General features: G+C 40.1%; 2 protein-coding genes across 4 annotated transcripts; one reads left to right on the forward strand and one right to left on the reverse strand.

Moving 5' to 3' along the window:
• The first annotated feature begins 64,432 nt into the window (after nt 1-64,432).
• SLC26A3 (solute carrier family 26 member 3) lies at nt 64,433-93,357 on the forward strand. Its single transcript, XM_073810153.1, has 20 exons — nt 64,433-64,563; nt 65,165-65,304; nt 66,694-66,804; nt 67,058-67,230; nt 68,591-68,755; nt 70,164-70,316; nt 70,771-70,853; nt 74,987-75,134; nt 75,245-75,358; nt 75,465-75,542; nt 79,476-79,571; nt 80,563-80,669; nt 81,974-82,043; nt 82,135-82,227; nt 83,774-83,869; nt 87,334-87,567; nt 89,017-89,071; nt 91,719-91,861; nt 91,985-92,050; nt 93,220-93,357. The coding sequence occupies exons 1-20, from the start codon at nt 64,433-64,435 to the stop codon at nt 93,355-93,357; spliced, it is 2,394 nt and encodes a 797-aa protein (XP_073666254.1).
• A 6,695-nt stretch (nt 93,358-100,052) lies between these two features.
• CBLL1 (Cbl proto-oncogene like 1) lies at nt 100,053-117,265 on the reverse strand. Of its 3 annotated transcripts, none has more exons than XM_033862886.2 (6): nt 117,202-117,265; nt 111,211-111,378; nt 108,062-108,159; nt 107,570-107,653; nt 106,205-106,278; nt 100,053-103,574 (listed from the first exon to the last, which is right to left on the reverse strand). In XM_033862886.2, exons 1-6 carry the CDS (start codon nt 117,248-117,250, stop codon nt 102,539-102,541), a joined length of 1,509 nt encoding a protein of 502 aa, XP_033718777.1. In that variant the 5' UTR covers nt 117,251-117,265; the 3' UTR covers nt 100,053-102,538. The 3 variants fall into 3 exon arrangements, with proteins under 3 accessions (XP_033718777.1, XP_033718779.1, XP_033718778.1); XM_033862888.2 differs by lacking the exon at nt 117,202-117,265 and adding an exon at nt 116,155-116,400; XM_033862887.2 differs by lacking the exon at nt 117,202-117,265 and adding an exon at nt 116,155-116,400 and having other exon boundaries at nt 108,062-108,162.
• Between the last annotated feature and the right edge of the window lie 4,631 nt (nt 117,266-121,896).

Here is a 121,896-nt window from a genome sequence, read left to right on the forward strand (position 1 = left end):
ATCCTTCTAGGTATTAAGCAACATCTAGTTGAGGACAAGAGTGAAATGTAAGAGATATGTCCAGAGGAAGAAAGCAGAGAGAGAAGAAGGGGTATTATTGATGAAATGGGATGGTACCAGGGTTTCCACTGGGTTGCCTGAGTCACATTATTCAAAAACATCTTGTGAGCAACTCTTAATATACATTCATTTGCTCATTAAATAAACATCTTTTTGGCACCTGACAAGATAATGTAGCCTTTTGGCACATAGTACGTGCTCGATGAATGTTAGTTATAAATGTTATTATTACTATCACTACTAGTATTAGTATTTCTGCTACTATTCCTGTTTATCATGTTAGACAATATACTGGGTTCTAGGGACAGAGGGGAGCAAAGCCTAGTCTCTGTCCTCAGGGAACTTAGTCTAGAAGAAGAGACAAGTGAGTGAGTGCAGGTTGTGACACAGTGTCACTAGTGCTGAGCTGGGGAGGACCACACATCTATGGGAGTCCAGAAGAGAAGCACTGGTGAGGGATGGGACAGGCATGGGTACTGCTTCTGCTGAAAGTTGTAACTGAGAGGGGTCTGGAAGGACAAATAGAAGCTAGCCAGGTATAACAGTCAGAGTCTTAATTACAAGAAAGGGGCTTTGGCCAGAATCTATGGAAATGACATCAATTAGCCACACAATTTCTGGGAAGGTGATGGAACAAGTTGGAAAAGTGGTGCCAATGTGATGTGGATGCTATTGGTGGTGTGGCATTGCAGATGGCCCCAGGAAACTTCATGCTACTGTCCCCACCCCTGTCATGGCCAAGAGGGCGTCTTCCCTGGTCTGCTTCTTGGTGGTTTTACTTCCAGGGTCCACATTCCAGATCAGTGCAGCTGATGGGCCAAGGCTGGCTACCTGCCCACTCCTTAGGTACTAGGGTAGCTGGCAAATTGAGTATTGGGTCTTTTCCACTTCTGTAAAGGAAGAAAGGTACTGTTTACCAACAAGACTCATAAGGTGAGGATTGTCCTCACATGGGAAGAGGGTTTACAGGATGTGAGTCAAAACGTGTCAAATGATTTTTGTACCAGGTGAAGCAGGAAGGAAAGGTCATTGTGGCAGAAGGGCCAACATGTGAAAAGGCCTGACCTGGGGGTGAGAGACAGCACAATGAGTTTGCAGGACAATGATACTCCAGTTTGACTGGAGCATGGGCTAGGGGGAGGGAGGTATCTAAATATAGAACTAGAAAGGTAGACAGAGCCTAGATCAAGGGAAGGTCTGTTGTGTTTTGTGTCCTCTAAGGAGTTTGGTCTTCATTTTGTGAATGAAGGTATATTAAGGTTTTAAGTTTGAGGGTGAGGGATAGGGTAGTAGAGGTGGGACGGACACTGGCAGGGAAGATCAGATTTTTGAAGTTTGAGCTGTGTACTCAGGAGGCTTATTAGAGAACATCTTCTTTACAGTGTTAGATCAAAGGTGTTCATTTCCCTTTTGGGTCATCTGGTCAACCACAGCTCTCCATTCTGCCTTTCTGTATCATAACTTACATCCACCTATCCCAGATTACAACTGTCACAGAGGTCACTTCTGGGTTATAAATTCTTACATTTAAGCACAGTGTAGACACAAGCAGGTAGAAATTGGCCAGGATTGCAGGAATTGTGTTTAGATCCAGTACAAACTCTCAACTATAGCTAATTTTCCCAATGGTGTAAACAATGTGCTAGACAATGGAGGCAAATCGCCAAGATCAGACATCCTTTTGGTCTCCTAACCCATCTGTGATGTCTGCAGACGATATCACAGAGTAAATTGGAAGTGTGGTGACAATCTAATTAATTCAGGGCTGAAGTCCTGATGGAATTTGTAGGCTGGTGTGGAAATTTAGGAGAAGGAAAGAAATTTCCAGGCATCTAGACTGTCTCAGCTCACTGGCTCTCCAACCAGGAGAAACCATGAGAATGTATAATGTCCAGGGGAGGTGATGCTCTGCGTGAGATGCTGGGAGTTGCTGCAGCCAACAAATATCGCTGTCTTTGGCAGCAAAGGACAGAAAACCCATTTCTGTCCTTATCGCTATGGGGGTGGGGAGGAAGAAACAGAAATTCAGACTTGGTTCAACTTGCTTTTCCAGTTCACCACCTCTCCCCTGCATTCCCCACCACACCTGTCCATGGAACAAACCATGGCAGCAATCTCTGCAAAATCATCGCCAGCCCCTAGCTCAGGAGAAATTAGAGCTCTGGGCTATGTGATTGATGAACACAGGGCTAAGAACCCAATCCAATGACACCTTTTCACCGAGCCCCCACCCTCGACTAGCAGGTCCTTCACCAATGAGAATGGCCACATTAGTTAGTATCTGGAATATCATTGTAAGTGTAGATGATAGGATTGCAGTAAGTGAGGATGATTCTTACATAGTCCTTGACAGCAAAGAATGCCAGAGCTATAGTGAATTTGAACTTAGAAAACCCTGTGATTTGTTTGTGAAGTCTCACAAAAGCTTACAGTGCTACATAGCTACACCTTTTCTGCATGATTTAGAGTTTATGAGTTTTAAAGGAATTTTGAAAACCTAAACCAGGATTTTAAAATAGTGAGGACAGTCTTCCCTGGATGAATGTCTTCAGCTCTGACTGAATTATCTGGTTAACTCATGAATCTAGCTAAGATTTCAAACGTATTTGGGGACATGTAGGGAGTGAATCACTAGGTTTCTTATTAAACCACATTCACTAGATAAATGTTAGGTGTGCACTTGAATGTATCTGTTGAGAAGCACCTTGGAAAAACACACACGTAGGGTGAAAAAGGACGTCATAATCACTGTTACTTATTGGCATGGGAAAAGCGGGGCTTATTGAAATTTCAGACCCATTGTCAAAACACATTGCAGTGACCTTGAGGGAACATGGTTATGGCATATTCACTCAGGCACAGTTTTGTAGACACAGGCACAGCTACGTGAACAAAGCTGTTTCTTTGTTTGTTCCATCAAAGTAAGAGGCATCCTCTCCTCTGGAACATTCTGGCTGAGCTTTGGGGCAATTTAGAAACCAAGTCATCTCTGGGTGCTTTTTCTCATTATGCAATTTTTTAAAAATATGTTTATTTTTTATTTTATACTTTACACTAAGCACTCTAAGAAAGAAGATAATTATAATGGTTTCAACATGCAATCCTTAGACTCAACAGATATTCTTTATAATTATACCCAATCAATACCTAGAAATGTACAAGACAATGTCCAGGAATAACACTAAGCCAATTAATGAATAAAAATAAGCAAAATAACTATGTCAACTATAAACCTTGGGGATGGAAACATACACTATCAGTTAAGTCAATTTGCCATTTCCCACCATGTTTTGTTTGTTTGTTTTTTTTTTCTGGAAACACAATTCATGTTGTGGGTATGTGTTTCAATCACATATACATCCACTGCAAGAGTTAAATTAGACCACTGATGCCAACAACTAAAAACTGAGTCTCAACACCAATGTTCATAGCAGCATTATTCATGATAGCCAACCAAAAGGTGGAAACAACCCAGTGTCCATCCACAGACGAGTAGACAAAACATGGTCTATTTATACACTGGAATATTATCCAGCCTTAAAAAGGAAATTCTGACACATGGTACAACAGGATGAGCCTTGAAATAATAATAATAAAATAAATAATTACATGGGGCTTTTGCAGACTGGTACCTGAGAACTTTATGGTGAATTCTGGTTCATATTAAATAAGAACACTGAGCCTGTAGGCTCCAGGAACAAAGAGAGTGTGATGAAGTAAACCCCTTGGGTCATGAGAAAAAAAAAAAAAAGCTTTTCCTTCTCCAGTCTGCATCACTTTATCCCGTCATTTGCCCACTTATTATCTGTCTGTCTCTCCTCCCTAGAATGTAAGCTTCCAAGACAACTCCATCTGTTTTGTTCCTTAGTACTTAGAGTCTGACCCTAAGTTGGTGCTCCATAAATATTTGTTGAATGACTGAATCAGTGACAAAGCATCAGTGTATGTTCTCTGTAAACAGACCTTATTTCAAGTCAAGGGCAAAGACTCAGGGCTGTGCCTCTGTTTTCTAGAGTCTGCATCTTTCCTTCCCATCCTCTCCTCCCAATTTTCCAAACCCTAACTGCAGTTTAATATAGTTTAAGTAATACCAAGCCTCTGGGCACTGACCTCACCCATGTTAAAGTCCATTTGTTCCACACCCACCATACTGCCCTGCCCATGCTGGAGAGGCGGGGTCTTTGGAGGGGCGTAAGTGATTTGAAAGATGACAAAGTTAAACATTCCAGTACGTGGGGCCTTGGGGGGTGATTCTGGAGTGAAATGAAGAAACAGCAAATCTTCCTCCCCTGGTCACATTTTATTACAGTCATTAGCTGGTGCAAGGCTCATTTCTAGCTGTGATGGACCAAGGAAGCTGTCACGTAGGAAAAACTAAGAGGCATCTGAATTGGTCTCCATTCTAGCCTTTGTTCTCACATGATGATGCCTTTGACAGTGACACGCTTGCATCTCCAGAGCAGTGCATTACCAGCCACTGGGCTTCACTGCCAGAGATGCACCGGAGAGCTGGGGGCTGGCTCTGGAAGACCTGGGGGACTCAAAGAGCTCTGAGTTACTGGGAAATATTTTTGTCAAGTGAGCTTAACCCTTCAAGTTTTACTGGCAGAAAGTTCTAATTATCTACAGCAGCTATTAATCTAAATAATCACAATCCCCAGGTACCCTATGTACGATCAAAGTCATAGGTCTCATCTGCCATCAGTGAGTGATAAGTGGTAGGTAGAGTGAGTGAGAAATAACATTTCTTATAATATACCCTTCTCTGACCTAGGGGTTTTACTTGACCTCATTTAATTTACCTGTGATCTTCAGTTAGTTCTTTAACCCAGACTACAAATCATCTCTAGCCAGCCATGCTGCAAATACAGGTTCTTTGTCACATGAAGTATTGGGAGAAATATGAAATCAAATGCAATACTCTTTTTTTGAAGCAGGGTTGGGGGCCCACGCCACACGGCTTGTGGGATCTTCGTTCCCTGACCAGGGATGGACTCAGGCCCTCGGCAGTGACAGCTTGGAGTCCTAACCACTGGACTGCCAGGGAATTCCCTTAAATGCACTACTCTTGAAAAAACTATCCAGGGAACAGGTTGGAGGAAGGAATAGACAATAACATCCATATATTTTTTTTTATTAGAGTAGTCAAAGAATGGTATGTGATGAAAATATGTGTTTTTGGATGATTTTGTCCTAAGGTGTGGGATCACTTAATGTAGTTGCTCACATACACCCCTTCCCATAACTGCCACCTCACCTTTCCGCCTCTTCTTTGTTTTCTCCATGAAGCAGGTTGCTGTGACTATTGAAAGAAGTAGGAACTGCCTTGAAGTTTTGCTAAGGCAGTTGAAGAGAGAAAAATGATCTAGTCCACGGAAAATAAAAGCAAGCATTGCCTATACCTCCTCAGCTTCTCCAACTGAGCCTTCTCTACTTGTCAGCTGCTCTCAGTTTGGGATCTATTTATAATTCCTTCCACTGTTATTCACAAAACATACAACATTCTCTACCCATATCCAAACAACATAGAATCCTATCTAGAGATGAATGCTGCAAATTTAATGAGAGACAGAAAATAAAGGGAATCTTAATTACCTTTAGAACAAAACAAAAAAAGATTTGTGCTCACTGGATTTGTTGCTGTGCTGACTGGAACTTTTGTAAGTTCAAGGTGGGAATGCAGTATGATACAGCCACTGTTTGGAAAACAGTGTGGTACTTTCTTATAAAGTTAAACAACTACTACCATATGACCCAGCAATCTCACTCCTAAGTAGTTAGCCTAAAGAAAGAACATATGTCCACATACAAAAAATAAAAGAAATATTGATAGTTGCTTTATTCATTATTGCCAAAACCCAGAAACCACCCAATGATCTGTGTCAACTTTTAAAACAGAAAGGTAAATAGTTTAGCCAACAAAACCCAATTTATTTGGGAGTAGCAGAAGAACTGCAATTCGGGACATGCAAACTAAGGTGAATCATAGGCAAGTGCAGAGAACAAAGGAGAGGAGCATTTCTTTTATGAGGAAAGGAAGAAGTTGGGAGGAGCTGTTTGAACAAAAGGTCACTGGAGGAAAGCAAGGGTTTGGGGTTGTGGTGGCTTCTCATTGGCTGAGTTGTCACTGGGCAAGAAGAAAATCTTCCTTCTTCCGGCTGGGGTATGTAAAGTAGGCTGCCACAATGGTACATGTGTGACAGCTTCCCTTTCAGGGCTTCCTGACTCCATTTTGAATGATATTTTTCTTTATTCGTCTTTACACCTTCAATTGGGGAATGGTACAAAGTACATCCACACTAAGGAATATTATTCATCAGTTAAAAAAAAAAAGGAGCAATTTACTTATACACACAAACGTGAATAAATCTCAACTGTATTATGCTAAGTGAAGAAGCCAGACTCAAAAAAGCATTATGTGATGTATAATTCTACTGAAGCAAGAGCTATAGGGACAGAGAACAGACCAGTGGTTGCCAGGATCTGAGGGTAGAGGAGGGAGTAACTACAAAGGGAATTCTTCTGTATGATGAAACCATTCTTAAACTTGACTGTGGTGGTAGCTACACGACTTATGTGTTTATCAAAACTTATAAGAATGTACACTAAAAAATTTATTGTATGTAAATGACATCCCAATTAACCTGACTTAAAAAATAAGTGATACCCCCCCCACCCTGCATCTATGTAAGATAAAGGCAAACCCCATTCTTAGCTCCTGCAGGTAATTTTGGATCTGTGTGATCCACATGACCAAAAGAACACTACGGCTTTCGGTGTTTTTATGAAACGGTGGCTTGGTGGCCAGTCATGTCATTGTGTACAGGCTCACTGCACTCTGCTCACGCTGGCCTCAAGCGACCCTGGACACCACTGCAGCCTCCCCACCACTGCCCCTCTGCACAGGCACTTCACTCAGTTAGAGCTGCTCGCCCCCAACTGCTCCCCCAGCTAGCTCCATCTGACGCTGTAGGTCTCTGCTTAAGCACCATCTCCTTAGAGAACCTCTCCTTGATTCCTCAAGCTAGATGGAGTACCCATTGAAAGTCATGATCTTTCACTTTTTTGTTTGTTTGTTTGCTGATAAATTTGTTTATCGCCTGTACAGATCTCACTCAACTTATGATGGGGTTATGTCCCAATAAACCCATCATAAGTTGAAACTATCCTAAGCCGAAAATGCACTTAATACACCTCACCTATGACACATCGTAACTTAGCCTAGCCTACCTTAAATGTGCTCGGAACACTTACATGAGCCCACAGTTGGCAAAATCGTCTAACACAAAGCCTATTTTATAATAAAGTGTTGAATATTTCATGTCATTTATTGAATATTGTACTGAAAGTGAAAACCAGAATGGTTGTCTGAGTACAGAGTGGTTGTATGTATATTGGTTGTTCACCCTCGTGATCACATGACTGGCTGGGAGCTGCTGTTGCCCGGAATCACAAGAGTATCACGCGGCATACCGCTAGCCCAGGAAAAGATCAAAATTCAAAATTCGAAGTATGGTTTCTACTGAATGCACATGACTTTTGCACCATCGTAGAGCCAAAAATTGTCAGTCTAACCATCATAATTCAGGGACCATCTGTTTTCCCCGGAGGTGGAAGCCCTGTGAAAGCAGGCACCAGTTTTTGCCTTGTTCACTGTTGTGTTTCCAACACCTCACACAGTTTCTAGTGTAAAGCAGGTGCTATAGACTGAATGTTTACGTCCCCCTAAAATTCCTATGTGGAGCCTGATCCCCAATGTGATGGTATTACGAAGTGGGGCCTTTGGGAGGTGATTAGGTCATGAGAGTGGAGCCCTCATGAATGGGAGTAGCGCCCTTATGAAAGAGACCTCAGAGAGCTCTCTCACCTTTCCAGCCATGTGAAGACACAGAGAGAACACAACCATCTATGAACCAGGAAGAGGGTCTCAGACGCCAAATCTGCAGACACACTGATCTTGGGGCTTTCCTGGTGGTGCAGTGCTTAAGAATCCACCTGTCAATGCAGGGGACACAGGTTCGAGCCCTGGTCTGGGAAGATCCCACATGCTGCAGAGCAACTAAGCCCATGCACCACAACTACTGAGCCTGTGCTCTAGAGCCAACATGCCACAACTACTGGAGCCCACGCACCTAGAGCCTGTGCTCTGCAACAAGAGAAGCCACCGCAATAAGAAGCCTGCACACCGCAATGAAGAGTAGCCCCCGCTCACTGCAAGTAGATAAAGCCCATGCACAGCAACAAAGACCCAACGCAGCCAAAAAATAAATAAATAAAATAAATAAATTTATTTAAAGAAAAGTCATTTGGGTTGCAAAAAAAAAAATTTGTTGTTTATTAGCCACCTGGTCTGTGGTAGTTTGTTATAGCAGCCACAATGGATTAAGTAAGACAATACTTGTTCAATAAATGTTTTTTGAACCAAGGAGACTAGAGGTCCTTCCCAGAGCAAGCAAAACAATCAACAGCAGCAGCAGTTGAGCCAGTACTATGATTACCTTTAAAGCCAACAGCTGTTATTATCTCCTAGTCTCAGAGACATAAGATGTCTGTACCATATTGAATTGCACTGAAACCCAAGCTGTGTAAAACAGTACATTTGTTCCTCACCACTACAGTTCTTCTCCATGTTGAAAGACTTCTGGGGTGAGTTCTCCGAAGTCTGGGTGGAACCAAATCGTATCTATTATGCATTGGAACATTACGATGATGTGCATGTGCTCACAATACCTTTGCCCTGTGCAACACCGCAACGAGAACTCAAACACCTCTACAATAAGAAAGAATCAGGCTTAATCGATATATGAGGCAAAAACCTTCCCATAGTCAGTAAGTTATTAATTAATAAGTTAAAGCTTTTCCTAATGAAAAAGTGATTTCAAAGGATAATTTTCTGCTTAAACCACAGTCCAAGATTCAGATATTGATTTCTTCTCTCTGGTAATTATAGGCCAAATGTTTAAATTGTAAGCTTATGTATTAACTAAGTATTTTTCTCCCTTGATCAAAACCTATGTCTGCAGAAACCACCAAACAACATATCTTACTCGGGATTTTCTTCACCACGTGTCATTAACGTTTTGTAGTGGGATCTTTGAACCTGACATTCCCTCTGCCTGGAACACTCCTCCCTCATATCCTCATGGTTTACTCCTTTACTCCCTGGAGACTTGGCTTCAATTCACCATATCAATAGGTTCATCCTGACCACTCAATATCACATCCGTCACTTTCCCCACCCAACCTCTGCATTCCCCTTTTCTCCATGGTACTTATCCCCATCTGCCATACTGTAAATGCTACATATTTTGTTTATTGCATGTCTCCTCACTAGAATATAAGCTCAATGAGAGCTCACTAGAATATAAGCTCTTTTATTAAATATTGTATCCCCCCGGGGCCTAGAACAGTGCCTGGCACATAGTAGGTGATCACTAAATATGTGTTGAATGAACACTAGATAGACTGATGTCATTTATAATATTCACTAAATATGCGTTGAATGAACACTAGATAGACTGATGTCATTTATAATATCAACCATTTCCCTCTAGATGATATATATTTATTTTCTCAGTTGCCAGATGGGAGTTCATAGCTCAGGAGCTGCAGAGTCCAAGGGAAAACTAATATTTCTTAGGCTTTGTGGTTCCCAAGCTATTGGCACCCATGAGGGCATTTCTCTGAAATTCTCAGCACAAACCAAGCAGGATTCAGGGGGAGGCAACATGATGGAAAGACCAGTGTCCTGGGTTCCAGGACTCAATAAGGCTGTGGTGTCAGGAAAGTGACATGACTCTCTGACCCTCAATTGTCTCCACTGTGAAGTGAAGATAGTGCTTGCCGGGACCCTTATCAGGCCGAAGTGTGGGTGAAATGAGAATCCTTCTTCTCCATGCCTCCCCGCCTACCTTACCCTCTGGGCCCTGTTCCATTGCAGAAATCTGATAAACTAACCAGAGTCAATGAGTGTTTAGGTTAATGTGCCTGGATATATTTTTTTAAATTTTTTAATGAAGACTTTAGGAAGTCTTTGGCCTTAATCTGGAAGAACAATTTTAGATTAAACCAAGAAGAATTTCAAGGAAGAATTTCCGCTGGAGTGTGGACGTCATGGTTAATCTTAAGGACCAATGTTCCTTTTGGCACGCCCCAAATTAGACTTCAAAATGATCCAGGAAGCAACAGCTGCAGGCCTTGAATTATTTATTCGGACTCTGCAATACAGCAAAATGTCCTGAGCACCTGCTCTGTACCTGGGACTCCGTGAACAAGAGGCTTCTCCCTGTTACCCCACCTTAGCTACACACGTGTTTTCTAATGAAACATGTTCCAAGGGTTTCCAATCCAGTGTCCTTTTGCTGCAAAGCAGCAAATCACAGGCCACCTAGGGAGAGGAGCCCTTCCCTATCCTCAAAAACCCCTCAACGTTGTCTCTAGGTTGATAGGTGTTCTGTCTCCAGTCCTGAGGAATAACACTGCTGTCCACATACATCCAAAGATCGGTGATTAAAATTTACTTACCAGCTTCTACATTCCTGTCCTTTCTGTCATGTCAACATTCCCCTTTCCTTCTGGGGGTTTTCTTCCCTCTCTGTTTGAATCTAGGTGGTGGTTGATTTATGCTCGGAGGAGTGAGGTGGTGATGGTAGAGGGGGTGTTTAAAATCACTGTACACTGCTTCACTGTGTGTCTGCTAAAATCTCCTAGAGTCTTCGTGCGGTGCTGGGTTCAGGGCTGGGCTTCTTGCATTCCTGGCCAGTTCAGTCTGTGCTTCATAAGGAATGTACCTGATGTGGGTCTGTGATATGTGTCTTTGCCCTTGATTAATCCTCCACAGAATAGTTAGAGCCAAATCTTCCAAGACTTTCCCTGAGAGAAAAGTTTAGGGGAAAAAAATGCAATATCTCCTCCCTGGGAATCTAAGATCTTGTTTATGGGAGAAAAAAAATTTTTTTTAAGCTGTAAACCTCACTCTCTATCCTGACTTTCTGGCTGGCACACACACACAAATGTAATCTTTATATACAGAGCCTCCAAATCCAAGTTCTTTTGTTCACTCAACAAAAATTAATCGAGGTCTTCCTGTGCATGTGCAAATGAGTGAATAAGACAGAATGAAGGCCAGGGATGGCGGGGGAGGGAGGGGACCGAGTGGGGAGAGTGGTGGCTAGAGAAGGCACAGCAGCGTCCCGTGAGGTGAAGCAGGCAAGCTCTCCAGAGCTCTGCACCACACCCCACCCCCAAGCTACCTTCACAATCGACCTTTACGTGGGAACTTTAATGATGGCAAGTGTGATGAGACACAGAGGTGTCCCCCGCCTCCGTTTCTTTTTTTCAAGGCAACGTTGATCTTATCCCTGCAAATAAAGTTTCCATGCTGACTCATTCATTTGGTGAGAACAAGGAAGGAATACAGGGCATAGAAACATGGGGGATGTGCAAGAGACATTTTTTAAATTAATTAATTGATTTATTATTTAGTTATTTTGCCTGCACCGGGTCTCAGTTGCAGCACGCGGACTTCTTAGTTGCGGCATGCAGGATCTAGTTCCCCAACCAGGGATTGAACCCGGGTCCCCTGCATAGGGAGCGTGGAGTCTTACCCACTGGACCACCAGGGAAGTCCTGCAAGAGGCATTTTGATGCAGAAAGCTGAATCATCAGTTCAATTACAATTTCACCTCATTCAAACCCAAAATGCACTGCTGGCCTGCTGCTACAACCTATCACCTGAATTTCCGCCATTCTGCTCCCCCAGGCTCCTTCCACACCTCCAACCTCCAAAAAATATCTTTTTATTTCCCCTCTTACTATATCTTTTTTGTTTTTTTTGTCACACCAAGCAGCATGTGGGATCTTAGCTCCCCGAACCAGGGATCGAACCCATGCCCCTGCAGTGGAAGCGCAGTCTTAACCACTGGACAGCCGAGGAAGTCCCTATCTTATCTCTAAATGTGGTGTCGGGAGTACGTGTAGAATTTGGTGTGCCTAGCTGAGGTCAAAGCCCTAAACACAAGACAATCCTTGACCACACCCCTCACCTCACCCCCAGATGACCTTGGGATATCAACAGAAAGAAAGAGAAGCCAATTTTAAGAAAGAGGAGATGCTCCCCTGGCTAAAGGCTTCACTAGGCTGGCTAGGTGGCAGAAATGTACAAGTGACTGCGTAACACCCTACTATTTCCCACACCCTAGTTTGGACTTGGCAAGTGTTAATCCTCCTCTTGGGAGTTTATCTCCAGAAACTGTCAGGATTCCTCACCCACCTTTGGGCAGCTCAGGCTTCCACGTGAAAGGTGGAAGACACAGATATTTACTAGAACAGTTAATCAGTAATTCCAAGCTAATTGACATGTGACCTTGACAGCAATTCATGAAGGATAACCTGGCACACAGTAAACTCTTAAAAGAGATAGCCATATCCTGATAAAGTCCATGTGATTAACACATTGCTGCAGTGATGACGAATTCGATTTCTCCTGCACCTTGGGAAACGTGGCCATCCAACCCAGGGTGGGCAAAAGAGTTTCTGCATAATTGGCCTCATATGTAGCCTTCACCTTGAGATACTGATAACAACAGCAACTAGGTATTAACTGCTAACCCTGAGTCAGAGCCTGGGCTAACAACTTTGTCTCATTTAGTCATCTTGTTTAATCTCCACAGTAACCCTATGCGGTAGGTTCTATCACCATCTCTATTTTAGAGATGAGAAAGATGGGGCAAGAAGGTTTAAAACTTGTGCATCAAACTCAGATAGTTGGATGCCAGATCTATGTGCTCATCTCCCTTTAAACTACCTAGTGTCATCTGCACTTGCTGGCACCAGAGGGGATCTGTCACAGTTTCTTCCAGTCCCCTGAACAGGGAAGTAGAAAGTAAATGGGGGCTCCCCTGGTGGTGCACTAGTTAAGAATCCGCCTGCCAGTGCAGGGGACACGGGTTCGCGCCCTGGTCCTGGAAGATCCCACATGCCACGGAGCAACTAAGCCCGTGCACCACAACTACTGAGCCTGAGCTCTAGAGCCCACGAGCCACAACTACTGAGCCCACGAGCCACAACTACTGAAGCCTGCGCGCCTAGAGCCTGTGCTCTGCAACAAGAGAAGCCACCACAATGAGAAGCCCGCGCACTGCAATGAAGAGTAGCCCCCGCTCACCGCAACTAGAGAAAGCCCGCGCTCAGCAACAAAGACCCAACACAGCCAAAAATAAATAAATAAAATAATTAAAAAAACAACAAAGTAAATGGGATGCAGACACTGGGAAAACAATGTAGAGGGTCCTCAAAAAACTAAAAATAGAAGTACCACGTGATCCTGCAATCTACTCCTGGGCATATATCCAGAGAAAACTATAATTTGAAAAGATACATACACCCCAACGTTCACGGCAGCACTATTTACAATAGCCAAGACATGGAAACAACCTAAATGTCTATCAACAGATGAATGGATAAAGAAGATGTGGTATATATTATACACAATGGAACACTACTGAGCCATAAAAAAGAATGAAATAATGTCATCTGCAGCAACATGGGTGGACCTAGAGGTTATTGTATTAAGTGAAATAAGTCAGAAAGAGAAAGACAAATACCATATGATATCATTTATATGTAGAATCTAAAATATGATACAAATGAACTTATCTACGAAACAGATTCACAGACACAGAGAACAGACTTATGGTTGCCAAGGGGGTGGGGAGGTGGGGAAAGGTTAGAGTGGGAGTCTGGCACTAGCAGATGTAAACTATTACATAGACAATGGATAAACAACAAGGTCCTACTGTATAGCACAGGGAACTATATTCAATATCCTGTAATAAACTATAATGGAAAAGAATATGAAAAAGAATGTATATATATATGTATTGCTATAACTGAATCACTTTGCTGTACAGTAGAAATTAAACAATATTGTAAATCAACTATACTTCAATAAAATAATATTTTTAATTAAATGGGAAATCACAGGAGATTGGAGATGATCTAGAGGCTAGGAAAAGTGGAAAGAGGGTTCTTTCATGCTCCCCTCATTGCAGGAGTGAAATTGCCATGCAGAGCTCTCCACCTTCATTCACGGATGTTTCTTCATCCAGGATTTATGCCTGTCCAATTTTTGACTTTTGGGTTGTAAGAATTGTGCTAAATATGGGAAGAATGGCTTTTTTTTTAAATCATAAAGTTTGGTTTCATACTGCTAACGAATTGTGTGAAAATAAAAGGTGTGTGTATAAGTGTGTGTGTGACATGCCTCCATTATTTAGGAAAGGGGCAAAAATACTTGGCCTCACTCTCTTACTCCACGCTCTGCACTCAGTTCATACACAAAAGGATGAACACGGCAGTTGACTTTCCAGTTGCTGAGATTTACCAATATTGAGTGCAATTTCTGTCCCCTTAGATCTCTCTTCTGGGTTACTGTTACATACCATGCATATGCCATGTAGACATTCCAAAAGTCTTGAGCTTTGGAAGCTGTTGCAAAGTTAACTCTGAAATTATTAGACCGTTTGTCACTACTCTTAAGACTGCTTTGGGGAAAAAAAGCAACCTATTAAAACCCTCCTCCCACGCAGTGCTCCATCTGTTTGACCCAGAGCCTGGTGAGACCAGGCTATGGATGAGGGGTTGGAAATCCTAGTCTCAGTGGGTTTGGATGTATCCTCACGAAGAGGAGCTAGGAACAGTCATTCTTCTAATCTGGGGCATCCGAGGAGTTGAGACAAGGGAAGATGATCCACAGTTTGAGTCCCTCCATAAGGCAGGCACTAGGCTAGGAACTTTTACAAATATTTTACAACCTAATTGTTACTATTTTATAGCTAAAAGCTAACACTATGGAGCACACTTTTCTAAGTACTTTACAAGTATTAACTCATTTAAGAGTCACAACGAGATAAAGCAGATTCTGTTATTATCCCCACTTTAAAACATGAGGAAACTGAGTCATTAAGAGGTTAAGTAACTTGCCCAAAGTCCTGCAGCTGGTGTGTGTCAGAATCACATTATGGTATGGTATGTGTTAAACCCAGCTCCAGAAACAAGGCTCTTCCCCTCTGGACCACACTGCCTCTCAGGATGCTCGGAGAGGTTACCTGGCTCAAGGTTACACAACTAGAATGGCAGAGCCAAGGCTCAGAGGCCAGGTTCATATGGCATCAAAATGCATGCTTCCTACTACACCTCACTGGTGCCTTGATCATGTGAATGCAGGAAAGATTTCATCCTACCCTCAGGGAACAAATACGGGTATACCCCTTCCTTTTCTGTTTCTCTTTTCTCTCTCCTTCAAACTTCTCTCCACTTTCCTCTTCCCCTTTCTCTTTCTCTCCTGTCGTTTTTTCTTTCCTTGTTTTCCCTCCTTATTTTCCCATTTCTTGCTCATGCCTCGAGTCTACCAGGTAACACTCAGAAAGGGCAATGAGGGCACAAGAATACTGAGCCTTGACCTCATTAGTTTAAGCCCAACTTACCTAGCTTAAGAGTCATTGACAATATGACCATAAGACTCTTAATAACTGAAAAATTAAATGCTTATCTCAAGAAACGTCTACATGATGAATTGGTCCAACTGTTGGGACAAAGGGGCATTTTGATTTTCACTATGGTCACCCTATTGACCAATTAGATCGGATCATTAAGTGCTCACTGGATTAACTGTTTAATGATTTGATCAAGGGTTTGGTTACTGACGTGGGTGTTCAGGTTAACCAAATTACACAGCCTTATCCTTAGGCCAGGTGCTAGAAAGCCAGCAAACACAGACGTATAGGGTGCCAACCAAGTTCCCAGTTTGTTGACTTGGGGACAACTCCAGTTTCTAAGACACCCAAAAGTCCTTCAGATAAAGCCTTTATAGAACTCGTCAATACCTCAAAGACTCCAGAATACTCTTTCATGTCTACAACCTTTTGGTGCCCTACACAATTTGTATTTCTTCTCCTATTCAAGCACTAGTGTTGTCCAGGGCTCTGACCTTGGTCTTTTCTTCTCTGCCTGCTCATGCCCTTTCATGCCTTCAAGTCCCATCTCTTGCTGATGACCTCCAGATCAGTGTCTCTAGACTCCCAATCGATATCTCTAACCATCTCCCTGAAGTCTCTACTTGGCTATCCCTCAGGCATCTGAAACAGATCCAGAACTAGATTCCTAGACCTTTCCCCCACACAATTCCACTAATAGTATTTCTCCACCACACAAGCTAAAATCCTTGGTTCATCCTGAGTCCTCCCTCTCCTACACTCCATATTCAGTAGGTCTCCAGGTTGTCTTAGTTTATACCCCTTATACCCCTTTATACCCTTATACCCTTTATACCCCTTTATACCCTTTATACCCCTTATACCAAGGGGACGTCTTCCAAATATCTCCATTTCTCTATCCCTATTGCTACGGTCTTCGTCTATCATCTCTTACAGGATTACTGCCACAGTCTTTTTTTTTTTGGCTGCACTAGGTCTTAGTTGCTGCATGTGGGCTCTTTAGTTGCAGCATGTGAATTCTTAGTTGTGGCATGCATACAGGATCTATTTCCCTGACCACGGATCAAACCCTGGTCCCCTTCATTGGGAGCATGGAGTCTTATCCACTGAACCACCAGGACAGTCCCTTGCCACAGTCTTATTATGAGTAACTGGAATAGAGTCCCTTGTGTTTCCTCTCATCATCTCCAAGCTATGTAAGGGCAAGAACTGTGTCTTATTCATCTTTAGATACAGTTACTGGCAGAACTGAGCTGGCCCCACCTCACTCTGGTCCACTATTCAGTTGCTGCAGAACTTCATTTTCCACACATCAGTCATTTCTATATTTCCATTAGTTTCCTATCACTTACAGAAAACGTGAAGCACATTGACATGGCATGCAAAGCCCCTCACAGTCTGCTCCCAATTTATTTCTCTCCCTCCTTATTTCCCATCATTCTTCTCCATCTACCTGACACTCCAGCTGAACCCAGATGTTCCCTGAACATGCTGTTAGGGTCCGTAGGTGGCCCCCATATATGACTCAATGGCATATTCATTATTTTGAATGAAAGTTATTTAAGAAATGGCCGATGCAAGAGGGACACTCTGACCCTCCTTTCTGTCTCCCCGAAAGCAGGAGATCAATCTCTCTTGTGAAAGGTGCCCTCCCTGCCTCTGGAGGTAGACAGACACCCTTATCACCAAAAGTAGGGGGTTCAGGCTAAGGAGACTTATAAAAATGAACCTTGTTACTTCTTTAATTTATTACACCACCTGGATTCTTATCTCCATATAAGATGTTGTTCTGCAAGGATTTATTTACTGGCATCACCATCTCTATTACTTTCCTATGGCTGGTGTAACGAATTATCACAGACTGGATGGCTTAAAATTACAGAAATTTACCCTGTCCTGGTTCTTGGGGCCAGAAGTCCAAAGTGAGCATCACTAGGTTAAGATAAGGTGTCAGCAGGGCCACACTCTCTCCAGAGGTCCTAGGGGAGAAGTTGTTCCTTGAGTCTTTCACCTTCTGGGGGCTGCTGGCACTCCTTGGCTTGTGGCCCCATCACTTCAATCTCTGCCTCAACCTTCACATCACCCTCTCCTCTGCCCCCACCTTCACATCACCCTCTCCTCTGCCCCCCTCTTATAAGGATACATGTGATGGCATTTAGTGAACATTTACAGGTTTAGGAATTTGGGTCTAATATTTTGGGGGCCAACATTCAGGCCACTACACTGTCCCAATAGTCTGGGACTTCAGAATGGGTATGGGATGTTTTATTCCTTTTTTATTCCCAGCAATTAGCACTAATAGATATTTAACACACGTTTAATGGATGACTGGGAAATAAATGGAATTAAACATTCTCATCTTGGCTGTTTATTCATTCGACAAGGCATTTATTTATTATTATGTGCCAGATACTACCATAGGCACAGGAAGTACAGTAACAACACAAAACAAACATGTCTCTGCCCTCATAGAGCTTACATTCTAGTGGGGGAATCAGGTATTTTAAAAAGGGCAGATATTAAAAAACTATATGTAATTACAGAGTGTGATTAGGGTCAGGAAAGAAAAGAGCAAGGATCAACAAGAAAGAATAAAGCGGTGTAGATCAGCAAGGGCTTCTTCATGGAAGTAACATTGTAAGCTGAGATCGAAGGATGCATAATTGCAAAGTGAAGGGTAGGGGGGACAATTATTCCAGGCAGAGGAAACAATATATGCACAGGTTTTTATATGGTAAAGAGCTTGGTAAGGACTTCCCTGGTGGCGCAGTGGTTAAGAATCCGCCTGCCAATGCAGGGGACACGGGTTCAATCCCTGGTCCAGGAATATCCCACATGCTGCGGAGCAACTAAGCCCGTGCACAACTACTGAAGCCACGTGTCACAACTGCTGAAGCCTGTACGCCTAGAGCCCGTGCTTTGCAACAAGAGAAGCCACCGCAATGAGAAGCCTACTCACCACAATGAAGAGTAGCCCCCACTCACCACAACTAGAGAAAGCCCGCATGCAGCAAGAAAGACCCAACACAGTCAAAATTTAATTAATTAATTAATTAAAAAAAAAAAGAATCTGCATAAAAAAAAAAAGAGGGCTTCCCTGGTGGCACAGTGGTTGAGAGCCCGCCTGACGATGCAGGGGACACGGGTTCGTGCCCTGGTCTGGGAAGATCCCACATGCCGTGGAGCGGCTGGGCCCATGAGCCATGGCCATTGAGCCTGCGCATCCGGAGACTGTGCTCCGCAACGGGAGAGGCCACAACAGGGAGAGGCCCACATACCGCCCCCCCCAAAAAAAAGAGCTTGGTGAATTCAAGAAACACAAAGAAGTCCAGAGAGGCTGGAATGCAATGATCTAGAGGCAAGTGGGGGAAGGTACTGGCAGGGAAAATCATGCAGGCTTTGGGACTGTGTTAACATTTTTCAATTTTACCCTTGAAACAGTAAGAATTGAAGGCCAGTGATGACATGCCCATATTTTACCTTTAGAAGATGTCTCTGCCTGCTGATTTGAAGACTGATTGGAATAGTTGAGAAAGGAAAGGGAAGACCTGTGGAGAGGCCACTTCAGGGGTCCAGTGAGTGCTACTGCAGGCTTGGACTAAAGCGATAGCAGCTGATATGCAGAGAAGTGCACAGACTAGAGATATATTGGGGAAATAGAATAGATAAGCTTCACATGTTAAATCAGAAATGCTTTTTCATTTTTAAGGTTAAGTTCACATGTCCCACTGGTCTTGTCTGGGCAGAGAAAGTATGAGAGTGAATGGATAATACACCTAAGGTCTGTTGGTTTGGGGCAAAGGTTTCAAGATCTTCCAATGGGGAAAGAAGAGTCTTTTCAACAAATGGTGCTGGGACAACTGGATATCTATAGGCAAGAAAACGAAGTTGGACCCCTACCTTACGTCATATAAAAAGTTTACACAAAATAATCAAAGATCTAAATGTAACAGCTAAAACTATAAATTCTTTTTTTTTTTTTGGCTGCACCATGAGGCATGCAGGATCTTAGTTCCCCAACCAGGGATCGAACCAACAACCCCTGCAGTGGAAGGGTGGAATCTTAACCACTGGCCCACCAGGGAAGTCCCCAAACTATAAACTCTTAGAAGAAAACGTAGAGGTAGATCTTTATAACCCTGGATTTGGCCATAGATTTTTAGATATGACATTAAAGGCACAAACAACAAAAGAAGAAATAGATAAATTGGACCTTAAAGTTAGAAACTTTAGTGCATTAAAGGATACTATCAGGGGCTTCTCTGGTGGCACAGTGGTTAAGAATCCACCTGCCAATGCAGGGGACACAGGTTTGAGCCCTGGTCCGGGAGGATTCCACATGCCGTGGAGCAACAAACCCCGTGCGCCACAACTGCTGAGCCTGTGCTCTAGAGCCCGCGAGCCACAATTACTGAAGCCTGTGCGCCTACAGACCATGTTCCGCAACAAAAGAAGGCACCACAATGAGAAGCCCATGCACCGCAACAAAGAGTAGCACCCGCTTGCAGCTAGAGAAAGCCCGTGCACAGCAATGAAGACCCAACACAAAGAAGATGTGGCACATATATACAAGGAATATTACTCAGCCATAAAAAGAAATGAAATTGAGTTATTTGTAGTGAGGTGGATAGACCTAGAGTCTGTCATACAGAGTGAAGGAAGTTAGAAAGAGAAAAACAAATACCGTATGCTAACACATATATACGGAATCTAAAAAAAAAAAAAAAAAAAAGGTTCTGAAAAACCTAGGGGCAGGACAGGAATAAAGGCGCAAACGTAGAGAATGGACTTGAGGACACTGGGAGGGGGAAGGGTAAGCTGGGACGAAGTGAGAGAGTGGCATGGACACATATACACTACCAAATGTAAAATAGCTTAGTGGGAAGCAGCAGGGAGATCAGCTCGGTGCTTTGTGACCACCTAGAGAGGTGGGATAGAGAGGGTGGGAGGGAGATGCAAGAGGGTGGAGATATGGGAATAAACGTATACGTATAGCTGATTCACTTTGTTATACAGTAGAAACTAACACACCATTATGAAGCAATTATACTCCAATAAAGATGTTAAAAATAAATAAATAAATATTAAGTGACTGACAAAAAAAAGGATATTGTCAGGAGAGTTAAAAGGCAACCTGCAGAATGGGGAAAGACATATTTGATAACCATCTAGTATCCAAGATATATAACGAATTCTTACTACTCAACAACAAAATGACAAACAACCCAGTTAAAAATGGACAAAGGACTTGAATAGGTATTTCTTCAAAGAAAATATACAAATGGCTGACAGGAACATGAAAACAGAAGATATTGAACATCATCAGTCATTAGGGAAATGCAAGCCAAAATGACAGTGAGCATTTCATACACACTAGGCTAGCTGTAACAACAACAGAAGAAAACAACAAGCATTGACAAGAATGTGGAGAAATTGCAACACTTGACATTGCTGGTGGGAATTTAAAATGGTGCATCTGCTATAAAAAAATTGTTTGGCGGGTCCTCAAAAATTTAAACATAGAATTACCACATAACCCAGCAATTCCACTCCCAAAAAATACTCAAAAGAATTGAAAACAGGTGTTCAAACAAATACTTGCCAATGAAAATTCACAGCAGCACAATTCACAATTGCCAAAAGGTAGAAACCCAAATGTCCATCAACAGATGAAGGGATAAACAAACTATGGTATATCCAAACAATGGAATATTATTCAGCCATTAAAAGGGATGAAATATTGATACATGCTACAGCATGGATGAACCTTAAAAACATAATTCTAACTGAAAGAAGCCATACATAAAAGGTCATATATGATTCCAATTATATGAAATACTTAGAATTGGTAAATCCATAGAGACAAAAAAGCAGATTTAGTGGCTGTCAGTGGGGAATGGGAAGAGACTGCTTAATGGGTAGGGGGCCTCCTTTGGGGGTGATGAAAATGTTTTGGAACCAGACAGAAGTGATGGTTGCACAACACTGTGAATGTACTAAGTGCCATCGAATTACTATGCTTTAAAATGATTAGTTTTATGTTATGTGAATTTTACCTCAAGTTTTTAAAAGTCCACTGAATAGACTTTTGGGTAGAGTCAGAACAAAGAGATAGTCCTGCCAGTTCCTTACTTCTACACTTTATGAAGAATATATAAGCTGTATTCTCTGGGCATTTAAGACGAGGGTAGAGCCCAGGGAAACACTATTTTATGTGAGCAAAAGGACCTTTATGAAATGTTTTGCTTTGGAACCCCCAAATTTCTAGTTATACTGAGAAACAATGATGTCATAAAATGACACATGAATAATCTTAGGAAAGAATAAAGGGATTGAATACAGAGGCTGGTACATATAAGAATTTGTGGACCGTACAAAGGAATGAGCGCATAATATTCCAAACTGGCAAGAGGTGGGGTGGCAGGAGAGGGGTAGTAAGTCTGCTTCTGTTACCAAATATACAGAAATTTCATTGCTTAAGGGATTGAGGGGGCCACAGGGAAGAGGGATCGCTATAGAGGAGGGTTGGGCACTGAAGATAAATGCTTGCTTGGTTTGTTCGGTTTGTTGGTTTGTTTGTTTTCGCCATGCTGTGTGGTTTGTGGGATCTTAGCTCCCCAATAAGGGTTTGAACCCCAGGTCCTCGGCAGTGAAAGTGCAGAGTCCTAACCACTGGACTGCCAGGGGGTTCCCTGCTTGTTTTTAATTCTATAATTTTCTCAACTGCTCCAAGTCAGGTCTAGTTCATCAGAATTTTAAGAATAATACTTAGGTTAAATGCTCAGTCTGGTATTTACTGAGTACATAAAGAAAGGACCAATCTAAGACATGATTTCTAATAATCCCTTAATTCATTATTTCTGGTTCAGTCATGACAAAGGGTTAATCGTGCCTTCAGCTATTTATTCCTACTAGTGAAAACTAACATTTACCAAGCACTTACTATACACTCAGGTGCTACACTAAACATTCTCCATATGATATCTTGTTTCACCCTCTGAAGTATCCTTTTATCCTTTCATCCTTCATCCTCTCAAATATTGCTTACAAGCTCATTTTGTTTTGTTTGCCTGTTTTTTAAATTTTTATTGAAATATAGTTGACTTACAATGTGTTAGTTTCAGGTGTACAGCAAAGTGATTCAGTTATATATATATTCTTTTTAGATTCTTTTCCATTATAGGTTATTACAAGATATTGAATATAGTTCCCTGTGCTATACAGTAGGTCCTTGTTGGTTATCTATTTTATATATAGAAGTGTGCATATTTTAATCCCAAACTCCTACTTTATCCCTCCCCCGCCTTTTGCCTTTGGTAACCATAAGTTTGTTTTCTCTATAAGCTCATTTTACAGGTGAGGAAAGCGAAGCAGAGGGGATAAGTAGCTTGCTCAAGGTCACAGAGCACCGTCTGGATTGGAACCTGGGCAGTGTGATTCCACTTAGTTGACTTCACTAGACAATCTGCTCCTTACTTTTCAGCAATTTACACTTACTTGCCTCCTTTAAAGAACATTAAGATAGGTAATAACAATGAGAAAATCAAAGTATCTCCTCAAAGATTCATAAAATTCTCCATTTCAAAATTACAATAGAAAATTATTTAAAATAATCAGTTTATTACCCAAAGCATAAGAGCATGTGAGTCTACACTGACATAAATAAACACTTGGATAAACAAATAAATGGAGGAGAAGGACGAGCTCTTCCTTACAGAAGATTTCAATTAATAATCGTAGGAGAAATGAGGGAAATAGAAAATCATTATTAGAACACCAGAGTAATAAATGCAGTAGGCCAGATCCACAAACCAATACTAAAATCGGTGGATGCAAGTTTAAGAAGAAACAAGAAATTTACGTAGCCTCAAATTATCTCTTTCCCAACCTGCTCGCAAAAAATTATAAATTACAAAGGCAAAAATAGTTACTAAATAGTAACTATACAGTGGAGAAACCTGGCAGATACCTTAACCTCATGATCAAGCTTAACACCATCAGTAATAAGATGTAGCTATTTCTTGTACCCCAATATGATACACTAAAAGACATTACTTCTATGGTATTCTCCCCAGTAATGCACAACCTCAATCTAAGAATAATATCAAACAATACTAGAAAATATCAGACAAACCAAACCGAGGGACATTCTGAATAACTGACCAGAACACTTCAAAAGTCTCAAGGTCATGAAAGACAAGGGCTATCACAGATTGAAACAAAGGAGACATGACAACTAAATGAATGCCATCCTGACTGGATCCTGGAACGGTAAAGGACAAGGGTAGAAAAGCCGGTGACATCCGAATAAAGTTTATTGTTCAGTTAATAGTATTGTACTAATGTCAATTTCTTCGTTTGGGTGATGGTACCGTGGTCATGGAAGATGTTAACTTTAGAGGAAGCTGGGGGAAGGTTCTACAGGAACTCCTACACTATTTTTTGCAATTCTTTCTAATGCCAATATCATCTTTTTTAAAGTTTAAATCATCATCATCACCACCATCATTATCATCATCATGAGCTCAAATTGAACATTCCAGCAGAATACAAACGGTAAGCCATAGCAAGACTACACTGGATATTCCAGGCCTGGGCCAAGATAATATTTCTAAGGAACATATTTCCGAACAACCCTCCCTGCCACAGTCACCTCTTGGTCCATTGGCCAATAAACTACAGTCCACCCCAAAATACAACCCCCCACTACAATCATGACAAAACATCAGCCAAATTCCAGTTGAGGACCATTCTACAAAGTACCTGACCAATACTCCTCAAAACTGTTACGCATTGCCATGCTTAGTTTTTTGAGTCAATTTGGCTAGGCCAAATTAACCCAATTAATGTTAATAATATATTTTATGTAACCTGATTACATTCTCTTTTGGTATTAAGTTTTTAAAATCTAGTGCGTATTTTATACCCAACAGCACTCGTCAATTCAGATGAGCCACATTTCCAGTGCCCAGTAACCTTATGGGACTAGTAGCTCCCATACTGGACAGGACAAGCTAGTTAAATAACGCATGAAGTTTGGGGGTGGGTATTCTTAAATGGAGTTTTCTTTTTTTTTTTTTTTTTAAGCCAGGGATTGAACTTGTGCCCCCTGCAGTGGAAGCACGGGGTCCTAACCACTGAACCTCCAGGGAATTCCCTGGAGTTTTCTTCTTGTATCAAAATACAGTGTCTATGTGGTGAAGGTCAACTGGGAGTTAACGTTGGAAGTTATTGATCAACATGTCTTTAGACTGGATTCCTCAGTGCCCTGGTGTAAGTTGATACTTAGAGCCTAGATTTTCTCTTCAAATGGTTATTACTGACACTGCCTTTGGAGCTTCCATACTTGACCAATTCCTTTTCTAAAGTCTATCCAAGCAGCTATGATGCCAGGCCAAATTTTGAACAAGAGGAGCTTGTCTTTCATGCCATCACAAGTTTCCCACGAATCCAGCTTCCAACTCTTAACCACATTCTACATCACCTCTTCCCTCCTGAGGAAACTTAGGGTCCTCCTATGTTCTGTCAAAATCTACTAAGAATCAGAAATTTATCAAAATGCAACTGTATGGCTTCCCTGGTGGCACAGTGGTTGAGAGTCCGCCTGTCGATGCAGGGGACACGGGCTCGTGCCCTGGTCCGGGAGGATCCTGCGTGCTGCGGAGAGGCTGGGCCCGTGAGCCATGGCCCCTGAGCCTGCACGTCCGGAGCCTGTGCTCCGCAACAGGAGAGGCCACAACAGTGAGAGGCCCGCGTACAGCAAAAAAAAAAAAAAAAAAAAAGGCAACTGTAAAGGCTGACAACAACTAGAAGCATTGCCTCCGCAGAGAAAATTTGTATCTACTTTAAAAAGAAAAAATTTAAAACCCTAAGCTAAAAGATTCAAATATCCACTGTGAAATTACAGGTTTTTGGCAGAAGCAAGTAGAAAGATCCCTCAGTGTTTCTCTACTTCCACGGTACAGATCAGGTTTCAGTGAACTACAGTCCCAGGGGCTAAATCTGCATGCTGCCCTTTTTGTTCAGCCCACATTTTTAAATAGTTGGGGGGAAAAAAATCAGAGAAGAATATTTCGTGACAAATGAAAAAAACATGAAATTCAAATGTTAGTACTCATCAATAGTTTTATTGGCACACAGCCATGCTCGTTCATTTGCATACTGTCTATGGCTGCTTTCAGCTTCCACAGCCGAACTGAGCATTTGTAATAGAAACTCTACGGTCCACAAAGCCTAAAATATTTACTATCTGTTCCTTTAGAAAAAAAAGAAAAAGTGTGCCGAGCCCTGGTATAGGTGATTGCCCACATCGCCTCCTTATAGGTATATAGTTGTGCATCTAAAACACTTTTCTTAGAGCTACAAAACAGGTCTGTGTTAGTCACAGAATCATAATATCATGCCTGTTTTACAGAAGCTTAGGAAATCTGTTATGTGAATAAATTATGTAAAAATCTAAACTGCCCGTTAAAGACACCCACAATAACCAGACTGGCTTCACATTTTATGCAGAAGGATGTTTCTACATAAGGATTATAGCAGCCTTCATACATGTCAGTCAAGCTACAATCAAAGATTATAATAAACGCTGCTGCCTGGGTCTCCCTCCCTTTCTCCTTCCCTCTCTCCCTCTCTTCCTCCTACCCTCCTTTCCTTCCTCCTTTTCTTTCCAATCTAGCTTCTCCACCCCCCAAAGATACAGAGATCTTATGTTGCACAGTCTGTAAGAATTGGAAGGAACTGTTAGAAAGTAAAATGCTTGACAAAATGCTTTAACAATCACTGAGTAATATTTTCTCACACTATTGACTTAGTTCAGCCTAAGCCTGAGCGGAGACTAAATGACTAATTCAAGAACAGTATGTGTAGAATCATCAACACATATGTTCACAGGGTAAGTGTTATACCGGGTGAGTATGTAAGTGGGATTGGCAGGCATGTGATAAACCTATGCACTAATAATAGAATAATTAACATTTATGGAACACCTACAAAGTTCCATAAATGTGATAAACATATGCACTAATAAAATTATTATTATTACCCTCACAACAAATCTATCAGGTAGATACTATTGTTTTCTCTGCACAACCAAGAAGTCAAAACTTAGAGATTTTTACCTGCCCAAGGGCACACAACTCATAAGTAACGGAGCCACGATTCTAAGCTAGCTTTGTCCATGTCCCGGGGTAACCTTATTAAGTGTATGAATGTGCCCTCTCTCTTCCTCCCACATATGTATTTTCATGTTGTATACTTTTCTCTCAGATGTATACAACCTTCCTCCTAGAGCGCCTAAGGAATATCAAGGACATGAATGAGGCAGGGAGCGGGTGAGAATGTGAGTTGGGATTGTTGTAACAGGAAGGCCAAAAAAGAGAGAGAGAGAGTTAATATTCAGCTGCCAACATCCAAAATCAGATTTTCAATTCCTTAGCAAGACAACAGGCTTGAAAGTCAGGCTTTGTCAATAGAGAACAGAATTTTTCTAAATTCTCTCACCTCTTCCTTTGCCATAACAAGAAATGCTATTTGGAAGACTTGATGCTGGACTTTCAGAGAGATGTAGGTAAAACAGAAAAGCCTCCTCTCCTTCTCTCAATGGCCTGTGGTGAGAAGAGCAGAGCTGTAGTGGCAGGGAGAGATGTGTGTCCCAATCTTCCCTCTCTGTGCCAACGGCCTTGAGAGAAGAGTACTAGTAGACAGGGTGAAGGGAAAGACCAAATCTGAGGGGTTTCTGCCCTGCTCTCTGCAGAGGGCTCTGGGGAAGAACCGCCTAGGAACCGCCCTGCAGCTGCCTGGAGGCTGCCATGTTGAAGCGAATCCAGGAGGCAGCGAGGTTCGGCAGGGGGAGGGCCCCACTCCAGTTCCCCTAAGGGTATCAGTTCCCACGCGAAATATTGGGGTTGGGGGAACAGGGGTGTGTGTTACAGACATGAGTTTAGAGACTGGTTGAAGAATTTGCCAAAGGTGTTGGTGTGCAAAGACCCCTCAGGCCCAGTGAAGACCGAGCCAGGGCCCAGGTGTTGGCGGTGGAAAGGGCTGCCTAACCAAGCCGAGAGAGACCACCACAGACCCCCTTCAGCCGCGGACACTGGTAGAGTACCCGGGGTCTGGTCTGTCACCCTTAACAGTTGCCAATCCAGGATGTAGCTCTGAGGACCTCACCCTTCTCCACCACAGACACTCCGTCACACTTCTCCACGCCCAGTCCCCCAAAACACTTAGCACCAACTGGAAGAGGGGGGCCAGAAATCTGACAGACTGGGCACTGTCCCCAAAGCAACAGGATATGTTAAGTCTAAAGAGACTAGTTAGTTAGGCTAAAATAGTTTTGCTGAATGCAAAATAGAATTTTCCCACTAACAAATACCATGGGGGGTTATAAAGGGTCTCAAATAGGCTATCATTGTCCTTAGTCAAAAATCTGAGCATATAGTGGGAAGCAGCCGCATAGCACAGGGAGAGGAGCTCGGTGCTTTGTGACCACCTAGAGGGGTGAGATAGGGAGGGTGGGAGGGAGGGAGATGCAAGAGGGAAGAGATATGGGAACATATGTATATGTAAAACTGATTCACTTTGTTATAAAGCAGAAACTAACATACCATTGTAAAGCAATTATACTCCAATAAAGATGTAAAAAAAATACAAAATTAAAAAAAAAACCCTGAGCATAAGGTGAGTAAATTTGTCCAACCTCACAGCCTGTGCTCTAAACCATCACATTTTGCTGCTAGCATATACTAATGGTAAAACTTTGGTCAAAATCTTAGGAAAGTGAAATCTTTTAACATTCTCCAAGCATATTTCTGGGCTGAAATGGGGGCAGAGGGTAAATAACGTGTTATAATAAATAATAACAATACCGTTCTCATTGAGCAGCTGTGAGAATTGAGGGCTTAGAACAGAGCCTGTCGGGAAGCGCTACATGTTTGCTATCATCATCGTTATTATTTTCTATGGTAACCATGATGGATATTGCTGGCTGACTCCCTAGCCTCTGTGTGTCCCTTTCTCCCACTGGGTAACAACCACAGTTTAATTGGGATTAAACCCAACCCCAGGTGTGGGTCCTGATTACTGCATGAATCAGGGTAATCCAGCCCCTTGTCAGAGTGATTGGTGTAAGAGGGAGCAGAGAGCCTAAGTTGGTTCAATCAAAATAAAAGCTGGGGCTTCTATCTGATGTTTTGGGAGGAAAACTCTCTCTTTCCTTTGTATAGTACAGTGAGCGACCAACCTTGTGATTTAAAATTGCAGCAACCAATTTTGTTACTATATTATTTAGGATATATTAGTGTTTCTCAAATTTTTATGGTTTAAGGATAGTTTTGCTCCCTTAAAAATTATTGAGGACCGGGCTTCCCTGGTGGCGCAGTGGTTGAGAGTCCGCCTGCCGATGCAGTGGGACACGGGTTCGTGCCGCGGTGTGGAAAGGTCCCAAATGCCGCGGAGCGGCTGGGCCCGTGAGCCATGGCCGCTGAGCCTGCGCGCATCCGGAGCCTGTGCTCCGCAACGGGAGAGGCCACAACAGTGAGAGGCCCGCGTACCGCAAAAAAAAAAAAAAAAAAAAAAAAAAAAAAAAAAAAAAAAAATTATTGAGGACCACAAACAGCTTTTATTGATGTGGGTTATATTTATCAATATATACTGTATTAGAAATTAAAACTGAGAACTTGAAACTATTAACTCATTTGAAATCACAGTAAAAAGACTTCTTTAATGAAGGTCTTCTTTAATATAAAGAACATAGTTTTAAATGAAAAAAACACTAAAATTTCCAAAACAAAACACTAAAATTTCCCCCCAAAAAATTAGTGAGAAGAGTGGCATTGTTTTTATATTTTTGTTAACCTCCTTAGTATTCAGTTTAATGAAAGACAGCTGGATTCTCATAGCTGATACATTCAGTCCGTGCTGATAACACATCATCTATCCTCTGGAAAACGCCACTGTATGCTTGGGATAAAGGCAAATAATGTCTAAGCATTTGTATTAGTTTCCGGTTGTTACTGTAAAAAATAAACTTAGCTGCTTAAAACAACACAACTTTTACCTTATATTCCTCAGTCAGAAGTCCAAAAATCAGCTTCACGGGGCTAAAAACATGTCATCAGGGACGGTTCCTTCTTGAGGCTCTAGTGGACACCCCAGTTCCTTGCCTTTGCCAGCTTCTAGAGGCTGCCCAGCATTCCTTGACTCGTGACTCTCTCCTCCCACCTCCAACGCCGGCAATGTTGTGTCATCACAGCTTCTCCTCTGACTCCGCTCTCTTATATCCTTCACTGATTATATTGGTCCCACCTGGATAATCCAAAGTCATCTCCTCTCAATATCCTTAATCACGTTTGCAAATTCCCTTTGCCATATAAAGTAACATGTTCACTGGTTCTGAGAATTAGAATGTCAACATCTTTGGAAGATCATTATTCAGCCTACAACAGCATTATTACAAAAATAGACTTGACCTCAGGGATCCCCTAAAAGGGTCTCAGGGACCCCAGGGGTTCAGGATGGATGCTCTAAATAATAGTTATATAAACAAAATAGGAGTGTTTCTTTCCTGTATTATACTTAAAGCATAAGCAGTTCCAGACTGTCATGGCAGTTCTGGAATTCCCTGGCAGTCCAGTGGTTAGGACTCGGCACTTTCACTGCTGTGGCTGGGGTCCGATCCCTGGTTGGGAAACTAAGATCCCACGTGCTGGTGATGCAGCAAAAAAAATAAAACAAAAGAAAACTGTCATGGAATTTCCAGTGTCAGGGATCCAGAATCCTTCCCTCTTGTTCTGCCTTAATATGTAGGATTCAAGATGGCTTTGTCCTCAAAAGGGTTGCCTTCATCTGTATAATTCAGTGACTCATTACCATGCCCAAAAATCTATCTAATAGGAAGGAGGATAAGGGTGGAAGGAGCCCACCCCCCTGGCCCCTGATTTCTAAAAGCAAGACTCAGAAATCACATACATCCCTCTGCTCATATCCTGTTGGCCAGATCTGGTCATGTGGTCACACCCAGCTGCAAAGGGGCTTGGAAAGTTAGCCGTGGCTGGGCCATCATGGATCCAGCTAAAAATTTTACTGGAATTGAGTAGTCTCTACCTCAGTTCTCGTGAGGAAAAGCTAACCTGATGATGGAAGACAGCAGAGCCAAGAAACTGTCAAAGAAATGAAGCCAGAAAAACCTTACGTGAAACCTACATTTGAACTTTTCAATTGCATGGGCTATTACTTTTTTTCTTTATGTTAAAACCTCTTTGACTTGGGGTTTCTGTTATTTGCAGCCAAGAGCTATCTGCTTCAGTAACTACATAGTATTTCCCCAACCAAAGAGTGGGAATACAGGATTTTACAAGTTCCCGTGCACTGCAGGGATAAAGACAGGTGATTTAAAATTAGAGCCATGGCAAAAAAATTGGGGGGTGGGGGATGGGATGGTCACTAGTTTTAATACTAATTCTACTTGTAACACAGGCTCCTTATTAGCTAAAACTCCAACCATAAAATTTTTTAAAGAAGCCTTGAACACTGTGGATTAATGAATCAAACTCTTTTACCTGGATAAGCCGTAGAACTATAATATAAGGTGGCATCATTCAACACAAAACTAAGGATCTTATTGGGGCTGGCACAGGGTCTTCATGGTATCAGGAACCTGGCTTCTTCCATCTTGTTCTGCTTCTCTAGAGTGGTTGCCTGTATTCACGTGATCCAAATTAACTCACTATCACATCTGAAGTCTCATCAGGAAAAAGGAAAGGAAGAGCATTCACTGGCCCTCTAAGGGGCATGGATTTTTGTCCAGGAAAATCATCTATCACTAGTCCTTTAGATTTTACTGAAAAATACATAAGAACATAGGTAAGGGTAATGGCTCACAAAATGTCTTTTGAATTTTAAAATACTGTTTTATTCTCAAAGCTATAAATAAAACAAAACATTGAATTACCATAGATATGGGAAAATGTTGAGGCGAAGGCACACTTTAGGCAGTCAAACCACATTGGATGATAAGAGACAAACCATAGCAAACTCATCAGAAAATTGCATCGAAATAGTGAGATGCTGATTTCTGGTAAATGAACCAGGGATCTTGCAACTGGTACCCATGAAACTCACTACAGATACGGGGGTGTCCAATTCACTTGTAAAATAGAAATTCTCTCCTCCCAGCAGCTACATAAACTTTTCCCTTTATAGACACAGAGAAGAAAATGTCTAAAAACTTGAATATGAGAATATGAGTTTTCTCAAATTAACAGGAAAGAAAGAATAAGAACAAAAATGAACATTTGCAGGCAGGAAGGGGTTAACAAATGGTTCTTAGCCTTCATCCCTGAACCTGGTCTCATTTAATATCTTAATAGCATGCTCTGGAAGAGGAGCCGCATAATCAAAACTTCATTTATGACAACATTGTGTTGGAGAGGGAAAAGACAATCCAGTGAGACCAAACACAATTTGGAGACTTTTTTCAAGGCTCTATAAATGTACAAAGAAGTAGAAGATGACATTTGGGCTTGATAACTCATTTAAATTAAATGTAAGATAATGGAGTGGAAACTTGAAGAATCCCAACATAGAATTGGACCCCCGAAAGGAGAATCCCACAGCAAGAGGAAAGAGAAGTAAAGGAACAGAGGTTGGCCTAGGCAGCTGCTGAGAGGAGAGAATTTTTATTTTACAACGTGACCAACCGTCCCAGACACCCACCTAGAAGTTAAGCCTTGCACCTGGTCACCTGGACACTTGGCATTAGAAGCCCAATTTGTCCAATGAAGAAAATGAGATTCAGGGAGATTAAATGTACTTGCTTGCTTGCTTCACCTATGATGCTTTTTTGTTGTTTTTGTTGTTGTTGCAAACAGGTGGATTAAATTAATCAACACTAAATAAAAGCCACCTGCCCATGGCAACCCTGTAGACTCCTTGACCCCTGCGGTTCTGACCTGAAGCTGCCGCACGTGTGAAGAATCACGTGCAAAAACGGGCTGTAAATAATTGAAGAGGAATTGCACCTTGTAATCAAATCTCTTGAAGGGCATTGAGGAGGATCCAATTTATAATTCCCAGCTGTACCTCTAGTGACTCCTTTCTCTCCTCCCTAATTCCATCCCTGATTTTCCTGGGCTCTGCGTTTATCACCCCCACCGGGGCCTCTACTCTCACCCAGCCCAGCTGGCTTTTGCTCCCCTCTTCTTGTCTCTGTTTTGTGTTCTTCTTGTCACTTAGACTTTTAATTTTTATACTCGCTGGAAGAGGTCTTTCAGGCTTAGATTTATGGCATGTATAACTGTGCATACATCAAAAGGAAAATGTAAGTGAAAAAAAATCATTAAGGTATGTTCCAGGCAGGGGGACTTCTCTGGCAGTCCAGTGGTTAAGACTCTGCACTTCCACCGCAGGGGCCACAGGTTCTATCCCTGGTCAGGGAACTAAGATCCTGCAAGCCGTGTGGCACAGCCAAAAAATAAATTAAAATGTGAAAAAAAAAAAAAAAAAGATACGTTCCAGGCAACAACAACTATGTCATCATTGCCACCTGCTGACAGCAACTGTAAGACACTCTGATGTCAGAGTAAAACCCCTGTGACCCACCACCTTGCTGAAGCATTCCCAACACTATTGCAGGCCTCTGTGTCAGCCTCCATGGCCACCTCTCCATCCTTTCCACCCACAGAGGCAGCCATTCTCCTGGATTTTGTGTTTATCATCCCCTTGTTCTCCCTACAGTTTTACCAAATATGTAAACTACACAATACATTGTTTAGTCTTGTTTTTGATCTGCTTCATTAATGGAATTATATCATTAAAAAAATGTAAGGTAATGAATTTTTGAGCCAACAGTTTTGTCTCTATGGTTCACAATAGCCTGTCCTCTGATTGGGGTTGCATTACGTGCTGGGTTAGCTTGGATCAGAAAAGTGCAACAGTAAAATAGATTTTAATGTTACTGGAACAAAAGAGAAAAACCTACAGGAATCCTGTTTCCTATTTTTAGAAATAGAGCAATGCAGCAAAGTCAATTATTAATTAGTACTAGTGAATTTTGTCAAGAAAACGCCTCCATTTTCAATAAAGGAAGTCATTTTTCCTTCCCTTTCATACCCAGTTGCCCATGATTTATGTGTTCTTTCCCTCTCTGGTTCTAACACGTTGATTACATGGTAAAGAACACAGTAAAGTTGGCAGTACTTGCCTATTCAATTGCTTCATAATGAACTCAAAAAACATCCAATCATTATAAATACTAATAATACTAGAAGCAGAAGTTCTTAAACTTACAATGGGTTGCATTATTCAAAACAGTATAATAAATCAGCAGATTGTGAATCAAATCTGATTTTCTCATAGGAACAATGCTGCAAGAGCAGGGTTATGTTTGTAACCAAATGCCTCATGTTATACACTATTTTTTTTTTTAGAAATGACCACAGTATCGCATGTAGTCAATTCTGAATTATATGCCTATATGTTACACAATATACACTTTTCAATGTGTACATAAATCAATTGCCGATGAAGTCCAATAACCAAAGTATAAGAATTGTGTTTATTCACAAAGCCCTATGGAGAATTTTGGCAAGATGAGCAGGGAGGCTCTGATGGAACAGTTGAGCACGCCTAGAAATGATTGTGCTTGGGATTCAGGAGGAAAAGAGGCTCCTGGGAAATGAGCTGTGTCCAGTGAGGTAAGCCTCACACAGTAGAATGGGGAGTGCCCAGTGAGGGGGGCATGAGGAAGGGAGAGAGAACCTGAGGTCATAAATACCTGGTCCCACCAGATGGTATCTCCTTTCACACAAGCATTGGTTGGTTCTGGGAACCTCCTCCTAGGCTTCTCTGGTTCACTCGTTTTCGCTGGGTCCTCTGTTGGGCGATAGGAATAGCAACGTCTGCCTGTCCCACGAGCACATGCGGAGGAAAAATGGAATGTTTGCATCACGTCCACGAAACCCTTTAAAAATCTTCAAAGGTCAGTGCTATTTAAACAGATACAAAAGGTAAAAGGTTATTATAGTTTCTCTTCTTATCTAAATCTATTGACAAAACCAAAAATTCCATCTTTACTATCTCTTGATTGGCTTTGCTCGTTGACAAGTAAAATTGGTGTGGTGAAAGGCAACTTGCATTTTTATTGTGCATATTTCCATAAAATGTAATATCTTTTTTTTACAATGAGCATGTGTAACTTTTGTGCCAAAAGAAATAAAAATAGAAAATGAACATGGGAAGGAGAGTATAGAAACTTGGGCCAAATTAAGGGAAAATTAAAAGAACATGAGGTAGTTATGATAGAGCAAGATCTTTTTTCTTTTTTTTCTTCTAGTTTTATTGAGATGTAATTGACATACATCACTGTGTAAGTTTAAGGTGTGCAGCAAAATGATGTGACTTACATACATTATGAAATGATTACCACAGTAAGTTTAGTGAACATTCATCATCTCATGTAGATACAACATGAAAGAAATAGAAAAAATTTTTTTCCTTGTGATGAGAACTATTATGATTTACTCTTTAAAAAACTTTCATATATAATGGACAGAAGTGTTAATTATATTTATCTTGTCATACATTATGAAAGTTTTTCATACAAATTAAAGTTTGTACATTTTAAATGCTTTCATCCAATTCACTCTCCTCCCACTCCCACCTCTGGTAATCACAAATCTGATCTCTTTTCCTATGAGTTTGCTTGTTTGTTTTTGAAGCATAATTGACCTACAACACAATGTTAGTTTCTGGTATATAATATAGTAATTTGATATTTATGTACATTTCAAAATGATCACCATGATAAGTCTAGTTGTCATCTGTCACCATACAAAAATATTACATAATTATTGACTAAATTCCCCACATTTCAAACCTGTGATTCATTTATTGTGTAACTGAAAATTTGTACCTCTTTATCTCCCTCACCTGTTTCTCTCCCCTTACCAATTCTCTCCCTTCCAGCAAACACCTGTTTGTTCTCTGTATCTCTGACTGTTTCTGTTTAGTTGTGTTTATTCATTTGTTTTGTTTTTTTAGATTCCATATATAAGTCAAATCATACAGTATTTGTCTTTCTCTGTCTGACTTATTTCATGTTGTTACAATGTCAAGATTTCATTTTTTTAATGGCTGAAGAATATTCCATTGTATATATGTACCACATCTTCTTTATCCATTCAGCTACTGATGGCCACTTAGGTTGCTTCTATATCTTGGCTATTGTAAATAATGCTGCAATGAACATAGTGGTGCATATATCTTTTCAAATTAGTGTTTTCATTTTGTTCAGATAAATACCCAGGAATGGAATCCTGGATCGTGTGGTAGTTCTATTTTTAGTTTTTTGAGCAATCTCCATAATGTTTTCCCATGGTGGCTGTACCAATTTACATTCTCAGGAAGAGGGCCTGAGGGTTCCCTTTTCTCCATATCCTTGCCAACACTTTTTATTTGTTGTCATTTTGATGATAACCATTCTGACAGGTGTGAGGTGATATCTCTTTGTGGTTTTGATTTGCATTTCCTGATGATCAGTGATGTTGAGCAACACTAATGGTGATGGGAGAGGCTGGGTCAGATCGCTGGCTATGGGGGACCCAGGGGCCCCAGGGCTAGTGCTGGTCTACTAGTGGGTGGGGCTGAGACCTGGGCCCTCAGGTGGGCAAAGTCAGATTCCCATGTGGCCAGGGTGGCTCAAGGAATCCAAGGTGGCTGGCCTGCTGCTGGGTGGGCCTGTGCCCTCACCCAGCTAGATACTTGGCCTAGAACTAAAATATTCCCTCCCCTCCAGTATATGGGTTATTATTTCCATTTTACATATGAGGAAATTAAAGAGTGATTAAGTGGTTTGCCCAGGTCCTCATGGGAAATAAGTGGTGAAGAATCAGGACCAGGGCAGAGGTTGCCTTACGGATGGGAAAAGATGAAGCTGAGACACTGAAGAGAAAGAAGAGGATTTGGAGACACTACAACACAGTTAAAAATGAAAGAGAAATCAAGGCTGATTCCAAACCCTCAAGCTAGGTTGATAAGGAGAGTGATGTGGACAAAGTTGGGGAAACCAGGAGATGAATTTGTAAGAAAGAATGAAGTCATTTTATTTTTGTTATCAATAAAACTGTAAGTATTTTCAAAAAACCGGCAAAACAATATGGTGTATATTAAAAAGTACAATCCTCAGGACTTCCCTGGTGGTGCAGTGGTTAAGAATCCGCCTTCCAATGCAGGGGACATGGGTTCGAGCCCTGGCCCAGGAAGATCCCACATGCTGCAGAGCAACTAAGCCTGTGTGCCACAACTACTGAGCCTGCACTCTAGGGCCTGCGAGCCACAACTACTGAGCCTGCGTGCCACAACTACTGAAGCCTCTGCACCTAGAGCCTGTGCTCTGCAACAAGAGAAGCCACCACAATGAGAAGCCCACGCACCACAATGAAGAGTAAGCCCGCGCCCAGCAACAAAAACCCAACGCAGCCAAAAAATAAAGAAATTTATAAAAAAGAGAAAAAAGGAAAAGTACAATCCTCTTCCTCCTCTTCCCCATCTCATAGCCTCAGAACATAGTGACTATTAGCTGCTTCTTGTGTGTTCTTTCTTGAAAGTTTTTTTCCCACAAATATGACCATACTCTATCAATTCTTATTTACATTACATTGAATAGTATATTTTTAAGACAGGGCTTTCCAGAGATGCCTTATTCTTTGTAAAAGCTACATAGTATTACACTGTATGGACATACTGTTGTTTTTTTTTTTTTTTTTGCTGTACGCGGGCCTCCCACTGCTGTGGCCTCTCCCGTTGCGGAGCACAGGCTCCAGACGCGCAGGCTCAGCGGCCATGGCTCACGGGCCCAGCCGCTCCGTGGCATGTGGGATCCTTCCGGACGGGGGCACGAACCCGAGTCCCCTGCATCGGCAGGAGGACTCTCAACCACTGCACCACCAGGAAAGCCCTGGACATACTATGTTTAACAAGTCTTTCCTGATAAGTATTTTGGCTGTATTTATTGGGATTGTTTTGGTAGGATGTTGTTGCTGCTATTTTTTAAAAATTTATTTTATTGAAGTATAGTTGATTTACAATGTTGTGTTAATTTCTGCTGTACAGCAAAGTAATTCAGTTATACATATATATATTCTTTTTCATATTCCTTTCCACTGTGGTTTATCACAAGATATTGAAAATAGTTCCCTGTGTTATACAGCAGGACCTTGTTGTTTATCCATTCTCTATATGACAGTTTGCATCTGCTAATCCCAAACTCCCAATCCATCCCTCCCCCACCCTCCCCATTGCTGCTATTATTGTTTACAACTACAAAACATTCCTGCAATGCAAATTCTTATATGCAATTATTTTTACATATTTATGGACACGTATCTCTAAGCTAAATTTTTAGACTAGAAAAGTTAGGTCCAATAATATGTTTTTAAAATTTTAATAAATATCTTTTAAATGTTGATAAATATTGCCAAATAAATCACATGCACTAATAAACATCTTGTACTCACGGAGCACAGACGGCCTTGATTCTCCACACTCTCATTAGAATGACTATTTTCAAACTTTTTGTCTTGGCAGACTGACACATGAATAATATGACTATATTATAGTTTTAAGTTGCTGCATGCAATTTTAGACATTCTGAGTTTGGGGAACTGCAGGCTCACTTAAAGGGAGCATTCATGTAGGCAGCTACAAGTATAGGATCTGCATTTGAGTGGGGAGCATAAATGCTGATTTTGGAATCACAAGCATGGAAAGGATAAAGTTCTCTCCAGACTTGTGGTTGCCAAGGGGGAGAGAGAGTGGGGGAGAGATGGATTGGGATTTTGGGATTAGCAGAGGCAAACTGTCATATAGAGAATGGATAAACAACAAGGTCCTACTGTATAGCGCAAGGAATTATTTTCAATATTCTGTGATAAACCATAAAGGAAAAGAAGAAAAAGAATGTACATATTTGTATAATGGAATCACTTTGCTGTACATCAGAAATTAGTACAACATTGTAAGTCAAGTATACTTCAATTTTAAAAAACAGCAAACAACAACAAAAACAACAAAAAAAGAATAAACGTCTCTCAAAGAGTGACTGTATTGAAGTATAGCTGATGTACAAGATTATATGTTTCAGATGCAGAGCATACTGATCCACAATTTTTAAAGTTTTACTATATTTATAGTTATTATAAAATATCAGCTATATTCCCTGTGCTGTACAGTGTATCCTGGTAGCTTATTTATTTATACATAGTACCTCTTAATACTTTAGCCTTATCTTTTCCCTCTCCCCTTCCCTCTTCCTCACCGGTAACCACTAGTTTTTTCTCTCTGTCTGCGAGTCTGTTTCTTTATTATTATAACAAAATTAAATTTAACAAATAATAAAGTATACAGGAAGATGTGCATAGGTTATATGCAAATTCTACATCATTTTATATAAGAGACTTGAGCATCCACAGATTTTAGTATCTGTGGGGGAGGTAGGGGTACTAATCCTCCGTGGATACTGAGGGACAGCTGTATATGTGGTTTAACAAAATATAATGGATATTTAGGGTTTATTTAAATAAATAAACAAATAAATAAATGACTATTTGGAAGACCCCCCCACACACACACACAAAAAAACAAAGAGTGAAGGCAGAGTTAGAAAAGAAGAGGAACAAAACTAAACCCTGGGGAACCAGAAAGAAGGTGGCAGAAAGAAGAACTGGCAATAAGGAGACTAATAAGAGACAAGAGAATCAAGAGAATTTAAGATGATAGACAGCAAAGGAGGAGAGTTCCAGGAAGGAAGTGAAAAGTATAACATGTTACATGAAGAACAAGGGAGATGGCCAAGTAGGAGCCCTCTGATTTGGCAGAGAAATGAAAATGGATTAATTCAGTCTTATTATTATTCAGATGTTAGGACTCTTGTGGACAACATCCATGTTAGAAACGTTGACTGTTTACTAGAAAACCATCACCATGATGAAGCTGGTACAAAACCCAGCCAGCTCTTTAAACTCCCCCAAAGATGAAGTTGGCTCACTTCCAAAATGTTATATAATCTTGATAATAAAGTAGAATGTAGTTTCCAAATGAATGCAATCCTCCATTCCAATATTGCTATAAGAAATCTTATACTACTACACATAATAAAACGAGTTGAAATAACAAACAATAAAGGAAATGCGACTTATGCTTGGAATGAGAGTCATGAACCCTAGGTGACTGTTATCAAGTTTGTACAAAGTGTACTTCCTGCAAATGTCTCAGAATCACCTCCCACTCCCTTTCTCAACCACCCCCCACCCCCCATTTATATCTGAGGATGACCTTGCCTCCTCTAGGTCACTCTAATCCAAACTCTTCCAAAGGAGTATATTCTATAGGATGGCTTCTTCTTTCCCTTTGTACGCTTTTCTAAATCTGATTGGTAATTACTAGTTTGCTTTACTCTTTTCTCTCTGTTCTAAAATTTGAATTTCCCTCTGGGGTCTGGTCTCATCTTGACTCTAAGAGGGATTAATATATTGATTCATATTAAATTAGAAATTATTTTCTTTGATGGATTGGAATCCTTTGGGGGTCAGTCTCTATGAAATACAAAAGAATAACTGTCTCATTTCCTAACTCCTCAAGGAAACAGAAAAAGATGATCTAGATGGGCCAGTTGGACCTTTGGAAAGGCAGCCTGGGTTCTATTAGAAAAATCAGTATGATTTGACATCTACACATAATGGTAAATCTCAGGGAGGTGAACTTTTGTTGTTCTCTCCATGACCAAGAGACTTGCCTCCTGGTGTAATTTCTTCCCACTTTGTCAGTGATAACTGGGGATGCACCTGCATTATGCCAAGGAATTTGTTTGATTTATTCAGGCAAACACTTGATTGGTCAACTTAGAAGAAGAAAAATCAAGTTAATTATTTAATTTAATGAATCAACTTACTGTTATGCACAAATTGATATAACTGACAAATCAATGTAGCCACATTATTAAATCTGTGAACTCTGCTCTATACTTTTTCATATTTCTTGGCTTTTGAAAATCTGATGAAAACTGGACCATCTTCCCTGAAAAATTCACACTTGTACACTCACACACACATACACATTTTTGCAGAACTTTAACAGAGTCCCTGAATCCCAACCACAGATCTAGAGGTACCAGACAGGCACTGCTGGTTTCATTTAGGTTGAGTTTGACTCATGAAAATTTTATCCAGAGGCTTTTACCTCTAGTAGAATTCAGTACAGCTGGAAGGCCATGCCTTCTGGTGTTGTAGAATAGGGTGATACAGGGCTACTAAATATAAAAATAGCCATCTCAAAAGCGTTATGAGTCATGAGGTATCACACCTGAAACAACCTTGTGGCTAGAAAATTGGTGGTTTCAGAGAACAGAAACAACAAATCACTGATTTTTTTTTTACAAATGCTAATTTTCTTCTTAAGCAAATTTCTTTCACTTTAACTTAGAACTAGAATAAAAAAAGATTTTATCTCAACCGAAATATGTAACTGAGGCCAAATTATGACTTAAGCACAAATCTGAAATTGGTTTTCTATTAAAAGAGAGATAAGTAGCTCTAGTCTTTCATATTTATGCTTTATATCAGTATGCTTATTTGTTTATGCACTCAGCAGCCTTAACTGAGCACTGGCTATGTTCCCAGCACTGTGCTAGGTACTAGGGATAGAAAGGCAAATAAATAAAACACAGCCCGTCTTCAGAAAGTGGGAGAATGTTGAAAAACCAAGAGAAGTATTTAATTCAAGGCATCAGGTCAGTTATGAGGATAAAACCTGATGGGAGGGAAAAAGATTGTTTTCCTAAGGTATATGTAAAAATCAATACATTTGTTATATTCAGGCTCAACTGTTATTAATTTTTTAAGAGTGCCTCTAAGTTATAATCATATGATGGTCATAAAAATAATTTGCTAATGTATACCACCAGAGCTTCACTCTAAACTTGGGCAAACCTTTTGAGGAATATTCCTTATTTTGTTGTTTGAGGGGAAAAAAAATTTTGCTTCTTTTTTCTTTTTTAAGAAATAAAACAAATACCCACCTAAAACTGAAAAGATCAATAATACCAAATGTTGGCAAAGGTGAGGAGTAACTGGAATTCTCATACATTTATGATGGGAATTTAAATTGGTCAAACCACTTGTGGAAAACAATTTGGCAGTTTAATATAAAGTTAAATATATTTCTATCCCCTGAGTCACCAATTTGCCTAGATTTTTACCTGATAGAAATTAAAAACATGTGTCCAAAAAAGACTTGTGTGAGAAAGTTTATAATTGTCCCAGACGGGAAAAACCCAAATGTTTATCAGAAAGAGAATGCACAACCAAATGCTGGTATAGTCATACAATGGGATACTACTGAACAAGAAGAAAGAATGGGTGACTGATACATGTACAACATAGATGAACCTTAAAAATATTATGCGATGAGACACAAGCTACACACAAAAGAGAAGATACTGTATGTACCACTTATATGAGGTTCTAGAACAGGCCAAACTAATTGAAGATGATAGAAATCAGAACAGAGGTTTCCTCTGGTTGTTGGCTGGGATTGACAACAGAAGAAAGTGCAGAGAGATGTAACATTGCTGGCTTTGAAGAAGAAGGGAAGAGTTATGAGCTAAGGAATGTGGGTGGTCTCTAGAAGCTGGAATAGGTAAGGAAATAGATTCTCCTCTAGAGCCCCAGAAAGGACCACAGACCAATCAACACCTTGATTTTAGTTCAGTGAGATCTATCTCACACTTCTGACCTATAGAAGTATAAGATAATAAGTTTGTGCTGTTTAAGCTACTAAGTTTGTGGTAACTTGTTACAGGATCAGTCGAAAACTAATACTAATGGGTATACGCATTTGTCAAAACGCATCAAAATATACATTTTAGATCTGTATGTTTCACTGCATGGAAATGATGTCTTGTGATGGATTGAATCACGCCTCCTGAAAAGATTTGTTCAAGTCCTAGCTCCCAGTACTTTAGAATGGTCAGTATTTGAAAATAGGATTATTGCAGATGTAATTAGTTATGATGAGGTCATAGAAAATAGGATGAGCCCTTAATCCAAAATGACAAGCATCCTTAAAAAAGAGGAGAAGACCGAGACACACAGTGAGAACACCATGTGAAGACAGAGGCAGAGACTGGAGTGAAGCAGCTGCAAGACAAGGAATGCCAAGGATTGCCATCCACCAGAAGCTGGAAGAGGCAAGGGGGGATTCTACCCAGCGTTTCACATAGAACACAGCCCTGTAACACCTTAATTTTGGACTTTTTGCCTCCAAAACTGTGGGAGAATAAATTTCTGTTGTTTTAGTTCACCTAGTTTGTGGTACTTCGTTAAGGTGGTGCTGGAAAACTAATACACATTTTAAAAGAAAAAGAAAGAAATCTGCAGTAAGAAAGATAAAATATTACAGATATAGTTGAAGCCCTCTTCACAGTCCCCACCCCCCAGCTAATTTTCTCCCTCTCACCATAGAGGTAACCACTATCCTTAATTTCTTGTTTATCATTCTATTGCTTGTTTTTTTTTTTTTTTTTTTTTTTTTGTGGTACGCGGGCCTAGGCTCCAGACGCGCAGGCTCAGCCGCCATGGCTCAGGGGCCTAGCCGCTCCATGGCATGTGGGATCTTCCCAGACCGGGGCACGAACCCATGTCCCCTGCATTGGCAGGCGGATTCCCAACCACTGCGCCACCAGGGAAGCCCCTATTGCTAGTTTTTATACATTTGCTGTGTATGTATGAATCATAAGCATTTCACATGTTTTTAAACGTTATATAAACAGAATCATGTGTAAGTTTTCTTTCATAATATTTTTCACTTGATTTGTGCTTGTCAGATGAGTTCGTGTTGTTACGTGCAGCTCTGATACATTAATTTTCATCATTGTACGGAATTCCATTGTATGAACAAAGCATAATTTCTTTATTCACTGTTTTGTAAATGGGCTTTTAGGATATTCCCCACACACACACACCCTTTTTTTTTTTTTTAACCACTATTACAAACATTGCTGTTATGAACATCTTGGAACACAAGTCAACGTTTCTTAAGGATGTATACCTAAGAGTAGAATTGCCAAGTCTTAGAAAACGTGTATCTTCAACTTGACAAGACAGTGCCAGGCATCTCTCTGAAGTGATGCCCCAATTCACACTCACACCAATAGTATGAGCTCCAATTGCTGCATATGCTCCTCTGTGACCTTTGGCATTTTCAGGCAAAAGAGATTTACCATGAAGCAAATGAAGCTTAAGGACCTTTCGTGAGCTTGGGCCCCTTCAAAAGGCCCATAGCTAACTTTGTGTTTGTAATTTTGTATTCTTTTTCTTAAAATGAGCCCTACCAATTGCATAAGCTCAGGGTCCACCAAATCTAGTTATAGTTTCATACCTGCTGACAGGTGTGAAATGGATCTCATTGTGGTTTTAATTTACTTTTCCCTGATTACTAGTGAAATCACTAGTGAAATTACTTGGGTAAAAGTGCGGACATGCTTACTTGTATAGAAAACAGTACATTCTACTGGACTCACATAAGTAAATGCTTTTTCTGTATTCAAAAGCAAAATTTTCCTAAAGGCCTGTGGTTTTTTTTTTTTAAAGTAACTCTTTGTCTTGTTTCTCAGCAATTACTTTGTATTTTAGAATCTAGCCATACAGCCAAATGCGGCAAGATAAGCCCCGTATGAAGAGCATATACACCAGGTTAAGCCCTGCTCTCGTACCGACTTTTGGGGAGCCCATGCTGTGGGTCACCTCAAGTAAGGCTCACATTATGAAGTCTTCCTGACAGGCCACCTGGTAAACCTCCTTGGATAGGATAAATATGGATGCACTCCATTACATACTCTGGTTTACCATAAGGAATTTTCCAGCAGGCTATGCTTTATACCAGTAAGATATGGATATTGGTTGTGGGAATTAAAAAAATGAGTGAGTTTGCCATAACTTTAATTTTCTGGGTTAGAAACATAAAAACATGAAATGCTATTATTTTAAGAGATATACCTATCCCTACAATAAGGAATATAACATGTCTGCCAGATCCGGTTTATAAAAATTGAAAAATATTAAATATACTAGAAACTCAAACCCTTGGAAAGCACAAAATAACCAACTAATTCTGGATTTACTTGATATACCTAGTTCAGTAGTATTTTGTTGAAAAAAGTTAACATTGAATGTTCATTAAAATGTACTCAAATATACATTACAGGGTTTTCATAGTTTTTTCTTTCTTTTTTTTTTTTTTTTTTTGCGGTATCCGGGCCTCTCACTGTTGTGGTCTCTCCCGTTGCGGAGCACAGGCTTCGGACGTGCAGGCTCAGTGGCCATGGCTCACGGGCCCAGCCGCTCCGCGGCATGTGGGATCTTCCCGGACCGGGGCACGAACCCATGTCCCCTGCATGGGTAGGCGGACTCTCAACCACTGTGCCACCAGGGAAGCCCCTATAGTTTTTTCTTAAAGCAGTGACATTTTCCCAAATAATTTAAAAGTGATCCTCTTCCTAATGTAATATAGTTTTCACAAGTAGTGTGTTTATTTGCTATCCTTACTATATTTCCAAATAGAATTAAAATGTTTGAGCACATCCTTTTCAGAAAGTTATGAAACTATTGTAAATAGAGCTGCAATGAACATTTTGGTACATGACTCTTCACAGACCTACTAGAGAATGGACTTGATGATATGAGGAGGGGGAAGGGTGAGCTGTGACAAAGCGAGAGAAAGGCATGGACATATACACACTACCAAACATAAGGTAGATAGCTAGTGGGAAGCAGCCGCATAGCACAGGGAGATCAGCTCGGTGCTTTGTGACCACCTAGAGGGGTGGGATGGGGAGGGTGGGAGGGAGGGAGACGCAAGAGGGAAGAGATATGGGAACATATATATATGTATAACTGATTCACTTTGTTATAAAGCAGAAACTAACACACCATTGTAAAGCAATTATACCCCAATAAAGATATTATTGAAAAAAAAGAAAGTTATGAAACTAAACAAAAATAATTTTAAATGCTCATTAGAATGAATACTTGTTATGCTCCTTTTTTTAGGAATCAAAACTTGAGTCATTATTCAGAAATGCTTTTTAATTTTAATTATCTTTAAATCTAGAATCAAGTGAAACATATTAAATGCTGGGTCCAGTTTTCTTCCATCTTTCAGAGCTTCATGGAATAAGAAACTAATCTAGTACCAACGGAAGATTAAATATTTCCGGGCAATGCAGAGATAGTGAATAGATTATGTATTCGTGGACTTCACATCAGTCCAGCAGAGTTGGAGTTCTGCACATTAGAAATGGAATGGGATCAGCCTAACATTGTTTGGGGTCGGTTTCCTTTTGCTGTATTTTTTTGAATGGGGTTGGGGGCCCAGGTGTCCTTATGAAGCTGTGGTCGACAAGAGTTTGTGGGAGAAGCACCAGTGTTCTGCTGTGTTCCTGCCTCTGGCAACACAACAGCAAGCACCAGTTTTTAATAGAGTAGCCCTCACATTAAATAAAACCATCATAGACTATATTGTGCAGTTATGTTGCTAATTTTCCTTTGAAATATAAAATATTTTAAGCTTTTTTTTTTGTTTTTGGTCAAAAGTGGTAACATCTTAATACAAATATAAACCTTTTTGTGGTTGTAAGATTTAGCTTATAAATCATTCAGATTGAAGTGAAGGTTTACCAGGTCATTGTTAATGACTTAGTCTATTAAGAAGGTTTACCAGGTCATTGTTAATGAATTAGTCTATATGTATTTTTGTAAAGTAAAAGCACTTGTAGATATTTAATCAGTACTATATGTCTGTTTTGCAGAAATAAAATGCTGCTTAGAGATTCTCTTTAAATATTTATTTTTGTGCTCAAATGTGTTTTCTGTTGATTTATGGAATGTTCTGTACAAAGCTGTATGGTTGTACTGTTGGGCTAGATACTTTTGTTTTTTAAGATCTGGACTTAGCCAAGTATATGTGACCATATTAAAAACAATACCTTTGTTATTAAAAATGTGATTGCATAAAAAAATAGTCTGATTACTAGTGAAATTACTAGTGAAGATCTTTTCAGATGTTAGTTGGCACTTCAAGTTTTCTGTAGGTTGACAGTTTGTATTGAGTTTTTGCCTTTTGTCTTATAGACTTGTAGGAGTTCTTTATATACTCTGGACATTAATCCTTTAAGACTTAATTGGGGCAAATATCCAGTTTGGAGCTTGTCTTCACTATTGTTATAGGTGTATTTCATGTTTCAATTTTAATGGAGTAGGATTTATCAATCTTTTTCTTTATGATGAGCACATTTTTTGTGACTTGTTTAAGAAATACTGTTAGCCTAAGGTTATAATGGTATTACTTTGTCTTCTAAAAATTTTGCTTTTTACATTGAGATCTTTAGGAAACTTGAAAATTTTTGTGTGTGTATGGTGTAAAATTGTATCTGTTTGATTTGTTCCATGTGGATCACCAGTTCTCTCAGTACCAGTTACTGAATAGTCCATCCTTTCACAGCTGTAATGCAACATCAATCATATCTCAAATTTCAATATGTTTCTGGGCCTTCTGTTCTGTTCCATTGGTATATTTGTCTCCCATAGCACAAAGAGAGTACTGTCATAAGTACTAAAACTTTGTAATAAAGCTGTACATCTGGCAGAGTAAGTCTCCCCACTTTTCCTTCTTCAAAATTGTCTTGACTTTCTTGGTTCTTTGTGGTTCCATACAAGTATTTCCATACATGTTTTATTTATGATAAGTATTTCCATACATGTTTTATTTATGATAAGTATTTCCAGTCCTATAAAAAAACTTCCAGATTTTTATTGCAATAGCATTTAATGTAATAAATTAATTTGGGGAAAACATCTGCATGACACTGAGTCCTCACATCCATGAAGATGTATGGCTTCATATTTTTCTCAGATTTCCTTTTCATCCCCTAATGATGTTTTGCCATTTTCTCCATAAAGTTCTTACATGTCTTTAGATTAAAATTTATTCCTAGTGACCTTGTCCCTATGGTGAACCACAGCCACCCCCTGCCTCTGCAGGACACCCTCCAACACTAGCAGAGGGCAGAAAGCAGAAGCAAGAAGAACTACAATTCTGCAGCCTGTGGAAGGAAAACGACATTCACAGAAAGACAGACAAAATGAAAAGGCAGAGGACTTTATACCAGATGAAGGAACAAGATAAAACCCCAGAAAAACAAATAAATGAAGTGGAGATAGGCAACCTTCCAGAAAAAGAATTCATAATAATCATAGTGAAGATGATCCAGGACCTCGGAAAAACAATGGAGGCAAAGATCGAGAAGACGCAAGAAATGTTTAACAAAGACCTAGAAGAACTAAAGAACAAACAAACAGAGATGAACAATACAATAACTGAAATGAAAGATACACTAGAAGGAATCAATAGCAGAATAACTGAGGCAGAAGAACGGATAAGTGAAGTGGAAGACAGAATGGATGAATTCACTGCCACAGAACAGAATAAAGAAAAAAATATTAAAAGAAATGAAGACAGGCTAAGAGACCTCTGGGACAACATTAAACGCAACAACATTCACATTATAGGGGTCCAAGAAGGAGAAGAGAGACAAAAAAGACCCGAGAAAATATTTGAAGAGATTATAGTCAAAAACTTCCCTAACATGGGAAAGGAAATAGCCACCCAGGTGCAGGAAGCACAGAGAGTACCAGCAGGATAAACCCAAGGATAAACATGCCAAGACACATAGTAATCAAATTGACAAAAATTAAAGACAAAGAAAATTATTGAAAGCAACAAGGGAAAAACAACAAATAATATACAAGGGAACTCCCATAAGGCTAACAGCTGATTTCTCAGCAGAAACTCTACAAGCCAGAAGGGAGTGGCACAATATATTTAAAGTGATGAAAGGGAAGAACCCACAACCAAGCTTACTCTACCCGGCAAGGATCTCATTCAGATTCGACAGAGAAATCAAGAGCTTTACAGACAAGCAAAAGGTAAGAGAATTCAGCACCACTAAACCAGCTCTACAACAAATGCTAAAGGAACTTCTCTAAGTGGGAAACAAGAGAAGAAAAGGACCTACAAAAACAAACCCAGGCCTTCCCTGGTGGCTCAGTGGTTGAGAGTCTGCCTGCCGATGCAGGGGACACAGGTTCGTGCCCTGGTCCGGGAAGATTCCACATGCCACGTAGCAGCTAGGCCTGTGAGCCATGGCTGCTGAGCCTGCGCATCCGGAGCCTGTGCTCCGCAACGGGAGAGGCCACAACAGGGAAAGGCCCGCATACCGCAAAAAAAAAAAAAAAAAAAAAAAAAATTAAGAAAATGGCAAGAGGAACATACATATCAATAATTACCTTAAACGTGAATGGATTAAATGCTCCAACCAAAAGCCACAAGCTTGCTGAATGGATACAAAAACAAGACCCATATATATGCTGTCTACAAGAGACCCACTTGAGATCTAGGGACACATACAGACTGAAAGTGAGGAAATAGATATTCCATGCAAATGGAAATCAAAGGAAAGTTGGAGTAGCAATACTCATATCAGATAAAATAGACTTTAAAATAGAGAATGTTACAAGAGACAAGGAAAGACAATACATAATGATTAAGGGATCAATCCAAGAAGATATAACAATTATAAATATATATGCACCCAACATCTGAGCACCTCAATACATAAGGCAACTGCTAACAGCTATAAAAGAGGAAATTGACAGTAACACAATAATAGTGGGGGACTTTAACACCTCACTTACACCAATGGACAGATCATCCAGACAGAAAATTCATAAGGAAATGCAAGCTTTCAATGACACAATAGACAAGATAAATTCAATTGATATTTATAGGACATTCCATCCAAAAACAGCAGATTACACTTTCTTCTCAAGTGCACATGGAACATTCTCCAGGATAGATCACATCTTGGGTCACAAATCAAGCCTCAGTAAATGTAAGAAAACTGAAATCATACAAGAATCTTTTCTGACCACAGAGCTATGAGATTAGAAATCAATTACAGGGGAAGAAAATGTAAAAAACACAAACATATGAAGGCTAAACAATATACTACTAAATAACCAAGAGATCACTGAAGAAATCAAAGAGGAAATCAAAAAATACCAAGAGACAGATTACAACGAAAACATGATGATCCAAACCTATGGGATGCAGCAAAAGCAGTTCTAAGAGGGAAGTTTATAGCAACACAAGCCTACGTCAAGAAACAAGAAAAATCTCAAATAAACCATCTACCTTACACCTAAAGGAACTAAAGCCAGAAGAACAAAGAAAACCCAAAGTTAGGAGAAGGAAAGAAATCATAAACATCAGAGCAGAAATAAATGAAATAGAAACAAAGAAAACAATAGCAAAGATCAATAAAAATAAAAGCTGGTTCTTTGAGAAGATAAACAAAACTGACAAACCTTTAGCCAGACTCATCAAGAAAAAGAGGGAGAGGACTCAAATCAATAAAATTAGAAATGATAAAGGAAAAGTTACAACAGACACCACAAAAATACAAAGCATCCTAAGAGACTACTACAAGCAACTCTATGCCAATAAAATGGACAACCTGGAAGAAACGGACAAATTCTTAGAAAGGTATAACTTTCCAAGACTGAACCAGGAAGAAATAGAAAATATGAACAGACCAATCACAAGTAATGAAATTGAAACTGTGATTAAAAATCTTCCAACAAACAAAAGTCCAGGACCAGATGGCTTCACAGGTGAATTCTATCAAACATTTAGAGAAGAGCTAACACCCATCCTTCTCAAGCTCTTCCAAAAAACTGCAGAGAAGGAACACTCCCAAACTCATTCTATGAGGCCACCATCACCCTGATACTAAAACGAGACAAAGATACTACAAAGAAAGGAAATTACAGACGAATATCACTGATGAATATAGATGCAAAAATCCTCAACAAAATACTAGCAAACAAAATCCAACAACACATTAAAAGGATCATACACTGGGCTACCCTGGTGGTGCAGTGGTTGAGAGTCTGCCTGCTGATGCAGGGGACACGGGTTCGTGCCCTGGTCTGGGAGTATCCCACATGCCATGGAGTGGCTGGGTCCGTGAGCCATGGCCACTGAGCCTGCACATCCAGAGCCTGTGCTCCACAGTGGGAGAGACCACAACAGTGAGAGGCCTGCGTACTGCAAAAAAAAAAAAAAAAAAAAAAAAGGATCATACACCATGATCAAGTGGGATTTATACCAGGGATACAAGGGTTCTTCAATATATGCAAATCAATCAATGTGATACACCATATTAAGAAACTGAAGAATAAAAACCATATGATCGTCTCAATAGATGCAGAAAAAGCTTTTGACAAAATTCAACACCCTTTTATGATGAAAATTCTCCAGAAAGTGGACATACAGGGAGCCTACCTCAACATAATAAAGGCCATATAGGACAAACCCACAGCCAACATCATTCTCAATGGTGAAAAACTGAAAGCATTTCTTCTAAGATCAGGAAAAAGACAAGGTTGCCCACCCTCACCACTGTTATTCAACATAGTTTTGGAAGTCCTAGCCACGGGAATCAGAGAAGAAAAAGAAATGAAAGGAATCCAAATCCGAAAAGAAGAAGTAAAATTGTCACTGTTTGCAGACGACATGATATTATACATAGAGAATCCTAAACATGCCACCAGAAAATTACTAGAGCTAGTCAATGAATTTGATAAGTTGCAGGATACAAAATTAATACACAGAAATCTCTTGCATTCCTATACACTAAAAACGAAAGATCAGAAAGAAAAATTAAGGAAACAATCCTGTTCACCATTGCACCAAACAGAATAAAATACCTAGGAATAAACCTACCTAAGGAGGTAAAAGACCTGTATGCAGAAAACTATAAGACACTGATGAAGAAATCAAAGATGACACAAGCAGATGGAGAGATATACCATGTTCTTGGATTGGAAGAATCAATATTGTGAAAATGACTATACTACCCAAAGCAATCTACAGATTCAATGCAATCCCTATCAAATTACCAGTGGCAGTTTTTACAGAACGAGAACAAAATTTTTTTAATTTGTATGGAGACACAAAAGACCCCGAATAGCCAAAGCAGTCTTGAGGGAAAAAGCGGAGCTGGAGGAATCAGACTCCCTGACTTCAGACTATACTACAAAGCTACAGTAATCAAGACAATATGGTACTGGCACATAAACAGAAACATAGATCAGTGGAACAAGATAGAAAGCCCAGAGGTAAACCCACACACCTATGGTCAACTAATCTATGACAAAGGAGGCAGGGATACACAATGGAGAGAAGACAGTCTCTTCAGTAAGTGGTGCTGGGAAAACTGGATAGCTACACATAAAAGAATGAAATTAGAACACTTCCTAACACCATACACAAAAATAAACTCAAAATGGATTAAAGACCTAAATGTAAGACCAGACACCATAAAACTCGTAGAGGGAAACATAGGAAGGACACTCTTTGACATAGATCACAGCAAGATCTTTTTTGATCTACCTCCTAGAGTAATGGAAATAAAAACAAAAATAAACAAATGGGACCTAATGAAACTTAAAAGCTTTTACAAAGTAAAGGAAACTACAAACAAGATGAAAAGACAACCCTCAGAATGGGAGAAAATATTTGCAAACTAATCAACAGACAAAGGACTAATCTCCAAAATATTTAAACAGCTCATGCAGCTCAATATTAAAAAAACAAACAGCCCAATCAAAAACTGGCCAGAAGACCTAAATAGACATTTCTCCAAAGAAGACATACAGATGGTCAAGAAGCACATGAAAAGCTGCTCAACATCACTAATTATTAGAGAAATGCAAATCAAAACTACAATGAGGTATCACCTCACACCAGTTAGGATGGGCGTCATCAGAAAATCTACAAACAACAAATGGTGGAGAGGGTGTGGAGAAAAGGGAATGCTCTTGCACTGCTGGTGGGAATGTAAATTGATACAGCCACTATGGAGGACAGTATGGAGGTTCCTTAAAAAACTAAAAATAGACCTACCATATGACCCAGCAATCCCACTACTGGGCATATACCCAGAGAAAACCATAATTCAGAAAGACACATGCACCCCAATGGTCATTGCAGCACTATTTACAATAGCCAGGTCATGGAAGCAACCTAAATGCCCATCGACAGACGAATGGATAAAGAAGATGTGGTACATATATACAATGGAATATTACTCAGCCATAAAAAGGAACGAAATTGGGTCATTTGTAGAGACGTGGATGGATCTAAAGACTGTCATACAGAGTGAAGTAAGTCAGAAAGGGAAAAACAAATATCGTATATTAACGCATGTATGTGGAACCTAGAAAAATGGTACCGATGAACTGGTTTGCAGGGCAGAAATTGAGACACAGACGTAGAGAACAAACGTATGGACACCAAGGGGGGAAAGTGGCAGGGGTAGTGGTGGTGGGATGAATTGGGAGATTGGGATTGACATATATACACTAATATGTATAAAATGGATAACTAATAAGAACCTGCTGTATAAAAAATAAATAAAATAAAATTCAAAAAAAAAGTTTATTTCTACTTATCTCTGTATCTTTTGTTGCTATTACCAATGGTATCTTTCTATTACATTTTTAAATTTGGTTATTGTTGGTATATAGGAATGCTTTTGATTTGCCTTTTTTCAGCTTGTATCCATAAACCTTTCAAAACTCTCTTATTTGTTCTAAAATAAATAATTTTTCATCTGATCAATGGTTCTGAAATTGTATCTTTATATGCAACGTTTTCCAGTTCTCTCAGCAAGAAACCTAAAAACACAATTTGATCAATGCACAGTAGGTCTGAATAAATGCTGTACTTTTCTTCATTGAGGTATAATTGATGTACAATATTATATGTTTCAGGTGTACAACTTAGTAATTCACAATTTTTAAAGGCTGTATTCCATGTATAGCTATAAAATATTGGCTATATTTCATATACATACAATATATGTATTGTAAAATATATTGTAGCTTATTTATTTCATATATAGTAGTTTGTACACTGTACATTTTTCTTTAAAAATAGCAGTATTATGTACTTTAAAAGATGACACAACTAATTCAGTTACACAGTTAGTATATGTTTGAGCCAAATTTAAAAATACAGGTTAGATTAATTTAGAATAAACTCTAGTGACTGGTCCAAATTGTTTTGGAATTTTGTTGTACCAAATATAATTCTCTTATTTAACCGTCATTCAACCAGTTCTGTGGTAGATTCATTCTAGGTACTGGGGACAGAGTAGTGAATAAGGCAGTCAAGGTCACTGCCTGTATGGAGCTTTTATTCGAATGAGGGAGCCAAACATTAAACAAGTACTTGCAAAAATAACAGTTTATTTTTTAATTATGATGATACTTTAGGAAAGTACAGGACGCTATGAGAGAAATACCACAAGAGGAATTCACTTAGATTTGGGAGTCAAAGTGCTTCTCTCTGAGGAAGTGATATTGAACAGCCAGACAGGGAGGGAAGAGAGCATTAAAGCAGAGGAAAATATGCCTGGAAGGGGCGGGCAAATTCAGGGCACTGAAGATGCCACTATGGTTGGAAGGAAGAAAACAATAGGCAAAGCAGAGCCAGATGAGGTTGGAGAGTTGGGCAAGAGGTTATCATGCAAGACTTCGGAGTCCTTTTTTCCTAAGTACCATCATTAGTTCCCTGAAGAGTCCCAGCACGAAAAGATCATTCTAACTATTGGGTGGTAAAGAGACTGGGAGGGCTAAGAGAGGAAGCGAGAAGTGCGGCAAGAAGCTCTTGCAGGGGATGGTGGTGACTTAGGCTAGGGAGGCAAAAGTACGATGAAAATTTGTGATATATTTTGGAGGTAGATTCAGCAGGACTTGGTGATGATGCATTGGCTGGGGGTGGGGCGATTGTTTGTAAGAGAAAGTGGCAAAATGACTCTCAGATTTCTGACATGAGTTGGGGGGTGGGGTTCTTTACTAGAATGGGGAAAACTAGAGATGAAGCAGATTTGGGAGGAAAGCTCAAGAGTTCAGATCCGGACGTGTCAAGGTTGAGAGGCCTGTGGGGCCTCTAAGCAGAGATACTGGGTACACAGTTAAATATGTGGATCTGGAGGGCTGGACTTAGAAATTTGAAAGTCCCTGGGAGCCACGGGACTCTTAGAGCAAGAAGATAAAGAGAGAGAATAAGATAGGCTGGGACCTGGGACCCGTATCTACCAGAGTGCTTGCATTTGCACCCAGATGAACGTCTCCTCCAGCAATAGAATGCAAATATAAGGGACTAAAAATAACTGCGTGCATGCGCCGTTGGGGCAAATTATGAACAATAAGTTACAAAAAGGCCACAAACCAACTGCCACTTCTGAGGTGCCGGGAATAAAAGCAGGGTACTGCACACGATCCCTGCACACAGCACCCCCATGGGGATGGGCTGACCACCCAAGCCGCTGCTCCCGTCTGACCCAGACTCACCAACTCAGCCCTGTCCTCGCCCCGCTTAAGGACCCAGCCCACCCTCCTCAGGGAGCGAGCAAAGGAACCTGTTGCTTGTTTTTGCTCCCTCACACTGCTGCAGCAGGGGCCCCAGTAAAGCCTTGCCTGAATTTCTCGTCTGGCCTCATCAGTTTCTATTGAATAAAGAGTCCGAGGACTCAAGCTGGTAGCAAGAAAAGACGGGAGTCCAGGACAGAGGGGAATGCCTAAAAAAAAAAGAGCTGGATAGAGGAGGAGTTGGCAAAGAAGCATGAGGTGAAAATGGGGAGAGGTATGATTTAAAAAATTAACATTTTTAAAAGAGAGGTTTTCCAGGATGAGTAGTCAGCACAGTCAAATGCTAAGAGGTTAAGTAAGATGAAAAAAAAAAAAAATGTCATGAAGAACCTAGGGGTAAGACAGGAATAAAGACACAGACCTACTAGAGAATGGACTTGAGGATATGGGGAGGGGGAAGGGTAAGCTGTGACAAAGTGAGAGAGTGGCATGGACATATATACACTACCAAACGTAAAATAGCTAGTGGGAAGCAGCCGCATAACACAGGGAGATCAGCTGGGTGCTTTGTGACCACCTAGAGGGGTGGGATAGGGAGAGTGGGAGGGAGGGAGACGCAAGAAGGAAGAGATATGGGAACATATGTATAACTGATTCACTTTGTTATAAAGCAGAAACTAACACACCATTGTAAAGCAATTATACTCCAATAAAGATGTTAAAAAAAGAAAAAAAAAACACTCATTGGAGTTAGCAACGTAGGGTTTGCTGCCCTTAGCAGGAGCTGTGGTCGGGGCAGAAATTAGAGGGAAAACAGAGGCCTGTGGCCTGGAGTTAGGAGAGCTTCCTAAGAAGGGCCTTTATCACACCATGAGTTAGGCTGTGCACCGCTCTTTTGCATCTCATGAGCGTTCTTTGGAGTGATCCAGCCAAGAAATAACACCTCTCAACTCCCATCTAAACTAGTAGGTAAAATGTCAGGAAGATAACACTTGCTGAGATTTTTTTTTTTTTTTTGCGGTACGCGGGCCTCTCACTGCTATGGCCTCTCCCGTTGTGGAGCACAGGCTCCGGACGCGCAGGCTCAGCGGCCACAGCTCACGGGCCATAGCCGCTCCGCGGCATGTGGGATCTTCCCGTGTCCCCTGCATCGGCAGGCGGACTCTCAACCACTGCGCCACCAGGGAAGCCCGAGATTTTTTTTTTACTTCTATGTACACATAGTCTGTGCAAATCTCTGCAGACCAGTGAAATACACACACACACATACAAGTGCAATGAGAGGTATAATCTCACAAGGAACTTGAGGAAGCTGTTGTCATCATCCCATCTGCTGATCAGAGTCTCAAAGGTCAAGACCACACTGGAGTCTTTCCATTGTTGTAAAAGTTAATGAAAGTTAATTATTAAAGCTGACAGAAAGGTGATTTCCCCACTGCTTTACATAACCTATATATAGATGTCTCTATACATATGGATGCGTGCAGAACCTATAGACCTAAGTGGATGGACACTGCCTCTTAGAACTGGGCTATTTTCCACCATCGCTGAAGGACCTCAATGAGTGTGTATCAGGTAGGAAACAAATGTATGATCATTTTACTCAAACTGGTTTTCTCTTGCAAATGTTATATTTTTTGATCAAAGCCGATTCAAAAGTTAGGGTTGCATTCTTGAGTTTATTCCATGAGCAGGAAATTTTGAATGATACCACTAACAGTAGGCTAAAAATGTTAGTCTGGAGCCCTAGCAATGTGATGTAAATACCTGAGTAGATTTTGACATGACCAAGTAAATGTTTGTATGCACTGTTAGGGCTTAAATAGCCTTTTCAATGATAGCAGGGTTTTTTGCATTCATTATTCACATATTCCTTTAATTCTGCACTCAAACCTGACTTTATTAGTAGGCCATCTGTTCTGAAGTTTGGCAAATAAAGCAACATTTTAGGAAAGGTTTTTTTCCAGGAGATAGAATGATCTGTTAGAAGGTATTGAGAAAAGACTTTTGGTCCAAAAGTGAGGGATTTAGCTGCCAGACACTCCAGAAAGTCCAAGAAGGGAAAGCGGGGGCGGGGTGGCAGCAGGGAGAAAAGGGAATAGAAACAAGTAGGACAGACAGTAAAAAAGAAAGAGAAAAAAGTTGCCACTGGAAAGTAGCAGAATGTCACATGCCATGAGTAATATCATACCAGCAGGAGTACTTTTCCTATGGATTACCAGTCCTAACAGGAAAATTTATTTCGTTTTTTAAAATGTCAGAAGATTATAGGGAATTCCCTGGCAGTCTAGTGGTTAGGACTCTGTGCTTCCACTGCAAGGGACATGGGTTTGATCCCTGGTAGGGGAACTAAGATCCCAGATGCCATGCAGTGGGGCCAAAAAAACAAGATTACACAATATTCTTTAAACGTGAGTGTGAAAAACAACTTATTAAATCTTTGGATTAGATAGTTCTCTTTTCCAAAGAAAATGTGTCATTCAGAGAAACAGTGTAGTGAAAATTGGCCACATAAAGATCATTCCTACTAAGAGATAAGGAAGCAACTATTTGATTTCAGACAAAAGTATTAAATAGTTTACAGTGGGTTAACACACACCTTGCCTCCTCCACCTGGAAAAATGAATGAGTAGGTATATAAATAAATGAACAAATGTCTCAATAGCTACTAAATAGCTTATACTTCACTAAGGAACAAAACAGTTCACAAAATGAGAATGGATGTTTTTTAACTACTAGAATAAATGAGTAATAACTTGGTCCAGCTTCTCTCCATGATGGAGGTCCTTGGTTCTCCAAACAAGGAGAAAAGAGCCTTCCTCTAGCCTCTGTTTCACTTTGTTGAGTAGTAAAGGGAGAATAAACCAGTTCACTTCAGTGAGACTGAACTCCAGGCTACCCAGGCTCACATTTTGTGTACGTGATATTGAGAGCAGAAGCCTGGCAGGAGGGGCTCTTCTGCACAAGGGCACACTGTAGGTACGTCGTCTGGAGCTCTGTTCTCTTGTCTCTCTTGGGGATCACGGCTTATGGGCATCCCCACATCAAAAGGCAGAGAAGAGTGTGGATTGGAGAGAATCATTTACAAGACCTGGCTTCTTGTCCTGGCCCTGTCGCTTGCTAGCTGTGAGACTTGGGAAGTCTTATATCTTTTCTGACCTCAATTTCCTGCTCTGTAAATTGGTGATAATAACGCCTACCTTCTCTGCCTACTTCACAGGATAACAGTCAAGAAAGAAAAGTGAAAGTGCTTAGGAAGATGCAAGGCCTTAGAGAAAGTCAAGGGATTCTCTTTATTATTTTGAGAGCCTTGTGCATCTGAGATTCCTTCCTATAGCACACCTTAACATTTCTCTAGCAGTTCAGCCTTTTGGCCAACAAAGTCTTCTGTTCCAGTATTTGGCCGCTAGCCTTTGAACATGATGTGTTCATCCCCCACTGCTTTCTCATCATCTCTTTCAAACTTACCTGTTCTTTAAGGTCTAACTCAAGACCCACAGTCCCTTGATGAAATCTTCCTCAACACCAACCCACACTCACATTCCTTCTGCTTACAATTTGTTATCCATACCAATCGTTTGGGGCCCTCCTTCTATGCAAGTAAACTTTGGAATTTAGGACTACATCATTTCTATATCTTTTGCTTATAGTTCAGTTTATTTCAACAGGCCTTTCTGAGTAATTACTATGGTACAGGTACTATGCAAAAGGGAAAAAATGATTAAGATTTAGACCTTGTCCTTGAGGAACTGAGTCTTATTGGAAAGAGAAACTTATCAACAAATAATGACAATACAGTACACTATGGGAGAGAAATACACACCAGGTGTGTACAATAAGGAAATGATTAACTCTTTTTAGGAGATTCCATGAAGGCTTTACAGCATTGTCTTAGGAGCAGGGTTCCTAACAAACAATAGGATGATAAACGCTTGTTGAAGGAACAAAGGAACAAATCAATGGTCAGGGACAGCTGAGTATTTTTAAGGATGAATTGGAATTTACCAGGTGTTGGAGGAGAACACAGATAAAGAAAACAATGCATGCAAAGGAATGAGGGGAGGGGGTGTTAAATATCATGGTTTGTTAAGAAACTGCTGTAATTATGAAGGAGGAGTGAAGAGTCTTGAGGTAGGCCAGAGCCAAGATATGCGGGGCCTTGTATACCATGCTAAGAAGCTTAGATAGGAGATGCTTTAACATGATGTTAAAATAAATGGGTGGGAATGGAAAAGCTCGAATTCTGGAGAAGTCCAGAATAAACACAAAATTATAGAAAAGATGGCGGCACTAACATTTTCAGACAGCTTCCAGCTGACTGTCATGTAAGGTCTACCCAGTTATTAAACTCCATCCTGAAACTATTATCTGTGCAATTAAAGCTAAGAAGTCTCTCCTTACATACCTCACTTTCAGTCTGGACAACAGTCCTACCAGGGAGGTAATGACATCCCCTTTCACCATGAGAAAAACTAAGGCTTGGAGCACTTGCCCATAGCAACACAACGAAGCAATGGCAAAGCAAGGATGTGAAGGCAGGTCTACTTAGCTGCCCAGTTCCCACTCTTTTCTGTTGCATCTCCCAACTCAGTTAGGTTTGACTGAGTTTTTCAGCAGATGGTCAAGAATAATAATTGCCAATAAAAAGAATTGTCAATAATAACTATAGTGCCTGAACTAAGATTAAGATAAAACTGAGTTAAGTTCCTAGAAGACCACTATAAATCTGTGTCACATACACAAATTTCTTGAATAAGCAATACAAAATACCTGTTATGTTCTCGCCCACTATGGACACTGAGCTAGAGCTGTGTGAATCATCCATATTACTGTGGCAAAAAAAAACCTTTGGGACTCTTTGGAGATACTGCCCCACACCCTCAGGATTCTCATTCCAGTCCCACCACCTTTAATTGCCTTCTACGTCACCATATTCCCTCTTCAGGGGAAGACTCTGGCTTCAAAAGCAATCTGGAAGGGTTTGTGAGACGCTCATAGCTTTCCAAGGATCATGACTAAAGGGTGGAAGGAAAACAGGAGTGCTTTTTATGTTCTAAATGATAACGGACACATTTATTTCTCCCAAAGAGCTACCAGATTCAACTTCACCTCTATACCATAGCTTAATTAATTACCTTACTGTGTTTCCAAAGTGGCTGAAGCACACAAGAACCACAGCATTTAGCTAGAAAGTACAGCCTGCCCCACCTCTGACCCTTCTGACCTTTCTTCGTCAGGATCAGCCTCCGCCCCGAGCTCTCTTCACCCGCATCCTTCCCACTCATCCCCAGCCCAGTGACTCCTAACCACCACTCTGTCCCTCTACGATTTTGATGCCATTATCTCCCCGCTTCCATTCAGCTTGACATCATCCAGAATGTGGATCTACGTGCCCTTGATTTCTGGTTTCTTTTTGGCTGCGGAGTGGGGTCCCTCTGAAGGTGCTCACCAGAGCCGTTAGTCTGCTTGTTCTCCCATCTTTCCCCCAGATGTAGCTATCAAGACACGGCTGTTTATCCCATTGTCCAAGGACCAATTCGTGAAATAGGCCTGGCTTACCTCTGGTTTTCCACCGACTGGCACAGGGGTATTTTGAGGTCTGATGGAGGGGTGGAGTCACTGAGAGCCAACCTTGTGCCAGGGTGGTAGAGGTTACCTACCATGACTGCGGAGGGGCTGGGAAATATTCTGCACACCTGCTTCCCTCCTGGTTTCAAGTTACCACCAATTAAAGAAAAATACTAGCATTGCTTATGAGCATCTTGGTTCAAATTAGTTTCCCACAGAAGGGACAGACCCCTGAAAGACTAGAACACTGAATGGATAAATGCTGAGACATGCAAAGGTCATGGCCATCGACACTTCTCAGGGGAGTGGGGCAGGCAGAATGGAGGTGCCCAGGTAGCTGGAAGCCAGGTGGTGACACTCAGTACTGTGCTGCAGGGTGCAGATGGGTGGAGCTCAGAGGGGTTAGGGGGATGGGTAATGTTCATGACTATCCCTAATTCCTAGAAGTATCAAAATGTTATTAATAAATCAGAATAGTTAAAATAGAAAAAACTGAACTTCAGGAATTAATCCCAGGACTAAATTTCTGCTCAGAAAAAAAAAAAAGCAGAGACAAACGTGTATGACTAAGTCACAGGACCAAGATATGTAGGTATATGTATGTATGTGCATGTGTCTATGTATGTAATTTATATGTAATAAAGGCCAAAACATTTAAAAGAACGCATCATAGGAAAGGAAGCAAGACTGGAAATGTACACAAACAAGGCTTAAAGTTCAAAAATTATTAGGAGGAAATGTGCCTGAGAATGAATTTCAATCCCCCCAAAGCCACTGATGCCCTAAGAAACCCAGAGAAAAATTTGAGGCATGAAGATAAAACAGAACATGAAAAGGTGTACATTAATGAGGGTGTAATATTTGAAAGTGGAATTCATTCTAGGAACCAAGAAAACGTTTTCCAAGAATTTCTGGGGAAAAGGTAACATGTTCAGGTTTTTTTTTTTTTTAAGTTAAGAAAAATCACGTTTGAATTCCTAACTAAAGTAGGTCATTCTCAAGAATCCCAGAAATGATGAACTGGAGAATGACATTAATTTATGAGTATCTGGAGCTTTTCTCAGCAGAGGCACCATTGGGGTGGTTGATGTAGTGGCTCAGATGGTTGGTTACATGTGGAATATTTTTTCTTAAAAGTTTTTTTTTTTTGCTGTGCCACATGGCACGTGGGATCTTAAGTTCCCTCTGCTTTGGAAGCATGGAGTCTTAACTACTGGGCCGCCAAGGAAGTCCCTGGTTACATGTGGAATATGAGGCAGTAGCTTTTGGGAGAAGTGATGGCAGCTAGGGGAAAACCACAAGATTGGAATGGTGGCCCTCAAGCTCTCTCGTTCTAAATTCTGAAAAGATTTCTTAAGCCACCCTGACTCCGGCCCTCGAGCACTCCCCTTGTAGTCAGCGCTTGGGCATGAGGTGGTGGCATTTCCCAGGCTGTGGCAGGACGGCCAGGGCTCAGGCCTTTGATCCACTGAAGAGCCAGGGCATGGTCATCCTCAGGGAAGGAAGCTTCATAGAGATATAGTTATATCTGCCATCACTGTCACTGGCCAAAAAAATTAGACTGTGACTTAGCAGAGAGAAAATGTGCAGCAGAAAAGGAAGAAAAAAAAGCACTTTCAGGATTTTTCTTAAGGAAGAGAACTAATGAGTTTCCGTGAACAACTTGATGAAAATATGAGTAAAGTAACAAAATAGCATCTTTTTTTTTTTTTCTGTCCACGGCAGCATCTGCCAGAAATAGAATGCACAGTACCCGAGTCATCTTCATCCTAAATTGGCTAGGTTGGGGAATTCCCTGTCGGTCCAGTGGTTAGGACTCCATGCTTCCACTGATATGGGGGCCAGGGTTCAATCCCTGGCTGGGAAAATAAGATCCCGCAAGCTGCTCAGCACGGCCTAATAATAATAATAACGTTGGCTAGGTTGCATACCTCAAGGATTAAAACTCTTCTTGAAGACAGCCTTTGCAAGAGACCTAAGGTGTCAAGAGTCACTAACGTGGGATAGGTCTCGTGTAAACGTCCCGACCATATGGTTGGTAGTTGGCAAACAAGGACAAAAATCCTTGCTATGCACAGCAATGAGTAAGCCAACCCCCACCTTCACGTACAAGTTCTTTTGATAATGGAAAGTACTATATAGTTAGTGGGATATAACACCTGGAATTGAGTGTGGAGAGGTGGGAGCGGGAATAGAAATGAGAAGCAAGGAGGACAAGCAGCTTGGGGTTGGAGGAGGCTCAGAAAGAATAGCAAAGGCGGCCTCACAGTCATAACAAGGTTCACGGGGTCTCAAATGCTGGAGGTCAAGCCAGAGGCTGGGGCAGAAACACCACACTGTGGTCAGAGAAGGTCAGTAGAAAGGACGTTGGAGGAAGCTAGGGAATGGGGTGGGGAAAGAAATGGGTGCCAAAGAGAGATCAGGTGGGGTCAGAAATTGAGGCCAGCATCTGATTCCTGGTTATAACTTGAGCTCTGCAAACATGCTAAAAATCCCTTGAGCTTTGGAAAAGCACCATGTAACAAGGTACAATCTAGTTTGAGATAATTCAATTAATAACTATGATACAGAACCAAGATTAGTGGGCAAAATGCTAACAGTTAGTTGGAAGGTTCTTCAATTCTGTTCACACTGGACAAAAGAGAAGCTGTGCGTTGTAGAAGAAACAGCAAAGTCTGAAAACAGAAGTTGTATTTTTGACAGTGTACTAGCTGTATGACCTGAGGAAAAGATTCTTAGATTTTTATGGAGACTTTTATGTGCTATTTATTGTCTTCTCATTTGTAAGAAGATGACAAGAATAATAATAGTAATTGCCTCAAAGAATTGTGAGGGCTAAATAGATAATGTGCATAAAAAAACTTTTGCAAAACTGATCTTTTAACTGTAGTAAAAAGGATTGTGATAAGAACCAAGAAATTAACAATCTTGTGCAGAAAATGCAAATAGTTAGAATAAGAACTACCATTTAGTGAATGCTTGTAGTGTGCTAGATGCTTTGAAGCAATGCTAGATGCTGTGAAAACATTCTCATTTAATTTTCATCATCCCCTTGTAACGAGTATTATTATTCCAAGTATACAAATGAAGCTCAAAAAGGTTAAGTAAATTGAGTAGTTTCCTCAACTACAAATGATAAAACTCTATTTAATTCCCAGAAATAATAAGAAAATACCTTAAATGGGCAATATCCTTGAATTTCACAAATTAAAAACATTTTATAATGTATTACAAAAATTCTGATGGGTCAAATGCAACAGGCTTGACTAGAGTTAGGGGCAATGAACAGACTTTAAATCTAACCTGTCCCAGTACCTCCAGTGCCATAACTTTGGAAACATTGCCGAAAAAAATTTTTTTTAATAAATTCCTTTCTTGAGATCTCACTTTACAAGTCAAAAATGCACTCACTGGTTAGTAAACTGAGTCAATTTCTATTGCTTTTTGGCAATCTTTTAAAAATAAATCAATCAAAGCCCTTGTTTACTTACCCAGAGGAGCTGTGTCCAGCTTCTTGCAGTAAAAAGCGATTATCACAGTCGCAAAATACAATCTAGGTCCCTTAATCCAGCCTCTTTTGATCTCAAAAGGTGGTAACATTCAGTTCAGAGCTCACTCATCTGTAAATTGCATCACATTATCTCCGAGTTATTTAAGAAGCAAGCTCTGTTTGGTTTCAGGCATTTTTAACCTGCTAAAGGCAAGAAGGGTTTGCCACATAGTTCCAAAGGTCTTCCACTTACCACAACGGTCAGAGAAAGCACAATGATTGAACCCATTGGGAATCAGTACGTCGTGGCCAGGCCAGTGTATTCCACAAAGGCTTTTGACGAAGAACATAAGAAGAAACACAGACATCATAAGACACTTCTGGATCATCTCAAAACGTGGTTCCGGTAAGGTATTTTTTTAAGGTACTGGCATTAGGAGTAAATGAAGCACTTTCTCTGAAATTTTTCAGCTTCCAAGCTCTTCTTTCGGCTATAGCCCACAGTCTCCAAAGTTTTTTTTTTTTTTTTCAAACAGATATTTATAATTGGCTACTTATTAAAGATTTAAAATGTTTCTCTTTTCAAATATTTTTCCCCCCTCTCCAAAGTCTTTTTATCTTTGGTTTCCAAACCTCCTACTTCCTGCCAGGGCTAGAAAAGTAGTCTCTGAAATTGAACACCAATCTTGGCTCTCCACACAATCTCTCCATACCAGAGAACTGATAGATGAGGACAGAGGAAAATTCTCCATCAAAGTGTTGTAAAGTCAAGCTGAGGATGACAGATAATTTCTATTGTGGCTAAAGAAAAGCAACATTTTTCTTAAAACAAAAAATCCTTTGGTGGTGGTCAATCCTTTGGGGGCAGTTGATATGGGTAAGGAGGTGAATGTTAGTGAGAAAGTTAGTGAAATGATAATATTATCTTTACCAATTTTCCATGTACAATAGGTACTAAACTTAAAATTGGATATTAATAACTGAACGGTGGCTTTCAATGTTTTCAGCTGTTCTGCACAAAAGGCCAAGAGAATTGCCCTCTCTTTGTTCCCCATAGCATCTTGGTTGCCAGCGTACCGCATAAAGGAATGGCTCCTCAGTGACATTGTTTCTGGAATCAGCACAGGGCTGGTGGCTGTACTGCAAGGTAACTTTTTTTTTTTTTTGAGATATAATTCATGTATCATAAAATTCACCCTTTTTTTTTTTTTGGGGGGGGGTACGCGGGCCTCTCACTGTTGCGGACGCGCAGGCTCAGCGGCCATGGCTCACAGGCCCCGCCGCTGCCCGGCATGTGGGATCTGGCCAGACCGGGGCACGAACCCGCGTCCCCTGCATCGGCAGGCGGACTCTCAACCACTGCGCCACCAGGGAAGCCCAAATTCACTCTTTTAATGTGCACAATTCAGTGTTTTTTGTGTATTCACGAGGTTGTGCAACTATCACCACTAACTGCAAGACATTTTCACTACAACCATCCCCCAAAATCTCTTGCAATCACTTCCCATCCCCTCTCCATCCATCCCTCGGCAACAACTTTCTGTCTCAATGGATTTACCTATTCTGAGCATTTCATGCAAACAGAGTCACAGAATATGTCGTCTTTTGTGTCTGGTTTCTTTCACTTAGCATAACGTTTGCAAGTTTCATCCATGATGTACAGGTACTTCATTCCGTTTTATGGATGAATAATATTCTACTGTATAGATATACCACATTTTGTCCATTCATGAGCTGATGGACATTTGGGTTGTTTCCATGCTGTGGCTTTTATGAATAATACTATTATGAACACTTGTACACAAGTTTTTGTGTGAACATGTTTCATTTCTCTTGGGTATATACCTAGGAGTGTAATTGCTGTGTCATATAATAACCCACTAGCAATGGTGAGGGTTCAAATTTCTCCACATCCTTGTGAACCCTTGTTATTGTCTGCCTTTGTTATTTTAGCTATCCTAGTGAGCATGAAATGGACTCTCTTTGTGGTTTTGATTTGCATTCTCCCAATGATTAATGACGTTGAGCATCTTTTCATGTCCTTACTGACCATTTGTACCTCTTTGGAGAAATGTCTGTGTAAATCTTTTGCACATTTTAAAATTAGGTTATGTGTCTTTTTATTGTTGAATTGCAAAAGTTAATTATATAATTCTGGATAATAGACCCTTATCCAAGATACGATTTGCAAATCATTTCTCCCTTTCTGTAGGTTGTCATTTCACTTTTTTGACAGTATCCTTTGAAGCACACATTTTTACATTTTGATGGGGCCCTGTTGATCTGTTTTTAATTTGGTTGCTTATGCTATAGGTGTCACTTCTAAGAAACCCATGCCTGATCCAAGGTCACGAAGGTTTACACCTAAGTTTTCTTCTGAGAGTTTTATAGCTTTAGCTCTTACATTTACATCGTTGATACATTTGAGTTAATAAAATAATTTTTAAGGTACAATCTTAAATACTTGAAGAGCCTAATGAAAACTTCTATGATCCCTTTGCATGAAATAAGGACACTGATGCTTGTGTATTTACAGGTTTAGCATTTGCTCTGCTGGTCACCATCCCCCCAAGCTATGGGTTGTATGCAGCCTTTTTCCCAGTCATAATCTACTTTTTCTTGGGCACTTCTAGACACATATCAGTGGGTAAGTGAACTCCTGGGCTAATTGATCCTTACATTGCTTTTCTTTATGAATGCCATTAGCCACGCATTGTATCAATTCCAAATTGTGCAGAATCCAGGAGAGGAGTCATAGTTTCTTGTAAGAATTAGGACTGGGGCTTGGGGAAGTAGACCAGAACTCCAGACAGCAGTGTCTTCATATGCTACATTATGGCTGAAAGACAACTGTGCTATAGGGAGACATAATGACTACAACTCGCCCTCTCTTTTATTAGGTCCATTTCCAGTTCTCAGTATGATGGTGGGAGCAGTAGTTGTGAGATTAACCCCAATAGCCGATACAGCTGATCCGACAGTCACTAATAGCTCAGTGGCTAATGATTCATCACTAGATGATCATAAGGTGATGGTGGCTGCAACGGTCACAATTCTTTCTGGAATCATCCAGGTGAGTACTCTGTCACAGAATCTACGCTCCCCAATTTATGTGTCCTGACTGGTACACATCTTTGTGGTTTCTCTCCTTCCTGCCACCCCTCCCGACTCTTCCTGTTAGTTTACATGCCTCCTTCAATAGCCCATTGGAAATAATTTAAGAGTCACCTACCACAGCCAGAAGTGAAAGGGCAGGTCTACTTTGCAAAGATGATTGAACATGGGTCTAGAGAGAAGGAAAAAATAAGAGTGGGGAGGCACATGTGGTGACAGGTGAAATGCTGAATTCAATAATATACCTGGGAATTTATATATTCACTAAACAGAACTCTATGCAATAGAGAAACTGGCAGCTTGGGAACTTTTTTCTTTCTAATTCCTCATTGACTACAGTCTATTTCGAAGGGATGGGCGCTTAGTGCTTTGAATTGTCCATGTCAAAGATTTGGAGAAAGCTGAAAAGGATTATGGAGGGGTTTAAAGCCTCACTCCCAAGCCACACCCCTGTCACCATGCCTGGATTATGAAAATGTCCCTATCCTCAAGATGTTAGATAGTGAAAATGTCAGACTCCTCAAGATGTTGCCTAAGTTTATGGCTAATGATATTATTAGTTAAGACCATTCCTTAAAGAAAAAAAGAGTCAATTCAAACCAAGACGTAAGTGGTGGGTCTTCTTGACCAACAATGGGGTCAGTTCAACAATGGAGTCCGAGTGCATCTCTGATCCTAGTGCATTTGCAAACTCACAGCTCAGTTTGCATTCCGGGGTCAGGAGTGGAGAGGTAGGCCAAGCATCTATCCATTTACTTTCTTGCAAAATCCTGAAGCTTTGGGGGAATGAACCACTTTTGCCCTCATTTAAAATCAAGCACTTTTGATGTCATGAGCAGTTACGTATTTCCTGACAAAAATCAAGCAACTTGTTTGAGGGAATCTGAATGGATGTTCGCCCATGCATGCGACAGCAGCTGTAAAGGGTAACTGAAAATTCCCTGGGAAAATTTATGAGGGCTAATGCTAGATAAGATTCTGCTATGAAAGGTTTATGGGTGAGTCTCCTAAAGATACCGCACCTTCAAAAGAGGGAAGAGAAGAAACCTGTTAGTTCTTGGGAGTATACTGGACTGATGTGCTATTTGAACACCATGTAACATTCCACCTTGGGGTGGGGGGTGTTGGGATGGGGGAGGGAAGCAGAGGGTGGTACCTTGCATGGGAGGTTTTCCAGGAGGCAACAACACTTGCTTCTTCAAGACACAGGGGTGGAGGCTGACCTCCACATTTTGCATCATTACAGTAGCTGATCCTTCAGTCTGCCGAGGTGTTCTCTGAATCTACACTAACAAAGGCTCTGCTCTCTCTCTTTGCAGTTGCTCATGGGGGTTCTGCAGCTGGGCTTCGTGGTGATTTATCTGTCCGAATCCTTAATCAGTGGCTTCACCACAGCTGCCGCTGTTCACGTTTTGGTTTCCCAGCTCAAATTTATTCTTCAGCTGACAGTCCCAGCACATGCTGATCCATTTTCAATTTTCAAAGTAAGTATTCCTTTTGCTTAAAAAATATGGAAATACACAAAATTCACTATCATGTTTCCAGGAGAACTTTCCTTTCGTGCCTTTGCTGCAGGACTTACCTATAACTTCCAAGAAATCAACGGGCTGTGAAATGTATTCACAGTAAAAAAAAAGTGGCAAGGAGAACAACCCTGAAAATCTACCAGAGCTACCATATACCACATCAGCTGATGTGAATAACAGAAATTAACTACCACTTCTCTTAGATTTGAGTCTTCAGTATTTTTAAAAAGAAAAAACATCGATGCCCATTATTAAAAGTTTGTCCCAAGTTTTAAAATCTTTCTCAAAATCTTATTTTGGAAGAAATGTGCTGATTGAGTGGAAGTGCTTCCCTATTTCTAAAAAGCAGGTCTTGTTCTTTTAGAATTGAAGTTCTGCCTCTTATGCATCCCTGTTTATAAAACAAAAGGAAATTGGCCAATATGTAAATAGAACAGTGGTTCTTTCTTCTCTCCTCTAAAGGATGTTCTGTAGAACAGAGAGCATTCTTAGTGCCTCTGAATTTATGTATTTTTGTCCTCATGCTTTGTTCCTTTCTGAGGCTAGCTACAGGTTTGTCTCTTTTATCTTTTCAAAAATCCAGCTTTTAGTTCCATCGATCTTTTCTATTGTCTTTTTAGTCTGTGTTTCATTTCTTTCCACTCTGATCTTTGTTATTTCCTTCCTTTTACTGACTTTGGGCTTGTTAGTGCTTCTGTCAAGACAGTCTTTGGGAATCAGAGACAAACTCCCTCCAAATTGGAACCAGCCCTCTCTCACTCCCATCCAGAGCTATTCCAGAAGTGGAGTCTTTTGGGAACCATTTGGGATCCAGTTTGGACCTGCTTGAGCTGTCTGGATCCCACAGATACGGCACCCAACTGGCTTAGAGAACTGCACAGCTAGCCAGGAAACTAGTTTCCAAAAGTGACAGACAGAGTCAACGAAGAAATATGAGGGGTCTGAACATTAAAACAAAAAAGGCAGGAATTAAGGGGATACATGCTAAGAAAAACTATCAGAGGTCAAAGGTTATTCCCTGGACAGAGCAGTAGTGTTGATTGTGAAATAAAAAAGACGGCAACGACACCTAAGAGCAGAAGAGACCAGTTATAAAAATGTGAAAAACGTGCAAGAAAATTCAACACTAGACGAAGAGCATCCCTAAACCAGTGTGGTGACGATGCTGTGCTGACTTACCCTTCTCATATCTCCATGCTAGTCTCTACAATTACTCGTGGCTAACACAAGCAGAACAGGGAATTGCTATCAATCTGTCAGTCGTTTCACGTCTATGTTTATTTTTATCTATTTGGAATTAATTAAGTGTTATATCCAAATTACACATTAATGTAGCACTTGGATGTTTTTTACTTTTATACTCTAGGTACTAACTTCCATATTCTCACAAATAGAGAAGACTAATATTGCAGACCTTGTGACATCCTTGGTTATCCTGTTGGTGGTATTTGTGGTTAAAGAAATAAATCAGCGCTACAAAGCCAAACTTCCAGTGCCCATTCCAATTGAACTCATCATGGTAACTGATCGTCCCAAGACTTTCTTTCATAATTCGTTAGTCTTGTGTTTTTATGTCTAAAGCCCTTCACCGTCTGTAGATCAAGAGGCTTTAGTGGGACCGGTGACCTCTCTGCAGTTTCTGGGTATCATATTTAGTATGGTTTTCTCTTTATTCAGAATTTAATAACTTGCTTTGATGACTTGGGGTTTATTCTTTCCATGTAAGACAAGGATGGGGCAGAGAGCAGACCTCTGAGAATCCTAGTGAGAGACCCATTGGAATGGAGCTGTGGTTCTCAGCTTTGGTGGCACATTAGAATTGCCTCGGGACTTTTCAAAAAGTAGCCAAACCTGAGCTGAGATTCTTATTCAATAAGTCAAGGGGTGGCTTTTGGCAATGGTATTTTTTTTTTCAAAGCAAGACTCTTAGTTACATCTCCCATTTCTAACTTGGGCAATTTGCAACTTTGCAGACTGTGATCGCAACAGCTGTGTCATATGGCTTTGACTTCAAAAACAGGTTTAACGTGGCCGTGGTTGGGGAGATGGAAAGTGGGTAAGTGTCTCTCTTATTATGGCATCTCCAAGCTCTAATTAGAGAGTAAGCAGTAGTGACGAACGACTTCAAGCTGAAATGCATGAATCCAGCTCAGAAACCTCCCTGTATCTGGCATCCATCATGCACCCAGGAGGAGGGCTCACTACTCTCCTTCTAGGAGGGAGTCACAAAGGACATAGGGTGTGCAGTTCTTAACATCAGAAAGTTTCTCTGTGCGGAAGAACTCACAAACCAGAAGGGGCTCACACGCAAGAAAAGTGAGATAGTGAAAATAGAAAAATAGGCAAAGTAAACTTGCTCCTCTCCTTAAAAGGAACCGAGGGAAACCAGATTTCCTTGGCCATAAATTACTATAAACAATACGTAATGTTTTGTTTGAGGTTACTGGAGCCAAGTTCCAACAGTTCAAAGGAGACCTGCCACACGCTGCTTGAGCAAAGGAATACCTGCCACACGCTGCTTGAGCAATCCAGATGGGCACACTCTGTCCTCTCTGAAGATCAAATTCAAGACAAGCCCAGAGCAACTCTTAGCGCTGCAGAAGGATGGGAGGCGCAGCTTGTACAAGGAATTTGAAAACGGATTCCATTGCATTTATTGGATTGAGGAGGGAGATCCAGTTTTGTGCTCTTTCCTCTCTCTGCCCTCTGGCCATAGCATCAATTTCTTTCAACTTGCTTACCCCTAGGAAAGGTGGTATTCCTGTAAAAAAACAAAAACAAAAAAACCCTCCCTCCCTCCCCATGCTTAGGAGTATTTGAGAATTATTCCAGGAATCAGCATGTATATGCATTGCATTGTTGACTTAAAACTAACTAAATTCTATTAAAAGCAAATATATAGGGCTTCCCTGGTGGTGCAGTGGTTGAGGGTCTGCCTGCTGATGCAGGGGACATGGGTTCGTGCCCCGGTCCGGGAAGATCCCACATGCCGCGGAGTGGCTGGGCCCGTGAGCCATGGCCGCTGAGCCTGCGTGTCCGGAGCCTGTGCTCTGCAACGGGAGAGGCCACAACAGTGAGAGGCCCGCGTACCGCAAAAAAAAAAAAAAAGCAAATATATATTTTTATCATCAGATAAAATTGTGTTACCACTTGTAATATTTGGATCACAAATATCACTTTTAACTTAAATGGGAGAAATTAGGCTGAAGCTGAAAGACTATTTCTAGTGTTTCTCTCCACTCTGCAACTTTCAAGTGATTATGCTTTTTTTTTTTTTTTTTTTTGCGGTACGTGGGCCTCTCACTGCTGTGGCCTTTCCCGTTGCGGAGCACAGGCTCCGGACGCGCAGGCTCAGCGGCCATGGCTCACGGACCCAGCCGCTCCGCGGCATGTGGGACCTTCCCGGACCAGGGCACGAACTCTTGTCCCCTGCATCAGCAAGTGGACTCTCAACCACTGCGCCACCAGAGAAGCCCGATTATGCTTTATTTAAACATCTTGGGAGACACAAACTAGATAGATAAGTAGATACAAAATTAAAGAGGATCTTGCCAGAAAGGTTTTGAAATAAAAGGTAAGGACACTGAGTTACAATCTTAGAGACATTACTTAGTAAATATATTTTAAATGTCAATGGACCTCCTTCCATAGTGTGTGTGGGTGGGGAAAGGGGTAACTCACATTTATAGGTCATTACACTCTACAGAGAGGCAGTGTAGCCCAGTAAGCAAACTCATGCTTTCTAGAGGCAGAGTGCCTAGGATTTACTTCAGACTCACTTCCTCATCTTGGGCAAATAAACTCTGTGCCTTAATGTCTTTGGCTGTAAAAATGGGGCTAAAAATAGCATAGGTTATTACATAGGGTTCTTGTAAGGATTAAGTGAGTTAATATGTGTGATGTCCTGAAGTGCCTGGCCTACTGTAAGTGTTCGAACTGCATTACTGCTGTTCCTAATTTAGCACCTAAATTAGGTACTAGGCACTTTACACGCTTTTTTTTTAATTAATTGATTTATTTATTTTATTTTTGGCTGTGTTGGGTTTTGGTGCTGCGCCTGGGCTTTCTCTAGTTGCAGCAAACAGGTGCTACTCTTCTTTGCCGTGTGCGGGCTTCTCATTGCGGTGGCTTCTCTTGTTGCGGAGCATGGGCTTTTAGGCACGCAGGCTCAGTAGTTGTGGCTCGCGGGCTCTAGAGTGTGGGCTTCAGTAGTTGTGGCGCACGGGCTTAGTTGCTCCGCAGCATGTGGGATCTTCTCGGACCAGGGCGCGAACCAGTGTCCCCTGCATTGGCAGGCAGATTCTTAACCACTGTGCCACCAGGGAAGACCCTACATGCTTTTTACAGTCCCATTTTTTCTGAGTGATAATCGAGTGAGCATTTTAGATTTCTGATGATTGCAAATAGAAGATAACTGGAAGGTAACGATTGCTAATTATTGCAAATCTGTTATTAATGAATATGACACCTTAGAAGTGACTTTGTGAAGCTACATACACTGAATGCAAATAACTTGGCTGAAGGAAAGAGATCATTGAAATAGTAAAGGAAACACAAAGGATATATTCAGATTCCAGAGGGACCCTGTAATAGTAGTTTACAGGTACTTTGTACTTTACAGTGTGTCAACAGTAGTTACATTCATTATTTATTTGACCCTCCCACAAAAATTATGAAGAAAAGAGAACAAGTGTTATTATCATCACTTTACAAATGAGGAACCTGGGTAAGTAGCAGAGCCAGGAAATGAATCAAGTTTTCAGACTGTAAATCTCCATCACACCACTCTGCCTATGGTGATTAGAGGCTAGAAAAAAAGAATGATAGCAGGCTTCTGGTTATTTTGGTATAAAATGCAGATTACAATTGTACCACTGGTTTTAGATTATATATAATATTCCAAGCTAACTTTCTGATTTATGAAAGCTGCAGAATATGAAATAATAGTACTTCTTCAAAATTAGAGCTAAAAATCTATTAACATTCACAAAACATGAATAGCAATTTAAAAAGAGTTGAATGGACCCAATTAACTTACCTCCAATAAGTTTTAGGTCAGAAACAGATGTTTATAGGAGCTGAGCATTTTAGTAAATTGATGTTGACTTTGGGATATTTGGACTTTATAATGCAATTAGTAAATATTATTTAACTGCTCTAAGTTCATGAGACACAGGCACAGGAGTATCCTCTGTGACTTGAATGTTTCCCTGACACTATCTCACTTTAAATGGAAACCCGCCCTCTGTCAGGGCCACAGTTGGCTCTAGAAGTTCTGTGGAGTGCGGGGCAGAGTCTAACGCCCACCTGTTTGCTAAGGGTTTTCCATGAAAGGTTATCATTATCAATGAAGGGAAGAATTTCTTGCTTTCCTTCTCTCAGAATTGTGTTTGCTCAAAGAGCCTTCATCCATGGATAGCTATTGGAGGCATAATGGGTGATACCTTGCAACCCAATGTAACAATACAAGTGGGATCTGAGACATTTTGCACAAAGCTTATATTGATCTAAGTGTACACTATAGTGTGGCTATGCTAAAATCACATCAGATTTATCACTATCACTGGACTAGATTTACACTCATATCAAATACAGGCGGCATTGCTTTTCAACAGTAAGATAACAGATTCCAAGGTTTTCAGTGGTGCTAAATTCTTGCTAGTCATACTCCAAAGGCACAACTCAGCCTAGATTGCATTCATTCATTCGCTGACTTGCCCAACAATTACTGACCACCTGATATATGCTGTGAAGGACCATTGTTGGTCCTGGTCATAGAATAATGAACAAGTTACAGTCCCTGCTCTGGGTCTGGATGGAGAGAGGGGCAGGGATGGAAACAGGAGTCATCAAGAACTGGGGAAGCATAGAGAATCTTGCCTAACCCTGACCTTGGGGGTGAGAGAAGACTTTCTGGAGGGAAGGATAGGGATGAGGGGAATGGTTCAGGGAAAGGCAACAGCAAATTAGAAGCTGTCAAGGTGAGAGATGATGGGTGATGAGAAACAAAGAAAGCTTGGTATAGCTGGAGTATAAATTCTGGGAAAATGGTAGTAATTAAGTAAGATGTGGAGGAGGGGTAATTGGGACCTTGCTAAGGAATTTGCACTTTTCCTGAGAACAAATGGATACCGTGGAAGGTTTATAAGCAGGTTGGTGGCATTCTGACTTGTTTAATTTCAATTTCAGGTTTCAGGCCCCTATCGCACCTAATGTGCAGACTTTCCGAGATACCATCGGAGACTGCTTTGGCATTGCCATTGTTGGCTTTGCAGTGGCCTTCTCTGTGGCCAGCGTCTATTCCCTCAAATATGATTATCCCATTGACGGCAATCAGGTAAGTATAAACCGACGCTGGGTCTAATTAGGCAACATTATATACTATTCTGCATGCATAATATCAATGGTGCCGCATCTAAAGAAGATTCTTCCTTGTTCTCCCATCAGGAGTTAATCGCCTTGGGAGTGAGTAACATATTCGGTGGATCGTTCAGAGGATTTGCAGCAAGTACAGCCCTCTCCAGATCAGGGGTCCAGGAGAGTACAGGAGGCAAAACCCAGGTACTGGAGGATCTTTGCTGTGAGGGTCGTCCTAGCTTGAGTCACTGGGGATGCGGATCCGGGGAGGAAAGTTGAGTCTGTGATGAGAATGTTCTCATCTTCACAGGTTGCTGGCCTTCTCTCTGCTGTCATCGTGCTGATTGTCATCCTAGCCATTGGATTTCTGCTGGAGCCTCTGCAAAAGGTAGCACTCCTCTCTCGGACTGACATCTCTCTCCTTTGGGTGATGAATCAAGGACCCTGGTTCTTAAACTGAGGAAGCACAAACTAAACTAGGGAAAATGAGTATCTACAAACTCTCAGGTCCTCTTCTTAGCCAATACTCTATGGGCCAAAACTATTTCTTTTTCTCCTGGCACTATCTTATGAATGTTAGGAATGCAAATATCCAACAGCTCTACCCTTGCAACTCATACTCTGCCTTATCAACTCTCCTCTTCAACCGCTACGTTTGTAGCCCCAGATATAATTAATGTTTACATAGGAAGGCATCCTGGCACTGCAGCTTCGATATGGATTGACTAAAGTGAAGATTTTCTTAAAGGTTGAGGTCATCAGGGCCTCTATCGAATTCAGAGAATGGTGCTATCATCCACACAACCTGTTCTTAGGAATACGCCCTGCAGCTCCCAGAGTTTGATTTGACTCCAAGACCAAAGCTGTCAGATTGCTGGATGGGAGCCAACAGCTAGACTTTGACCTTGTACCTTCACCTCATGCTCCTCTCTCCATCTCTCCTGAACTGTAATTTTTGAGGGCGTAGTTTAATGCTTTGTCCACCGTGGCAGCATCCAGGTTACAAAAATAACAGCAGGCCCTAGAAAATACAGGATCTGTAGGAAACCAGATGATGGTCAATACCTTGTTCTTTGTGGTCTTAATTTGACTTTGAGGGAGTACGGGGGCACTGGCTCTAGTCATGTAGATGTACTTCTAAGTGGCTCTGCCGCTTATTACCTGTGTGTTTTGGGCAGATTACTTAACCTCTCTGAACCTCAAGTTGCCCATTTGTAAAACAGGGAGGGAAATAGTCCCCACCTCACAGAGTTGTTGCAAAAATTGAATGAAATAATGCACGTGAAATATTTAGCCCAGGGTGCGGCACATGATAAACACTTAATAAATAATAGCCTTTTTTTACATTTTAGTTATTTTTGGCTGCGTTGGGTCTTTGTTGCAGTGCAGGGGCTTTCTCTAGTTGTGGTGAGCAGGGGCTATTCTTTGTTGTGGTGCGTGGGCTTCTCCTTGCATGGGCTTCTTCTTGTGGTGGCTTCTCTTGTTGTGGAGCACGGGATCTAGGCACGTGGGCTTCAGTAGTTGTGGCATACGGGCTCAGTAGTTGTGGCTCGCAGGCTCTAGAGCGCAGGCTCAGTAGTTGTGGCGCACAGGCCTAGTTGCTCCGCGGCATGTGGGATCTTCCCGGTCCAAAGATCGTACCCGTGTTCCCCTCATTGGCAGGCAGATTCCTATCCACTGCGCCACCAGGGAAGTCCCAATGCTAGCCTTTATTGTAAAGATTATTATTGTTGTTATTCTTATTCTACAAACATTCTATTCTACCTCTGACTACAAAGGACATAGAGATGGGACACAGCCCACCAAAGTCTGTTGGTTGTTATCTAGGCCTTTTCCCTTGTTGATTAGTAGCTGGAACATGAGTTTTGTCCAAGGTTTCTGGAGTCCCAGTGCAGTTATCCCGAATGTGGCCAAGCAGTGCACAGTACTCTTTGCTAAAATTATGCGTTCTTCCTATGCTAACCTACTGATTTCCAGAGGAATGGCATAAAATGGGTCAAAAAGTCACCACCAAAGAAATAGTGTGTATAATAATGTATATCTCAATAAAAATAAATGCACACACAGCTCTCCGAAATAGAGAATTCTGCCCTGTGTGCTTCCTCCCATGTGTATCCCTGGGCTCTACCTCACCCACTTCAATTGGGAGAAACTAAAAAAACAATTGCCGTTTAAAATCCTATCTCTTTCGTGAATAAACCACACCAGTGACGCTGTCCAGGATGCTAATCAAAGGCCCTACTTTGTAAAGGAACCATGTGACAATTCCTTCTTAGACCATTGTGTCTGTAATGTTTTTGTTTCATCTGAATAACTGGTCTACTTCTTTTTATCATATAAGGACAAAATAACCCTTCATGATAGCTAAGAATGAACGTCCCTTGAGCGCTTACTAAGCATCAGCTGAGTTCTAAGCATTTTGTTTACAATTAATCCTTTATATCAATTACAGTATGGATACCTGGTTCCTGGTAAAATGATTCCCCTTTTCCTGTCTATGGCTTCTCAGGGCTCTGTAATCTTTTTTTTTTTTTAAAGGCTCTATTGTGTATGTATTTCACTGTAAATGTTTCAATTTTTTTTTAATTTTTAAAAAAATTTAAATTGAAGTATAGTTAATTTATAACATTGTATTAGTTTCAAGTGTACAGCAAAGTGATTCGGTTATACATATATATGTTGTTTACCCATTTTCAAGTTGTTTTTCCATGGAATACTGACCAGGTGGTAAATAATGCCTAATGAAAAGAAAAAATATGTCTCTTCTGCAGGTGGTACTTGACGTGTTTTATAGTAAAGTCCCCCAAAGCAGCAGGCTTATTGTACAGAGTACTGTGAACCTTTCACGCAGCTACCATGGCAGGGGGGCAGGGCAACTACATAGCTACACTACAATATCAAAACGAGTACATTGACATCGGTACAGTACTGTTAACCAGATTACAGACTTTATCCAGTTTCCCCCATTTTTTAACTGGTGTGCATTTGTGTGTAATTTCCTTTTTAAAGTCACTTAAGACAATATTTAGTCTTCTAAACAACAACCTGTATTCTCACAGTGAGTAAATGAGCTAGTCAGGCATTAAATTATAAACATAACTTGTGAAAATAAAAAATGTCTAGATCAGTTAAACTATATTTGAGATAGGAAAACACCAACTGTGTTTGGTTTTTCTTTGTACATTTCTTTTATGGTGTGAAAGTAGTCAGTATACAAATTCCATAGTCCATTCAGAATCGAACAGCTGAATTGGGGGCAGGGGTTGGGGGCCTGTTCCTACCATTGTGTTAAAACCCAAATAAGGAAGAGAGGGTGCCATTCAGCATTTTTCACCTTAATTATCATCATTCCTGCAAGACAAATTATCTCATTTTGGCATGCCACGAAACAAAAACTTGAGCTTAGCTGACCACCCAGACCCCTCTTCGTGACTCTACTGTTCAGCAGTATCACCATCAGGCCTCTTAAAGGAGGCTGTGTTACTGCCTCTTCCACTCACTAGTTCACCCACTCATTCGCTGAATAATTATGAAGCCCCTCCCACGTGCATTTACCACAGTAGGTTCTGGGGATCTAGTAGGGAACAAGACAGATAGGGTTCACACTGTCCCAGAGAGTCGGCGTCAAATCTTTGCGAACCTCTCTGTGATCTTCGGCTTCCTCTTACTAAATGACATGATCACTGATCATCATCCAAGGTTTGAATTCTGATTCCAAGGCCCCAAGCTCCCCAAGTTTCTTTTTTTTTTTAAAGATATTTTTGATGGGGACCATTTTTAAAGTCTTTATTGAATTCGTTACAATATTGCTTATGTTTTACGTTTCGGATTTTTGGCCGCGAGACATGATCTTATCTCCCCGACCAGGGATGGAACCCGCACCCCCTGCATTGGAAGGCAAAGTCTTAACCACTGGACCACCAGGGAAGTCCCCCCAAGTTTTATTTTTAAACAAAGAGCAACCTCCTCTCCCTACCTACAGTAAATAGACATACACTAGACCACCTCTGCTTGGGAAGAATTTCTTTTGGTCATAGGTCTTCAGATCTGCCTTTCTCTGACCCAAGGTACAGGCGAGTAAATGCTATCAGATCATCTATGGCATGTCCCTGTCACTGTGGTGGGGACAAAATCATGGCTGGGGACAGCTCACAGTCCCGGGTCTGGTGTATCGTGCATGGCATTGCACACCAGAAAAGGGTGTATCCTTTGATAGGCCTTGAGGCCCTGGAAAGGACTCACTTATTTACAACCTTCACCTTTGCTTCTCTATGGTTATTGGATTATCTCAAAGTACATCTGCTCTTTATGTTTTTCACAGTCTGTCCTGGCAGCTTTAGCCCTTGGAAACTTGAAAGGAATGCTGATGCAGTTCACAGAAATACGAAGATTGTGGCGAAAGGATAAGTATGATTGTGTAAGATGAGGCGATGGTATTTGAAAGAGAGGAATCAGAATGACATTTTAATGCTGATGTAAAATGCATATTTATATTGCAAACAAAGTGAAATTTTGTTTCTATCTGTCTGTTTAAATAACCTGAGTTTGTTTTATTTGCTATCCTGAAACTACATACTCTAATGATTATTCTCTGGGATTTTAATGTAAAAGGATGAGCTACTTACAAGTAGGCAATGGTCCATGAAACACAAGGAGAGAACTTCTTAGATCTGTTCTAAAACTTCTTGAAGTCACCTCTAACACCACAGAAACTCTCTGAATCTTAGGGTATGCATTGCTTCTGTTCTTCATTACATCATATGTTCGTTTCCAGAGAATCTGTGAAGAAAAATTCTGAACGTTCCTTTTGGAAACACTCTAAAGGCTCCCCTCGCTCTCAGCATGCCTTACAATGAGAAGCCCATGTCTCTAATTATATCAGGGTCAAAGTCTGTGGTGTAAAAAGGCTTGTTAACATAGCTTATGGTACTTAACAAGCATAAAGTAATAAACCACACTTGGTTTAGTTTTGCTGCTGATAGATCAGTGTTAGGGATTTTAACACTTTTTTGGCATGCTAGGAGTCTGGTAGAGACAGTAGCCTTTAATTAAATCAGAGGACCAAAAGTAAGAGATTAGTCCAGGCTCTACCAATTAATTTGCTGATTTTGACAAAGAGCAGCTGGTTCTGGAATTTTCGCTGTGACAGATTCGATCATTTCCTTAACTGGCCCAGGGATGGGATTAGAAATGGATACACTCTCTTGGGATTTTTGAAAAGATTTGCTTGTGTTTCTGCAGCTCAGAACCCGAGCCAGCAGAAATGACCTCAAGGCAGGTCTCTTCTGCTGTGCACTCCCAACTTCTGCTTTGGGCCCTAGAAGTTCATGCTTTCTTATAGCTCTGGACCTAGGACACTGTACTTAAATGAGAGTAAACGGTGGTGTATGTGTGCCTTCTTTTGACAGCTAATTTGGGTCATGACCTTCATCTTTGCCGTTGTCCTGGGCCTCGGTTTAGGCCTGGCTGCTAGTGTGGCGCTTCAGCTCCTGACTATCGTCTTCAGGACCCAGTTGTAAGTGCTCATTGTGGTCTGCATCCTTGCAGGCTTTGACCTGCCCAGGTCGGAGGAGAAAAAAACCTGTCACTTGTTAAGGGAAAAGCAGTTTAGTTGATAGGTATGCAAATCTATCAAGATTGGCTAAGCCTGGGATTTCCCTGGTGGTCCAGTGGTTAAGACTCCGCGTTTCCACTGCAGGGGGCGAGGGTTTATCCCTGGTGGGTAACTAAGATCCCACATGCTGTGCCGTGTAGCGAGAGAAAAAAAAAAAAAAAAAGGAAGAGAAGATTGGCCAATCTGTTCTGCCTCACCCCAAAGCCTGAGGGTGAAAGAATGGCCCAACCTTAGAGCATCAGCCAGATCCCACCAGTTATTGGTCTGCTCCCTGCTTTGACACCAATTCAAAGAAATCATAAATCTCTGAGTCTGTTTGCCCAGCTGTAAACTGGTGGTAATTCTATGCTGAGCAGGTTTACTGTCTTTGTCTCAGACTTGTTAAACATGGGAAAGCGTTTCTGAGAAGATTCTGAGATTCTCCGTGTCTGGGGGAGTGTTGTTGTTCCCCTGGATGGGTTGTTAGATTGGACTCCCACCTGAAAATCAAGGAGCTGGATTAGAAAACTTCTCAAAGGCCCCTCTCATCCCGAAATGCCACAAAAGCTACTTAGAATTCTTGATTTTTAACAGAATTCCAAACAGAATTCCAGTCCAAACATCTTTGGATTCTTAAATCTCTGCCGTGTAATGTCACCACCGTGTGGTCACTCAGCCTATGTTGGATTACATGGCGTGACAGAGAGAGAAGGCTTGTTGGGATCTACGGTGTTCTAGAACAGAAGGTGTTATCATAGTTAAGGTTGATCCTGGACTGACGGAACACATTTACATTGAAATGTTCCTGCACTTGTTTATTCACTTATATTTTCATTCATTTCTTGGGGACCCATCAAACACAGAGACAAACTGAGCGGTCATAGGCAAATCATGATACTTCTCCATGTCCTTATCTATACAACAAGGTGACTGTATCTGCCTTATTTCACCCACTAACTGATATTCAGAATGAAAATGGCAAAGCATATGGAAGTGCTTTGTAAACTGGATGTGGTAAATGGGAGGAGAGGCACGCTTCCAGGAGCTGTGGGAGGGTCAGTCAAAGAAGGTGTATGCCCTCCAGGGCATGATGGCGTGAGGATTCCCCAACCTTTAAAATTTGGAAAAGTGAGCCTGCTTTGGGATGCTGGGAAAACATCGACGTTAGCCTCATAGGCCTAACGTATATGCATGAATGATTCACTTGGTGTTGATTTTTCCTACAGTCCCAAGTGCAGCACGCTGGCTAATGTTGGCAGGAGCAACATCTATAAGAATAGAAAAGATTACTCTGAAGTAAGGAAAATTCATTTTTCTCTTTGATTGGCTAAATGATATTAATATAAATCTAATGGGCACCATCTACTATGACTTCTCTGCCTTACAGATGTATGAACCAGACGGTGTGAAGATTTTCAGATGTCCATCTCCTATTTACTTTGCAAACATTAGTTTCTTTAAGCAGAAACTTATCGATGCTGTAAGGTTTGGGGTTATTAATTTTTTTTAATTCCACTGAATATCTAGGGAAGAAATGCTTGTTCTGTAACAGGAGTGTCATTCATTTCACATATGTTGAGGCTGGGTTGTGTTTGTGATTTTGTATCCTGTGTCCCAGGGCAGGTGGAACTACATTATAAGGGGTCCATTAACATGTTGGGAAATGAGACCCTTTTTTTTCTTTTTTTGCCGTAGGCAGGCCTCTCACTGTTGTGGCCTCTCCCGTTGCGGAGCACAGGCTCCGGACGCGCAGGCTCAGCGGCCATGGCTCATGGGCCAAGCCGCTCCGCGGCATGTGGGATCTTCCCAGACCGGGGCATGAACCCGTGTCCCCTGCATCGGCAGGTGGACTCTCAACCACTGCGCCACCAAGGAAGCCTGAGACTTTTTGTATAAGGTCCAATATAGAGACCCTTTTTATTAAATTCTGCTGTAAAGTAAAAAGATTTACCACAAGATTTTGGGCTGCTGGTTTTCAATAGATGATCTCCTACAGATTTTCTTTGGGAATCAACTTCAGAAACAACACGAGTCCTTAATATTTGACTGCATCCTTGAAGAGATTCAGGATAGCAAATGAATACTTATAAGTGAAATGAATAAATATAATATAAATGAATATTTAACACTAAATAACAACTAGTGTCCCTGGTGGACTGGAGAGAAGCTGACAAAGAAGCAGACTTTAAGGTTAAGAAACAAAAGCTCAGCACTCACTCTTTCACATGCCTTCTGGTCCACTCTGTACCTTGCACAGAGCTTCTGCCTTAAACCCTAACTATTTTTACTCATTTGTTATGCATCAAATATCTTTCTACCCAACAAGTTTTTTTTTTTTACAAAAATGGGATCATACTGTCTATCTGCCTTTAGATACTGTCCTTTTCACTTATCTTTCCATCTCACTACATTTTTTTGTCAATGATTTTTTTATTACATAATTTGATCCTCCTTACTTATTACTCTGGAGCTAAATATTACCACAATAAGAACACATTTGTTTTGAAAAGGGGAAAAATGAACGTTACCCTCAGATCTAATACTAAAAGTATAAAATAAGACATATAACAGTAGATATTATAAAATATAATCATACAAATTTTAATAGAATAAAAAGTATCTAGAAGCAGGATACTAATTAGATGCCACTCATATTCAAAAAATAGAAAAAATAAAATAAAATAAAATTCCCTAAGGGTTGTGTGGGCCAAAAACAAAAACAAAAACTTCAAATAGAATTTAGACCCATTAATGGATACTTTAGGGATAAAACCTGGATGGTACAGAGGTTTTTGAATGTTAACTGCATACAGGCTGAGCAGACCATAGGTCTGATACAATGCTCTCAATGATGATGTTTGGACCACTTGTAAATTTTATTTCAAATATCTGCTTTATGTGCCCCAATCCCTCAACCCACCCCGCTTAATTATGCTATATAAGTAGAATTATGCCATTAACTAGAATTATGCTATATAAGTAGCAGAATATTCAGCATTCTTGTAACACAGCAATGGGCTTTTCAGGTTGGCTTTAGTCCACTTCGAATTCTTCGCAAGCGCAACAAAGCTTTGAAGAAAATCCGAAAACTGCAGAAGAAAGGTCTGTTGCAAGTGACACTGGTAAGCTTCTTGCCCACATTTCTGCATATTATACCTAAAAGCTTAGTAAAATGTAGTTCAAGAGGTTGGTTCCATTCCTTTAAATGAAATGTCGGATAAACAAGGTACTTTGTGTGTCAATTAGTGTCATGTTTTTAAGGGTCTCCTTAAAATTGTATTCTCCTAAGAAATTTTTTTTTTACCGTATGTGGGCCTCTCACTGTTGTGGCCTCTCCCGTTGCGGAGCACAGGCTCCGGACGCGCAGGCTCAACAGCCATGGCTCACAGGCCCAGCCGCTCCGCAGCATGTGGGATCTTCCCAGACCGGGGTACAAACGAACCCGTGTCCCCTGCATCAGCAGGCGGACTCTCAACCACTGCGCCACCAGGGAAGCCCCTAAGAAATTTTTTATTCTCCAAATAAAACAGTTTACAATCCCATCAATTGACCCAACTCTGAATCTATGCTTCAGAAATTCACTACTTATCCTTGACATACAGTGTTTTGTTTAACATCTTTAGTGGAGTATATTTGCTTTACAATGGTGTGTAAGTTGTTGCTTTATAACAAAGTGAATCAGCTATACGTATACATATATCCCCATATCCCCTTCCCTCTTGCGTCTCCATCCCACCCTCCCTATCCTCCCACCCTCCCTATCCACCCCCCCCCCCCCAAGGTGGACACAAAGCACCGAGCTGATCTCCCTGTGCTATGCGGCTGCTTCCCACTAGCTATCTATTTTACGTTTGGTAGTGTATGTATGTCCATGCCATTCTCTCACTTCTTCCCAGCTTACCCTTCCTCCTCCCCGTGTCCTCAAGTCCATTCTCTATGTCTGCATCTTTATTCCTGTCCTGCCCCTACGTTCTTCAGAACTTTTTTTTTTTTTAGATTCCATATATATGTGTTAGCATACAGTATTTGTTTTTCTTTTTCTGACTTACTTCACTCTGTATGACAGTCTCTAGGTCCATCCACCTCACTACAAATAACTCAATTTCCTTTCTTTTTATGGCTGAGTAATATTTCATTGTATATATGTGTCACATCTTCTTTAGCCATTCGTCTGTCGATGGACACTTAGGTTGCTTCCATGTCCTGGCTATTGTAAATAGAGCTGCAATGAACATTGTGGTACATGACTCTTTTTGAATTATGGTTTACTTGGGGTATATGCCCAGTAGTGCGATTGCTGGGTCATATGGTAGGTCTATTTTTAGTTTTTTAAGGAACCTCCATACTGTTCTTCATAGTGAATAGTATTAATTTACATTCTCACCAAAGTGCAAGAGGGTTCCCTTTTCTCCACACCCTCTCCAGTATTTATTGTTTGTAGATTTTCTGATGAACCCCATTCTGACTGGTGTGAGGTGATAACCTCATTGTAGTTTTCATTTGCATTTCTCTAATGATTAGTGATGTTGAGCATCCTTTCATGTGTTTGTTGGCAATCTGTATATCTTCTTTGGAGAAATGTCTATTTAGGTCTTCTGCCCATATTTGGATTGGGTTGTTGGTTTTTTTGATATTGAGCTGAATGAGCTGCTTGTATATTTTAGAGATTAATAATCCTTTGTCAGTTGCTTCATTTGCAAATATTTTCTCCCATTCTGAGGGTTGTCTTTTCGTCTTGTTTATAGTTTCCTTTGCTGTGTAAAAGCTTTTAAGTTTCATTAAGTCCCATTTGTTTATTTTTGTTTTTATTTCCATTTCTCTAGGAGGTGGGTCAAAAAGGATCTTGCTGTGATTTATGTCACAGAGTGTTCTGCCTATGTTTTCCTCTAACAGTTTTATAGTGTCTGGCCTTACATTTAAGTCTTTAATCCATTTTGAGTTTATTTTTGTGTATGGTGTTAGGGAGTGTTCTAATTTCATTCCTTTACATGTAGCTGTCCTGTTTTCCCAGCACCATTTATTGAAGAGGCTGTGTTTTCTCCATTGTATATTCTTGCCTCCTGTATCAAAGATAAAGTGACCATATGTGAATGGGTTTATCTCTGGGCTTTCTATCCTGTTCCATTAATCTATATTTCTGTTTTTGTGCCAGTACCATACTGTCTTTTTTCTTTTCTTTTATTTATTTTTGGCTGCGTTGGGTCTTCGTTACTGCATGCGGGCTTTTCTCCGGCTGCAGCGAGCAGGGGCTACTCTTCATTGCAGTGTGCGGGCTTCTCATTGTGGTGGCTTCTGTTGTTGTGGAGCACAGGCTCTAGGCACGCAGGCTTCAGTAGTTGCAGCATGTGGGCTTAGGTGGTCTGTGGCATGTGGGATCTTCCCGGACCAGGGCTCGAACCATGTCCCCTGCATTGGTAGGCAGATTCTTAACCACTGCGCTACCAGGGAAGCCCAGTACTATACTGCCTTGATTACTGTAGCTTTGTAGTATAGTCTGAAGTCAGGGAGCCTGATTCCTCCAGCTCCGTTTTTCTTTCTCAAGATTGCTTTGGCTATTTGGGGTCTTTTGTGTTTCCATACAAATTGTGAAATTTTTTGTTCTAGTTCTGTGAAAAATGCCATTGGTAGTTTGATAGGGATTGCATTGAATCTGTAGATTGCTTTCGGTAGTATAGTTATTTTCACAATGTTAATTCTTCCAATCCAAGAACATGGTATATCTCTCCATCTGTTTGTGTCATCTTTAATTTCTTTCATCAGTATCTTATAGTTTTCTGCATACAGGTCTTTTGTCTCCGTAGGTAGGTTTATTCCTAGGTATTTTATTCTTTTTGTTGCAATGGTAAATGGGAGTGTTTCCTTAATTTCTCTTTCAGATTTTTCATCATTAGTGTATAGGAATGCAAGAGATTTCTGGGCATTAATTTTGTATCCTGCTACTTCATCAAATTCATTGATTAGCTCTAGTAGTTTTCTGGTAGAGTCTTTAGGATTCTCTATGTATAGTATCATGTCATCTGCAAACAATGACAGTTTTACTTCTTCTTTTCCAATTTGGATTCCTTTTATCTCTTTTTCTTCTCTGATTGCTGGGGCTAAAACTTCCAAAACTATGCTGAATAAGCATGGTGAGCGTGGGTAACCTTGTCTTGTTCCTGATCTTAGTGGAAATGGTTTCAGTTTTTCACCATTGAGAACGATGTTGGCTGTGGGTTTGTCATATATGGCCTTTATTATGTTGAGGTAAGTTCCCTCTATGCCTACTTTCTGGAGGGTTTTTTATTATAAATCGGTGTTGAATTTTGTCAAAAGCTTTTTCTGCATCTATTGATATGATCATATGGTTTTTCTCCTTCAATTTGTAATATTTGTTAATATCCTTGCATTCCTGGGATAAACCCCACTTGATCACGGTGTATGATCTTTTTAATGTGCTGTGGGATTCTGTTTGCTAGTATTTTGTTGAGGATTTTTGCATCTATGGTCATCAGCGATATTGGCCTGTAGTTTCTTTTTTTGTGACATCTTTGCCTACAGTGTTTTTCTCGGTCACAGTTCTTATGCATATTAGTATCCTCTCTTGCAGAAAGGTTATATATGTACTGTTGATGGCTTTAAAGATTCTGACGAAGAGCTGGACAATGATAATATAGAAGAACTGGATCAGCCCATCAATACAACAGACCTGCCCTTCCAGATAGACTGGAACGCTGATCTTCCTTTCAACATCATGGTCCCTAAAATCAACCTCCACAGCCTCATTCTTGACTTTTCAGCAGTGTCATTTCTTGACATTTCATCAATGAGGGGTCTCAAAATGGTAATTTCTCTTTTCTGAATGGAAACAGCTAATTAGTCACTAAAGGTAAAAAAGGTGTATTTGTGGAAGGATGCTCCTTTAGATAACACATGCTTAAGTAGAAGTAAATTTTAATCTTAGAATATTTCATGGAGGGAGTACAGGTGGGGCATGTTCAGAGAACTCTTTAAAAGTGCATTTCCCATGAGCCTGCATATAATTTCTAATGTATGCTTATAGACAACAATGCTCATAATCCTGTTAAATTCCAATTCTGCAGTGCCTTCAAATCCTTGCGGGTGTTGTATCTAAATTGTCCTGAAATAGAGGAGGTTTTGGGAAAAAGTGGAACAAAAAAGTGGCCTTTTGTTTTTATCCTCATCTTTCATAAGCCAGTGAGATTTCACTTGACTATATAATAATGTGTGGTTTTTTTAAAGTAGATATGCAAAAGAATAAATGTCACATGTGATTTTAAAACGGAACTTGTAACAGTCAGGTTGCAGGCTGTTTTCTTTGCACAGTTTCGTCAGCATTTCTAAAATAATGAGTTTCTAACAGAAATGCAGAAACAGATATCAAGAGAATTTAAGAATTCCAAGTTCCCCTCTTTTGCTTATTTTTTTATAGAAATCTGCCTACATAAAAACTGACCTAAGATCTATTAAGTATAGGTGAACTGGATATAAAATTCAAAAATAGGATCAATTTTATTTCCTTCAAACTATCTTTAAAAAAAATCTAAACATCACATAACTTTTGAGACTGCTTGCCTTTTCTTTTTCTTTGCTTCTATTTTAGCTTTGGAGGAGAAAATACACAAAAAGTTTATGTTTTGATCTTGGCAGTATAGCACAAAGGATGGGGACTCTGCCTTAGGTTTCCTTGGTTTCCTTAAGGTCCTAATTCTTACTTCAGCCCAGTAGAGGCTCTAAAAGTGTTTACTGATGATAATAGTGATATTTATGATCGCTAAACTGATCAAAAGTACAAGATACTTTTCTTAACCTTATATGACCTTTCTCATATCACTACTGGCCTTTGTTCTTAGCCTAAAGATCAGGAAAACGGATAAAGATTCATTGGTGCTAGATACCTCCAGGCACTGTGGACAGGAATAAAAAGAACAATGTGTACGGGTCATGGGGTTTTTCAACTTTTATATAGATAAAAGCTCTAAGTCAAGATCATCCCATAGAAGAAACTTTTAAAATTAAATCAGAGTTCATCTTGTGAGTCAAGGCAGAACATTTTCCCATCATCCTTCCTTAGAGTTCTTTCCTTTGGATTTCTTTCTTTCTGTGATAGAGCCTTGTTATTAACTTTAGTATCTCTATACTATTGTCTCGTTTCAAAATGTAAGAGGCTCTGAAAGCAACATATCACCCTAAGACATAATTATGATAGTTTTCTTTATGATTCTGACAAGTGAAACTGTTCCCTAAGGAAGATCTACTTTCTTTTTAACAGATCTTGCAAGAATTTATCAGGATTCAGGTAGATGTGTATATTGTTGGAACTGATGGTAAGTTGTTTTGTTTTTATATTCTGACAATTTCTTCACTGCTCTCAATCTAGACAGCTTCTCCAAAGAACAGGCACTTTTTATGATCACCAAGAAGGAAATCTACTTTGTAGATTTCCAATAGAAATCTCTAGGGAACAGCATATTTATATTTGAGTTGTGTCAATATGTAATTAACTTTACAATTTGAATCCTAGTTTAACAGGCAGCAAAGGAGTGAATATGTAACCACTGTTTACCCTAAACTTCCTAGAAAAGTAGGCTTGTTTTCTCTTTTCCTCACCTCCCTCGATTCATCGGCCCATAATTACCTGGTTTCTGCTTCACCTCACTGATGAGGTTGCCCTTGCCAAGGTCATCAATGATGTCCAGGTTGTCAAGATCAACCACCCCCAGCCCAGCCTCATTCTCTTGGAGCTTACTTTAGCATTGAGGTACCTTTCTTTAGCCTCTGTCTCCCTGACTTCTGCAAGACCATTCTTCTGAGTCCTTTCCCACCACTCTCAGAGCTCCACAGTGTCTGACATTGTTTCCTCTCCACACCGCAGTCGGTCTTCCCCAAGGTTCAAACCTAAACCCTATGGTTCTAATTCTATCAACTCTTTCTAAGCCAATCTCTTAGCATGCTTATGACTGCAAGTATGTCTACAGGTTAATGAATCTGCTAACTACATCTTCAGCCCAGACCTTTCTTCTGAGCTGCAGACCCTGTATTCAACCATCTGGATGTCCTCCAAGTACCTAAGATACATGTATTCAAAACTAAATATATTACCTTCCCTCCCAAAACTACTCCTTCTCCTTTTCTATCTTGATCACTGCATCACCACATACCCACCCAGTTGCCCAAAGTAGAAACCTTGGAGCCGTCTTTAATTTCTCCTCCCCATCCCTCTATATTCAGTGAGTCACCATAAATATGAAGTGAATCACTCTTCCTCTCCATTTCTACAGCCTTAATCCAGATCCTTATCAGTTCTCATCTAAGTCCTCTGCAAGAACTAATCAGTGTCCTTGTCCATGACTAGAATATTCTCCCATCCCATTTTCTGACTCATCCCATTAATCTTTCTCATGAAACTTATAGTCTAGTGGGAAAGCCCGATAATAAACAAATAAAAAGATATTTCAGGTAATGATAAGCACTGTGAAGAAAAGAGCAGGGTTAAGAGACATAGAGCCACAGGGGTAGTGCTATATTAGACAGGTGATCAAGGATGTCCAGTAATGCGACATTTGAGCAGCAACTGGAATGAAGTGAGGGAGTCAACCTTGACAGTATCTTGGGGGAAAACATTTTACGGAGGGGGAGGACAAGTGAAATTGAGGGAGGCGTGAAATTGGCATCTTTAATTTTTTGCTCTCTACTGGCTCCTACCCATAAAATCTACAGATATACTCTAGTTTCAAGGCTTCCTTATAATTAAAAATATTCTCTTAATCTCAGTAACCCTTTAATCTCTTAAACAATTTTATTCTTTCTCCATAATCCCAGGTGTTTTGAGATTGTCCTTTCCTGCTGCCTCTGCTGCCTGGCATCCCTCTTGGTCCTCAACTAAGATCATCACCCTCCCTCTCACTGCACACCACCACCCACCTGCATCCTGGGTTCTGGCAACCATAATGCCCTCCTCTCTCCCTCTCCCTCAGACACTGCTAGGTCTTGTCAATATTGAAAGTTTGCCTGTGAACAGACTTTCCCATCTCCACCCTTTCATACCTTCTCTTCATCCTTCTTTCTCCAGATCCTAGGCATTCTTTTAAACGGTAACTGCTTCATCAAGTTTTCCCAGAATCCTGCCAAGAGGAAACAACCTTTACCCTTCTTTCTCTGAATTTCCATAGCACATGATCTGTGCCTCTCTTATTCATTCTTCAAATATCTGAGGACCTACCTTGTGCTAGGCATTATTTAAGACCCCAAAAAAACATGAAAGAAAAAAATCAGATTGCTTCCTGCCTTTATGATTCTACAACAATTTCCCTTTCATTAAGATAGTATATAAGAGCTCTACCTTCACTCCAGGACAAGATTCATGTCTAACTTAGGTTTTGATCCTTCATATTACCCAGCCAGAGCTTTGCATGTAGTAGACATGATGTAATATTTGGTTATCTGTGCAAACAATGCTGGTTAGTGCCTACAAGAATAGAATTCCTCAAAGATGACTGGAGAGGTAATGTACGGTGCCAAGGAAGATGTTTTCTGATAGTACCCAGCACCTTTGGGAAAATGGACTAAAGCAGTAACTAGTAAATCCAGAACCATGGCACTGGTCCATGAGTATACGTTCTATTTTGGCAGAATCTCAGCTTTTAATAATAAGCTACATTTGATGCTCCAGTCATTAACGAGGGAGATTAACTCACAAGTCTCCTGCCTAAAAGTTTTTCTCATTTGAACCTTTTCCTTCTTTGTTTTTACATGAACACATTATATGTGTAATTTTCTTAGAAAGGTGTCCTTTAGTTCCAGAAGACATTGTACTAATGGTACACTGGTTTCGTACCATTGCAACCCCCAAACACTTAACCAAACATCAGTGAAATGCACATTTGCAAATGTAAGTTCAAATCCCCAACCTCAAGGAGAAACCCATAGCCAAACAATTACTTCTTCCTGTTATTCTTTCTTTCTTCTCTTCAGATGACTTCATTGAGAAGCTGGCACGGTGTGAATTTTTTGATGATGAAGTCAAGGACTCAATATTCTTCTTAACAATCCATGATGCTGTTTTGCATATTTTGATGAAGAAAGATTACAGTACTTCGAAGTTTAATCCCAGTCAGGTACCAGCTTTTTGGCGACTTTCACATTTGTATAACCAACCACCTGTGCTTCTTAAATTTCCCTTTATTTTTCAACATTAAAAAAATATATTCCTAATCCATATTTCCATCCTGGTTTTTCAGGAAAAAGAAGCAAAATTTGATTTCACCATAAACACAAATGGAGCATTACGTAATCGGGAATGTCAGGTAAGATTCCTCAGCAGGTTTACCTGTATCTAGACATTAGGACAAAACACTTTTAAAAATAGTGAGGCCTCTTCCAGCACACTGCAGAAAGTCCAGCACCTGTTTGAGCCTCTGTGCCTCATCGCTACAAAACTGAAGCAATAAAAAAAAAAAAAAAAAAAAGAAAGAAAGAAAGAAAACTGAAGCAACGTCAATCTCATAGGGACTCTGGGGGGAAATAAGCTCAGACCAGTACAAAAAAAGGATGGAAAATAGTGATACTCGATCTCTTAGCGCAATATTGAGCATAGAGAGAGAGAACGTTTTGTTTTCAAAGTACTTACAACAAAGATCTTATTCTGGTCTTGTCAATCCATGAGGCAGGGAAGGAATTACTGTTTCCACCTACAGATGAATTTGTGATGGAGCTGAGAAGCTAATGTACACCTCCTGACCCCCAGATGCATGGGAAGCCCCTAGACAGTGCCTAGCCCAGCACTGAAAGTTAGGTTCCTTTACTTCCTTACTTGAAAGAGTTGCCAAATCATCATTTAACTGGATAGTGCCGTTTCATTCTAGAATATTCATTTCTAGAATATTCACTCCTAAAAGGGACTGTCTCTAGTTTGGGAAAAGCAGAACTACAAATCAAAATGGGTATCTGCTGTAAGGCAAGTATATGGTAGGTGCATTACATTCATGATCTCAGTCTTTACAACAATATGCAAAGAAGATATCTTCATTTCACAAATGAGGAAATTAGAAGGGCTCAGAGAGCTTAACTAATTTGCTTAAGGCCACACACTAAACTGACAACAGGATTTGAAGCAAGATCTGTCTGATGTCAAGATCTATGTTCTGCACATTATGTTATACTGGCTGTTTCCTTTGGTGAAAAACTAATGGATGTGAGGGTCCTGGGAAAGAATCTAATGATTGTCTTCAAGTACGGGAAGTGGCTGGTGGTATTTCTCTTATTTGAAGAAAGGTCTAAGAAGAATAGCAAAAAAGAATTTAAATTAGAAATGAAGCAATGTATAGCATAAGATAAGCCTGGATGATTATTAAGAGTTTTATCAAACAGAAAAAGGTTAGATGAAAAAGCCATTCCAGAAAATTAGACCTGGTGGGGGAAAGGAGAGCCATGATTCTGTTTCCCAGGGCTGTTTTCCAGAAAACCCCACATCTAGCACCTTGCCCGAGAGAGCTGTTACCAGAAGAGAGAGCCTTACCAGAAACCCTCTGCCCAGTTGTTGGATTCAGAATTGTCACCAAGTTTTAAAGGATCAAGTATAGGAACAGAATTTAAATCTGATGTCCAATCATAGCTTTAGAACCAACTGTCAAACAGAATGTAGTCAATACCATCCTGTACCTGTTTCCCTATATTTAAAAAAAAAGAAATATTTAACACGAGCTCTTTGCATTACTTAGAGGAAGATAAATCAGCAGTCGTGGTTAGGCCACCAGTGGTGATTCATGTAAAAGCTGAGTGTCCCTGACCAGCACACTTGGCCCCTTTGAGTTGTATGGCCCCTGTAACAAATGTGAAGAAATATATTACTACAACACATTATATTCTTATTTTGGTTAAGTTAAATTAGGCCTTTGAAAGATACACTTCTATTACAACATGGTATCACATGGTTCTACGTTAACCAAGTAGTCGTGGAAGGTATTATTTGATCATTAAAATTGAAGACAAAAAACTTGTTGGTGACTCTGGTAAGTTCTAGCTCCCAATTTTAATCAGATTGACCACATTTACTCTTCTTAAATACAAGATATGATTATTAAGAGGGATAGAACTTAACAAGTCTTTTAAAGCAAGAACTTTCTGTCTTCTTCCAGGTACCCAGTGAAACAAAATTCTAATCAAAATATAATTCAGAGGGATCCTCATCTGACTGTCACATAAAGAACAACTTTATACCCAGAAAGTTATTGATAAGTTCATACATTGTATGAAGAATATTTTTGTTTGACAGAAATTATGTTTCAAACTTTGGAACGAGATTGTTCTAGCATGGTATATTTTTCACATATCTAGTAGGCAATTACGTAAATACTCTTAATTTTATACCTTGTAGATTTAGCAAAGGAAAATTATTTTGTTTGAATGTATTTTTATAGCACTGACAGATTTCCATCCAAGTCACTACCTTTGCGCATATTTTGCAGTGCATTTGCACCACTGCTTTGAATCTTGTAATTTGTATAGTTCATACTAATATATATCCATTTTAAAAAATCAATTGTACAGTGGGTGCGTCTTGCTTTGTTAAATTTCTTGTTAGTTTTCTGAAACATGCTTGCTGTGGGTCCTCTTTATAGTGATCTGACTGGAAACCTGCTACATGAGAATCTTCTAAGCCCCCTGCAATGAGACTTCTTTGCCCAGATTTTATGATTACTATAGCTTTTTAAAGCACTCAACCTCCTATCCAGATTTAGATACAATCCTTCTAATGCCCTATCTGTAACTATAACTAGTTTTTGACTCTTTCTTCACTGCTGGTCATTATTTGTAACTCACAGGGTAACAGCTCTAGAGCTCAATTCAACTGGAGAATGAGATTCAGCATGTTTCTCTTTTTTGCTGGAACTGTTCTTGGTACAAATTTGCATTTATTTTATGTAATAGAAATTAAACATCATCACCAACAGAAAAAGATTCAGTGGCCTCTGTTCAACATCAAACCAGTTTGTCAATGGGAAAAGTTGCCCCAATTGTTTTAGATCTCACCTCTGAATGTTTATTATCAAAGTACCCTTCTAACCTTTGTTAATGTCTTTACTGAGAGGGCTTGTCTACTGGACTTAAAACCAATTACAGAAAAATAAAGGCTTATTTGCATAGCTACTCTTAATTAAAAACTAGAATGTCAGCACTCTTTATAGCAACGTGTCTTAAACTTTTTGAGTCATGGACACCTTAGAGAGCCTCATGTACCCTATGGACTTTGGGGAAAAAATACATATACACATATACCTTTGTATATGATGCCCTATGAATCTCAGGTTAAGAGCTCCAGTAGAAATTGAAAGCATGAGCCTATTTAATTGGTCATTTGGCTTGGGGGTGGGGCAAAAGCCTTGCACAGAATTGTCACTGATGTCTGCATCTTCACAAGCAAAGGTGCCCTCTACCCTCTTCTTGCCAACCAAAATGTCATAGAGCAGGAAGAAGCACTCCAATTACCGTGCCCCCATCACAATCCATTCAACCTTAACATCTTGAGTGAGGTTCACTTATCCTCATCCTTAAATGTTTTTTCTCTGAGGCCTCTAAGGTGGATATGCTTTGGGTAAGGGGTATGCATGGGGCTGGGCCTCTATTTGCCTGCCTCAGAGCAAATATTACAAACTGACCAGGGCAAAGACTCTGAGCCCTGATTTAGGAAGAGGCTAAGAGATTGCGTTGGAAGATAAAAATAAAACTTATGGGACTTCCCTGGTGGTGCAGTGGTAAAGAATCCGTCTGCCAATGCAGGGGACACGGGTTCGATCCCTGGTCCAGGAAGATCCCACATGCCACGGATCAACTAAGCCTGTGCGCCACAACTACAGAGGCTGCGCTCTAGAGCCCGTGGGCCACAACTACTGAGCCCGTCTGCCACAACTGCTGAAGCCAGCGCGCCCAGAGCCCATGCTCCGCAACAAGAGAAGCCACCGCAGTGAGAAGCCTGCGCACTGCAACGAAGAGTGGCCCCCGCTCACCGCAAAAGGAGAAAGCCCACACGCAGCAACGAAGACCCAACGCAGCCAAAAGTAAATAAATTTATAAAAAATAAATAAATAAAACTTACATAAAACTTACACAAATCAGAGCAAACTGAAGGGGAGAGGATATCCAGTGATGAACTGGGAGACAGAACCACTTGTGAAGAAACATATATTACTGAAATTAAGAAAGGTTGGAGCTCATACATACATGTTGAGCAGTTTATCTTCAAAATCATTTTCTAATGCTAATTTATGCATTTGATACATATTCTTGTTTAAACACAGTAACTTACCAGTTAGAAATGTAAATGAAATGTCTTAAATGCAAGCTGGACCATACACTGCATAAACAAGAGCAGAGAGAGGAATATTTCATATTTGTCTGCCATCTTCATTTGGACAACTTACATGTTAAAACTGATCTACTGATCCTCTCCCCCTTATCTGTTCTACTAGCACCTTTCCACCTCAGTTAATGCCAACTCCAGCCTTCCAGCTGCTCAGGCTGAAAATTTTGTTAGGAAATTCTATTGACTCTACCTTTTAAATATGTCTAGTATCAACTCACTTAACTCTCAAATTAGCCCCCCTAAGATAGGTATTATGTTTATCCTCATTTTTTAGAAAAGCAAAATAAATCAAGGCTCAAAGAGGATAAGTAATTAGTCTAAGTTATATATACTTGCTAGTTCTATAGGCATAGAACCAGAATTCAGTCTAGATGGTCTGACTCCAGAGCCCAGGCTCTTAATCATTAGGAAATACTACCTCTTCAAAGAAATAAAAACCTAAAAAAAAAGAAATAAAAACCTATCTAAAAACTGATCTAGCACAAGGCAGGACTAAACTCAGGAACAATATAGGTGCATTCTGCAGATTTGTTCCAAAGTCACTTATTTAGCACTGCACAATTAAGTATACCCAGAAAAGCTATTAGGAAATATATTATTAATTCCAGAATCAAATAAATTATTTCTCTCATTATGGTTGTATATCTGTATACTTTTGTAAAACATTTTTTAGTGTTTTTCCCCACCCTGGCTGCTATACTTTGAAAAAGAACATAATAAAATCTTTTGAGGAAAATTCAGGGGTTACTATCAAGAACAATTCCTGGGTAAGTTAGAAATGTAAGCTCCTAATTAGCAGGGATCATATCTAGTTGGTTCATAATTATATACCCATGTCCATCATATATATGTGCTTAACTTACATACATAAATTTTTATTTTATATATATATATATATATATATATATATATATATATATATATATCTCCATCCTTCCACAAGTCACCCACTTCTTTTTTTAAATATTTATTATTTATTTATTTATGCATGCCACACTGGGTTTTAGTTGTGGCATCCAGGATCTTCACTGCAGCATGCAGGCTACTTGGTCGCAGCGTGTGGGCTTTAATTGCAGCATGCGGACTCCTAGTTGTGGCACGTGAACTCTTAGTTGCGGCATGCATGTGCGTTCCAGTTCCCCGACCAGGGATCGAACCTGGGCCCCCTGCATTGGGAGCGTGAAGTCTTACCCACTGGACCACCAGGAAAGTCCCTCACCCACTTCTTGATACTTACGTCACCACCATCATCTCTTGTGAAAATGATTAAAACAGCCTTCTGACTGGCCTTCCAATCTTTGCTTCCCTCTTCTGTTCTCAACACACAGCCAGAATAATCCTTTTAAAAGAACCAGATCATTCCACTCCTTTGCTCAGAACCCCACCACGGTTTTCCACGTCAGAGTAAGGTCAAAATCTTTACAATGGCCTAGGAAGCCTGTGATCTCCCCATTCCCACTGTCATTACCTCTCTGACCTCCTACTACTCACTCATTCCATTCCAATCTCCTTGCTATTTCTCAAATATGCCAGGTGCAACCCCCTCTTTAAGGCCTTTACAGACTGTGTCCTCTGCTTGCAAAGTTCTTCCCCACATAATATACGTGGCTAACTGTCACCTACTTCAAATCTTTGCTCAAATGTCATCTTTTCAATGAATTCTACTCAGACTGCTCTATTTAAAACTGCAAACCTACCAACACCCCCATTATCCTTACTTTCCCTTTATTCTCTAGGATTTTATCACACTTCTAACATGTTACATAATTTAACGAAATTTATGGTCATCTGTCTCTAAAGACTTGTGCATCCAAAGTGATTAGAATGGTGTCTAGCCAAATATCATATGATATTGCTTATATGCATAATCTAAAAAAAAATTAATACAAATGAACTTATTTACAAACCAGAAACAGACTCAGACTTAGAGAACGAACTTTTGGTTACCAGGGAGGAAGAGTAGGGGGAAGGACAGATGGGGAGTTTGGGACTGACACGTACACACTGCTATATTTAAAATAGATAACCAACAAGGACCTACTGTATAGCACAGGGAACTCCGCTCAACATTCTGTAATAACCTAAATGGGAAAAGAATTTGAAAATGAATAGATATACGTATAACTGAATCACTTTGCTGTACACCCGAAACTAACACAACATTGTTAATCAACAATACTCCAATATAAAATAAAAATTTTTAAAAAATGGCATCTAGCATGTAAATGAATTTATATTTCACATGGTAGGTGCTCAGTACCTATTTGAGTTTAGGCCATGAAATACTACATTTACCGTGGATTAGGGTGCTTAACCGGAGGATGGAGCCTATTACTTAGTTGTCAGCTCTGCAACTAAAACAATTCATACACCAAAGTTATAACATGAGTTATCTCTGGAAGAGAAATGTTAATTGTGGTAGTGGTCAAGGGGATCTTTATTTGTCATATGACATATTTCTCCCAAAAGACTTATTGCTTGTATAATGGAAATGAGTGCAAATTTTAAAACAAAAAAATTAAAGATTTTCAAAGTAACACATAGGAAGAAAAATAAAGGGAGCAAGATTTTTCAATCTGAAGGAAGACAAAGGGAGAACAATTTTAAAGGTAGATTAATAGGAAATGGGCTTAAATACAATATGAAAGTTGGTGCTAACAACTACTTGGAATAGCAATGAGACATTCTCAGGACACAGATTAACATTTCAAAATGGCAGGGGCTTCCCTGGTGGCGCAGTGGTTGAGAGTCCGCCTGCTGATGCAGGGGACATGGGTTCGTGCCCCGGTCCGGGAAGATCCCACATGCCACAGAGCAGCTGGGCCCGTGAGCCATGGCCGCTAAGCCTGTGCGTCCGGAGCCTGTGCTCCGCAACGGGAGAGGCCACAATAGTGAGAGGCCCGCATACCACAAAAAAAAAAAAAAAAAAAAAAAAAAAAAACATTTCAAAATGGCAGATTTTTAAAAAGACATGGTTCCACTCAAGTGCTAGAGCTAAACCCATGACCCACCATTGTTCATTTAAATCCTGTGATTCTGTAATGCCTAAAAATTCGAATTCTAAGGGATATGAGAAAATTAAAGTTTGATACTAAAATGCTGCTTTAAAAATTCTGCCTTAATACTTTTCCCCTCAAAGATGGAAAACTGAAGGGGCATGAATCAAAACATGTTTGAAAATTCAAATGTTTTTATTAGTATCATTACCAAGTATTTTAACTGGCTTACCTCTCTTTCCCCTTTAAACCTAGTATATCCAATATTGCTTTATTAGATTGTGCATATATTGTAATAAGAAAAGTCGGCTTGGTCTAGGCCACAATTGAACAGATTAGTTACAAAAACCAGTGAAGAAAAATAAAGCCACTTCAGCCGGAATATAGTATGATTATGTCAAACCTCAATTAACATCAATATACCAATTTGATGGCTGATCTAATAGTCAGAAAAGTTTATTTTTGTTTCAGGTACTTGTGAGATTTTTCCACGTACTTGTAACGCTTTTTCAAGAATTTTATGATATGTCTATACAGTTTTTCCAGAAAGATGTATGAAAGATACTCTTACAGTATGTTAGTAAGAACAAAGCATAAAGCAGCTCTGTATACTTCATACAGTAAAGTTACCTATTTTGAGTTTAAAAATATGGTCAAATTATCTTTTGCATTTATATTTCAGTGGTAGTATTTATACGATAACTTGAGCAAGTGGTTTTTACAGGGCAAGATGGATATTAAGTAGTTTCTTAGTCTTTGCAACTGATATTTCCCCAAAATACTATAGAATACTCTGAACAATCATACCACTTTAGAAATGTTAACGTTCAACTTGCTGGTTTTAATCTCCAAAAAGGTGAATCTATTTTAACTGTAAAAGCTGTATGAACAAGAAAAATTCTGCAACCTCCCAAATGTGTCATCATTAGGTAAAAATTCATCTAGGCAAAATAGTATTTATGCTTTCATTTTATTGTTTTTAAGAATTAAACTGCCACCTCAGTAGTCTTAAGAGCAATATAATGAAATATACATACATTTAATTTAGACTTATGTCCATCATAGCTTCAAAGGCTTCCCTGAAATAAGGCTGGGATTCACATCTTTTTCCTTAAGGAAAGAAACACTAACAGTAATTTTGTTATCCTTCTACCCACCCACCCTCATTCAAACAATAACTGGATGAATTCAAGTCTAACACCATTTTAAAAAATTGTCTGTTACAACACATTTCATCTGATCTGCCTTCCTGCATAACACATATTTCTTAAACCTAACCAAAAAGAAATCATTTTTTAAAAGCCTACAAGAATTCTCTTAACGTGGAATTTTACCATGATATTAATTTTTTTTGTCCAATACATAGGCTAAGTGGTTTCATGCCACATTCAATTCTAGTGAATTTCATTAAAACAGGTGAGCTCTTCATAAATAGTTGAGACGCTTTAAAGTGAATTCGGCTATTTCCTATTACATGAAACCAAAAAATGGTACTGGATTTTCAACAAGAGTATTTTAACAGCTCCTAAATAGGGCCATGAAAAGGAATCAAGTTTGCACAGTCCAAGTACCTACAGTAATATGATAGATGCACTCACCACCATTTCATACTATTTCACTCCCATGCTTCTGATAACAATTTCTCTCTAGAAATATTGCATTAACAACTGGACTCTCAAATTGCTAGGTGTGAAAAATCACGTACTTCACTTAAAAAAAGTGTATTAGTTATTTTCAGCTGGTCACGGTTGAAAGGGCCATTTATAATTATTTCTAACTTCAGCTCTAAGTTCATAGATAACTTTGCATCTGATTATCCAAGATGAGAAGTTGTTTTGCCTGTTCCTGACAGAATTAAATGGTAAATTAGCAATCAGTTCACCCTTTGTCAAAAAGAAATGTTCTAAATTTATACACTACTAACTATTTAATAAATGGCATCTGCATACTACACATTTCATGTTTATATGTTATGCACCATTTTGGGGGGAGGAAGTACTTCACAGGGGTTTATTCAAAGGATATATAGTAATATCCTAAGAGTGTTGATTTATACATATGAGTTTCTGTATAAACTGTAAGTGGTCATCTCAGCTGGACTGTAAGAAGCCCCTATAATGCAAAAGCTGACTCCAAAGACACCTTATAAAGCACTGAAATTCACAATTTAGATTACTTTTCTTTTCTCCAATACAAAATCATCTGGTAGTCTTCACTGTTGACTCCAAGCTAAAACGTTCCACGTTTTAGATGCTTAACCAGTAAAAGAAACAGGAAATCATTAATAGTTTTTAAATGTCAAGTTAGAGGAAAAACCTTATCACACAGTAATGAAACCTGAGCAACACAAGTATGTGATTACAAGAATGTCCTTCATTAATACATTATTCAAATTTCTCCATGGCATTCAAATTATAGTTTAAAACCCAATAAACAAGAACCCACTTAAGCATGGGATCAAATTCTACCAAGAAATGAGGAATTACATAAAGCCTATTCAGCCCTAAATATTTAGTTTAAGACAATGAGTAGAGAGGAATACACTTCATCTAAAGCACACCATTTAAACAGTTCTATAAAATAACGTTACTTAAGATTAATCTGTGGTGCATCACATGATTCCAACCATTCAGTTAAAAAGCATTAATGGGTGCCAGCATCCCCAACAGCTTGGAGCCTACAGAGTTGATTACTTTGGCCGTAACTTTCCAAGTAACGAACACTGCCTTTCAGTATTACAAACATAAATATTTCTTAGTACTGGAATTCCAATGTATTTTGGTGTTCCTGAGGCTGCCTACAAATGAAAAGGCATCCAAGTCAGGTGCATTATACACCTAATATACCTCAAAATTTCAGTGCCTAACATGTGAAATCATTTTCTACCATTTAACAGTGTGCCTTGCAGTAAATTCTAGTAGATTTTTACTTTTAGGATTTTATTATAACTTTGGGAAATTAGTGGTAAAACATATGGTTTAAAAAACACTATGTGGCTGCACTTAAATTCACATAAAAATAGCATTTTTACAACCATATTGAAATTTAATCCTTTTACACAGGTTAACAAAATGTATCACAAGAAAAACTAAACATTGGGTTTAACAAAAGCAATACTTTTGAAAGTGGAACGACGAAAAACTTCTTTCAAATTTTTTACAAATGGTCACCTCTGGGTCAATTTACCACACTAGGGGAAGAAAGTTTGTTAAAATATAGTTGTGCTCAACTGAGCCACTTATCTGCACTACAGTATAGTACTTGAAATCACTCCTAAGGTCAAGATTTAAAACCATTTTAAGAGACAAGACCCTAAGTGTTTTACAGCCACCTCAGTAAGAGGCGCTTTCCCTTCCCCAAACAGTCAAAGCTTAATTAAAAGATTGACTATACATAAGTTTGTTTCCTCATCATATCTTCAGTTCAAAATACTATTATCATTGGTAATACGGTCTATATCTTGTCTGATCTGGATGATGTGGTCCAGGAAGTGGGGTTTGAGAAGGCGGACCCTGCATTCGTGGAGGAGGAGGCGGCCCTCTCGGTGCAGGCCATATACCAGGACTCATTCCCCCTGGCTGTGTAAATGGAGGGCTCAGAGTTCCTTGATCTTCAGTGAACTGGGGTAAAGAGTTAGGATTATAATGGTGAGGAGGGGGTGCAGTTACAGGTGGACCACCATGTTGAGGGGGGGGAGGTCCTGGAGGAGGATGATTCATATAAGGTGGCATCTGGGCCATAATATGTCCAGGGGGAGGGGTGATTGGTGGTGGAGCAGAGGTCATTGGTGGAGGTGGAGCTTGGCTATACACCAGGTGAGGAGTACCTGCGGCCTGGGGAGGATGTGGCATTGGATGGCTTATTGGTGGTGGAGGAGGTGGGGGTGGTGCGTAATGTTGCTGTGGAGGCATAATATGATGAGGGTGCGAGACCACTGGTTGACCCTGATATTCAGGATGATGGTGAGCAGGTGCTGGGGCAGGAGGTGGTGGTTCTCTAGCACCTGAATTTGAGTCATCCTGAATAGGGACAGTTATTAAATTGCTGTGTTTTCTTGTTGAAATACGAAAGGTTTCCTGACTGACCGAGCGAGGTGGAGGTGGAGCCATGGACAATTCTGCTGGAGGAGCACGAATATCCTCATGTGGCTGATTATAGTGCTCGTGGGGCACATGCTGCAAAGGAGGTGGTGGCATCATGATGTGCTGCTTTGGCGGAATATGGCTCATATGGTGCTTGTCTGGCGGCATTATAAAACGATCGGGGATTTCAGCTGGTGGTGGGGCAATAGGAGGATGAACATTTTCAAGTGAAGCACGGGTAACAGGTTTTCCAGCTCTCATATGGCGGTGGTTGATATGAGCCTGTAAGTCTCTCTGGGACAAGTAGGTTCTCTTGCACCCTTGAACAATGCTACACATGAAGAGAGAACCTCGTGTACACTGCTCAATTCGCTGCACAGGATCACTACAGCTAAATTAGAAGGGGAAAAAAGTTTGATTTACTAAAAACAGACTATAAAAATAATGCACTTAATTTCAAAGATATGACTAGTTTTAAATTTTGTTATGGAAAATACTACAGAAGTTCACAATTAAAAGATACAGTTACTGCAAGTGAACCTTTAATCTTTTCCACTTTGTGGTCTGTTCCCTATTAAGCAACAGCATTTCTTTCAACATCAGAACGCTTAAGAAAAAAATTCAAAGTTTATCAAACAGAGTATGTTTTAAGAAAAGACGTCTTCTTCCCAAGACCTAGAATTTATCTGATTTTCTCAAACAATTCTATGCTTTCCACCCAGTTGCAAAGAAAAATCCAGGAAGGGCAAACCAAATGATCTGTCACAATCATGGAATTCAAACTTGTACCGTATTTATTGAGTATTATTTTCTGCGCAAATAATACTAAGTGGAAGACACCAAGTGGAAGAACTGTAAGAACTACAAAAATAAATAGGATCATCCTAATCATCAAGGTTCTTAACATTAAACAACATAAACAAATTAAATTCAAACCCTGAACACCAAGAGTCCCTTCAAGGGGTCTTTCTGAACTGTCAGACAAATTTACTACTACAAAGTATTACACACTCCTGCTTCTCTAAATTATAACCACTAAATTTAACTCAATATTTTCTTAATGAGTCAGGGTCAAATTGTAACTATTCTTCACTCACTATTTTTAATCCACTCTTGCCTTTAGAGTCTTCTTGAAATAGCGGAAAGAGGACTGAACTAGGAATTGGAACTGGGATCTACTACTGGCTCTGAGATCTCGGTGAAGTCATTTAAACTTTGTTTCTTTATTTGTAAAATGGGTGTAAAATGGGGTTCAAAGATCTAACCTAACTCACAATGTTATTGTATCTACTTCGCCCTACTTAAAAGAGTATCTGTAACATCAACGAAACAGTGAAAATGACAGGACTTAATGACTAGTTAAGCACTATACATGTATAAGCTGTTATCATTGAATATGTGTGTTAGGTCATATGACACTATATTACATGGCTCTATATTCTTGATTTTGAGTGGTGTCTGTTTTTCCTTCCTCACTGAAGGCTGGTACTCCTTCTTGATACTAGGAGGCATCCCTTTAGTGGCCATTTGGCACACTTCTTATTTTTTGCTTCTAACTTGCTGTAAGCTCTGAAATATCTCCACAGTAACGGGATGTGAGGCACTTCTTTTGGGTGATGCTTAATCATTAGTATATAGTATTTACATTAATTTGGATTGCCATTTCTTCACTTTCTAACCTGGGTCTGTTAATCCAAATAGGCTTATGCTCTAATATACCTAAGGGCCAACCAGTGAGATGCTTACTGGAGTTACACTGAACACCCTGAAAACTAAATTCCCTTTTAAATATTAACATTAGAACACTTACATAAAAGAGAAAACCTTTTGATGTCCTCTACATGGTGTTGTACAACATCCAAAATCCCTTATCCCAATGAGGCAATCAAATTAACTATATAGTGGATGTACACCGTGTTGGAAAACCAGGCATTACAGAAAATAAGGCAAACAGTGAATATGCACTTTTAATTTCATAACTCTTCTGAATTATAATTCTAGGAAGGAAATACTCTTTAAACTCACACTATAAATTTTATAATCTGTGACTTTAAAGGGCTATTAAAAATATGCCAAGATTTAAAAAAAAAAAAAAAAAAATATGCCAAGAGAATTAGTTGGCGCTGGTTTGTCAATGAATCATCCATTCTCTCTCAGTGATGCCAATCTTCCGACACCATAAAAGAAAATTATCCCTTACAATTGTCCATAGCTTTGCTATCCACTAATACTACAACCCTTGGGATAGGTTCTGACAGGTTATAAGGAATCTAGGAAGCCTACAGTTGTTCCAAAGAAGTTTCTCTCAAAGCTTTCCTCAAACCTTCTATCAGGGGTTCTAAATTGATATAAAAATTCATAGTTTATTCTGGATCCTTCAAGACCATCCCCAAATAGATCACTATCAACCAACACTCTAGATTGTCATAACTTGTCTGAGTCTATCTTAGAACATGATGGTGTTCTAAGATACACTCAAGACATAATAATCAGATTTGAAGGTAATAAATAAGAGTTTATACTTACATAGTACTTGCTATATGCTACGTACTATATATGTATTAACTCATTTACTTCTAATAATAACCCAGGGAGGTAAGTACTATTATTAGCTCTATTTTACAGATGAAGAAATCACCTATGTCACACAGCTAATAAATAAGAGAATAGAGATTTGAATACAGGAATTCTAATTCCAGAGTCTTTGCTCTCGATCACTACGTGATACTACCTCTCTAGCGTCCCATTAAAACAAGAAAATAACTATTTTGGGTTTATATAACGCTAACTTTTGATGGCAAATATACTCGTATTTCGGCCAATTTGAATTGATTGATAATAGCTAATTAGCCCTATCTTAAGGAGAAGGCTAAGGCCAACTCTAGGCTCAAAGAGAAACATGAGCCATGTCTACATATTTGATATCCAGCCACCAGTCTATAGCACACCCTAACCTTTAACCTAGATTATAAATCATTATATCACAAACTTTATTATTTAAAAATTTAATGATGATCTTACCCTGGACACATCTTATCTCCCTTTTTTTCGTGTAAAATAGCACAGTCATAGCAAAAAACATGCTTGCATGGAATCTGTGAACAGAGACATGTTACAGTTAAGCATACTAGAACAAATTAAAATACTTCCATAAAAAAAAAAAACCACAGTAAGCACAGTGACCTAGATATAGAAGGCACTTGAGAACTGTTTGGTTAAAATGAACATTTATTAAGTACCAATTACATAAAAGCAACAGTTAACCTTTTTCAGTCACAAAGCTCTTTGTGAGAATGTGATGAAAACTTTGGCCCTTTCCTCAAAAAACATATACATGCATATTTGCTTACACATTCATGGTCCCTACAGGTTAAAAGCTCCTGAAGAATACTGCATAATGTTTTAACTAATCCTGTATCTCCTGAAAGTATTCCTAGGCAGGAAAAGAACAAATATCTTCTAATGTAATATAAGTAGCCTTCTTCCCTGGTAGTCTTAATACACTTACAAATATTTAAAAATAAATCAGAAGGACACAGTAAAATGATGTTATGCCATTTTAAAACTCACAGGCCATTACCATTATTTAGCTGTGTTATATAGCAAAGCAACAGTGCATAATCCACACCCTCCACCATCACAGATGTATCACTGAATTCAAATTTTTTTCCAACAAAAATGTAAAACTATCTTTTTTTTTTTTTTTTTTTTTTTTTGTGCTACGCAGGTCTCTCACTGTTGTGGCCTCTCCTGTTGTGGAGCACAGGCTCCAGATGCACAGGCTCAGCGGCCATGGCTCACGGGCCCAGAAGCTCCGTGACAGGTGGGATCCTCCCGGACCGGGGCACGAACCCGTGTCCCCTGCGTCAGCAGGCGGACTCTCAAACACTGCGCCACCAGGGAAGCCCTAAAACTATCTTTTTATACGTCAAAATTACTATTAAATTACAGTTAGGGCTGCATTTTTTTTTAACGTTTAGAATTCAATTCTCAGAAATCATAAATAATCTTTATTAATTCAGTTTTATATTAAAAATTATAGCCTTCAGAAATGAATAACTGATTTTATTCTGTGAACAAGGGAAAAAATAAAAATTTTTCCCTAATAAACTAGAATTAATGTAAACTAACAGGTATCAAACAGTCCAAGGAAATTATTTAGTTTTCAGAATTAGTTTCCGTAATTAATATTTTACAAGCAATTAAAGAATTTGTCAAGATAATTCTATTAAATGAATATTATTCCCAAATTTCCCCTAGCTATTTTATACTTATTTAAAATGTTATAAATTTAATCACTAAACAGTAATAAATCTACTTAAATTTCAGATTCCTACCTCTACACAAATATTTAATTTACAAAAACAGAACTTAATTTATACTTACCATTCGCCCATAGATTTTAATAGGCAATCCACATTTGTCACAGAAATGAACTGGTGTATCATCCTTTTCACCTAAGATGTTTATCTGTTGAAATGATATAATTACATTTTCCTTAAGCATTTCTAAAACTTACGTCCATAATTTACACAATGAATTGGTTAGTATTTTATAAAAGTTATTAAAACAATTAGAAATGAAGGTTTCTTGGTATAATCCCCACATATGCCACATTAGTTGGGCCACCATCAGTCTTGGGGGTTTATTCCCTTAAACAGTGTTAATGGTTATTGATTTTACTTGACTTTACTAAAAATTACTTCAGATTATTTTTGGAAACAGTGAAATAGGGCGTTAATAAACAAATGATTTATGAGTACTGAAAGATATAACTATAATAAAAGTTCATACCATTCTTTACGTAGTCTGAATTGTTCTAATATAGTATTTAAAATATTTTATTGTTCTAATAAAATTTTTTATTTTTAGTTATACCTGAAAGTCCCAAAAAAGGTGTCCAGGAAATCTTCGCTGATTTCCAAACAGTTCGCCCCCTTTACAGTCATACCGTTCTTCTTCATTATAATCAAATCCTTCTGAGAGAAGAAAGTGTTACCTATTAACTTTTCACATCTCAATTTCATTTTGGAAGTACATGTACATGGCCAAATAGACCTATTCACTGACACCTTTCAAAGCTCTTCTAAGAACAAGATAATCAAGTCTAGTTTAAAGCACCATCTAGAAATGATCTTGGAAATCATGTAGTCCAACTCTCATGACTGAGAATATTGCAGTACTGGAGATCATAATAACTCAACACAGAGAAGATCAGTGGCAGAGCTAGGAAAAGATCTCAGATCTCTTCTCTCCCATTCAAGTGCTCTTATTAATTCACCAAACTATTTCTAGTATAAAACTACTAATTATCATCATGATTATTACACAAATAAAATATACTTATCACCATTTATTCTTATCTATCTATAAAAGTGGTATTATGCTGTAAGAAACTGATATTATTGCCAAAGGATTAGTGAAAACATAAAGAATTCTGCAGACTTTCTTCTTACGACTTAGTAAATTAGGTACCCTCTTCTTCAGCTTTAAACTGAGCCTGATTTTAGAAACATCCAACATATTCATACTTCATCCTTTCCACTGAAACCTCTCTCTGGTTAATCACGCAAACAGCAGAATTTATATCATATCTACTTACAAGTATCCTCCCCTACACTGCATATATCAATATCAATAAACTTAAAACAATATGAAGAACAAATGGGCTCAATTTCAATTTCTCTGACCTAATTAAAAAGTTGATGGCACTCTTCTCATCTCATACAAAAGAAAAGAAAACCAGCAAACAGTCTTATGGGGATTCTAGGTAGAATCCAATTACCTAAAGTAAAGCTGAGAAGACAAATCTATCCCTCCAAGGTGCCAGCCTTCTCACGACTCTTTTGGCCCTAGAACTGGTAAACAGAGTAGCCAAAGCACATAAGTCTTAACTTTACCCACATGGCTACATTACAGCATCTGCATACAGACACACGGACACAAACAGAGACAGACACACACGCATAGATGCAAGAATTTTTTGAACCTGATACAGACATACATACCAGTGTACTGCTATCTAATTACCTCCAACACAAATGCAGAGTTCTTATAAGTTACATCTGAGTGACCCTAGGTTCTTATATGGTCCATTTATACCTTATAAAAGCTGCTGTCATCTAAAACTGAAAATAAGGAAAGTTAACTTTTCTACTTATCAAAAACTCAAAAAATTATTGAACAGAACAACAGCCAAGCAAGTTAGGAGCACATTATCATTTTTCAGAGTAGTTCAACTTGTACTCCCATCATTAAGCTATATATATATTTGTATAGATAACATACCAGCTGCTGCTGCTCTATCAATAACCTAGTGTACCCCCGCTTTGGCCTTTTTGGTTTTTAAATACTTTTTAAAAACTACACAGTAATATATAAATAAATTCTTGTGTAACAGTAAAACAATGCAAAAAAGCTAAAATCCCCTGCTAAAATCCCCTTTCTATCCTTTTCCTCTCAGTTATCTCTTCATTCCCTTCCACTTCAAGCCCATACCCCCTTTTTGTTTTAATAACCAAATACATATCTATAAAAGTTCCAAAGCAGGGGTCAGCAAACTTTTTCTGCTTAAAGGCCAGTTAAGTAAATATTTTAGGCTCTGTAGGCCATACCTGAAATTACTCAACTATGCCAATATAGTGTGAAAAGCAGCAACGAGGGGCTTCCCTGGTGGCGCAGTGGTTAAGAGTCCGCCTGCCAATGCAGGGGACACAGGTTCGTGCCCCGGTCCAGGAGGATCCCACATGCCGTGGAGCTGCTGGGCCCGTGAGCCATGGCCGCTGAGCCTGCGCGTCTGGAGCCTGTGCTCCGCAACGGGAGAGGCCACAACAGTGAGAGGTCCGCGTACAGCCAAAAAAAAAAAAAAAAAAAAAAAGCAGCCACGGGCATGGATGTGTGTCCCAATAAAAGTTTATTTACAAAAAAACAGGACTGGATTTGGCCAATAGGCCATAGTTTGCTGACCCTGTACTAAAGGGTAAGATGGGAAAACTGTTTTATACTCATGAAATGGGGAAAGGCCTTTCTAACAATGACAAAAAACCCAGAAGTCACACTAGAAAAGACTGGATATCTGACTACATAGAATCGTCAAGCTTTTCTACAATAAAAATTTTATATATAAAACTCAAAAGACAAATGGAGAATATATACAATATATGACAATTGTATTAATTTACAAAGAAAGAACTCATAAAAATCAAGAGAAAGACAACAGAAAAAAAAATGGGAAAAGGAAATGAACAGGTAGATTCTAGGCAAAAGAAATGACCAGTACTATGAAAAGATATACAACCCCACTCGTAATTAAAGAAATGTGTATCAGAACAAAAATTTGTAAAGGTTAATAGTACCAATATTGGTGTGGGAGTATAAAGTGATGTACTATTTTTAAAGGGCCATTTGGCAACATCTGTCAAATTCTGAAATGTACAAATTCTAAAATCCACCAAGTTCTAAGATGCCCAAATTCATGCAAAGTTTAAATTCTACAAAATATACATACTAAGGTACATATACAAGGATATTTGCTACAAAATTGTTTTTAACAGCAAAAAATTAGAAAAATTGTTAAATAAATTATGGTATGTCCGTAAGTGAAATACCTAAACCTATTCTCTTAAATGAGATACAACTGTATGTACTGAGAAGGCAAAATCTCACATGCATCTTGCATGAAAAAAGGGCAGTTATAAAGTAACTATGAAAAAGTCATACCAGGGATTATTTGGGAAGAGAATAATTATGGGGGGAGAGGGACAATTTTACTTTTATGTTTTCTGCAATACTGTTTAGATATTTGTAAACAATAGGCAGTGTTACTTTCAACAAGAAAATAAACCAAAAATATTTTTTAAGGGAGAGAAAAGTAAAATATGCCAAAATGAGAAGTCAAAGACTGAAGAAGGAAGAGAGTATAAAAGATAAAAAAAAGAGGTGACTAAAGGTAAATAAAATCACATGGCTTATTGGTGGAATCAGATATAAAAGAAAGACTTTTGGACCTATTAGTTTAAACAAATTACCTTCATCACCAGCTGGAGCCTTTGCAGGCATCCTGTTTATAGTCCTTGGAGTTCGAGGTGAAGCTTTGGCTTTGTTCCCTTGTTTGGAGATGAGCTTTATAGGAATTCGTCTTCGAACATCAAGACCACCCAATGATCCAGAACTATTAGTGCCTTGTAACTCATTGTCTATGTTAGAAAAAAAGTTGCAATTTCTTTTAGTTTTTCTTTTTGAAGATTATTCTGCCACAGGTATTAAAGCAACATACCCAACATTATTATCAAGGGCTGAATATCTGGTTTCTGATTTTAAATACTATGCTATATAAGTTCAAGTACTAATTTTCTCTATTTTGGACAAACCCTTAAAGCAATGCTTTTTGAGATATGGAACCTTTAAAGAGTTGACAAAAGTTACAGAACCTCTCCCTAAAAAAATGGACAAAAAAATTTTGCATTTTTCCAGAGGGATTTACAGAAACGTAAAACCCTTCATGAGCCTAAGATAAGAACCTCTGTCTTGGAACTATAAGAGGTTTTTTAAAAAAAGAAAAAGAAAAGTAAAGGAAGAAGAACAAAAAGAAAGAAAACCATCACTATCTCCATCAAGTATGCAAAGTAGGCACTCAGTAAATTTAGTAATCTGCATCGATATCAGGACAATCAATAATACTGGAAACACAAAACTAACACTGACAATGGTAAAATTAAATAAATAATGCATTGAAAATGAAGTTAGTTTTAGGGATGTGATTATTCTCTTAAGTGTAAAGTTCTTTTTCTAAAAAGCATTCAGGAATATAGTAAAAATTATTGCACCCTTTAGTAGTAAAAACACGCACTAATGTACTTGTGCTATAACATTTCTAGATGTACACATGTGACCGTGTTATTCTTGGTCAGCACTGTAATGGAAAATTATAGTTGAGGAGGAAGTAAGTTTTCTGTACTTGGCCTAAACAACTGAAACTTTCTACATCCCTGCCTCTTACTAGCTTATGATTTAAATTCACTCATACCCCATGAGTAATAGGAGCATTATTTCATAGAACTGACTCTATTTGAAGGTTAAAAGCCACCTTTTCTTCAAGTTCATGACAAGATATTACAATCCAGAAAATATTTACCTTTACCTACTAAAGACAGAAAGGGAAATGCCCTAAAATAGGAAACGCAAATAATTTTTTTAAATAGTAATGTTTTAAACATGACAATTAGTGAACAAGGCTGTGTAATTCTCACTGCATTAGACAGTACAATCCAGAGTGATAGCCAAACTGTCCACATTAAATTCAGTAAAGCCAAATTTGGAAGTAGTTATCCTAATTAGTACTAATGATCTCCAAGGGTACTAGAATTACAGACACATGTTGAACTCACATCGATTTGCACTCTTTCTGAAGGACAGAACAAAATTCAAAATCGGTCCTTAATTATTAATTTAAATATCTTTCAGTCTACTTTCTATTATTACTTTCATAATAGCTAACCCTCAAAAAAGACAACTCATGGAAAAGGGATTACATGGATAGTTAAAGTTAGGATAAATCCAACTTGATCAACTCTCAACACTTCACAAAATGTATTAACAATTTGAATAATGTATTTCATCTGCTTTCACTCTAGTTGCTTATTTATGTAAAAATACCTACAAGCGATGTAATAGCAAAAAGACAGATAAGACAGAACGAATTTTTTTTTTTTGCTCAATAGGTATATTCCTGATTTTCCACTGAGCTAAAAAAAGCAAGTTGTTGTAGACAGTTCAGTGCTGTCCTTCAGATAGTAAAAGGACTCTTAACGGTTTCACCTTGATGAATGATCAAAATACCAACATTTCATTACTACAAGTCCTTTTCACACCACCCTGGACACCTGTGGTCACTACTGTGGCTTGTTTAGCCTATTTTGCCTTTCCAGAGCCTGCTGCCCTCTAACACCTTGCAGCCTGCCTCAGCCTGCAAGTTCATAAGCAAAGTACAGCGGTTAATAGTGACATCACTCTGGGTTTGTCTTAGGGTTTTGGGGGTTTTATTAAGAATCAGAACATACAGCATAATTTCCTTCTGAATAAGACGACTACAAACATAAAGCCCTAACAACAAAAGTCTTTGGATATTACACAAAGTGAGAATTAAGGATAGAACTGGCCATATAAAGTGAAATCCACTTTAAAAAGGCATAACACTTTTATATTATATTATATAGGTTTTTAAAAGATTTGTGTAGAATTTTATCTTGAATTAAAGGAACCAAGAAATATTTTTACAAAATTTAGGTTATAGTTACAACTAAGTGCTAATTCTTAGAATAGCCAAAGAACGAATCAAGTGTTAAGTAGGAGTTTCCTGGAGTAATTTTTCCAGCAAAATTCTATTATAAAAACACCACAGGATAGCCTTTATTTTATGACTGACTTTTTCAGCAAGATTACAAAACCAGTCATTTTTGCATAACATTAGAGGGTTTCATCAATTTCCCCAAGGGCCTCTATTAATCCTTTGATATTAGAAACATCCTTTTGAGATGCCTATCCTGTCATAATGTCTTCAATTCACTGGCTAACTGGCATTTCCTCACTTGCCAATGATTTTATTTGTGATTCAAATAATTACCGAATTCACATTTATGAATTTCATGAAAATCGGAATCTTTTGTAATCACGATCAATGTACAGCATTTTATACCATTTCCTGATATGAAACACTAAGGACACTGCCGTATAATGAAATTAACTAAAAGAACAAAAAAGAAGCTGGTGTTAAGCAGGGATATCTGAGCAGGAACTAATTTTTTAAGTGGTCGGTTCATTAGTGAATATTTTCATGTTCAGATGACTTTTACTTACTTAGGCAAACTTTTAACTTAGAGAACTAGGATAATAAATATGGAGATACACACCCACCCACATTACAATTTCCTAACATAACATTCTCTAAACTGTGGAAGCTGCTTGACTCCCAAAATTCCAGTAAGATGCTCAAATGAAAAACATTTGCTAAAGTGGCATGTTTGCTACCCTAACACCAAGATCCCAGATTTTCAATTCTATAAAATTTCCAAACACTAGAGTTCCTTAGAGCCTGGCTCTAGGCCCTCTTCTCTTCTGCCTTAAGTGATTTGTGGTACTAAGTCCCAATCAAACTTCCCTCTGATCTCCACTTGACATCTCCCCTTGTATGTCTCAACACACATCTCTTACTGAGCAGTCCAAAATCTTGTTCCCAAATTCCCATTTCTCACCTCTGCTCCTTAAAAAAAAGTGTTTTTCTCCCAAGTCTTCCAGTAATGGACACCACTCAAACTAGAACCCTAGGCACCTTTCCTTTCTCTCACATGCTTCCAAACCAATCCACCAGTGCCTGTTTGAGTTCTATCACCAAAAGATTCACTGAATCTGCCCACTCCCTTTTTCACTAAACCAGCCACCTTCACTAAGCCAAGCTTCCCTTCTGATCTATTGCAATCACCTCCTAAGTTTTCTTCTATTATTCTTGCCTTCTCTTACACCATTCTCCATAAAACCTATTATGTTTTTAAAAAGAGATTATGTTCCTCCTCTACTTCTGTTCAATGGCTTCATATTGCACTTAAAATAACATTCAAATCTTTACCATGGACTTCAAAGTCTTGCACGACCTGACTCCTGCCTTCCTTTCCATCTTCCGGTTCTTTCCCTCTAGTTAACTAGGTGCAGCTGACTGGTCTTCTCTAAACTTTCCTCCTTCAGAGTCTTTGTAGTTGCTCTAAATGCTTTCCTCGTGATTTATTCCACGCTGGATTCCTCTCATCCATCAGATCTCAGCTTACAAATGTTACTTTTCCAGAAAGACCTTCCCTGACCACCCTCTCTGAAGCTTACTCCTAATAGTCTTTACCAGAGCACCCGTTTACCCTCTTCAAAGCACTCATCATAATCTGTAAACATTTAAGTATTTTTAAAAACTTGTTTATTGTCTTTTCCAATAGAACGTAACCTCCAAGTGGAGAGGGACTCAGTCCGTCTTCTTTACCATTCCATTTCCAAGCCTAGAAGAGTGTGTATATATATCTATATGTGTGTATACATACACACATAACGTATTTATATATATATGTGTATACATATATATATGAAATTAAGTAGACAGTTGATGACTGAGAAATCCTAAACAATACTTAATACTGGAAAAAGCCTTTTTCCCCCTACTTGTAATATGGCTGATAGAACTGAACGGAGCAGTATCTAACTCCAAATACACTCATTCAATATCCAAAAACCACAAGGAAGCAAAAGCCAAAAAACACATAACAAAGAGTGAAGCCATTCTTACTTGGAGAAAGGAATGAGACTATCTTGATTTTAAGCTCAAGATTGATGATTAAGGACCACAGCCGAAGCGCGGGGCATGCTTTGGGCTTAAGCAGAAAAGCTGCTCCCGGTATGATTCCGAAAACCATATCTGACTCCCTTCTCCCACCTCTAGTCCATGAAAGACCGGAGAGACAAAAACGACAGGCGATGACCACCGGAGCACCCGCCCAAAGCTGACTGAGACAGCAGGAAGTCTCCAACCCACTCTCGCGCATCGACTCCCAGCGTAATGAGGCTTCCCCGACTCCGAGACTGGAATCTACCCGCCAGTCCCCATAACGTAGGGCAGAGGACCCAAAATGAGCAAAAAAAGAGCCGGCGCTCTCTCCTCCCCGCGAAGCCCGCGCCGCCCGCCGTCCCTGCTCGGAGACCGGCAGAAGCAGAGAAGGAACGGCTGTTGCCGGCACCGAGGCTGTAGGTACCACACCGGAGGGTAGGCCAGGAAGTAGCAGGCCCTGGTCGGACACGCGGAGGGGTCTGTGAGATCTCTTTCTCGCCGCCACAACCCAATGGTGTAGGGCGAGCGTAAACCCCCTAAGCTCGCTGGGCGACCAGTCCCAGGCCGGCCAGGGGGCATGGAACCAGGACCCCCACTGCCTCCGCCTCCTTACCAGTGTGATCCATGATTCGGCTCGCAGGGCACAGTGGGAGCGGAAGTCAACCGCGCCGGAGTCGCAGGGAGCGCGTGCGCGATACCTTCCGGAGCCTGGGAGGCGGAAGTGTAACCAGATTTCCCGGGTTGTGGCCTCCCAAGGCTTCCTTGTCTCTCGTACGCTAGCCGACTCCGGTGAGGGAGTCAGGCATAATTCGAGCAGAGAAAGAAAGAACGAGTACGCAGAGAGTTTCAATGTGGAGGCTGCTAAGGCTTCCTCTAAATGTGCTTCCAAAGGAAGTAGCCTTTAACTGTGGAGAGGAGACCGACGGGAACGGGGGAGGGGGAAAGCCGGTAGTATCCATAGGACTAAGCTCGCAGCAGGTAAGGCGGCTGCCGGCCCCGAGGAGCATTGCCTTCTGGGACTTGTAGTGCGCCGGGACCCTGGAGCCTGCAAGGCACACTGCGCAGGCTCGGCCGTTGGGTTGGCCCCACCTCGGCGGGCGGAGTAACGGTTTGGAATCCCCCAGAGTCCGCGAGCTACGGTCGCCGTCCCCCAGATCCAGGAAAAGTGTAAACACGCGCGCTCTAGAAGGCGTCCTCCAGCGGGAGGTTGCCCGGGGGATGGTTGAGCTGTATGAAGCTCCCAGCTAGAGAGAAAGGCTCTGTGTATATGGTCTCCTTTTTGCTTTGTCGTGACAAGCTGCATAGACCCAGGCAGAGCTGACGGCTATCTGCCCCCGTTCCCATCTCTAAAGTTGCTAACAGTTGAAGCCCATTTCTGACGCTTGATTAGCGCTCATTTTCTAGGGCAAGCTCTTGTGGCGCTAGAAACCCTCCCCCACCAAACACGCGCACACACACACAACACCCCTCCTAAGGACTGGACGCGGGGCCAGGTGGAGGACGGATGCAGCGTGGCCGCATCTTGTTAGGAGACAGCGGGGACTCCAGTGCAGAGCGGAGCTGAGCTTGGGGGAGAGCACGTTAGGGCTGGCCGCGAGGGAGCGGTGGAAAGAGGAAAGGCCTAAAATGAGGAAGAGACAGTTACCGCCACGGGCAGTACCTAGTTCCAGTTCTTGGTCCCACGGGTCGGTGGTTGCTGCCGCTTGCATCGTCCTCAGCCGAAACAAAAGGCAAGTGCCCAAGAGTGATTCCTGAGGACCTTCAGGGCGGTCTCTACCTCGCGACCCTGGCGCATCTGTGTCCACTCCCTTTTCCAGCTCTTCACACTTGATGCTCCCGAATGAGTAGAAAGGAGCACAATTAGTGGAAAACACAAGCTGGGGAGTCAAGGGATTTGGGTTCTATTCTTGTCGTCCCTCGGTGACGACATCATTACCTTGTGTTATGCACGCTTTCAGTGCCAGAGTTCCTGGATCAATCAGAGATTATTGTATTGACCTCTTAGAGAAGTGGTTTCATGGTGCTGAATTTCGAATAAAGTATGTGTAGCGATGTGCTCTATCTGTATAGTTAAACAGTAAGAGCTTTGAATAATAATATGATGAGTAATACTATAAGTGTTCTGTGTTATCTGCTGAATGTTTTACTGGGATCTTTTTAAAGACTTTCCCACTATATCTGCAGCTTTATAAACAGGTTTTTAGGTGCGTTCACAACTAAGGAGAATTGTGAATCAACGTTACTCCTGCTTTTGTTAAAATGTAAGTTTCTGTATTACTAAGTGGTTTTCAAGATGCTTTCAGTTGCTGGGCATTTTTTGTTTTCTTTTGCAGGTTGGGGGAAGCTTAACCTTTCTCCCATTCCTCCCTATTTCTCTAAATACAGCGCTGATAGGATCAAGCATTTTTCACCAATTTGGGGTATAAAAGAAGGTAGTTTTCACCTAGGAAGTGCTCTTTTTATTTTTTCCTATCCTCATATTTAGCCTATCAGCCATACTTCAGATGATGCAAATCCAGGTTCAGAATAATAATATTAGTATCTGCTGATGTTAATATTTAAAGAATTAGAATAAAAAAAGAGCCTGCAAACTGTTTTACGTGATATAATATGTAAGTCAAAAGTTGTGTCAGCATTTTGTGGTGCATCAAGTTATGAAAATTTACTGAAAGGAAACTCACTTACTTTAGATTTCTTGTTGATAAAATGTTAGATAAACATTTGTTGAATTATTTGATTTGACCTCTGCTGCTTTTATGCATTGCTTTAAGCACCTGTGCTCTATATTCACTTTCCCCTTAACTGTAGTTGCCTCACTGTACCAGTGCAGTACCAGCATGGCATATTAATTTCTTCACCTAAATTTATAAGTGAAACTGTATATAGACTTACATATATATATATATATATAATTTTTTTTAATTTTTATTTTTTATTTTTTTGCGGTACGCGGGCCTCTCACTGTTGTGGCCTCTCCCGTTGCGGAGCACAGGCTCCGGATATGCAGGCTCAGCAGCCATGGCTCACGGGCCCAGCCGCTCCGCAGCATGTGGGATCTTCCCGGACCGGGGCACAAACCCGCATCCCCTGCATCAGCAGACGGACTCTCAACCACTGCACCACCAGGGAAGCCACAAGACTTATATTTTATTACTGCCCTCTGGCATCCATTGTTGGTAACCCATGTACTGTAATCAGTCACAATTTCTTTATTGAAAGTCAACATTTATACTTATTTTATAGCTTGGTACTGTCCTAAGGTTTATAAAAATGAAATGTCATCAGAGTGGACTATCGGAAGCACCAAGGTGCACATCCTATTTTCATCTTCCTGATGGACATCTGCTAGCCTATGAATTATAAGCTAACGCTCTTCAAGGTGTTTGATGACCTTGCATTTACATAGCACTGTTTACCTATAAAAAACAGAGGATGGGTATCAGAGAGCTTGTATGAGACTCCTCAATACCAGATCAGGGCAATAACCTTCATCTCCTTAATGCTTTTTTTTGGCTGCACCATGCAGCATGTGGGATCTTAGTTCCCCGACCAGGGATCAAACTCGAACCCCTGCAGTGGAAGCACCGAGTCTTAACCACTGGACCGCCAGGGAAGTCCCTCCTTATTACTCTTTTAGTTGTTATCACCCTGTAGTGCCTGAGACTGCAGAAGGCAAGAACTGTATAAATAATGGTCCCTACATCCAGGATCATACAGGCTAGCATTTATAGAAATAATTAAAACACGGAATTACAGTCTAAATGTTTCAGGAGAATGCAGTGCTACCTACATTCAGAGAAAATTATGAGCAATAGAGCTGAGGGCAGTTAGGTAGGCTTTACAGAGGGATTTAAAGTGATCCTTGATGAACAGGATAGCATTTGAAGATGAGGAGAGAGAAGAAAGAGGCACATCAAACAAGAAAGAGCAAGGGCACAGATGTGAGAATTGTCATAGCTCTAAACAGGACAGTGACCAGCTTCACTTTGTACTGCTGATCCATGTTTGGGAGTACTGAGAAATAAGGTATGATTGTAGAGAACCTTGGAAAGTAAGAGTTCAGAGTAACAGTTAAAAAAGAGCATCTAAACAAAACCTAGCATGATGTATTTATATAAACAACACAATCCAGCAAGATAGATTCAAAAACAATGAGCAGATCTTAAATTTGGGTAGGGAGGAATCAATACTATTACACCTAAGAATTGACCAAGAAGTCAGAGACCCCCTGTGATGGCCAAAATGCCAGCAAGTGTGAGTGAACTGTCAATAGAGAACTGATCAGGACAGTGTCCACTATACATGAACAAGTTTGATAAGTAGAAGTGGATGGGAAACATAGTAGACTCTAGTGGTTAGATATATGGACTTCGGCATTAAAAACTGTGGGTTCCGGGCTTCCCTGGTGGCGCAGTGGTTGAGAGTCCGCCTGCCGAGGCAGGAGACGCGGGTTTGTGCCCCGGTCCGGGAAGATCCCACATGCCGCGGAGCGGCTGGGCCCATGAGCCATGGCCGCTGAGGCTGCGCGTCCGGAGCCTGTGCTCCGCAAAGGGGGAGGCCACAGCAGTGAGAGGCCCGCGTACCGCAAAAAAAAACACAAAAAACCGGGCAAGAGACAGATTCAGGAATGAGAAGGAAGACTATAAGGACTGAAAATTGCTGATGAAAGGCATTTTCCCACTCTGTCTTTTGAGGCCTGGCAATATATTTACCCATTTGGATAGGAACCTTTGACCTAGAGAGGCCCTGCAGCCTGCCTTCTCTTCTGAGAAGGACTGTTTTGCCGTGGGTATCCTTTCAGCTGGGTAAGCCTGCTCCTCCCTGCAGCTCCTCTGCTAAGAGATCATTGTTTTGTTCTTTTCTCTCCACATTTCTGAAGGAATGCTTGGCAGTTTTAAACTGCTGTGAGCAAGCCGTCTGTCATACTGTTTCCTAGACTTGACCGTATCCCCAGCTGCCACTCTATGCCAGCTAGAAGGGGCTTTCAGGCCTCCCTGGTATGCTAGGTTTGTAAATAGGCCTTGTTACTGTTAAAGAAATGTCTGTCACTATCAGAAATATATTTTACATCATAGCCCAGTACATAAACACAAACTTACACACATATACATAACTATGTGTCATGAAACCGTACTCACCCTTACTGTATGCAATGCTTTCTAATATTTCTATTCTATTCTGTCCCTTTAAAAAAAAAAATGGTAGGGCTTCCCTGGTGGCACAGTGGTTAAGAATCCACCTGCCAATGCAGGGGACGCAGGTTCGAGCCCTGGTCCGGGAAGATCCCACATGCCGTGGAGCAACTAAGCCCATGTGCCACAACTACTGAGCCCATGCGCCACAACTACTGAAGCCCGAGCGCCTAGAGCCCGTGCTCTGCAACAAGAGAAGCACCGCAATGAGAAGCCTGCACACCGCAACGAAGAGGAGACCCCGCTCGCCTCAACTAGAGAAAGCCCGCGCACAGCAACAAAGACCCAGTGCAGCCAAAAATAAATAAATAAAATAAATTTATTTTTTTAAAAAAATGGTAGTTTTGACTCACTGAAATGTTGAAGTGCCCTGATGGCATGGAATTTAAGTTTGAAAACCACTACTTTCTATCTCCCATGCTGTTTTGAAGAGCTTATACTATTCTAGAAATGTCCAAGAGGAAGGGTAAATCTTTGCACCTGGAAGAATTAATCCTTGTGTGTCTGCTCAGAGGGGTGATGAGGAAATAGATATCCAAGATCAAAGAATGCCAGGAAAGGGACTTCCCTGGTGGTCCAGTGGTTAAGACTCCGAGCTTCCAATGTAGGGGGCACAGATTCAACCCCTGGTCGGGGAACTAAGATCCCGCATGCTGCACGGTGCGGCCAAAAAAAAAGAAAAGAATGCCAGGAAACTCAAGAACGAGGGCGATGTGGTGTTTCTTTCCGGTATTTGGTAATAGTCACCCCCTCAGAACTGGATCTCCAAATGAACGAAAAGTTTTTTGACAGATTTAAAACCCATCTGTCCCTCAGTTGAGAAAAATACTAGGCATGGATTTGCAGTTCTTACTCCCACCTGGAAACCTACCTACCCTTCAAGGCACCTGCTCATATGCCTCTTTCCCCATCAAGCCTTCTCTGACTCAAGGTCACAGTAGGTAATATATGTAGCAGAGAAAGAGCATGAGCTTTGGAACCAGGCAGAACTGGGTTCAAATCTCAACTCTCCCTGTGTTATACTGGATGGTTACTCAAGCTCAATTTCTGTATCAGTAAAATGGGAATAATAATAACATTCCTTGCAGAGTTGGTCTGAAGATCAGGAGATAACATCTGTGAAGGCTCTTTAGCCCTTGCCAAATAACAGGCCTTCAATAAGT

Source organism: Tursiops truncatus, chromosome 9 (genome assembly GCF_011762595.2).
Source record: "Tursiops truncatus isolate mTurTru1 chromosome 9, mTurTru1.mat.Y, whole genome shotgun sequence".
Classification (NCBI taxonomy): Eukaryota; Metazoa; Chordata; class Mammalia; order Artiodactyla; family Delphinidae; genus Tursiops; species Tursiops truncatus.

What these genes read in the sequence shown, in the direction of transcription:
- SLC26A3 (XM_073810153.1), top strand. Translation starts at nt 64,433, where the DNA reads ATGATTGAACCCATTGGGAATCAGTACGTCGTGGCCAGGCCAGTGTAT. An exon ending in ATCGTCTTCAGGACCCAGTT is followed by an intron (nt 80,670 to 81,973) that starts GTAAGTGCTCAT and finishes TTTTTCCTACAG; the next exon opens with TCCCAAGTGCAGCACGCTGG. An exon ending in CGAAGTTTAATCCCAGTCAG is followed by an intron (nt 91,862 to 91,984) that starts GTACCAGCTTTT and finishes CTGGTTTTTCAG; the next exon opens with GAAAAAGAAGCAAAATTTGA.
- CBLL1 (XM_033862886.2), bottom strand. Translation starts at nt 117,250, where the DNA reads ATGCAAGCGGCAGCAACCACCGACCCGTGGGACCAAGAACTGGAACTA. An exon ending in ACCTTTTTTGGGACTTTCAG is followed by an intron (nt 107,654 to 108,061) that starts GTATAACTAAAA and finishes TCATTTCAACAG; the next exon opens with ATAAACATCTTAGGTGAAAA. An exon ending in GGAGATAAGATGTGTCCAGG is followed by an intron (nt 103,575 to 106,204) that starts GTAAGATCATCA and finishes CTTCTAATTTAG; the next exon opens with CTGTAGTGATCCTGTGCAGC.